This window comes from Aspergillus clavatus, genomic scaffold (assembly GCF_000002715.2).
Source record: "Aspergillus clavatus NRRL 1 1099423829798 genomic scaffold, whole genome shotgun sequence".
In the NCBI taxonomy this organism is placed as follows: domain Eukaryota; kingdom Fungi; phylum Ascomycota; class Eurotiomycetes; order Eurotiales; family Aspergillaceae; genus Aspergillus; species Aspergillus clavatus.
In genome coordinates this window covers 1335221-1467964 of record NW_001517101.1, presented here as the reverse complement: position 1 = coordinate 1467964, position 132744 = coordinate 1335221, and the positions used below count along the sequence as shown (strand labels likewise).

The window sequence follows — 132744 nt, the reverse complement described above, 5'->3', positions numbered from 1 at the left end:
GAGCGTGGGCCGGTGGTTTGAAGAGCGCGAGGCCGAGTATGCGGTTCGCGTGAAGACGGGGAGTGTGTTGGTTGTGGACGATATTGTGGAGGATGAGGAGGCGAAGCAGAAGGTGATCGAGGAGGCGGAGAGAGCGCGCGAGCAGCAGGAGCAAGCGCTGCCGGAGTCGAGAGACGGCGAGAAACCTGTCGCGTCTGCTGAGTATACCGCACAGCATGCTTCGACGCCTGCGTCTGCGGAGAAAGAGACACAGCAGCAGCAGCAGCAGAAGAAGAGGAAGCGCGCTGCGAATGCCCCGACTGAAGACGAGGAGCTGCCCGAGACCCGGACGCGATGGGTCAATATGGTTGAGGTCGCGATCTCGCTCAAGTGAAGAGATGCATGCTCAATCTTCCGGGAGCTTGCCCAAATCGGGCTCTAAGCTCGGATCTTGCGTTACCAATTCACGCACTGGGCGGATCATTTGCACCCATGCTTCCTACAACACATACTTCTGGCGGCCTTAAGACGAAAAGACGAAGCTCAGTACTGATGTGTCTTCGCCGTCACCGCGAGGTCATGCCATGGAAAATGCCATCATCTCCCTCTGGTCGAATTTCCGCTCCAGACTCTGCAGCAATACCTTTCCAGTGATGGCACTCGCCCCAAATGAGTGAGATCTAATATCACACTAATTCTGTTGGTTCTAAACATATTACGGGCCAAGCTACCACGCCGCCATTACCACCACAACTCGGAACATCACAAGGCCTTTGCTCTCCAGCTTGATGACAACCGCACATCTCTCAGCTGCATTGCGTTTCGACAGTCCAGCTGTGTGTGTAGACATCCCGGAACGCCATCTTGGCTGTGGAGACGTGTCAATGCTCTCTATTTGTACATGGAGTTTGCGCTGTTTAATTCACACTCAAAGGCGCTTGACGGAGATTGCAAAGCCCAGATGGCAGACAACAACTCCAAACGAATGCTTGAAGATGCCCTGTTGATGAATATTAACAAATGTCTCTCTCTCTATGCATACAAAAGCAAATTTTCCGACGACACAGTCGCAGAGAAAGTTGGACTAGAAAACTGAGTATGGAAGCGCTGGATTGCGAATCACACCATGATTGAGTTAGATAATAGAATAGCAGTCCAGCTATAAGGGAAAGAACTCAAATCAATCATCGCTTCGACTGCAATTCTCCAAGGAGGTAATGCTACTATGAAAGAACTAATACACAGAGGGTGAGCCCCACACGACTTGCTTCTGCCCATGAAGGAAAAGAGACATTAACATAGAATAATGAGAAATGGCGACTGCTGCCAGAAAGTCGTAACTGGGCCAGCAGGGTGCTTATGAGGTTGACTCCTATAACAAGCCAGGAGATGTAAGAACGACTGGGTATGCACATTATGCAGGGTCATATCCGCAGATCAAAATGGGAAAACAAGAGAAGGATGACAGTATGAAACACCAAAGACCCCAGAGTACCAGTGGAGAAGATCCAGTCAATGGCCGGTGACCGGTATACATGAGAAAAGAGAGGAACAAACCGTGGAGTGACTACTCACGGCCAAAAGGATGGATATGAAATGATGAGGAAAGAAAGAGTGAGAGGATGGGCGGACCACAATGAACAAGGTCATGTAATCTCGTGAAAGCAAAGAGGCATCACTTATCCAGCTTCTGCCACCCGTTGAGATAGGCCATGAGACCAACCCCCAAGAGAACGACCCCAAGCATAGACGCATAGGGGCTTGTCTGCTCCAGAACATCTGGTTTGGATGGCTGCGTCGCGAACGCTGTTCCAGAACCGCTGACCTCTTTTGTACACGTGGATGCCACTGCCTGGGGTGCCTGTTTTTCAATTTCATCGTCGTCATCACCAGGCGCGTCTTTAGCTGCCGCAACAAACTCATCGTTGACGGCCTTTCTGTCGATGGAAGAATCGATGACCGTCTCGCTCCGTTCCGCACGCTCACGCCGCAGGGTCTCAATCATCTCCGCCAATGACTTGCGCGTTTCTACCGTCTCGCTTTCAGCCTTCTCCGCTCGATCCCTGAATATCGAGACCTGTTTTTTCATCTCCTCCATTTCTTCCATTATCATCTCCAGGCGACGTTGTAGTTGATCAGCCTGAGCTTCGGTTGGGGTCTCGGAGGCGAGTGGTTCCTCAGCTGGAACTGGCGGAGGTAGGTGATCGTTTGAGGGTTGATCAAGTGTGACCTGGTCACTGGGAGTGGTCTCCTCGGAAAGAGGGATTGTCTCGGATATCGGTGCAGCGTCAATGCCCTTAGCCTGCGATTCGAGGCTCCTAGCCTTTTCCTCTGCAGACTCGCGAGCATTGCGCTCGTGTAGCAACAGGTTCTCGAGCTCCTTCACACGGGCACCCTGGCTATCTAGCTCGCGCTTGGCAGACGATAATGCCTCGATAAGCGATAGAATCTGACTAGACTCACGCGAAACAGGCGAGCTGCTCGGCGCTAATTTTGGTTTCTCCGTGTCGGAGCGTTTAAGAGGAGAAAATGCCTCCGCGCCAGGACGCGGAAGGGCGTCGGGTTTCTCAGGGAGTGGTTGCTGAGGTGGTGGGGCAGGGGGGTCCGAAAACCGTGAGAATGAATCAACCCGTGGCATCTTGGGTCTTCCGTTAACTGGACGGGAGGCACCACTGTCCGGTGGTGAGTGCCTGGGCTTTTCCTTTTCCTGGTGACCCGGTTTCATGAGAGTTGTGAGAAACTCGTCTGTTTGATGAAGGTCTTGTGCTTGCTGTTTAGCCTGCTTCATCTCGCTCTGGACATAAATGAATTAGTCGGCAGCCACTGGCGAAGTAAGTAATTATCAGAAGACATACCGTGAGCCGCCTGACGATCTGTTCAATGGAAATTGGAGAGTTCCAGTAGTTCATTTGCCGTTGTTGCTGTAATGCGCTGATCTGACTGCTAGCAGTACTTTGATTGCTCCTGTTACTCATTGTGCTTCCCGAGCGTCCACGAAGATGCGACAAGGGTTGACTAAGGGGTGAAGGGAGCAATCCATTGCCAGAAGCAGGGTCTAAATCCCCAAGAGTGAGGTCGAAGATATTGGGCATGCTCCCATAGATACCGGCATGTTCGACCTTAGCAGAGACCTTGTGATGTACAATGGTCTTTTGGTCTTCGCTGACGATATCAATGCCCAGCTCCAGGGTATCACTTTCCCGAAGCTCATGGGGCTCCGATTCGCGATTCTCCGGCGAGAGCCGCTGGCCGTTAACAAAGGTCCCGTTCGACGACTTGACATCACGAATCCAAATTTTGCCGGTTTTGTCAGCCCAGATTTCTGCGTGTTGTCGGGAAAGCACTTTGGAGTCAAAGTATCCGTTCACGGGAGTCGGGACCGTCTTCACATTAGTCTGACGGCCGATTCGAAGAACCTCTGGGTAGAATGGCACGTTGATCTGTTTTTTCTCAAAGGTACCGTTCATGGGCAGTAGCGTCAAAATCGCAGGCGGCTCCGCGGATGGCGCGCTCCCAGCGCGAACGCCATTCTGTTGTGAAGGCTGTAACATGTGCTGCGACGGGACAATTGACGAAGGCTGATGGAGAGCGGACATGGCAGAGGCAGCGCCAGCCCCGGAAGAGAATGCAGGCATCGCCTGAGTGCGCGCGGTGCTTACTCCGGTGGCTGGTTCCGCCTTGGAGCTGGGCCAGATGCTCCTGGATGGCTTCTTCTTGGTAGACCAGGTGCCGGATTCGATATTGTTGCTCTGCACGGCATGAGCGTTCTGGGGGACCGCGTTTACTGTCGATGTTGAAGAATTGGATCCCAAAGACGATGAGGAGTTGGACCTATGGATCGTCTTCCGGGGTATGAACATCCGTGACACTTCGTCGTTCATTGAAGACAGAGCTCCTTGTCCTCCTTTACCAGAGTCGTACCATCCCAAGCGAGGACCCTCTTGCACACTGGGTGGTGATGCAACAGCAGTCATGGAGAAGGAGAATTCCCAAGTGTCTATGTTTCGGGGCTCCAGTTGTCAATGTCGTCCTATCGCATGGGCGTTCCGTCCGACAAAGACTTGAATAAAGACCAAAGGTATTTATGAGAAATGAGATATGCAAATCGCTTGCGGATGTTGATGATGACGATTAGGTAGATGAAATAATGTTGAGCGTGGATGCGAGGGCCGGCGCGATCAAAAGCACTAATAGTCCTTGATTCCAGTCAACTGTGAGGAGAGAGGGTCACGTTAGCTTTGTCTAGAGGATCCCAGCACACTTCTGCCACCCTTTTTCAAGCCAAAATAAAAGGGAAAAGTCGATGCGATATATTTCTCCAAGGTCTGCTATTTAAAACGTACCTTTCGAAGTCGGTTCCAGCGAGCAAGGACAGGATCAAGTATGGATGTGAGACAGTGGGAGCGTCCGAGTCAAGGAGGATGGAGGAATCGTGGTCCGATCCGAGTGAGCGACCGGGTTGTTAGGGGACGCCGTCCAAGGGGAAGGAAGGAGGCACGAGACAGAACTCCCGCCCTGTACAGGCTTTTTAGGCCGCCCAGACAGCGTTGTTTCGACGCGGGAAAAGCTGAAAGCTCCGGGGACAAAATCTCCTAGAGTGGACACACAGTGTAGCGGGCGAGGAGGTCAGTTTACGGTCGTCTGGAAGCCTCAGGCCCTCAATCACGTGCACAGCACACGTGCCCATTATGTAATAAATACCCAACTTCGTAGCTAGCGCAGCTCAGGTCGGCTCGGGTCACGTGCATTTGACGGAATGGGGCCGCGGGTGGTAAATGGAGTGACCGTTGGAAGCTTCCAGCGCAACTGGTTCAGTTCAAGCTCACCATCCAAGACGCTTGAAGACCTGCTGTAAAATTCAGGACTTGCGTATTGCAAACATCACTTCTGGGGTACTCGAGATCTAGTCCTTCGCTTTAAACATGCCTGTTGTTGCAGCTCCTCCCCAGGGCCACGGCCCCTCTACCTTCGATAAAAGTGAGTATCAAGGACTGCCCACTCGGCATCAGCGAATCGATACGGTTGCTTTATGAGCAAACGATGAACTAACCTTTTTACAGTGAAAATGGGCGCTATGATGGGTTCAAGTGAGTCGCATCGAGGTCGTCCTTTCACACGAGACCTTTCCGCTGATTAGAATTCCGATATGTGCAGCCGTGGGTGGTATCATGGGTTTTATCATTGGTTTGTCTTCTATAAGTGTGTCGGCATAGGTGAACGAGAGTCTCATGCAATCCTAGGAACTGTTACCATCTTCCAGTACGGTGCTGGGCCTAATGGTGTGATGCGGACATTGGGGAAATACATGCTTGGTTCGGGCGCCACTTTTGGGTAAGCTCGCCGTTCCCAGGGTGTCTATTATATGCTGTTCTGCTCTACACTTATCTATGAGAGGAGGTGATAAGTTTCCCGAGTGTGGCATCACGTACTAATCGTTCTGCGTGTGGCAATTAGTCTTTTCATGTCCATCGGAAGCGTCATCCGTACTGAAGGACCTCACAATGACGCCTGGCTGCGTGCTCGCGGACCCCCTATGATGCTCCCTCGCCAGTCACCTCTACGACCTATGCGCCAGTAGAGAAAACAAGACTTGTTCATGCAGAGGCCAATGCTGGGGAGAGATACTTTACGACCTTCGGGGACGACTTGTACAATATTAACAACCGGGATGGGAAGTGCGTACGACAGGGACAGAGACCGGTGTGTAACTATCGCAACTCAATAGTTGTGGAGTGACAACGGGGACGATCTCCCTACATAATGTATATAACACGGGGACATTGGACGCCGAGTCAGGTCGAATAAGTCTCCAGTGATGCACTATTTTCTGGCGTTAAATCAAGGGGTAATCATTTAATGAGAGATTGACGAAATGCCAATTTACTGGCCAGATCAAGGTTCACTGTCGAATAGCAACTCCCGACGGCATATTCGAGGCGGTACGTGTATGGTCATCGTGTCTACGTTCAGAATCTCTTGGATCATAAGGGGGAAAGCTGCAGATCGTGCGCGATATGCACAACCCAGATCCGAGCGGGGTTGTCTGCGACAGGAGATCATTGACAGATACTGTTCGATGAGCACTCAGCAGCTCCAAGAATATGACCAGTAGGTACTCAACATAGCTCGAATGTCTTGGGATCTAAGGAGGAGAGATAGCAGTCAGCTCTCCCAGCGATGTCCACGAGCCCTTTGCCATGTATTTTCAACGTTTTCACAGATTCCATAGATGATCAGTTGCATAGACGAGTCCTCAAGTGCACGCTGAGTCATTGACAATCCTTCTTACTTCTGTCGATGATGAGAGTCACTATTGCTGCACCACCAACTCTCCCCATGACATGGGGATTTCGATTCTACCTGACAGTTGGCAGCTGGCAAACCAGTTGCATTGAGCGCTGACGAGAAGTGCAGGGAGATAAGGCACAGGTATATGCAGAGTCACTCTGACATGCATACAGGGAATGGGCCATCATGCTCTTGCTGTTGGATGAACAAGGGCATGAGACTGTGGGTGAATCACTGAGTAGGTGACTCAGTGATCGATATATCTTTGGTCAGGGCGATCACAGCATCTGGGTCTCAGGGGACCACAGTCAGATACATCATAAGACAAGCGATGGGCTCGATATCTGATTGAAGTATCTAACACATATATAAGAATGCTCATTGATTCACCTCGGATCTGAGATGGCTCATGTCAGACTGGATCCTACCTAGCGTATGTACAGAGTATGTCTTGCTGGTAAATGCGCCACTGACCGTCGCCTCAGGCCAGCAAGCCCCAAACTGCGCCATGTGATTCAGCCCTGGTGGGCTCGCCAACAACACTACTGTGACTTGTGAGTAATTAGTAGTAGTAGAAGTAGTTCTGTTGGTAGACGGTTTGGTAGTATGTATTAACGGGATTTGGGGCCACCGTTCCCGTGGGTCTTGTCTGGATTTTCAGGAACAGCCGCACAGGTGGATTACTGGATTTCCTTTCAGTTTTACTACTGGCAACTGGCAAGTGATGACTGAAGACCGACTACACAAGTGATCAGCGACGGGGATGAGCGACTGAGGGACACTTCGTCATTCGTGAACGGCTTGATTAGTCGAGACTTTTTTGCTCCGAAATTTGCCATTAGGCGAATATTGGAGTCTAGATAGCTTTTGTACTCCGTCCAGTGCGGCGATTCGCCGGTCCAACAGAGGCAAAGCTGCAAGAGGCGAGGAGACGAAAAAGGGAAAATACGAGGATTGCCGCGAGACTTACCTGAATGGATCATAATCAATCCAATCTACGGAGCAGACTGTGAAGGTGCGACATGCTGAGTGAAACAAGTTGGGAGAATGCGCCATGAGTCTTGAAGAAGAACATCATCATCATCATCATAATAAAGGCAAAGAATTCAGATGAGATTTGAAGACCATGATCATCAACATGAATTTGCAATGATTTCAAGTTTTTCTTTTTCTCTCTGATCACTGGAAATCGTCCTCCATCCTTTCATGAAGCTCATTAAAGCACCCAAGAGTCCAAGAACGCCCCGAGGGTCCATCTAATTTAACGATGCCTGAGGTTGCGAACCTGACTTGCCGTGCCTGACTAGGTCCCAAAGTCCCAAGCTTCCCACAGCGAATCAATGGGTCTGATTCCGGGCGTTCCTGGGGGCGATTCTTGGGTTAATTTTGTTTAGGCTTTTTAGTGCCATGCAGAAAAGAAAAACAAAACGAAATGAGATGGCTTGTGGTCCGTGGATCGCATCATTCCGGCCATCGTCAAGTCAACGACTGCAGAAATACCTCTACCAGCGCCAACTCACCAGCCGTGAGTGTGACGATGAGCTCGCCTCTCTGTTCGATCATGGTTGGTTCGCCTTCTTCTTGATCCATCGCAGTCTGCTTGATTCGGTAGTGATCCTAGGAAAAGAGAAAGTATTTTCCTTGTCAGTCTAGGGTCTGGACATCTGGAGTCCTGAACAGTCGACGGCAGTCGACCCTCAAGTCCAGTCATGATCATGGCGATCCCAGATCCAATAGGAAAACCATCACAATGAAAAACTTTGCACAGTAGTCTAGTGTACCTTGAGAAATAGCGCGAGTCGCCTTGGATGCCCCCCTTGCGACTGGAGTTCTGGAGTCCTGGACGGATTCCCAAGGCCGGCTGCACAACACACACGCTCTCGTGTTGGTAAATAATCAACTAAGATTAATATGGATGCCCCTGTTGGGCTATTAATCTATTGTTGTTCTCCTTCATAAATCCTCCCTTCCACACGTTCGTTGTTTGACATTCTTTTCTCTCCCGTCTCTCTCCCGTCTCTCTCTCTTTCCCTTTCGCTCCCCAGGCCATCCCATATTGAGCAGCGCTCTCCCCACGTTCCTTACTATTACAAACTTCCTTTGCTTCCTGACTTACGACGCTCACTCGTTCGCGTACCTAGTCTCGATCTGAGTATCCAGTCATTCTTCTCACACCCTGACATATCGAGCCTGCTCAATCCTTGCGCCTTCTCATTGTCTCGTCCCCTGTGCTGGTTCCAGTCTCACCGTGAACACACCTTGTTGTCAACTCTTATCACTGTCGCGTGCCCCCCATCAACACTCTCCTCAGTCAACATGAAGGTTAGCGCTCTTGTCTCGTCGGTCCTCTGCCTGGCCGCGACCCAGCTTGTCGCCGCAGAGACCGTTACTTCGACCTTCACCCACACCATCACCAGGACGCTGGTCCGCGTCAACTCGGAAACCCCTGGAAGCTCTGCTAGCGTGAGCTCCTACGTGGTTCCTTCGAGCTCTGCGACTCCCTCCAGCAGCTGGGCAGCCAGCAGCGGTGCTGCTGCGACCACTCCTGCCAGTTCGAGTACCCCGTCTCCTTCCACCGTCACCCACTCCGGTGCAGGAAGCATTGTCGATGTGCGCATGCCCGTTGCGCTTGTCGCCGGTTCTGTCGCCCTGTTCCTTGGCGCTGCGCTGTAATTGCTTCCATGGATTGGAGTGACGTTCGCAACCTGGACAAGTCTGGTACAACTGGGAACTTCTCCCACTCGTCGTTCTTCACCGTTTGCGAATGGCTGTCTATCGACTTCGGCCTCTTTTTTTCTTTTTTTTTCTCTCTCTCTTTTTTTCTCCTCGCGCGCAAGTGACAGCGCAGGACCAAGATCAGAAGATCTTCGTTTTATATATCTTTTTTCTTCTATACTTTTATTTCGCACACTCCCCTTCGGATTTGCCTACGATTGGAGGAATGAAGCAGGAGGTGGAGGTGCTTTGAATTCATATACCCCCTTTTTACGACTTCTTCATCATGAGTTGACGGTGTTTTGCCCTCCTTGATGTCTACCGGGGTGATCCGGTTACGATTCACGGAGTTTCAGTTACGTTTGGACGCGCGAAGGTGGTTTGTTGAGCTTGGAGGATATTCTTGCACATACCGTAGTAAATAGGCCATCGAAAATCAATCAGATTATCAAAGTTGCTGGTCAGATCCGTTGGAGAGCATTTCCGCCATAGGTTCATTCATGTAGTTTGAATCGGCGCCGTTCAGCAGAACGCATCAATATCTGGCGGACATGAGCATCAAGAATTCGACCCCAAACCCCAGGTTTGTCGATCTCAGTGGAGTAGGAGTTCGACATCTAATTATCTCGATACTCTCCAGATGATCAAGATTCCAGAATCCAGATAGACATGCAAGGTGGAGTGGATACAAATACAATAGTAGTAATAGTGGTACATACTACATAATCAATCTCATCCAAGCTCTGCTTAACTAATCAGCGCGTGGCAGGCGAACGCGTGCGCCATTTCGGGTAACCCGTCAACTGCCCAGCTCTGGGAATTGAAGAAAAGCTCTCCTATTCCTAATTTTTTCCCTCGGTCACTTTCTCATTGGCACCTCCACATTCCTCCAGTCATCATGGCTCTGGCGCGGATCGGGCGTCATTGAGCGCCATCATGCTGAGATCGCCTGAGAGTTCTACTTCTACATTGCATCCTGCGGGCTGATCTGCGTCTGTTGACGTCGCGAATTCCTTCCCCCACTAGTTTACAGAGTACGTCCACGCGCCGCAACCTCAACGTCAAATATTAAGATAAAAAAACTCAAAATCGATAATATCCACAAAACGCATACCGCATTCCGAGAAGACGACGACAAAAAAAAATCCCCGTCAAAATGGACAACGAAGTCCCCCTGCCCCCGCCGCGACGCATCCGCCATCGCTCGCCCGCGACGCGATCCCACGCCACCACCACCACCACCACCGGCTCATCGTTGAAAAAGACATATCGGCTCTCGCGGTTCGACGACCGATCGAGCCAGCCGTCCAGCGATCCGGCGCTCTTCTCCAGCGATGATATCCCCGCGTCCGGGCTGGAAAACTACAATGGTCCCGTCGCTTCGGCAGCGGGTCGGAAGAGGCGATACCGGGGCACCTGGTGGGGAGAGACCGTGGTTGATCCGAAGCGGAAGAGGGCGGATTTCAAGGATAAACGGCTTGTGGATAGTGGTGTGTGGATGGGGAGCGATGAGTCATTTGCGGAGTCGCTTCTGCCGTCTAAGGATGCGTTGGCGTGGGGGGAGGAATTGGCGAAGAATATGAAAGGTTCGACGGCGACGGCGACTATTCTTGGGAATGATGTGCAGAGTGCAGTGGGTGATTCGAACGCTGGTGCTTGGGGATCGCAGCACGCGACCGTGCAGCAGCGGGGAGGAGCATTTCGAAAGGTGGAGGAGCCGAGGGAGCACCAGCTCGCGCGGACGATCATCCATGATTGTTTGGAGAAGGGGCAGGATAGCGTGGACTTGAGGTGGGTGCGCTCCCTGTCAGTTGCTTTCTGTATGGGATGGTACTCTAACGTTTACAGTGGTGGGGTTCTGAGGATGATTCCCCCTGGCTTGCTGCTTCCTCTTCAGCATCTGACCAAGCTGCCCTCCATCATTGAGCCTCCGATCTCGGAAGAGGGATACAGCGCTCTACATCCCTTCCTGCGGTTGTTTCTCGCTGGCAATGCGCTCACCGCAGTCTCGGGCGAGCTGTTTGAACTGAAGTGCCTACGGGTTCTCAGCCTGCGTAACAACAAGCTGACTGAAATCCCACCCGCTATCCGACGACTGACAATGCTGCAAGAGGTCAACCTCTCGGTCAACCGCCTGCAATGCCTGCCCTGGGAGCTGTTATGGTTGATCAAAAAGGGTGATCTCAAGCATCTCATAGTCCAGCCCAACCCTCTCCTGCAGATCAACGAAGTAGAGGTTGCAAACTGGTATACCCTCGATGGTAGCGATACATCGTCCCCCGAGGAAGCCCTGAAGTCGTGTGATTACGAGGGCCCAGCACCAGAGGAAGCATGGGCCCCCATCCACGTAGCCACGGGCCCGGTCCGTCGCTTCAATATGGAAGGAATCCCTATTGCGGACGGACAACCCGGCAGCATACCGATGCTTTCCCCAGACCGTGCATCGTCCCGTGTGCCGTCTCTGCGCGAAGTCTCGCTCCTTGCATTCAGCCAGTCGGCCTACTTTGACCAGATCTCCGATTCCGAAATGGCCGACTATCCAGAACTCATGCTTCGCCTTCTGCGGCAGGCGCGAGGCGTCCGAAACGCCGGTGGTCGGAGCTGCTCGATCTGCCACCGCAGCTTCGTCATTTCACGCACCGAGTGGATCGAATGGTGGGACTGCAGTACGTACGAGAACGGGCTCAAGGGCCCGCGTGGTTCGGGCGAGCAATTGCGGCCCCTGCCGTTCCGCAGAGTCGGGTGCAGCTGGGCGTGCGTCCCGGAGGCTGCAAGAACGGCGGCACAAGCTCAAGGGGAGTTGTCATCGTCATAGTGATCCTGCATGGTTCATTGTCGAATTTAGCGTGGGGAAGATGCATTTTTTTTTTCGTGCTTTGAGGGCGTTTTGTTGTATAGACTATTACCCTGGGTGTGTGCTGTACATATTTCGGCGCATTGTTGCCCCTCTAACCGCCTGGGGATGCGGGTGGTGTATAAATTTGCCCAGAGGATCGGATACGTCTTAGGTATGAGTGATCGATCAAGCAGTCTCTAGCGGTCCTACTGAATTCTCAATGTTGTGAGCCGCTATTACGAACATTCCGGACTAGACGTATCTCACAATAATCTCCTATAGACGGTTTCTTGATTAAATACTTCTTTAATATATGGACAGATACAATTGAAAGAATCAATAATCCACAGCCTGACATGCACTGCTTCCCCTCTGCTGCAACACGTAGCCTCCATCCCTAATAACCTCAGATCTTCACCGACAACCCCTCCTGCATCACCTTCTCAAGATCCGCCGCCCACAGCGCCGCACCAACGGTATTCGTAAACGAGAACATCAACGAGGCAAACGGCACCATCTCAAAGAGAAACGCGGCCATGCCAAGCCTACAACAATCAAGCAGTTAGTTAGCCAGTCAACCAACCCCATACCACCTCGCCTCTGGGAGACTGGGGCAGGAGAGGGGGGGGGGAAAGAACCAGCAAGAATTACATACCCAGTATACCCGCCGCGATTCTTCTTGACCCACGCCTCCCTCGTGCGGGCATCCCAGCCCTTCAGCTGGAAATACCGCGCATGCGCCACCGGCCCCATCCGCTTCCCCTGCACATACACATACAGCAGGGTGCCCACGACCGGGATAAGATTCAGCGGCAGGAGGACGATCGCCCTCAGCAGCGCGGCGGGCTTCGCTCTCTCCAGCGGGCGGCTGAGCATCTTGCCGAGACGCGCGACGGCGCCCTTGCCGGGGCTCTTGAGCTGGCGGCCCTGCGCGACGAGCGGGGCCTGGCCGCGGGCGACGAGCGTGCCGTCGAAGGTATCGGTGAGGGTGTCGGCGAGGAGGTAGGAGCGGGCGAGGAAGTTGGTGATGGTGGAGCTTTCGCTGAGGACGAGGAGGGCGGCGGAGATGGGCGCGAGCGGGCCGCTGGTGAAGGTCATGAGGGCTGCTTGCGGGACGTAGGTGAGGAAGAACATGGTTGTTGTGACGGCGAGGCCGAGGCCGATTGTCTGTGCGGCGCGGGAGACGAACGGCCGCCAGAGGTCTTTGTGGGAGGTGAAGTAGAATATCCCCTAGGGAGTGGGTTGATGCGTTAGTATACGGCGTGGATTGTGGGCGTGCTTAGGGAGTACAAGGTAGGAGGCAGACCTTCACGGGGTAGAGGTATGCGCCGGACACGGCGACGTCGTGGGCGACGGCTCGGAAGGTCGATGCCTCTTCTTGGAGAGCATCTTTGATCTTGTCGGACATGGTTCAACTATAGTTCAGTCTAGCGGCAATTGAGGGGGGATGTTTCGTGTGTAGAAAGGGAAGACTGAGTGAATGAAGCTGGTTTAAATATCGCGAGAAAGCTTATCTATCGGTGGACGCAGCATTGACGTCACCGCTGGGGGTCCATTATCAGATGTTCACCCTTGGCAGCCTCAGGCATGATGGGAAAGCAACCTCTTGGAATTATTAGACTAGACTATAATTAACAAGCAGACCACCTATGTATACTATGCCCGCATGCACACAGGGCAATACAGCTGATTATTGTAGAATCATACCTTCTGGACAACTTCGAGTTGTCCTGCATCGCCAATCGCAATAAGTAAGTTTGTCAGTGGATGTGCCTGCACCCTCCACTAGACAGCGCCCCAACGCCTATCCAGGCTTAATACGCAGTCCCCCAAGCTCGCTCATGCAGTACAGTTTAGGTGATGAAGTAACAGACGAAACGCTAGGAGAGGATTCAAAAGAGCAGGGAAAAGTCGTAGTTTTCTATCGCGCGTTATCTGCCCGGCTTTGATGCCAGATGGTGTCACCACTCAAAGCAGAGAAACTGAGCGCTGCCATATTTCTCCAGCTAGATTGCGGAGCAGAGGAAACATGTCCTTCCCGATGTCGCGCCTCCGAGCTCCGGGGATGATGCTCAAAATCCGATGTCTCATCCTCGCTCACACTAGCGATCGGCACTGGGGCGGATGAAGCGCTTTGATGATCATCTGAAGGGCCATGTTCCACATCGATTGCACGTTGAAAGGACTCGCGTGGCTCGACATCTGCGCTCTGAACCATCGATCGAACCACGTCTCCTTTACAGATCGGACATGTACGCCGGCGAGTGGTGAGCCAGGGAGTACTGCGATTTGAGGTTAGCAACGGTAGTACGCAAGGGAGTATCTTCGAAATACTTACATGCATTCTGCATGAAACTCGTGCCCGCAAGGTAGGCTCATCACTTTACTTTGCCCATCAACATACTCTTCCAGGCACACGACACATTCTACCTGCCGACCGGTATATTTGCGGCGCCATAGCGATGAGGAAGGACCAGACTTCTCGCCTCTCGACGATTCTGCCTTTGACATTTTCTTAGACCCGGCCGTCGTCTCACGCATCAGAGGTGGACGTGACCGCGATCTTTCATAGCCAGAGTGCCTGCGAGAGCCGAGCAGCGGGGACGTGGGTGAGACAGGTCCTGGACTGGGCGATCGGGACATGCTCGCCGCAGATGACGAGGTGGAAATGGTGTGATAGGTTCTCACTGGAAGGCGATCCACAATAGACTTCGGAGCTCGCCAGCGTCTCCGTCGAATGCGCGACCGAATCAGTAGGAGAGCGTACACAACGGTCAACGTCAGCAGGGGGCTGACAACAAGGACGAGCAGTGTATCGAAAAACGGGCTGGTTGACATGCTGGTTGGTGTCAAAGTAACCCACAGACCCTGGTGTTCAGTTGTTTTGGCGAGCTGGCTGTCCACCTCGTGCATTTGTTTGCCCGCCAAACCACCCGAAGAAGGAGACGAGTGAGCAGAGTTTGTGCTGTCACTCCTAGAGCGGAGAAAGTGTTTCGAGAACCATCCCTTATCGGAAGAAGAATGTCCAGGAGAAGATTCCTGAAACGCACCCTTCGACGAGACGGAATCTTTCTTGACTTCGCCGGAGTGTGCGACACTCCGATATTCGCCACTCCCGGGAGTAATGCTACCACCTTTGAGCAAAGAGGATGCCTGTTCCGAGCCTTTTCCACTGTTGCGGGAGTTTGTGTGGGTCGAGCTTGCGGCGCGGCTCGCTGCCGGAGACGGACTGCTTTTTGGAGGTAAGAGATCCGGATCTCTCCAATCCTGTACACCAATCATGAACCCGTCACCATCAATAGCGCCCGAAGCAGGTTCAGACACTAGGCGATCATTAGAAACGCGGTTGGATGTCGCCCGGTCAGAGTCAGAGTCCGAGCCCTGCGGTTGTCGATGAACCCGATCGATATTTCCGCTACTGGGAGGACGTTGATTTGGACGTTTGTTACTAGACCCTAATCCCAGAAGTGACAGCAGGCCGTGAAACACGCCGGCTTTAGGCTTTGGAGAAGGCTGCAGCGGATGGTCAATCGTGCTGTGAGGCGTGGACGTAGGAGACGATGTCACTAATGTAGTGGTCGTAGGGCCCACGCGCTGCTTGCCAGAGCTGCTGGAGAGTATCGCGCGGGAAGAGCCGGAACCGTCTTCCAGGCCCAAATCTGCTCCGGCCTGCGGAGGTACAAGAGAGGACAGCAAGTGTGCTGTTGTGTAGGAAGTAAATACGGCAGGTATGGTCACGTTGGAGGTATCCCCCCGCGCATACATAGTCACCAGGCTTCCTCCTCGAGTATCATCCCCAACGACGACAGCAATCGCGCCACGCCGCTGGGCCCACTTGACCTTCTCAAGAAAGCCACAGCCGCCCCTGCTCAGCAACACAACCTTGCCGCTGATCTCCGCACTTTCCTGTAAGGATTGTATATCTGCATGGGCAGCTGGCTTGTTTTGGCGGTGCTCGCCAGGCTTTTCCGTCTGAGCTGGGGTTACCACGTCTGAATCGGGTAAAGGATGGTGCAGATGGTCGTCGGTACCGTCGTTCGTGGAAGGTGGAGGGACTCCGGCGGCTGCGGAATGTTGAGAATCGGACTCGACCGGCGAGTCCGCTCGACCCTGGCCGAGAGAGGCTTCAAGATCCTCCTTGATACCAGATGCAGGGGTCTTGGCCGTCGTGACGGTTGACTGATCCGGTCGACCAAGGCCGTCACCTTCCTCCCATCCTGGAATATCGGAGCAGCCGAGTTCTCCTTCCACTCCGCCGTACGTCTTCTCCCCGAAGCCGCTTCCCACCCAGAGAGGGCCACTGAGTCCCTTTTCGGAGAGTAACGGGCCAAACGCGGCAGGTCTGGCTAGAAAGAAGGTAGAGTTATCATCGGTAAGGCTGATGATGGCGGAAGGAGGGAAAAGCGAAGAAGGGATGTTGAAGGAAAAGAGAGCGCGGAACCCGGTCGTCTGTCCAGCGAGCGAACTGGGAGTGGCTACATGAGGCGATGACGAAAGAGCCGAAAACAACGTAAAGAAGATAGGGAAGAAGATGATGCAGAAAACGAGAGATAATAAGCGTGGCGGTCGCATAGTTGAGGTTCAGGTTCGTTATCGAGACGAAACAAATTTCACGGACGATTCAGCCAGAATAGACTGAGGTTGGTTTAGGTATCGAGAATTAAGCCCAAGGATGGGCGATTTCTATTCGTATCACGGCCGTTGCTCTTATGACCGATCACCAGGTCGTCCCAAGGGTGATGAGTCCGACACTCATCGAGAAGAAAGGATCCTAAAATGGATAGATATAGGGAAGCCGCGCGAGACGGGGGGGTGAAAAAAAAAAAAAGAGAAAAAGACGATAAAGACGATAAAGCACAAATGAGATTTAATAGAAGTGAACGAGAGCGGCAGAAGGGGAGTAAGTATACTGAAATTGAAAGAGAGAGCGAGGGGGGGGGTGAAAGAAGGAGGGACAGGAGAGTGATCTAAGTACGGATAGTGTGGTCTGTTAACTCCTACTGGTACGGATAAGAGGCTTCGAAGTTTGAAGCCACCACCACCTGGAGAGCCACCGTTGTTAGTTTTCTTGGTTTCCTCGGCAGTCAACAAGAGCAGTGTGAACTGTGAACTAATCATATGGAGTATCCAGTTGGCACTTGGCACTATCAACAGACAACAGCACAACAGTAGATATGTTTCGTCAGAGCATCATCATAATAAATCAGTAATCACCGCCATTGCTCACTAAGCGGCAAACAAAGCACAGCCTCAGGCGGATCCATCAGGCAACGAACATTCTGTTTCAGCTGTGGGATCGCTGTATTGATGCTGTATTCCAATGGATTGGGCTGCAATATTAATAATGTGGGTAGAGGCAGGTGATAGAATTTGATCTACCATTTGTGGAAAAGCAGTAGATCAAGTCCTTTGGTATATCTCCAGACTCCATCTTCCTCTTCTTCAACATCTTGATTCTTGATTCTTGATTTCAATCTAACTACCTATCCTGGTCAGCCTGGTTGTAATTGTCTTACCAAAATCTCCACAGATCATGCTATCATTGCCCCACCGCTTATTTTAGCTGCAGTTGACTCTCTAACAGTAACGCCTTCCAAGATAGAGTACTCCGTAATACTTCAGTCTTAAGTCTTAACTCTTTATTACTCTTCAAGTACTCTCGTACAGTCGTTCTCCGTACTCTATACTATGGTGATCTGCAAACGCTTGACAAGACTCGACAACTGTCATTTGTTTGGGTCAAGTGGATCAGGAAGCTCGTTGCCAGTGTCTTGAGCTTGTCCGAATTCCAAGATCACCCGTGGTAAGTCTTTGCCGCACACTGGGCCATTAGGCTTACCTCTTGGATAACAATCAGAAATACCCCATACAAACTCCGGCATGGATAGGTGAGCGGTTCTAGATCGAGATCGGAATCGCAATGGTTTAGCGTTCCATGGGTATTATTGTCAACGAGGCTTTTCTATCATCAAACCGATTTTCCTAGCATTGTTCTAAAGAGCCCGGCTGTTTCATCAGCGCTGTTGTCACCACTTCCTTCTTTCTGGAACGGATGACGTTGAATGACACTCGACTCATCCTACAGTTTTCCCAATCCACTGTCTCTCATGGAGCAAAATGTGCGACAGATTGCGGATTATGACACTTGGATGATGGGAGTTTCCGATCGTGTGTATAACTACTAAAACTCTCAACTGGATGTGATGGCGTCACGGCGGTCTGGTGGCGAAGGAGCCTCTCGACTCCTAACTCCTATATAAATCTCAGATATCCAGTACCCGATTGAGGTGCAATTGTACATTTATATCAAAGTGAATCGAATAACGAAGCAATTCATCTCATAAGCCGTGTGGGGAATACATTACAGATTGTCAATATGTCTCATATCTTTAACAAAGTCAAGGATGCCGTGTCCGAGATGGTTCATGACGACACTGGTCACTCTGGCAGCAACAGTATGTATGGCCTAGGTCCAGGATGTATCAAAAAAATAATCTGATTGACTAACTATTCTTTGACAGGCAACCAATCCTATAACAATAATGGGTCCACCAACAGCAACTACAACTCTGGTGTTAATGATAACATCTCCAGCTCTGGCAACAACAATTCCTTGCAGTCCGGCAACTACGGATCCAATGTGAACAGCCAGGGCAACTATCAGTCCGATAACTATGGTGCCTCGAATGCCTATGGGCCTGACAGCAACAATCATTACAAGTCCAGCTCCAACAACTATGGCTCTGACAACTATAGCGCTGGTAATAACTCCGGATCTAACAACTCCGGATCCAACACAAGGTTAGTAGATCCAAGCATGGTCTTGGCGACTTTCATCAAGATTGACATGGATCCTATAGCTCCTATGGCTCCAACCGTATCCATAATCAGGACTTTGGGGATGGTCCTACTGGCAATAGCAACTACAACAACATGGGGTCTGACTCTGGCCAGTATTATTCCAAAGGCAGTCGCAAGATCAACAGCGCTGGGCGCAATATCAGCTCCCAATACCAGAGTGGCAGCGACACGATTAACAGCATGCGAGGCAACCAATACTGATGGCATTGGACTTGAACAAGGCATGGGATCCACCGAAATTAGATCAAAGCAGATTGAAGATCGTGTATATGGCACATTATAATAATAATAATAATAACTCTTGGGTACCAATACTTACAACATGATGCTGTCTGTGTCCTTCATATGAATGATATGTTATACCATTGTGCCCTGGGCTACTCGCACTTACCCAAACAGGAATCTCCTCCAACTCGATTTCCGAGAAGGGACGGCTCAGATGTTCCTTCCACTTTCTGTCTCGTACATAGTACTCTTGTCCATCTGTGGGAAGGAGCCATCCTGTCGACAGGGAGACTTATTGGAGCAGCAGCTATGGAGGGCAGCACTGCTCTCCGTCCAGTTAGTAGCCTCCAGCATCTAAATGAATACCATTCATCCATCAATCCATCAAGGCCATCTGAACATTTGCTCTTATTTACTTGGGCTACTCCACTTGCTGGACAGCAGGGTTATCTATTGCAACGTGCAATGGCCCTGATTTGAGCCTCACCTCACCAGATCGAGCACCCTCTGAAAGACCTGCTGAGGATTCTCGGATTCTAGTCTTTAAGCTTAGTCCATCTCAGTCTCCTGTCATCGACGGTGAGTAAATGACGGGTCTACGCATTGCGTTTTCATTTCCCAAGTGTCTTCTCTTCTCGCTGGCTTCGACATCACCCTGAGGTTCCTCCAACCAAACACAGAGAACCTCCTTCCAGCCACCCATCTCCGACTCTCTTCTCTTTCTCCTCCAATTCTTCTAACAACCTCCATTCTTCCAGCGGGTTCCGACTATCTTCAATACTAGGACGTTCAGATTCCCAGTCAATCATTTCCTTCCTTCGCTCTTGAACGACCTTTCCAAATACCTCTAGCAATCGCCCCCAGCCACGTATCGAAGCCAAACACAACCGTCCATTGGACGTGATTCTCGCTTTTCCTGGACACAAACATAGGCCGAGTCGGTCATGCTCGGCCAAGTACCGTCTCGCACGCGCCAAAATAAGCGAAATTTGACTAAAGCGTCTACTATAGACGCCATAGACGTGGATATGCAGCATGAGCTGAATAGTCTCGAGGAGCTGGCCTCCTCTCGTCCTATCGCTTTGAGTGAGCTTTGGAGCAGGGCAAGCTTGCGCGGGAAGGCGACTAGGTCTCTCAAGTCTGTGCAGCATCTTAGCGTACGTAGCGAGGATGCAAAAGACATTTCAAATGACGCAACATCTGCTGTTGCATCCCCATCCAAGACGCGTCCTCGTTTCACTTCTCTGCCCCAGCCTTGCAACGACGAGGGTCACAACAAAAGCCATCAAGGCGCCTCTTTGAAGCGTCCTCAGATTCAGTCAGAATTGTACACTGCAACGCAAACCGTTGAGGCGGAAGGACTGGGTTGGTATGCTCATTCCGATAATCTCATCCACGAGAATCCGCTGAGCTATACCACTGGTGTTGACCCTTCCCGTGCCCAATACCCTGGCCACGGTCATCATGAAGGCTCAGAAATTCCGTTCTTCAAATCCCGGGTCTTCCTTCGCATGGAGCACGCCAGTTGGCCTGGAGATACTTGTTCTTCCTACAACCCTCATGCAGACTGTTACAGTCAGGGTCTCGGCTCTGATGATCTGCATATGGCAGGCGCATATATAGAACTCCCTCATAGCAGCATCGATACCGAAGCCAATCGACTGTCCTATGATACGTCGACGACTCAGGGCTATCACTACAACAATGAAGACATCCATTCGACTCTCTTCGCCTTAAATCATAATTACTCCGAGCAACTTCAGCAAGGATACCAAGTACAGGAGCCAGAGCAGACTGAGACCGAATACTCGGAAGTGGTCCATGAGAAATTGCCCAGCAAATTTTCCAAATCGGCTCAGGCACGGATTTCAAGCTCTAAGGAAATTCAATACTCGAACCCCATTCGGTTTTCCAATGCTTCTCACCTCCGAAAACTGAGTGCTGCTGAGAGCAATTCGTCCAAGGACAGTGCTAAGCGATCTATCAAGGAAGAAGCGTCGGCTTACCTGCAGAGCGTGGTTGAAGATGCCCAGCAGGCGTCTCAAAATTCCATGGTGCAGTCGAGTACTTCAGTTCTCGGTAGACGCTCCGAAATCGACCACAGCGCAAACTGTTTGGGGTCGTTTCCTGCCATTTTGACCACCAAGCAAAAGAAGGTGGGAGAGACGCGCTCAGGCAGTGAGCAATCCTTCCCGTTGAACGAGCCCTTCACCCTGTTTCACGGCTCGTCCAGTTTAGGACAAACACCTATCCAACACAACGATCCGAATGGCAACGAGAGCAATGAAACACGAGAGGTGATTCACGGTCCTTATGGAGGTATTGAATCGGTTGCTGGCAGGATTACTCGACCTCCACCAGGACTGTGTATGCCATCAATGCCAGGAACGACCACCGAATCGTCGTATCCCGACAATCCCTTTGTGCCGAAGAGTGCCAGACTGGAAGCAGTCAATACTTGGTTTCATACGGACAATCGGGGCCAGGAGCAACTACGTCAATATGTTGCCGCCATTGCTCAGGACCACGCTGAGAGGACTGCGCTCTTTCACGATGGATCTACTTCAGTGCCTGAGGCTACGACTGTAATGCAGACCACTTTGCTATTGGGGAATGCCATTGCTAATCTCCAGACATACGTCTCCCGGAATCATATGGAGCAAGCCGAATACTTCGCAACATACGGAGAAGCACAACCGCACTGCTACGAGTCTAGTCCTGATGGGCATCCCAGTTTTTTCGATCGGGACCCTCTGTTTAATCAGTGGCGCCTACCGACCACCCGAGGCTCCCATTGCGTGAGCAGAAAATATGAGAAGGAACTTATCTCAATCCGATTTCATGAAGCGCGGGCCATCAATCAAACTTCCAACGGCTGGTAGAAGTTACGTGTTTCCGATCAACCCTTCCCTCGGTAACAAAGCAGCCATAGTTGATGAAGCTTGACACTATGGTAAAGCGTCCAGCCAATTGATCAGGAAGAAGGGGATTTTGTTGGTTCTGTGGCAGACGTTTGAATTGCGGTGCGATTGAATAATGTAGCCACAATGAATATGACCCTCAAAGGACTCATGATATGAAGATGCTGAAGCCTCCAACAGAATAGTCACGGTGTAATAAGTTCGGATCAAACGTTGAACAGGTAAGAGAAAATGATGTGCAGTATCGGCGAACTCCCTGGTGTATATATTTGTTGGCTCCAAGTTCATGTCCACCTAAATGCTGTGGCTAGAACCCAAATTTCACATGAGATATCAACGTTTCAACATCTGAGACAATTGGCGGGGCTGTACGCTAAAAATTTCCAAATCTACATTATATTGGATACCGCGAATACCATAATATCGCTTAGCTTAGCATCATAGCATGGTTTCCATCATTCTATGTGAGTTTGGAGTTTAGCTTCAGGAAGATTTATCAGCAGTCGAAGGCCGTTGATACGAACTGACTCACAGTCACCCCACCTGTGTTGAAGATAAAGTGATAGTTTTCCCCTCGAAACTTGTTGACTTGACTGGGGTGAAAAGTCTCATAACATCTAGAAGAACTTAAATCAATTCGAGATACGCAATGCCTCCATCCAAAGAGCAGTCCGAGTACCATTTCATCGGGAGCTTCACCCGATACTCCAGTACGCCAGACCATATTCTCCCGACTGGCGCAGTCAATCAACTAACCACCTATCACAGGCTGGACAGCTCGTGTTGAGACCGTCCTGGAGTACTTCCAGCTCCCCTACACGGCGCAGATCGTCCCCCTCAGCCAGGTTCGCCAGCCTCTGTTCCCCCCCCCCCCCAAGATACACAGCCAAAGATCCTAACAACCAAGCCAGGTCCGCACGGTCTCCCACTCGGGCCTCGTCCCTCTGCTGGAAAGCCGCTCTCTAAGCCCAACTCTCCGCATCAACGACTCCCTCGCCATCTGCGAGTTCCTCGCCGAGTCCAACCCACAGCTGAATCTATGGCCGCAGGACCGAGTCCTCAGGGCCATGGCGCGCAGCGCAGCCGCCGAGATGCACTCAGGATTCTCGACTCTGCGGAACACCTACCACACAAACTTTGTGGCGCGGTACCAGGGGAATATCCCCGTGTCGGAGGCTGCGAGGAAGGAGATCCGGCGCTTGTTCACAATCTGGGACGAGGCGCGGCAGGCGGCGAGGACTCGGCTTGCGGAGGCTGGGGTGCAGGATGAGGGGTTTCTCTTCGGGGCGTTTAGTATTGCGGATGCGTTCTTCTGGCCGGTGTTGTGGGTATGTGTATCTCCCCGCCCCCTTCCCCCTTCCCCAATTTCTGCGTGTGCTTGAGGCGAGGTGGGTGGATGTGTGCTGACAATCGCTTCTCTAGCGCTTCCGCTCGTACGATCTTCCTCTGGACGGCGCCAGCGCTGATGTTCTGAAGTGGATGCAGACGATGTGGAGTGATCCTGCCCTGCAGAAACTGGTGCATAGCTACTACCGCCAGGCAGAGCTACCTGAGAGTCATATTGAGCACTACGAGAACATCTTCCGCGATCGAGATGATATCCAATATGGACGGTTTCCGGAGGATTGGACGTTTAGCATTCCTGACAAGTCATAGATCTTTGGAGGATCATTTATCTACACTGGGGGGTGAACAGTATCCGCAATAAAGAAAGGAGCTGCCCGTCATCACCTCCTGCTGTCCAACGACAGCAGGACGTTCTTGAATATGGTATAATTCGACTCCCCCTTCGTATCCAACACCGCAAAGACGATCTCCTCGAACCCTCCAGTCCACTCATCCTCCTCCAGAACTTCCTTATAGATCCTGGCAACCTCATACGGCGGATTCCGGAACGCGCCGCATCCCATGGCCCCAAGGACACAATGCGTGATGCCCTTGTTCGCAAGCACACGCAGCACCTGACGCATCTTATTCTTCAGGATGAAGACATCACTCACGTTTGCTAAGAAGCCAAACCATCAGCACCACCCACATTCGCTCCCACATAACCTCCAACACAAAAACAAAAACAAAACCAAAAACAGAACAAAAGGGCAACCTACCAAACCGCCTCCCATCCCCCGTAAGCACCGGCCTTCTCAACGCCGCCAAACTCACCACCCCAACAACAAACTTCTCCTCGTCCCGCAAAAACTCACAGCCCGTGCCCACCTCCCCCCGAAACACAACCACCCCCGGCGACCACACAGCCCCATACACCGGCAGCGGGTAGTACCGCGCCGCCAGCGTCGCCGCAAGCGTACTCCGCAAACACAGCGCCTCCTCCTGCGCCAGCGCGCCGCTGAGCCACCCACCCCCGGCCCGCTTCTCACTGGCCATGTTCAGCACCCCGACGCGCGCCTGGCCCTGCGTGCGCTGCTGGATGGCCCGCGCGGCGGTGAAGCTATCCTGGTTTGTAATGGTGATGCGGGGGCGCGGAGCGGCGGCGGTGTTGCTGGCGTTGCTGGCGTTGCTGGTGCTGAGGCGTGGGAGAAGGTGTAGGTGGGCATGAGAGAGCAGCGATGCGCCGGTCGTGGCGGCGATGACGTACGGCGTCAGGGCGTGGGTTTCGGCAGCGATGTGTTGGCGTTGGAGGTTGTTGGGGGGTTTGGGGGTGGTCATTTTGAGGGGGAACTGCCTGTGGTGGGTTGAGGTATATTTGAGATGCTTGGGGGGGGGGGGGGGGGGTTGGTATATCTGGGGTTGAGGGATGTTATTATAGAATCGAATCATGATGACTCAAGCTTCGTATTCCGGGGCGGCCTATTCAAGTTGGCTTCGCGAGATTCGATACGAGAATTGTGAGTCAGACAGATGCCTCGTCTTCGAAAAGGACTATGGATGCCTCAAGGATAGGTGAACTCGAGCGGAAATTGTAGCTGATAATGGGACTGATCAGATTCCTTTAGGCTGCCGCAGTACACTCCGAGTCCCTGCGGGTGTATAACGAGGCAGAAACATGTTTCTCCCTACCTTGCACAGTAAACGGTATAGGCAAAATATACCTATTCATTACAAACATAGAGCTGCCTATACGAATGGTTCCATTATGAGCTATACCAGCCATCACAGGGGAGATACCAAGATTCAACGACATGAAGTAGATTAGAGGAAGGGCGATGCGCCCTATTCAGACTGTTGCAATCAGACCACGCCCTACGCCGGGATATGTGCGGAATCGAACAACCTCCGCTGAAGGGAAAAAAAAAAAAAAAAAAAAAAAAAAACATATCCATAACCGATGCGCCGAACCAATTCAGCGTAGCGCAATATCCGAGTCAGAAAAAAAAAGAGATACAAGAAAGAATTAAAGTCGTATGAGTCGTAAACTCGCAGCTCTAGAAGATGAATCGCCATGTTAACAACTGATGAGGTTGATGTGGTTGTCATGAAGCGCAGCGCAGGCAAGTATGGTGCGGTGTGGGTGGAAGGCAGTGCCTGCAATAGGAGATGAGCGGTTGTGTTGGAGGAAGCTTGAATATGGCTCGAAGGTGGATAGGTGAGTGCCATCCATGTTGAATGTCTTGACTTCATGGCGGGTCGTGCCACTAGTGATTTGGTCAGTCAGTTCAGGAATTTCCGGATCGTTCAGAACCATGAGAAACACATACACCGTGAAGACAGGAGCGTGCTCGTGAACACTTAATGTTCGGACTATGTCTTTGCTTGCATGAACTGTCGAGATGGGGTCATCCATTCGCAGATCCCACAATCTGATTTCGCCGTTCCGACTACCAGACACCAACTCCCTCAGTCCACCGCGTTGCATGTGGACGTTGGTAATCCATTGTTTGTGCTCACGCCACACTTTGACCATCGACGTCGTGGGCTTCAGACGTTGGTCGAACACGCGAACGGCACCGTCACCGAATCCCGCCACAAAAATGTTACCGGCTACCTGATCAGACGTCAAGGACGTGATACACGAGCTCGACCGCGCGGGAATATCCTGTCAACACCTCAGTCAGTAGCTGCTCTGCCAACACTTGATAGGTGGTGATCGTACATGGGTGCAAACTTCGGTAGCTGCGTTCCATACACGGATGACCTTCACATCACCTGCAACCAGCGCTTTACCTTGACCTTGTTGCCAATCAAAAACCAACCCAGCATTCCGGGTGCTGGGTATCAGCTCCGGCAAAGCGCGAAAAGCAGTCACAACCTCTACCCCCTGTGAGGACTCATAGTTCCTGAAGACTTTGAGCACTCCATCAGAGGATCCTGTCATCAACAGAGCTTGATCGTCCTCGTTGATGTAACGGATCTCGTTGATTCGCGAGCCAGGTGGATTTCCATTGGAGAATCGGTTGAGACGCTTGTCCCTCTGCCAATCCCAGATGCTGCCACACAAATCATTAGCATCAATGGAACACTTCTCCCGCACCCCTCTTACTTACGCGATAGTATCCCGATCATCCGCAACGGCCAGGTGGTCCTCAAATTGATGGAAACTCATCTTCAGTGGCTGACTAGTATTCGTAAGCAGGGCCACAGAGTTATCCCACCGGCTGCTGCCGGCTTTTCCTTTGAGGGGTTGGGTTTCCGTGATGATTTTCTCGTTGCGGCTCCGTCTCCAAAGGCGCTCGTTGTAGTCCGCGCTACCAGGTTCGTCCGGCTCGTTGGGCTTCATTTGGGGTTCCCGGAAATACTGAAGATGGGTAAGAAAGGGTTCATAGACGTCGAGATACTTCTTGCATATCAAATGAAGATGTCCTGGGATTACCTCTGTAGACCAATCAAGAAATCGACTCGTAAGGGGTATAACTGGGGTTCCGGATGGGTTTCGAGGTTCGAAGCCGCGGGATGTAGGGATCGGAGCTTGGTGATAAGCTCCAGCGGGTGCAACCTGATCATTGACTTCCGGGGGCCGGGTCCATTCAGGGGGCGCTCGTCCTCGTGGGGTAACAGGCATCCGACTCTTCGTGGGTGATGTCAAGGATTGCGATTGCTGATCTGCGGAGGAGGGGCCGCCAAAAGCAAGGTTTTTGAGCGAAGCGGCCACACTGGCCGTCCGGCGAATACTCAATGACAAATAGCCTTCTTGCTTGGGAGGGGTGGCCTGGGAGGGAGGGGTGGGAGGAGGCGCAGCAGCCTTCTTGGACTCGGCTCTCTCGCGGATCTGCATTCTCTGTGATAATCGGCTCGTAAGTTCCATAATCTCCTTGCGGATTTTGTCAGTAAGAGAAGCCATGGGAGACTGTAAAAGAGTGAGGTGGATGAAGTCGACGACCATGCTTGTGTCCTGCGCAATGTCGGGATGCGGGTCCACTGAAAGTATAAGGATTTGCTTCCAAATCGTGCCAAAAGTGGTATTGCGAGATAATTTCTGAGCTTTGTTGCTTGCATTTGGAGATCCATTCTGCGCTTCTTCCAGCGTGAAACCACGGGGGTCATCGTGTTCTAACCGGAGAAGAAGGGTCTGCTTTTCATCCTGGAACTCTTCGTAGGCAGCCACCAAGAATTTGTTTTGATAACGCTTCACGAAGGTCGAGAAGAAGACAAGGAGCTCTTTTCTCACCAACACATTGCCGTCCGACGCCATTGGCAGGACTGCCAGAGCTAATGATTCCTCGATCTGCGCCACCTGATCCGTCAAGTCTGGGATACCGAGGAAGGTAGTGGCTGCGTGGAGCATTGCGGCTCGTACTTCCGGCACGGGATCGAAATTGAGCTCACAGAGTCGTGCCGGTGCAGCGCAACGGATTCCCATCCACTTGGCCTCGGGGAAGTCCGACCAGAGCATGCTGATGCATAGACATGACCATTGGCGGAGCAACGGATTCTCCACATCAGTCAAATGCTTCAAGCAAGAATCAAAGAGCTCTCCGGAGAGACAGACGTTCTGACCTTGGGGGTAATTTTTGCAGAATATCGACACGATGAACGCGCACATTGCTCGGTGCTCGCTAGCATTGCCTACCGGGATTGGCGAGGAAGGATTGAGAATGGAGATGAAGTAATGGATGCCGTTGTCCTTCAATAAATCATTCTGGACGGTGTGGTCAACGGCCATGATTCGTGCCCATATGAACACCATGACAGGTTTCAGCTCCTGCGCTGCTGATTGCAAAAGCTTGACGACATACGGGAAAATCCCGATGCTTAGAGCCAAATGAACCGCCCACGGCCCGAGATCAAGAAACTTGCTGAGCAGAATGAGCGCTCTTAGCCTGTGTGCCTGACTCAAAAGTACCTGTAGAACGATGGGAAGCTGGTCCGGTGGATTCTTCTCGGTGGGTCCAGACGAGAGATAAACCTCAAACGCAGTGAGCTGCTCCGCGAAGAAAGACGAATGCTGATATTCGTACTGTCTGCGGCCTTCTTCATGGTCGATCAGGGCCGGCAGCTGAGATAGCACCATCTCCACGGCCAGATCCCAGCTTTTCCACAGTGGATGATGATGTGTCTCAGGAAGTTCCGGCGAAGAGATCGGATGGCACTTGTACGTGCGCATAATACGTTCACTGAGCAGGAAATTCCTGAACAAGGCAGCGACCATGAGGTCCTGCCGGAATAGCTTTTTGAATAGGGCGCGCGGCAGAGTGTTCCATGCGATGGTGTCAGTGATTGCGGTGAAGATCCAGTTCAATTCCCCGAGAGGACTCCTGCGATCTTGCAGACGACCAGGAACTCGGAATTCGTCGATCGAGAGATTCGTCTGGAGCGGATTTTGGAGGATGAAGTAGCGCAGCGCTATCTCTATTGGCGTTGTCAAGCAGCATGTAAACAGATCTGCCGGAAGGTCCGGGTTAGTGGGCAGCGACTCGTTCTTCTGGCATGCCGCCAAGAGTATGCAGTCCCCGTAGTTCTGTACAATGGCATTGGGGTCTCGCTTCCTTGCTTCGACATTCTCTTTTTCGTGTTTCTCAACGAAGGTGTGGAAGTTCTGCACAATGTTCCCAGCATGGGAGACATCGAAAACGAAAAGACTGGGTCCTGCAAGCCAGGATTGCAAGTCGTATAGTGAGACCGGGATGTACTGGGTATAATTCTTGTTGAAAACCCAGATTTCGCCCGACTGGGTCGGCAAAGGCACGCCATGGCCGTTGTAGTGGAACAGCACTCTCTCATCTTTGGCGTTGCGTCGCAGTGAGATGCAAAACTTTTTCGTCTCATCGACTGAAGGGTCTAGATACTGCTTATACCTAGTTCGCAAGCTGAGCGTCTCATATTGCTCTTGCAACTTCTTGCCAATCTGCTCCATGATCTTGTTTTGGCCCCCACCCGTAGTCGACGTAGGGTCAACCCAGCATTCCAACTTGGCCGCCGGGTTCGTCTTGACCACATCGGGAGGGTCGACACCGATATTCAAGCAGATCGCCAGGGCAGCGGAGACTGTCTTTAGTCGGTCTTTCATCCGCCAATCCTGGCTTGGCCAGCTTCCAACAGGGTCTCTCGGGACACCGTTTGTTTCGTGGCGCTTTTCGGTGAAGTACATGTAGAAATTCTGGACCGATCAGTCTAACCTCGAGAAAAAAAGAGGCGTCGTGGGCGGGTGTGCGCGTTGCTTACTGAATGGAGAATCTTGAGATACTCGCTTGAGGTATACTCCTCCTGCCAACCATGTCGCATGGCAAAGTCCTCCTCATCATCTCCAGTAGCAGCCCTATCGAATCCTAGTCTCGGGCCGTAGTCACTTTTGGCTCTTTTTAACGCTGCTGTTGGTCGGACATAATCCGACACCCGGTCCAACTGGGGTCGAGTATTCGAGTCTAGGATGGCCGAATGGTCCCCAGCTGACGAACTGGTCGGACGAGCAATGTGAGTAGATGGCGGAAGAGGTTGTATGTGGTCGACAGTCGTGAAAGATCTATGGTGGCCTAGCGAGGGCACGGGCGACTTGTCGCGCGGGGGAATGTATGTTTCCAAGTCTGGACCGAACGCGACACGAACGGATTTGTGGTTCTTGCGCGGTTCCGCCTGAAGGCTGGACGCCTGGGGCTTTGCTGCGGTATCTTGCTCCATATTGAGATTGGGGTCCCTCATGGTGTCTGGATGGTCATCATGCTCTAGATGGCGTCACTGAGTAAAGGAAGAAGATCGTGGAGAAGAGGATAGCACGTCGATCAGACAATTTTGGGATCACTGAAGAGATGATGCTTAGATGACTGAGATGGTGTCTGTGGGAAAAAGCCCAATCTCTGTCTGTGGGGCAACGAAGATTAGATATCTACCTTGCAGATGGTTCTCATACCTCATCTGGAGGCTTTCCCGTTCGTTATCTAAGCACCGAGGCACTGTTTGGGATAGGACAAAGTCCCAGTCTCTGTGAAGCCGATTGGAATCGATAGGGTATGAAAAGCCAGTACCGACTTGCTCACGACACTTCCACAAGCAAGCTCGTTCCCCTCGCTCACAGCTTCAAAAAGAACAGCTATCCGTCGACTTCGTTGGGAGAGCAGAGGTTCATGAGCTTCGGCGGTCATGTCTTGGCGTGGGACAGACTGGAAGATTATTTATTCCGGTCTCCATACGTTGTTGGAATCGACCAGCAGATATTATTACATCACAGTTCTTCATCCACAGCAGTTGGTTTGTACGCTGTCGATAATAATAATATCTAATCTCCAGTCTGTTTAGATATTCAAGATGGAGTCAAGTGAAGCTATTAAAGCTTGTGATATCTGCATTGAGCTTGGATTGAGACCTCGTGACTGACCTTGCCTGGCACTGTGAATATAGCTCAACTATCAAGCTGGAATGGAGTCTCTAAGGGATGCCATCCTCGAAAGTCTTTCACTTTGACTAGGATAAGAACCTCATCGAATATGGGCTACTGATGCGGGTTTTTACTGATAGTTCTTACAGGATACTGTGATAGATACTCAAAGAAAAGATCATACTCTATAACATCTATGGAGCAGTGAAGGCCACCACTGAGGGTAAACAGAACCACCATGATCATTCAATGAGGCTGCAGGCAAGGATTCTGAACATTATATAAAGATAGATGCTTGTATAAAGTACATCTGTAGGTCCTGCACAGTGGATAGGTATCAAACAGGAGGCAATTCAACCAGCTACCTATCTTCAACGCCATCCCTTTCCTTACTCTTAGTCCGGTAGTACTGACTCTGGACTAACACCTAGAAATGTAGGTGTCGAGACTCGAGTCCAAGAGTCCAAGAGTCCAAGATATCTAATGGGCAAAGCAAAATTGCAGCCAGGGCGATCACAGTGAACTACCGGCTATGATAGGCCCAGCAACATGCAATTCCCTCCCAGCCCCCTAGTGGTACCTGAATTATTTCGACCATTATTGTGTATGGAGAATCTCCCAATGATATCAATCCTGGCCGTTTCTTCCCCTCCCTTTCTATGTTGCTTGGAATTGTTCGTCTTTTTTGCTTTGGGTTATTTTCGTTGCTTTCAAGAAGAAAGAAAAAAAAATATATAAAATAAAATAAAATAATAAAATAGAACTCCCGAGTCCCACCCCTCCCCGAGTTCAATTCACTTTCGAATAAGATCGTCCGCTCGCAGGTTCTTATTTCGACTGGTCACTCGCACTCTAACTAGCCCTTTGTTCCAATGGTGGATTGCTATAGTGTACCGAGTACCTAGTATGTAGAAAATTGAACTAAAAAGCCTGAACAGACCAGTTCCCTGGACTATGTAAATCAACATAGCCTCATAACGTCTCTCCTTCTTGGATAGAAAGAAAGGATTGAATAGATATGGAGAGAAGTACTACACGTGAACGATTTGGGTAATGTTGAATATCCCTCCTCACATGTTGCAGAGTAATCTCAAGAAAGATGCAGACCGTCCAGGATCAAACCATATATATGTATGTATGCGCCTATGCGATGTTCCTGCTTCTGATCTGGACGGCAAAAGCTGTAAGGTACATCCGGTGATGGACATGGAAGAGGTTGGGTGCAGTTGAAGTATGGACAGGCGAGATTGAGATTGACTGTTGGATAGATAATGTTATTCCCACTTCCTTCCAGGTGTTTCCTACCACTACTGCCTTGACCATGTTAAGTAGTCAACTACTAGACTACTAACTAACTATACGAACTACGAAGGTTGGAGGAAAAATGATCCTCATGGGCCATGGGCTCAAATTTCCCTTGCTTCCAACTCAATTCAACCACTGGGGGTGTCTTGTCAGTTAAGAGAAAAGAAAAGAAAAAGGAAAGGAAAGGAAAAATTGACCATGCTGACTTTTTTTTTTTTTTTTTTTTTTATATTCAAAAATAAGGATTTGTCTACATGTCTATCAACTTAATCATCTCTCCAGATCATCATACATTGTAGTTTGTACATTATTACAGAGTATGCTGTTTAGGGAACTGTGAAACACCGGAGCCGCGCAGAGGTATTCATTTCATTCCCTGTTCCTGATCTCGTCTTCTTCCCCCCCCCCATAGCCCATAATAGTCCAGCAGTAAGTCCACAGGTCAATCAGAATCCATACTAAACAGCCTACCTCTGGAATCGTCCCTGCTACTAAGTAGGCTTCTATCTAACCTTACCATAATCATGGCCATCATTATCATCCTAATAAATAAATAAATAATAATAATTATTATAATTGACATCGTTGGTTCTCCGCTTCCCTTTTCTCTCTCTCTCTCTCTCTCTCTCTCTCTCTTTTCCTCGCTTCCCTCACTGTCCCCTTCTCTCCCATCTCCTTCAGTCTCTTAACATTCTCTTCTTCTTTAATTAGTCTCCTTTTATCACTTCTGTTTTTTTGTTTGTATGTGTGTTTTGTTTACGTTTATCTATTTCTTTTCCCTCCCATCCCCCCTGTTTCTCTCCGTCTTTGCTCTACTCTCTTATGCTCCGGAGTCGCGGTTCTGGTACTGCCACGGTGCTCAGAAATTCCATAGCAGGGGTTCTGAAATTACTCTGACGCGGAAGCATTGAAGTGTACTGGATGGATTACAATTCTGGTCGCGATTCCTATTAATTGAATCGAGAAGACTCTGACTTTATCCTGAAGATATCATCGCTGGCTTTGATTCTCTGCAATTCCGACGTGTTATCCCTCTGCGCCGTTGTTTGGCCTCTTGTGTTTCGTCAGGCCTTTCCCCCCAGCCTGGTGCTCATTCCGTTCTCCTGACTTTCGCGACCAGCCCATCACTCTATGCAGTTCCATATCCGAGCTTCTGGCAAGGCGTGATCCAAATACCTGAACGCGAGTTTCGAGTCGAACGTGTCCTGCACCTTCATCCTCATCTTATTGCGCCTTGAAACGACTGTCACGACTCGAGAATCTCACGATGGCTTTCTTGTTCAAATCGAAGAAAAACCACCAGATGACGGGGCACCCTCCAGCGACGAGAAACATTCATACCTCAGAAGGAGCCCCTGCGGCCACCTCACCAGGTCTCCCGAATGGGACGAAGGAACAGAGCGGGGGCGTCTCCCAGACACCGACACCGAGCAGTAGCTACAACAATTCGTTGAACTCGGTCAATAGCACAAACAGCCCTGAACGCCAAAGGCCCAGGCAAAGAGCTGAATCCGAAACGCAGGTTGGTCATTGGCCTGAGAAGAAGGGAAGAGAGAGTGTCATGCCATGGTTTCTGACTGTTCATTCTTAGGCGCAACGACCGTCTCAAGGCGCGACGAGCAATCCTCCCAACTCCAGCCCCGGTGCTTCGCTCTATCCTTGGTCACAACGACGGCTCAATTTCTCCACGCCCCAAGGGAACCCATTTCCACGATATGGCGCAGCAATTAACTCCGTTGCTTCCAAAGAAGGGGATATCTACATGATGGGAGGATTGATTGATGGGTCAACTGTCAAAGGTGATCTTTGGATGATCGAAAGCAGCGGGGGAAATTTGTCCTGTTTCCCAATTGCGACTGTATCCGAGGGACCTGGTCCTAGGGTCGGTCATGCAAGCTTACTCGTCGGAAACGCTTTTATCGTATTTGGTGGTGATACGAAGGTTGATGAATCCGACACTTTGGATGACACCCTTTACCTTCTCAACACCTGTACGCGCCCCGATACTTGACCCTACTTACTCCCAGGTGATCTTACTAATAGTGTGATCGTCCTAGCTTCTCGACAGTGGTCTCGAGCCATCCCCCCGAATCCCCGTCCAGCAGGACGTTATGGCCATACTCTCAATATCCTCGGCTCTAAGCTCTACGTGTTTGGAGGTCAGGTTGAAGGTTACTTTTTCAACGATCTGATTGCCTTCGATTTGAACCAACTCCAAAATCCCGTGAACAAGTGGGAGTTCCTGATTCGGAACAGTCATGAAGGGGGACCATCGCCAGGACAGATTCCACCAGCCAGGACCAATCACACGATGATCAGTTATAATGATAAATTGTACCTGTAAGGATTCCCTCGCTTTCTTGCGTCGTCTTGGCCATTGTCGATCGGTTTCTTATTTTTCTCTTACGCAGATTCGGTGGCACCAATGGCTTGCAATGGTTCAATGATGTTTGGTCGTACGATCCGCGAACAAACCTCTGGACTCAGTTGGATTGCGTCGGGTTCATCCCCACGCCCCGAGAAGGCCATGCCGCAGCCCTCGTCCACGATGTCATGTATGTATTCGGTGGCCGTACCGACGAAGGCATGGACTTGGGTGATCTTGCCGCGTTCCGCATAACCACCCGACGATGGTATTCTTTCCAGAACATGGGACCAGCGCCATCCCCCAGATCAGGCCATAGTATGACCGCCTTTGGAAAACAAATTATTATCCTGGCCGGCGAGCCAAGCTCCGCGCCCAGAGATCCAGCCGAGCTTAGTACGGCGTACATTCTCGACACCTCCAAGATTCGTTATCCGACTGAGAACCATAACGGGGACAAGGCCGCTGCACCTCATATTGCCATGAGGAAAATGAGTGGTGATAGACAAGGAACCCCAACAGGTCGCACATCTCGTGAAGCTCAAAACCCACCGTCTGCAGATTCACACCAGCGACGCGGACCAGGTCAGTCTCGGGAGAGTTTCTCAATGAACTCAAGTGGGAGGCCGGGCGACTATATACCAGGCCCGGGATCCCGTCTTCCAAGAGCATCTATCGCGCAGGCCCCAGCTGGGCCACCTCCTCCGGGTCAGGCTCCCACACCTGGTGCCAGAGGTAACGCACCACAACACGCTCCGAACGCTCGGAGCAAAACACCGACGACAGGGGACCGTCCATATGGCGGCCCCGTGACTGATACAGTTCGGGTCATAGCATCGGAGCGAGACAGGGATTCTACGGGTGCGAGAGAATCCTCGAAAGAATCCAGACCGGTCAATGATACAGGAGCTATGTCAGGTGAACGTCGAACTCCCACCCAAACACCATCCAGAATGTCAGCCAGAGCCATGGAAGCCGGTGAGGCTGCCCCTCTCGCTAGACAACGCTCCTTGCGTCAGCAACGACAGCGTGGTTCAATGGACAGCGCAGATGAATCTATCCTTGGTCGACATGCGAGCATTGATGGTTCGATCGAGTCTCGCGGACAAAGGAATTCCAAAACGATTGGCGATGAGCCGCGATCCCCTAGGTTGACTGCCCACCAAGAAGCCTTGATCAAGGAGCTTGAGGCAGCAAAGAGCCGCAACGCATGGTATGCGTCGGAGCTTGCTCTAGCCAAGAAAGCTGGCTACACAATCAACTTCTCCCACAGCCCTCTTTCGGACGAACGTCCGGCGGAAACATTCGCGGATGAAGATCGTCCCCTGATAGAAGCATTTCTCGCAATGCGAGCAGAGCTTGCGAAGATGCAAGCGACCGTGGATCGACAAGCGGCCATAGCTTCCAAGCGCGTCGCAGAAGTAGAACATCAGAGGGATGTGGCTGTTAACGAAGCGGCGTATGCGCGTGCCAAACTTGCTGCCCACGGTGGGAGCCAGCGAGGAACGCCCCAACCTGACGGCGGCTCTCAGGACACGGAAGACGCGGTTGCTGATCGTTCGACGGACATGGGTCGACGGCTAGCTCTTGCTCTTGCGGCTCAGAACGAACTCCGGTCTAAGCTTGAAGCGATCACCACGGATCTAGACCAAGAGAAACGCGGTCGGGAGCTAGCAGAAGAGACATGCGAAGCAACACGGCGACGGCTAGCAGAGCTTGAGTTACAGAACAACACGCTGGAAGTGGAGAGTTTGCGCGCCGAGCTTCACCGAGTGGACGCAGCTGCTCGAGAGGAGTCATTGCTGCGTTCCGAGGCTGAATCATCCCTGAAACGATTGGCCCTGGATAAGGAAGAACTCCTCAAGAAACTTGAGGATTCGTCATCTCGCTTGCGGGACTTTGGCAGCAACCTTGGCAACCTTCGCGAGGCCGTCACGGCCTCGTCGGAGAAGACAGCACTACTCGAACGGCAGCTGGAGGAGGAACGCGAATTGCGGGAAGGCCTGGAACGGAGATTACTGCAATTAAGATCGGAGCATGAGGAGAGGACGGCGGAGCTCGATAACGCCACTCGACGTCTACGGGACGCTGAGGAGTTGGCCGAAAGCAACGCCAGAGAAGCGGAGACCCACAAGAACGCTTTTCTGGCCGGGCTGGATCGCGCATCCTCCTTTGACTCTGATACTTCGATTCATTCTCTCGCAGACCAGCGAGTGGCTGCCTTGGAAGCGCACGTTGAAAGGGCCAACACACTGGCCAAAGCCAACCAAGTTGCTGCCGATGAGGCAGCGGACAAACTCAGACGTGCGGAGGAAAGGATCGCTGGGCTCGAGGCATATCAGGAACAAGCCAGCCGAGAGGGCCTGCAACTTCGCAGGCAGCTTCAGGCCGCTATGAAGGAAAGCCAGGCCCATGCTACTGAGAATAGAGAGCTCAAATCCAAATTGGAGAACCAGCTGCGTGAGGCTGGAGCCCTGGCCATCCAACATGCCGCTCTGAAGGATCTTCTCGGCGAGCGGGGAGTCAGCTACACAGATAGCAGACGGTCCCCACGACTCGAATCTCCAGGTTCTCGATTCGGTACGCCTGAACAAACTCGACTCCGTGATCTGGAACAGCAACTGTCGACAAGCTTGAAAGCGCACGAGGAACTGAAAGCCTCTTTTGAGAACCGCGAGCAGGAAGCCGACCGTGCGTACAGGGAGAAACTCGAGCAGCTGGAGAATGATTATCAATCAGCTGTTCATTACGTCAAAGGAACCGAGAAGATGCTGAAGCGCATGAAGGATGAACTGACCCGCTACAAAGCCCAGAACACTAAGATCCAGGCCGACCTCGAAGCGGCACAAAGGAGTATCAGTCAAGCATCTGGCCAAGCTTCCGAAGCACCGGCGGAGTGGGAAGCCGAGCGCCAGAAGCTGCAGCAATCCCTCTCCGAATTACAGAAAGATACCACATCGTCCATTGCTGCTCTGGAGAGTCAAATCACGAAGCTGAAGCAGGACTTGTCCGCGGCTGAGGCTGAGAAAGACGAGTCTCGATCAGAATACGAGAGCATTAAAGAGGAACTCGCTGCGGCGGCGGAAAAGAATCGTGCTGAACTCGAACAACTCAAGCACGAAAATGCCTTGCTTGAGGCCCGCGCATCAGATGCCGACCAGAAAGTTGCTATGCTCCTTGATCAAGTTGAAGCATCCGTTGGACACTATCGGCGACAGTCTCAACCTATCCAAGGTATGAACGGCATCTCGCGAACGCACAGCAATGCATCAAGCAATACCATCAGCGGTGTCAGCGGTGTCAGTGCCCGCCCAAGAGCAGACAGTGCCGTGTCGCAAGACGATCCGTTCCCCGACAATCGTGGCTCCATGGCACTGGATTCCCTTGCCAATGAGCTGGAAGCCTTGCGCAGTCACTGGGAGAGCACGAACCGCAACTATCGGCTGAGTACCCAATCTGAATATGAGCGAACTCCGACCAAGGAAACTCATGGCCTGAGTGACAGTTTGGCTGAGTGGCGCCGCAGATTGGACGAGGAAGAGGCGAGGGCTAGCTCTCCGGAGAAGAATAAGCCGCGGAACGCAGGTGGAGAATCCACGACAGCGAATATGATTTGAACCGACCTGACAGCATGATTTTTGATGGTATTCCGTTCGGAACGTGCCACGAAAATCAACGTCCGCGGATCCTGACTCATGTCCGATGATTCTTTCGCAATTGTTGTTGTCTTACCTTGGGGGATTGTCTGTATCTCTGTCTTGCCTCTTGGCTCGTTGATCTCTTAAGCATGTCCGTGATGTCCGAATATCTAATTTTTTTTTGTTTTTTTCTCAAAAATGGCCTTCCCCGTGCTCGGTTTGATTTTGTGTGTTTTTAACTATTTCTTCCCTATTGTTCTGACCTTATATCATTCCCTCCATGCCCCTTTTCTTTCAGCCTTGCCCTTCTTATCCTTTTTTTTTTTCTCTCTCTCTATACCCCTTCAATATTCCGCTGCCTGATGCTGAAATGTACTACTACTTGTTTGCGTGCTTCAGTGGGTTTCTGTCTGATTATAGTCAGAAGTATCTTTCTCAATGAAAGCTGGTTGCTCCCTAGACATCGCAGCTATATCTCAACGGTCTCTGACAATTCGAAGTCCACCCAGTGCCAACACAGTAGTCTGTGTGCTGGCGCGATGGCGGTGCAGACGTAAATCCTGCATGATGAGACGACATATGGGTGGTCAATCCGTCAGATCTACGGGGATGGAGTAACGATATGAACGCAGCCTCGCAGCTCAGCAGTCGACTTGAACCCCTGTCCGGGACTCCAGATGATATCACCTGGCACATGCAGATATGTCTCGATCATCACAGTACACCAGTTGGTGGTGTACAGGTCTTGGAACTCTTGTCCATCGCTGATTGCTTTAGGAGGGATGCAGGAGCATCAGTGTGAAAGGGTGGGTGAGGATCATGCCAATAGTCTGCAAAGCCAAGCGATAGGAAAAGCATCCCAGTCGGAACTTGTATATCGGGTAACTGTTATTGAAGACTCGGTGTTTCTCATCTAGTTGGGGATAAAACATCGATGGTACCTTAGGTTAGTAGGTATGATGGGGTGAGGTGAGGGCCATCAATCATCCATGACTGTGAGGCTGTTTTGTTTCGGCCCAATCTTACCTTACTTGATGTAGATGGCTCCCTAGGTTACCTTACCTGGGCGGGTAAGTCAGTAGGTATTCAGATTTCTGTAACCTGGGTACCTAGGTAGGTAGGTAGGTACCTACCTAGGGAATAAGATTGAACGATACATGAAAATGTAATTACGATACTGACACGAGGCTTGGGGAGGTACATATCAACGAGGTCATCTGAGCAGGGTTCAAATGTAAGAAGAAGAAGAAGAGAGGAGAGGAGAGGAGAAACTAATATTTACCTTGACAGTTAGTATTAATGATGGTAATTTGCGGTCGATCATGTTGTCAGTCATCCTTGGACACTGGCCTACAGGATTGTAAGGTACATTGCCACCGGGATATCTCTTCACATTTCCTGGAAAGGGTAGGGTTGTTGTGAAGGGATTATGTCTACGGAGTATAAGGATGTTCTGGAAGTGGAGGGAAATGAGGAGTGCAATTAGTCTAGACAGTTGTGAGGTATGGGGAAAAAGCAAGATGATCAAGCAAAGTGACAATTCCTATTCTTAGCAACGAGCCAACGACAAAGTGCCTGGGTTAGATACCTATGGATAATGGCTCAGTGCTCACCGACATTGTGAGGGATTGGATTGGGATACCATACCTGCGCCCTGTGGTTCAATCAATGCAAGTTCTGAATCCAACAGAGTGAAACCCATGGCGACGCTGCTACTCTATACTTAGTCTAGTTTGGCCATATCGCTTAAAAGTCATACAGTACCTAAAGACATATACAGATTTGCCGCTGTAAGCCTGTAACAGCGAGGATTGAGGCCTTTTGCGGTATTTTTTTGTCCGCTAAAACTCAGGCAGATACTGTAATGTATAACCCGTCGATACAATCTTACCCGCCCCCCTCTTACTGACTGACTTTCCTCTACTCAAACATCAACCATTCTTCTTCTCCTTCTCTCTCTCTCTCTTCCTCTCTTTCTCCTCCCCTCCCCCCCCCCCCAAATTACACCTTCCGATATCAAGGCTTTGCCCTTGGTTTTCGTTTCCTCTCCTCCTCCCTCTTTTTCCCCTTCTCGCTTGCAGCAGGGTATTTGGTTTCCTGTCTGTTCCTTCCCTCGTATTTCGTCTCTACAACATCAAGTTCTTCTCGAAGGTGAGTAGAAAACTCCTTTTCCCGTTTTGCCCCCCTCCGCCTTTCCTTCGGTCGGGCCTACAACTGTCGGGAATCCATCCGTCCACATCACCCTCATCTCGCCGTGTGTGTGTTCGACTTCAATAAATACATCAAGACTTTCATTTACTCTGTTGGTGTGGACATTCACTCTGTCCTTTTCTGCTTCCAACTTTGTGTGTCCTGGCCTGGCGTGATCTGTCTTACGGTTGAATTGCGGTTGAGGCGTGCATTGGGGTGTCAGCCAGCTCTCCACCCACAGCCTCATCACCTTACATACAACTTTGCCAAGTATCTACGCGCCGAAGGCTGGAGCTTGCAACTTTTTTTCTCTTCCTTGCAACTCCCTCTCGATCTCTCTCCCTCTTGGTCTCTTGTCGGCGTCATCCTTCTCTTCTCGTCGCTGGGTCATCCTTTTGTGACCATTTCTTGTCAGCATCTACTCTTTATTCCATATTTGTCATCTGCTTTTTTTTCTCTCTTATTTTCTATTGTTCCATGGGCAGTGAAGTTCTGACAATTGCACTGAACAGTCTTTGACATCATTTCCGGCCACAGCATCCCGCTGTGACAATACAAATTCAAGATGACGACCATGGTAAGTAGCCCAGGATGCGTGGGTGGCTGGGTTCTCACAACTAACCCATCTTCAGGATTTGCGAGTCGGTAATAAATACCGCATTGGCCGTAAGATTGGAAGCGGTAGTTTCGGTGACATCTACCTTGGTATGCACCTGCTCTCGTGCGGAGGAAGATCGTCGACAGCAATGACTTACAGAAGACCATAGGTACCAACATCATCTCCGGTGAGGAAATTGCTATCAAGCTCGAGAGTGTCAAGGCCAAGCACCCCCAGCTCGAGTATGAAGCTCGTGTTTACAAATCGCTCGCGGGAGGTGTTGGAATTCCGTTTGTCCGCTGGTTCGGCACCGAATGTGATTACAACGCCATGGTTATCGATCTCCTTGGTCCCAGTCTGGAGGATCTTTTCAACTTCTGCAACCGCAAATTCTCCCTCAAGACCGTTCTCCTCCTGGCAGACCAGCTGATCTCCCGCATTGAATACATTCACGCCAAATCCTTTATCCACCGTGACATCAAGCCCGACAATTTTCTGATGGGTATTGGCAAGCGTGGAAACCAGGTCAATGTGATCGATTTCGGTCTGGCCAAGAAGTACCGTGACCCCAAGACGCACTTCCACATCCCGTACCGCGAGAACAAGAACCTTACCGGAACGGCCCGTTACGCCAGTATTAACACCCACCTGGGTGTTGAGCAGTCTCGCCGTGATGACATGGAATCTCTGGGATACGTCATGCTCTACTTCTGCCGTGGCACTCTCCCCTGGCAGGGTCTGAAGGCGGCCACGAAGAAGCAGAAGTACGACCGCATCATGGAGAAGAAAATGACCACCCCCACCGAAGTCCTCTGCCGTGGATTCCCTAACGAATTCTCCATCTACCTGAACTATACTCGCTCCCTTCGGTTTGACGACAAGCCCGACTACTCCTACCTTCGCAAGATCTTCCGCGACCTGTTCGTCCGCGAATCCTACCAGTACGATTACGTTTTCGACTGGACCGTCTACAAGTACCAGAAGAACGCTGCCATGATTGCAGACGCCACCAACAAGAAGGATAAGGACGCCGAGGGCCGCCAGGCTGCCGGTGCAGCCCAGCTTCCTATGCCCGCACCGGCTGCTGCGGCCAAGCCTGGCGCTATCTCCAGCCAGCGTCGCAAGGTCATTGAACGCGGCACCCTCGACAACACCCCCGACACTAACCGTGCTATGGGAGGAAGTGACAGGATGTGAGTATCTGAAACCTAGGTTTCCGTGTAGGGAACCCCTTTCCTCTGCGTTTGGTGTTCAAGACCCGTCCTGCGCATGGAGGTCATCTTCGGTTCTAGAATCTGACTAATCTCATAGTCTTCGGCGTTAGGCTGCGTTCTGCTTCTAAGGTTGCTGCTTCAGGTGCTTATGGGCCTACTGGTAGCCGCCCGAAGCGGGATGATGGATATGGTGCTCAGTGGTACTGATTGGGCAATCTGGCAGTGTAGCCTGGCTTTACTCGTCATTTGGATTACGGTTCAGCTTTTCTGCACGCTCATGGCTCACAAACTTCGAAGCCCGGGACCTATTGTCATCACGGTACTCATCTGCGTCGTGCAGCAACTGTCTCAGACGTCTTTCGCCTTGGATCTCCATTCTTTAATTTTCTTTTCGTTATTCCCCATGCACTCTATTAGCCCTTTATCCAGTCTCGATCGTCTTTTCGATCCTTACCGTTTCAATGGGCCGCATCTCTTCCTGAAAACTCGTCAAATCGCCTATCGGTCTTCTCATCTCTCGCTCGGTTGGGTGTCTTCTTTCAAACTCTTGTGATACCTCCGGCTTGCGATGTCTATGACTCGGTTTATGGTCGCCTCTGGGAAGATACTGATGACCGCCTCGAAAACGTTTTTTTTATTGTGGCTATTTCTACCCTTCACCCACCTCGGTCCCGCCCGTGGAATTACCATTCGGATTCGGATTTCCTTCAGTCGCAGCGATTTACCGGGTGGGTGGGGTGAAAAGAGATGCATCAACGAGATTGTAAGTATTGTGAGAGAACCAGCTTTATCTGACCGTCGGCAAATGCCGTTGGGGATCCTCAGATCGATCATCTGCTGTTCTCTTGCAATGCTTTATTGGTCCGTACCCCTTTGTGAAATTGGGCATCTACCTTTCTTTTTTTTACCTCTCTTCCTATTTTCATGTCCTGCATGCTTCTCATTGCTCTGTTTTAGTTTGTGCTTTTCCTGAAGATTTATCGACGTGTCAAAGGGGGTGATGTCCTAGGAGGACAATGTGCAGTGAGGTGGTGGGGACGACGATTTCCCGTTGTCTTTCCTGTGTCTTTGTGTTGTCTTTGGAACGGATACAAGCTTTTCAAGATCCGCTCGTGCGTATCATGAGACCGCACGGGGGGTGGTTCAGACATGAGGGGATGCGTCTCTGCGTTTTCGGTATATGGCGACGGAAAATGGCTAGGGTCGCTTCCGGGGTGGTATCACGTCGATTTGCTGCGTTCTTGATGTTTTTTATCTGCCTATGCTTTCCTCTCGCTATCTGTAGAAGCGTCAGTTCTTAGACTGGCTGCCGCCCGAGGCTCCTCGAGAGCCGTGGGGCTCAGTCCCGTCGAATTGTCCCTTCAGACAATTAATCACCAAACCATGTTATTATTTCTGCCTAGTCTGCTCCTCGTCTCCAGATGCGCCTAGTTTGCGCAGGACTCGGTGTCTTCTCTCGCATGATGTCTACTTATCTACTTAAGACTAGGGGACACGGGATCAGGAATCAGGGACAAAAGACACATCCAGTCTATAGTGTTGATATCAACAACCTGAGGGGCCGGAAACAATTTGTGTCGCTGTAAGAACATTGAGTCGATAGGATATACTACGATTCGCCCACAATTGTAGAAATTTCATGATGATGACGAAGAATTATCATATTATTATTTGTGATTTAGTCGAATATCGTAGTAGTACTGCAGGATACTCCGGAAGTCAACAATTAAAAGATTACATATACACATCATTTTCAAATTTCCGAGCGGCGCAGGGCATCCCCGTTCTTCGTGTTGGAAGTTGGAACTTTCAAACTGCGTCCAGCACGTTCAAGCGGTCCTCATTTCGCCCGCCTTTCGAGACTTTCATTGAGCTCAGACTCAGACTCAGACCCAGACCCAGACCCATCGATCACTCTCCATATCACCCGTCACTCCATCTCGATAAGAGTATCTCAGCCATCTGTCTATCCGTTCTTAACTGAATCTCCTACTTCCTGAAGCACAGGAAGAGACGTGCTCTGGCTGGAGATATGGATTACTCATATTATTCTGATCCTCAGTCCCAGCAGTCGTTCCCACTCTACAATCTCCCTGGCATCCCCACACCAGATCAAAATCATCCACCCTCTCAGGGTGATAACCTCCATGATCCGTTTGCTTCTTTGGTCAATTTCCCTCGCCGCCTCTCCGTTTCCTTTTTTTATTTTTTTTTTCTTTTAGGAATGGCAGGGCAAATCTAGAGATACAGGAATACTAACCGTTGGCACCGAGACAATAGAACTACCAGTCCTTTGATCCTTCGTTTCGTTTCCAGAATCCCGCCGCATTCGCCCCGCCACCCCATTCTCCGCCAGAGTCGTTCTCGAAGCATTCAGTCTCAAGTGGCGATTATGCCAGTGTGCATCACGAGCCGGGATCTGTTGAGGGCGGCGATGAGCGGCTCGCTGAGGGGGCCCGGAGCAGCAGCGAAGAAAAGGACAATCTGACCCCGGCGCAAAGTAAGCGGAAGGCGCAGAACCGAGCTGCGTATGTACATGTCCATCACTACCATTTTCATTTCCGGGATCAAAGGCTGGGGTGCTTCATCGGGAAATTCGGAAAATGAGCTAACGGATAGCAATGGCGGGGGCCGATTGTACAGTCAACGAGCGTTCCGCGAGCGCAAGGAGCGCCACGTCCGCGAGCTGGAAGACAAAGTCAACTCCCTGGAACAGGAATCGACCACCCTCGCCGCAGACAACGAGCGGCTGAAGCGCGAGCTGGCCAAGTACGCCACCGAGAACGAGGTTCTGCGGGCGACATCGAGCTCGTTTGCGAATGTGCAGGGTCACCGTCTCGAGTCCGAGCCGACCGTGACGGGGCCGATGAAGTACACGCCTACGGATTTTTACTCCAATCTCGTGCCACAGGGCGAGCCGGCGCCTAGTCATCGGGTGACGATCTGCGAGAAGACGGGGGAGAGGCTGCTCGATGCCGGGGCGACTTGGGATCTGATCCAGGCGCATGAGCAGTATAAGAGGGGCATGGTCGACATTGGGGATGTCTCGAATCGTTTGAAGGGGGTGGCTCAGTGTAATGGGCAGGGCCCTGCGTTTCGCGAGGGCCAGATTCTTCAGGCCATCGAGGCGAGTGTGGCTGCTGGGCGTGATGAATTGATATGACCTCCCTTTCTTTTGACTATCCTTTTCTTGTGTTCTGAAAGCTGCTTCTGGAAAGCTATGGCGCTTCGTTGATGGGTGTTACTTGGCACTCATATGATGAAATATGGGATTGATATACATATGACTGGACGATGATTTTTCTTTTTCTTTTTATTCTCGCATATACTTGTTTCATGATTGTACATGGGTTTTAAAAACACGGAAGCACATGATATAATCAATGGACCACTGGACAGTACGGCCATCATGGTGGCCGTTTACCTGCTCTTTTTGTTCAGTACTTTCTGCTCCATCCTGGCCACCCAGCAATCTGTACATATGTGCTTTTGAACCTTGAAGACCTATATACCCACTTGGAGCTGATGGTGCTGCGTGAGGGTTTCTAACTGTGCTTGTTGACAGTAGATCCAGCTGCTGCTTTCTTCCTCGGTAGTCTGCTTCATGTCCAGAATCGACGCACGATTATGGCGAGCATGGTGATAACATTCTGCATGAGATATTATTCGGTATTATTACCCCCCTCATTTAATCCCAGTCGTCATCGTAATCTTCCACCCTGGCTTTGATCTTGGACGGGCGCTCCTCGTCCGACGAGTCGGAGCGCTTCTTCAGACGCACATCGCTTTCTTTCAGAGCACCCAAGTCCACCAGCATTCTCTCGAGATCTGTCGATACCGAAAGGACAAGATTAGCAAATCCCATTTCGACAATAGTGCACGGAGAAACATACCCTCAAGCTTGGTCCTGGGACCATTCAGCTCCCGCAATGTGACAAGCTGGCGCCGAATCTCCCCATCCTTGTACACCAGGATCGTCGGCGTATTCCGCTCCGGATATCCCTCAATGCACATGTCGCCACGGATCTCGCAGAACTTGATGTCCCCGTATTTGGCGGCGAGCTGGCGCCACAACTCCGACAGGACCCGCGACTCGACGTTCCCGCTCGAGGAGGTTAGATGGACGAGCACGAAGGCCTTGTTGGAGGCGTCGGTCACCTCGCGGCCGTAGTCGACTTTCTGTAGGGGGTAGACCTGGTTGTAGAGGCTGGTCTTTTGGATGGTGGAGATCTCCGCGAGGCGCTTTTGGCTGGGAGGGTTGGGTTATGAGTTAGTGCTTTTTACAGAGGGCCTTGTGGTTTGTTGTTGCGGTAGAGCTCGGGCATACCGGTATTGTTCGAGGAACTCCTCGTCTTCCTCATCTTCGAGATCGTGGAGCTCGTCGAGGTCTTTGTCTTCGAGTCTGTTCTCATAGGCCTTGCGCTCTGCCTCCACGAGAGCTTCTTGGATCAATGGCTCGGGGTCCTGGGGCTTCTCGGGGATAACGCCATGTTTGCGGAGAATATCATTCCTATGGCGGGGTGAGTGATGGGCTCTGGAACTGGAGTGCTGGAGGAATTGCTTTCTGCCTTACCACTCGGTATCCTCGTTAGGGTTTACTTGTACCTCCATGTTGAAGATGTGTCAGATCACTGCGAATAGAAAGGATATTCTTTCCAGTAGATCAGTAGACTGAAACAATGTCGTCTTATTATTAGGCAGAGCATTGGATATGATGATATACTGCATGCCGCGTGTTTGCTCTGTTTGCCAGTTCCAGCCACAGGTGGCTTGAGTGCCCACAGAACGCGGAAGGCCACCTGGAGATTGCTCAATGGCATCCGGAGCTACTTTGGCAAACAACAACCCCCTCAAAATCCAGGCACGATTCTCCCCTGGGACAGGTTCGATAGCGTCACCTCGAACAGCGGACTCTGCTCCTTTCCTCTCATCATTCATTTATCTACCTCTGTCCGTTCTTAACGTCCGCGGATAATGAGGGCGCGGTAATCGTTTACACCGCCTACATACCCAACTGCTACCTACTTGACTTGACCCATAATACCTGACCTATCCAACCCGTCCCTATTCTACCGTTCGACCCCCCGGTGTCGACTCTCACCAGACGGGAGCGTCAGATTGATACTCATCCGCCGTTGTCGAGTCAGCCGCTTTCACAATGAGTTACATGAAAAAAGATGAGGACGCTGATCAGGTCATGGTCAAGCTTGATCGGACCTCCGTCTTCCAAGATGGTAAGGGGATCCGTCACCAATTCCCCTGGATGCGCATCCAATTCCGGAGCACTATGCTAACGGAGACTTTTCTTTCTTTCTTGTTACAACAGCACGACTATTCAATTCCTCGCCAATCTCCCCCCGAAGATGTCGCACTCTGTTGACCAAGATCGCGGTCCTCCTGTTTACCGGAGAGCAATTCCCAACGAACGAGGCGACGACTCTCTTCTTCGGCATCTCGAAGCTGTTTCAGAATAAGGACCCTTCCCTGCGGCAAATGGTTTACCTGATCTTGAAGGAGCTTGCGAACACGGCGGAAGATGTGATCATGTCCACAAGTATTATCATGAAGGATACCGCTGTCGGCAGTGATGTACTCTACAGGGCAAATGCCATCCGAGCTCTGTGCCGCATTATTGATGTGAGCGTCCCTTTAGACCATACCTCCCTTGCATAAAAAACTGACGAAGGAATCACAAAGGCCACCACCGTCCAAGGTATCGAGCGACTGATCAAGACCGCCATCGTCGACAAGACACCCTCCGTTTCCTCCGCCGCGCTGGTCTCCTCATACCACCTTCTCCCTATTGCGCGCGATGTTGTCCGTCGGTGGCAGAGCGAGACGCAGGAAGCCGCGTCTGCGTCCAAGCAATCCACTGGGTTCCTTGGCTTTGGCGGTAGCTCTCAGAGCCACGCTATCTCGCAATCCAACTTCATGACCCAATATCATGCCATCGGCCTGTTGTATCAAATGCGCTCGCACGATAGAATGGCACTAGTCAAGATGGTTCAGCAGTATGGAGCTGCTGGTGTTGTGAAGAGTCCTGCTGCGTTGGTTCTGCTGGTGCGGTTAGCGGCGAAGTTGGCAGAGGAGGATCTTGGACTGAGGAAGCCGATGATGCAGATGCTCGATGGGTGGCTCCGACACAAACATGAGATGGTTAACTTCGAGGCGGCAAAGGCTATTTGCGACATGCGGGACGTCACCGATGCGGAAGCATCCCAAGCCGTCCATGTTCTGCAGCTGTTCCTCTCGTCCCCGCGGGCCATCACCAAATTCGCGGCCATCCGTATCCTCCACAACTTCGCCTCGTTTAAGCCCCATGTTGTCAATGTTTGCAACCCCGACATCGAATCCCTCATCTCAAACTCCAACCGCTCTATCGCCACTTTCGCAATCACCACATTGCTCAAGACCGGCAACGAGGCTAGTGTCGACCGCTTGATGAAGCAAATCTCTGGCTTCATGGCTGACATCACCGATGAGTTCAAGATCACCATTGTTGAGGCCATTCGCACTCTGTGCCTGAAGTTCCCCAGCAAGCAGGCTGGTATGCTGTCGTTCCTCAGCGGTATCCTCAGGGATGAGGGCGGTTATGAGTTCAAGCGCAGCGTTGTTGAGAGCATGTTTGATCTGATCAAGTTTGTCCCTGAGAGCCGAGAAGATGGTAAGTTTCCTGCCGTTCAAACGGTCGAATTTTTTTTTGTGTTCATGCAGACTAACCTCTACCAGCTCTTGCCCATCTTTGCGAGTTTATTGAGGATTGTGAATTCACCAAGCTGTCTGTCAGAATCCTACATCTCCTCGGTGTGGAAGGACCCAGGACCTCTCATCCTACCAAGTATATTCGCTATATTTACAACAGAGTTGTCCTCGAGAATGCTATCGTACGAGCTGCCGCTGTCACAGCTCTGGCCAAGTTTGGCGTAGGGCAGAAGGATCCCGAAGTCAAATCCAGTGTATCCGTCTTGCTCACACGCTGTCTTGACGATACGGATGATGAGGTTCGCGATCGTGCTGCTCTCAATCTTCGTCTGATGGCTGAAGAGGATGAGATGGCTGAACGATTCATCAAGAATGGTATGCACATCCCAAATCCCCTTATCATTCGATTCACCTGCTCACTGCCCTAGACTCCATGTACTCCCTCTCAACATTCGAACACCAGCTGGTCATGTATGTGACATCGACAGAAAAGGAGACGTTTGCTGCCGCGTTCGACGTCGCCACCGTCCCCGTCGTCACACAAGAACAGGCTTTGGCGGAAGAGAGAACGAAAAAGCTCACGACCGCCACACCCACTCTCAAGGCCCCATCTGCCGGTCCTCCCAAGGGCAAGGCAAACGGCGTTGCCGAAGCAGCTACCGCTGCAGCAACTCAGAAATATGCCGAGCAACTTATGCAGATTCCAGAGCTCAGAGCATATGGAACCTTGCTCAAGTCTTCGGTTCCTGTCGAGCTCACCGAGAGCGAGACCGAATATGTTGTCACAGCCGTCAAGCACGTTTTTAAGGAGCACATTGTCCTGCAGTACGATGTTAAGAACACTCTACCCGATACTGTGCTCGAGGACGTAACGGTAGCTGCGACGCCTTCCGAGGAGGATGTTCTCGAAGAAGAGTTCACTGTTCCTGCTCCCAAGCTTGCTACCAACGAGCCTGGTATCATTTATGTCACGTTCAAGAAGCTTGCTGGCGAGGATAGCTTCCCGGTCACATCGTTCACAAATAACTTGAAATTCACCAGCAAAGAAGTTGATCCCTCAACCGGTGAACCTGAGGACAGTGGCTATGAGGATGAGTACCAGGTTGAGGACCTGGAACTTACCGGCAGTGATTATGTGATCCCCACATTTGCCGGCAGCTTTGACCACGTTTGGGAGCAGACTGGTGCGAACGGCGAGGAAGTCAGTGAGACGCTACAACTTAGCAATATGAAGAGCATTTCAGGTATGCCTTCCATCCTACAATCAGTGTTGACTAAGCATGAGAAACTAACAGGACTACAGATGCTACCGAACAACTCATATCTGCGCTCTCTCTCCAGCCTCTCGAGGGAACAGACGTGGCTCTCAGCAACAGCACGCATACGCTCAAGCTCTTTGGCAAGACCGTGTCAGGAGGCCGAGTTGCCGCTCTGATCAAGATGGCATTCTCCAGCAAGTCGGGCGTTACCACTAAGATCACTATCCGAGCGGAGGAAGAAGGTGTCGCTACCGCTGTGATGGCAGCTCTCGCTTAAGTTTGTATATTGTAATGGAGGCAGGTTCCAGCAGGCGCGCACACTAACGACGGATTCTGCATTTTCATGAGACCAGAACCATTTTTTTGTGTTTTTGTTTCTTCCACTATTCCTCATTTGCCAGATTCTATAATTCAGGTGTCTAGCTAGATGCGATGAATCTTTTTTTTTCTTGTGTAGGCGCCAAAACTTTTTTTTTTCTTTTGGTTCTTTCTTCCCCCTCGTTCTCAATTTTCCGCCTCTCCTCGTTTTGTCTTCTTTCCCCAGACTCGTCTGTTCTCATTTTATCTTCCCTGTCAAAGCCGTCCCCGGAGGGCAGTGCTAAGACTCCGTAGGTCTTGATTCTGAGACCTTGAGTGTAGTTAGTCATCAAAGCAAGCGTATAACAAAAAGTCATCGATGTCTAGTTGACTCGTCCACAATTTAGCACGATATATTGGAGTATCTTGTGAAGCTGTAATGGTTATCCGATTATTCGCTTTCTATCCCCAGCACGACAGTGTTTTAATAGCATTTAGGTCTCTCACTACAAATCAAGATTTCATCTTTAGCCGATATTTGCTAATGCGCGGTAGTCGTCCCTGTCGTAACTGCGTGTGTCCCGAGACGGCCGTCGGTGACGGTTGAAGTGGTTCTGAGCGTCGTCAATGTTGGGGTTGCGACCACGGCGTCAGTTGTGTCCATCCCCGTCCATTGGTTTCGCAATTTTGTCTGCTGTCTCCGAACCCCGTGCGACAGGAATTGTCAAGTCCCTATGCATGTCTCGAAGGCGCCGTACGAGGTCGTCCACGCACCCCCTGTCCGCGGCGGTGCTTGCCTCTGCAGTCTGTGTACCAGTTTGCGTGCTCAGGGTCCGAGGGTGGCTGTCGGCATTCGCGTGTAGTTTGCCCTTCCCACTGCTCAGCCGTCCAGTCTTCTCGTACCATTTAAGCTCCTTCTGCCTTTCGGCATATATGCTCCCAGGTTGCATACTGTCCTCTATATCAACGGCACGGTTCGGGACCTCCGCCAGTCGTTGCTTGCAATTACATCGAGGATTCCTTCAGTCTTCTTCGCGAAGCTGGCAGTCATCGCTCGAACAGCAATACTGTTTCAGCATAGTCGTCGTTGCAGGATGGGGTTTGCCGCTGCAGGTATATAGCGACATGACTGTAGATGAGACATATACTTCGGAAGAGCATTATTTCCCGGTTCTCTTGCGTTACCGGCAGGTGCGGAGATATTGTTGTCTTTTTTTCATCGTGGCTATCATCCTGTTTTCTGTTTTCTTGGTCTCTTCAACATTGTGAGTTGATAGATGGACTGTGGTTTGAGGGGTGTATAGGTTCATTGGCGTTGATCATGGCGTTCAGCTTCGTCTGCGTTGCACCTTGGGTTTCTTGGACGGCCGCGAATATTGCAGTGATAGCATCATTCCATTTAATGACTCGTATGGGCTGTGTGTGTCATGCCGGGATGTTTGTGTATGGGGTAGAGGAGGGAGCGGCAGTAGATAAGGATACTCTGCTCCCTACCATAGCTTTGACTCCAGAAAATGCTTGCATTGCAAACAAACATGCCAAACTCAATGCGAGAGAATGTGTAGGAAGTAAATATCATGTTGGATCTAGTAGTAGGTCAAGGGTGACAGGGCCTCAGGGTGATTTTGTACTAGACATGGCAGCCTAGTAATGAATATATTATTGACAACAATAGTATGCTTGCACTCAGAAGAATGATATAACTTCAGTCAATAGAGAATATATATATGACATTGAGCATCAGCAATATGGTTGGTCATAGTGAATGGCTTGGAATTCTCATACTCTGCAATCAGGGAAGTGGAGATATATATATGGTCTGAGTGTCTCAATCTATATCATAACAGCAAATCAGTGAACAGTCATCTGTTGATTCTTTATGAAGCACCCTTATACAGGTCTATCATGCTAAATAGGGTCATAAATTATAGTAGCTTAACATACGCAAAATATAATCCCTGCCTCACATATAGTACACACCTACTTCAATTTCATCAACTTCTGCCTTAGTGTCAGAGCCGGCTCTCTGGTCTGCATTTCGGTGAAGAGCCTCATCAACCACCTCGTCTTCAACTACACGTTGATCGGTGCAGTAGACCTCCGAGAATCCGATAGAGCGGAGGTTGGACAAGCCTTTGTCTAGCGTTTGGATGAGCGACTCCGTAGTGAAGTTTAAAACCGGCTCTGAGCAGGGCAGATCCAATTCAATCACTTCGAGAGCCAACGGAGGCTTCAGAATATATAGAACATCAAACAATGTTTCATCCACTATGTCCCCGGGGACGTTGAGAAAGGTCAAGTCAGGGAGAAATGCCGTCACGGCATTGACTGATCCAGGTTCAAGACCGCGGTTGGCATGGGATATCGTGAGACGGCGAAGGGAATTGAGCTGCGCGCTGCTAAACAGACAGGCGATGCTCGTTACCGAAAGATCAGCACAATTCTTTAAAGTCAGGCTGGTCAAAGCGTTTGGCCAGGAAAATGCAGGGATGGTGGCAAGAGAAAAGTGGCCACTGATCTGTAATTTATGAAGCAGAGGAGGCCATGCTGTTAACGAGGTTTCTGGAGGATCGAGATCGGTTGAGCGAGGAAGTTTTAGGAGAGTGAGTCGTGAGAGACGGTTCAAGGCTTTCTTGAGATTGGGAAAGGGTATTGGATCAGCGACCAAAGACAGATCAAGGATGCGAAGATTGGTGCATTTTGACAATGCTGGAAGGCTGTTGACACTGTTGTAGGAATTGTCAGAGACGGTTTGCAGATTTGGTGCCTGCAAGTATGGAGCAGGTAGACTCACGCAAACGACACCCTTGGAGCAATAAAGACCTCCAAGTTCTCTTTGACTCGACCCAGCAGTCTAGACGTCAAGCTATTGGAGCTGTGATGCACAAGGCGACTGAGATCCAAGCGGCGAACGAAGCTTCCAAGATTCAGCTTGTTTCTTCGAGCACCTACACCTGGACAAATAGTCGCAGTGAACTGCTGAAAGGCATTTCCACGATGTACTCGAGGTTTCTGATACAGATATTCGACAGCCGCAGAGTACCATTGACGTGATACTAAGCAACATGCGTAGAGAGCCTCTTGCCGACCAGCTTCATCTGCAGCCACAAAGCGGACAATCTGTACGAGGATCTCAGTAGGGAGATAGATTGGATGAGAGGAGTGCATCTGGGGCATGTAAACTGCAGAATGCCATGATAGTGAGCTCAAGAAGATTTGTTGATGGACAGAGGAATAGGAATACCCCTCCAGAGCGTGTGTGGATGTGTGATGTTTGGTCCGATAAGAGGATAAGCGGATAAGATAGAGGATGATCTCATTGTTGCTGTGTCTGTACTTTGTCGATCTCCGCCCGCTGTCTTCTCTAACTCTAACTCTAACTCCCCCAAGCTCGCTCTCCGTTTCTCCAACTGACTCACTCCCTTCTTGTCATACACACGTTTTGTTTTTGTTTTTTGTTTATTTTTTGCATAGTTGTTATCTTGAGGAGCTCAAGACCTTCTTTATATAAGATATTGCAACTTCGTCAGACTACATATTCCCAATTGACGTTCGTTCAACATGAGACCCCAACCACTCTGGCAAACGTTCCGATCATTACAGAGCGCATACTCTCGCTCCTCTCTACAAGCTGGCCTGGGTCGCCGAGCCTTTCGGACAGCCACATCCTCATCACAAATTCCAGACTTCGCATTTGCATTTGAGTAGGTTGATAGTGTTGCCCTTTCTGAGAAAACAATTCCTAATTTCCCTTCTAGTATCGATGGTGTCCTCCTCCGTTCATCCAAACCCATCCCCGGCGCTGCGGAATCGTTAAGACTTCTGAAGGATCAAGGAATTCCATTCATTCTTTTGACAAATGGCGGTGGAAAACATGAAACAGAAAGAGTCGCCGAGATCAGTGAGAAGCTTAAGGTGCCATTGGACCCCACTGTGATCATCCAGAGCCATTCTCCGTTCGCCGAACTTGTAAAGGGACCCAACGAACAAAGCTCGCTAGAGAACAAGTGTGTGCTGGTCGTTGGTGGCGAGGGTAATCGCTGTCGTGAAGTAGCGGAGATGTACGGCTTTAAGAATGTGGTAACACCGGGTGATATCTTCATGGCCAACCCATCGATATGGCCGTTCTCGAACGTATTCAGAGATTACTACGAGAAGTTTGCGAAACCATTGCCGAACCCTCTGGATCCTCGAGATCCTACAAAGGGATTCAAAATCGATGCCATCTTCGTGTTCAATGACCCCCGCGACTGGGCCCTGGACGCTCAAGTGATCATCGACCTCCTTCTCTCATCTCAGGGCGTATTGGGAACCCTGTCGGACAAGAATGGACGGACCGATCTTCCCAATAAGGGATTCTTGCAAGATGGCCAGCCCCCTCTATACTTTTCAAACCCGGATCTGTGGTGGGCTGCCGCGTACCATCTCCCTCGTCTCGGCCAAGGCGGATTCCGCGAAGCACTGGAAGGCACCTGGGCAGCGATCACAGGTGGACCGAGCAAAGGCGTGGAGCTCAAAAAGACCGTCATTGGAAAACCGTATCAAGGCACCTACGAGTTTGCGGAGCACCAACTGCTCCGTAACCGCGCCAGAATCTTTGGGTCCGATGCCGCCGTACCGCTGCGGAACGTTTACATGGTTGGCGATAACCCCGAATCCGACATTCGCGGAGCAAATTCCTATCGTAGCGGCCATGGCAGCAAGTGGCATTCGATCCTTGTGCGCACAGGTGTCTACGCCGGGGGAGAGCCTGAGTGGGTTCCAGAGGTCATTGTCGACAATGTGCAGACGGCTGTTGAATATGGAATCAAGTCCTCCGCATGGCAATGAATCTACGGCGTTTTCAACGAAAGATCAAGCTTGCTCTCAGCACATAAGCCTGGTGCTCCCAAGTGGTTGTATAGAAAGATGTACATGATGGACCTACTATGACTGTAGCCAGACCGCTGTACCAATAGAATCGAGAGACTGGTATGTCCTCTTAAGTTGTCTACCTAGTCCATACCTAGATACTACCTGCTTACCTATTAGGTACTAGCGGTCGAAACATAACCCCATTGGAGAGAATCCAGATGCTGGCCGAGGAGCTTAACTACCTAAGAAACCACAACAAACTAATCTCCATCTTCCTCTTTCCTATTCAGCATCAGGGCTGCGAATCCGCGGTGGGATTGACCAGAGAGAAGCTCACTACTTACTGGTTTGACCCATGGAGAGTCGCGACTTGCCCGTTTTCCAACCTGTCTGCACAGCAGAACTTTGCTACATATCGGCAACTATGGTGGATTCTGAACGGCTCATTCGTCCAAAGTATGAGGAGTTGATTCTTGGTAGTAACGATTCTAGGTACTCCCAGCCTTTGTTGCTTTGCATGAAAGCGTAAGAGTGCAGTGGTGATGATGATAACAAACCGAGGCTTAGAAGCCTCGCGTGCTGAAGAAGCAATAGTCGAGTGGTCAGATCACGGGCATCACCTTGGTAGGATTACCACCCATTGGGTCATAGCACCAAGGGACCACTCAAGCACCAATTTTTGCAGTGTGCGAAGTTCGAATATCCTATTTGTGGCATGCCATCTGACTTTTTTTTTGTATTACACTTTGCACCTCCAGTCACTCATTTGAACCACATCGTTCCCTTGGGAGCTGGCTGGTCCTGACCTACTTTGGGTACTCCTGCTACTTTCAACCCAGCAACTTATCATGAATCTATCTTTAACTTTCACCTTAAATCTCTTGCATTTTCGCCTTACGTTGAGCCGTTCTGTATGCTGAACTGCGTTTAGTTGCTTAAGAGTCACAATCTTCCTCTCCAGTTGGCCGGATGGACAAGTACAGCTGACGCTGGGAGACTTGGTGGGAAGAGTGTATCTCATTCATACTTAAACAAATCAAATCGCAATGTTGACGCATCTCAACTCAGCAGGTAGTGAGACTGAAGACAACAACGAGCTGCTACCCGTGGGGAAAGCTGCAACTGGATCACCAATGCCAACACACTTGCTGCTTGCTCCTTTCTTCATTGCTTCAGTCCCTGTCAGACTAGTTTGTGGGCGAAAGGTCACCCTTGACTAAGCAAGTTGGGCATAAGCAAGAAAAAACCCCCTTCTCCTCACACACCATAAAGAAGCAAAAAGGAGTGGTCCTCAGCATATGAAACAAAGGTGGTTCCGGAATGGAAAGCACTAGAGACGGATGATATGATGCAAAATTGGGGGGTTGTATGACCCGGGGATGCAGGGAAGGACAATCGAAGATGAACGCCAGCGAGAAACTATTCCAGACAACTGTACTGGAGAGAATGAAAAGTACAAGATGAATGAGATCGAGGAGAGGGGAGAAGCTCCCACCTTTTGCTTTCTGTGCCGCTTGCCATTCCTGTGCTGTTTGGGAAAGAGCAAAAGCGAGATAGCCAGAATAGGAAGAAGTGAGGCAGTCGGTTGATTGCAGTCAGCGGATCACGAGAAAGAACAGTCTCTAAAAATTGAGATGGTCAATTGAAGATTCAGGGCTCGTATCTTTTATCCACAGTATCAATCTATAATTGCTCCCCTGGCATCTCTCTCACTGCTGACGACGAAGGTCGCCCTTCAGAGCTGAGTTCATGTTGAAAGAAAGATGCTGAACTTCATTCAATACCACCCTGGCCTTTCATAAGCTGACTGCATTCTGCATTGCTCTCTCAACATCAACCCCGAAGCTCGGTATTGTCGGACTCTTGTTGTAACAGCAACGGTAGTATCAATACTATCAAGCTCATCGTGGTCCTTCTCAGCTTAACATGGTATAGAGCATAGTCCGGAGTCAATGGTTTGCTTACTAGCTTGTCGTGAAAGGCTATTGATGACAAAAGGAGCCCAAGTTGGCAATAGAATAGAGCCTATAGCCCTACAAAGCAAGTAACGTCTGGTCAGTGGTTCACGCATCTCAGATCTAATGAATTCGAATCGTCGTCTAGATCTAGCGCTTATCATGATGAAGCCTCCTAACCAAGAGAGCAGCCCATGCCAGAGACAAAGTGCAACGAGGCGTGGTGGCGATTGAGAGCACGGTTGAGGAGAAGACGGTCTAAATTGACCAAGTCAATGGCATGCTGTCTCTGCTAGAATCTTGGGTGGAATTGATGAACTAGTTGAGGACATTCATCTTTATCAACATCGGAAGATAAGGATACTTTTTTTTTTTTTTTTTTTTTAAAAAAAAAAATATAGTTCCAGGTTTGATCAAGGCCTTCTCTTCATAAGATCATGCGCCGGGAACTTTGCCCAAAATTTCACAAGCTGCCTGCATTCACATTAATATTGCAATATTGTTTCAGCAACTGACAAAGGGGAAGCAGATTGAAGGCAGGTTGCGTGCCTGAGGCCGTGAGGCGTGCCTGAGGCTTCACGGCCTACATAAATTCAATGCCAAAATAAGAACCCCGCTTAGGGCTTAGGGCTCGGATCATGCGCGCGGGGCTGACTTCGAAGCTCAATTAAGTTGACTCATAAGAAGAGAGCTGCGAACGAAATCCCCAATCTCCCAAGTTCCTGTTTGCAAAGAATTCTTGACATATTTACGGCCATGGCGGATTCCGAATTGCCGATTCGTTCCAAGCCCGAGGAAACTCCCGCGACTGCCCCTGCCGAAGAAGCAGAACAGAAAGGTCCCAGCAAGAGTGCCCTGAAGAAGGCCGCAAAGGAAAAGGCCAAGGCCGAGAAAGCTGCTGCGCGCGCTGCCCAGGAGAAAGCTCAAGCTGCCGCTGCTGAAGCTAACGATACCGCGAAGGGCTTGTACGGCAAGCTCCCCGAATCCGAAGATGTTGTCCCGTCCACGAAATTCTCCGAGCTCGGCGAAGAATTCTATGAGCAGGAGGTGACCGTGGTGGCTCGTGTCGATAATGCCCGCGTGCAGAGCGCCAAGCTTGCTTTCCTGATGCTGAGGCAGCAGGGTCAGAAGGTGCAGGCTGTTATTGCGGCTGCCGAGCCCATCTCGAGACAGATGATCAAGTACACGGGTGGATTGAACGTCAATTCCATCGTCCAGGTTACTGGTATTGTGAAGAAGCCCGAAATCCCTATCTCTTCGGCCACTATCAGCAACCTCGAAATCCACATCAAGAAGGTCTACATGATCTCGGAGGCTGCCCAACAGCTTCCCATGCAGGTCAAGGATGCGGAGAGACCGCCTCCGGAGACAACCGAGGAGGGCAATCTGGTCGACGCAGAGGGCACACCCATTGTCACGCTCAAGACCCGTCTGGACAACCGTGTCCTCGATTTGCAAACGGAGACAAGCCAGGCTATCACCTGGATCTCGAGCGGCGTTGCTGAGCTGTTCGCCGAATACATGATCAAGAGTGGATCGAGATGGATCTTCACCCCTAAGCTGGTTGGTGCCGCCACAGAAGGTGGTAGCAACGTCTTTGAGGTCAAATACTTCAAGAAGAGCGGCTACTTGGCGCAGAGTCCTCAGCTGTACAAGCAGATGTGCATTGCGGGTGATATGGAGAACGTTTTCGAGATTGCCCCTGTCTTCCGTGCCGAGGACAGCAACACCCACAGACACTTGACTGAGGTAAGCCGTTGCTGCTGCTCACTCCATCATTAGAATTGACTTCGTTTTAACGCAAGTATAGTTCTCCGGTCTCGATTTCGAGAAGACATTCCGCGGCCATTACCACGAGGTTCTGGAGTTTGCTGAGGACCTCCTTGTGTTCATTCTGACTCAGTTGAAGGAGCGTTATCAGGATAAGATCGCCATCATCCAGAAGTCCTACCCCAAGGCTGGCGACTTCAAGCTCCCAAAGGATGGAAAGGCGCTAAGACTCAACTACATGGACGGTGTGGCTCTGCTCAAGGAGGCCGGCGTCGATGTCTCCGAGCAGGAGCGATTCGAGAACGATCTGACCACGGCTATGGAGAAGCAGCTTGGTCAGATCATCCGTGATAAGTACGACACTGACTTCTATGTGCTGGACAAGTTCCCCATGGCCGTCCGGCCGTTTTACACCAAGGCCTGCCCGCAGGACCCCAACTTCTCCAACTCGTATGACTTCTTCATGCGCGGTGAGGAGATCATGTCTGGTGCCCAGCGTATCAACGACATCAAGGAACTTGAGGAGTCGATGATCGCCAAGGGCCTCGATCCCAAGCACGAGGGCTTCGAGGACTACCTGGCTGCTTTCCGCCAGGGCTGTCCTCCTCACGCTGGTGGTGGTCTGGGACTGAATCGTATTGTCATGTTCTTCCTGGGCTTGCCTAACGTCCGCCTGGCCAGTCTGTTCCCCCGTGACCCCCAGCGCTTGCGCCCTTAAACGTGTAGTTTAGCTTTGCAACGACTCTACATACCCGCACAAGTAAATTTATAATGGAATTATGAGCTTAAATGAACAGTATAAATCATGTTTATCTCAACGGGTTGAACGAATATGGTGCCTGTACGGATACGCCCAGGGCCTCAGCTATTCTTGGTGTCTCCACTCCAAGCTATTTTGAAGGTGGCCCAAGCTTCCCGGGCTGGACTTTTTTGGCTCACAAGATCCCATACTCTGGTTGACCATTATTATTGTCAGCATCATCATAACCACACACATCAACATCATGCCAGAGAAGCGGAAGCCACCTACCTCTGCCTCTGGGACATCTCCGTATTCCAAACGATTTCGCCCATCGTACAGGGAAGAAGAGGATGCCGACGAGATGGCGCCCACCGTGACCCCATACGAACGCCCTCGCAACCATCCTGTATATGGACAGAAGAGTGCTTTCCCAGGCTTAGACGTCGGAGGGGATGATGAACTATTCTACGGGCCCGCAGAAGATGGGATGGAGTATCTTCGCATGGTTCGGTAAGCCTTTCCTTTCTGTCTTCACTCTTGATCCCTTGTATCCTGTTTCCCGCTTGCTAAATGTCTACATGTTCTTTATCCTGTTTTGTAGCTTGCAACTGCGCCGATGTCTCTGATCGTTTGAAATGCAAGCTAATGGTCGACATGTCATGGCTTGTGACTATCTGTTGAGAGTATAGATCCGAAGCGAATTCCCTACCTATCTTGTTCACTGCGCCCAAAGCTGCGGATGCTCCTGTGGAGCAAACAAGCGATGAGAGCGGAGCCGTGCAACAACCTCAACCGACTCCGACAGCAGTGCGCGAAGGTTTCTTTGCAGATGGCGTTTATGTCGCACCTTCTGTGAAAGCTGGAGACGCACAGTCAAACACCGAAGCTGCGGAAGACGTATACTCGGATGCACAGTCAAGCTACTACAACCTCCTCCACCACAGATTCCTCTTACTCCGTTCCATCCTGAAATGCACACCGCCCTCAACAGCGATCGCTGTATTGGATGACTCACATCCGATCAGCTTCCCCCGACACTCGAAGACAGCGCGCAAGGAATGGCGACGGCTTCTGTTAGTGGTAGACCCGCAGACGGTCCAGCTGGCATGCATGGATATGGACAGTGTGCTGGGTGTGCTGGGGATAATGGCGAGGCTCATGTCAGAGAATGTCAGGAGCGGAGACGCGGAACGGGTCCGTCGGATCGGCGCTTGGGCCTGGGGTCTCTTGGCCAAGTGTCGCGATGTTGGGCAGCTGGGGACTGAAGAGGTCGGTGACATACGTGATTTGGGGAAGCGAGCCGTGAAGATCCTGCACAAGATGAGGGAGGAGGATGAGAGGACCAAGGTCGCCCACCGAGACGGGGAGCTGTCGAATGAGGAATCAGACGACGAGGAGAATTTGGAGGACACTCACGAACCTGCCGAAGACGATCAAGCGTACAGTCCGCCCATGGAGCAGATCGACCATGTCATGCAGGATGTGGAAGAAGAGCCGCCGACCGAGGATCTGGAGACAGCCAAAGCGCGTCTGCAAGCGATGTTGAGCGGGAACGAAGAGCAGACAATACAAACAACCGAGCCAGGAAACGTTGGTATTGTCGACGACGTTGTACAGAGCACCGAAGGCAGTGTTGTCGAAGTGGCTATACAGACCCGCGCCATGCTCGACATGATCATCACTGTGGTTGGTGAGTACTTTGGGCAAAAGGATCTGCTCAAGGAACGAGAGTTCTGGAATGATTCCTCGCTACCTGCCACCACAGTATGATCTGAAGGGTTCCTCTGAAATGGCCCCAGACACTCGTTCGTTGTAAATCAAACCTACGATACCCAATTTGACATTTGTAGAGAGCTCCAAGCTTGTCCACCCAGACCAGCCATTTCGTCTTCATTATGTGCAGGACTTGAATGAAGCTATTGAGATGGAATCATTAAGTTTATACGAATCGTACACAGCTAAATCCTGCGACGGCACATATAATGTAGAATTACTCAATTGAACACTACCGATGTATGTGTTTTACATGTGGTCTATCCAAGGACAGCCAAGTGATTCTTTTGCGTCATTCTTTAGGCGGTGCTGCCTCAAGTGACTTTCTTATCTCCGTCCATCGTCCATCCTTCCGCAATACATCACCTCGACTTCTTCGCAAAGCCATAGAGATAGATGATTTACATGACGAATTCATGAGATCCAAGGAGTATTACACGATCCAACACCACAATCTTTAGCCAAACTGCCATCATGGCCCCGAACGTCGAGATCTCCATCCCCACCGCCAGCACCTCACACACCTCTCCCCCCTACACAATCTACAACATCACCCTCCGCCTACCTCTCCGCTCCTTCACCATCTCAAAGCGCTACTCCGATTTCGTCGCGTTCAACAGCACTCTCATTGCGCAGACGAACAGCCCACCGCCCGCCCCTTTACCAGGGAAGCACTGGTTCTCCAACACCGTCTCCAACACAAACCTGTGCGAAGAACGCCGACAGGGCCTCGAAACCTACCTCTGCGCAATCAACGAAGCCGAGGATGCACGGTGGCGCAGCACCAGCGCATGGCGCGCATTTCTCAACCTCCCCAGCTCCGCCAGCACCCAGACCACATCCGCGAAGCTCCACGCCGCCATCACCGAGCCCGGCGCGCCGGGCTCGCAGAGCGCCATCACGGACCCGACTCTGTGGCTCGACTGCTACCGGGACATGAAGTCTCATCTGCACGATGCACGGCTGCATCTCACGCGGCGGGACCAGGAGACGACGCCGCAGAAGCAGCATGAGAGCTCGGCGCGGGCGAAGAGCAGTCTGGTGCGAGCGGGACATCTGATCGGGGCGCTGGAGGATGGGTTGAAGAACCTGGGCGAGGCGAGTGATGGTGGGAAGCGCGGTGGATGGGGAGCGGGGAATACGCTGGGCGAAGGGGAGATTCGGCGGCGCAAAGACCTGTTGGTCAACGCGAGGAAGGAGAAGGATGGATTGGAGGATTTGTTGAATGCCATAGCTACGAAAAGCAGGATTGATAATGCAGTTGCCTCGATCCAGGATAAGGAGGCGCTGGTTGGCTCCGCGAGTAGGAAGCCTGCTCGGTCCGGGAGGGTGTTGGGTAAAGAGACGGAGCGGACCCGGGAGCTGGACAATCAGGGCGTTGTGCAGCTTCAGAAGCAAACGATGGAGAGTCAGGACATGAGTATTGAGGAATTGAGGAAGATTGTGCACCGGCAAAAAGAGCTCGGGATTGCCATCAACGCCGAGCTGGAAATCCAGAATGAGCTCCTGAAGCTCACAGACGAAGATGCGGACAGGTATGTCTTGGTTCTGTTTTTACTGGCTTGCTCACAGTTCTCATGCTAACACTCAACAGATTACAAAAGAAAGTCGATATCGGCAAGAAGAGGATTGGGAAAATCTCCTGATTCCGCGTTAGACTGGGGTTCTGCTCGTGCATACATGTTGATTTGTTTTATATCTAGATGAAGCGATGTGCATGTTGTCTCCCGCATTTCAGCGAGCTCTGCTTTCTCTTACACTTTGTTCAATTGTTTCGAACTAGCTATACCATGCAGAGATGGAGTTGCCATTTAATAATTTCTCAATTGGTATCTATTGTCATTCCTTGCTGTTAACGCCCTGGCTGATAGACCTTGTAACATCTCTTCCATGTCACTGGGCCGACATGAACTAATTGCGGATAATTATTAGTAGATCTTGTCAGGCTCAGAGGAAAGAAATACTTACCTCTTTGGCCTGTTCCTCAGTCACATCCGATTGATCTGATTCACGATGATGAATCAACCCGAGTTTACTCCGCCGAAGCAGCCACCAGAGTTCTCGTCGGTCTCCTCCCAGTTCCTCTTTCAATAGCTTGTCTTTGAGCTGCCGCAGGAAGTCGTTGTAGAGTGCAGGTTCCTCGAAAGCTATAAGCTCACCCCGCATGACCCCCAGTGCCTCATTCACTCGGTCATAGTTCGCATCGCCGAGACTGTTTTGTACTTGATCCTCAATAATAGTATTCATCTGTTTCACTGCCTCGGTAATCGTCTCAATGTTTTCTGCCTGAGCTAAGGTTTGTTTGAATTCTGGGATTGCGTTATTCGAAGAGATTTTCGCGCGTTTTTCCTGATGAAGGAGCGCATCGACGTCGAGGCCGGAAAGTGGCTTCTCGCTCTCACGAGCACGCTTGCGTCCTTTGGCCTTCGGTGGTACTGCAGATATATTGGATTAGCAAATAGAACTTTTCTCAAACGAGGATAGACCGACCCTTCTTGACATCAGCAGCAGCCATGAGCTTTTCTAGATAGCGCTCTGCTTTTTCCACCAACTCTTGCGGTGGTTGCGATAGCTTAGTCAAGTTTTTCGAAGGGGGAGGCACTGGATCGTTGGGATGTATGGCACGGTAGCGAATTGCGGAATCGATGCGGTGCAAGACCGGCGAGAAGGAGTTGTCGATAGGAAGACCTTCAACTGGTTCTCTGTAGGTATGTCAGCGAGAGCATTCAGCCCATTTTCATCGGGTATCTTACCCGTCCTCATCGGTATTCGCAAGTTCCATGCTATCCACATACTTACTCATAGCATCAAGCAGGTCCTTGTTGGGAAGATTTCGATGTTCGGTCACGACCTTGCCGGAGACAGTGATCACTCTATCCAGAGGAGGGAAACGATATGTCCGAACATCTTCAGCAAATGGTAGCTGGACTTCGAGGAGACACTCGTAGTCCGGTTCGATTGACGGGGCAAGCAACACCATAACCGGAGCTTTATTCTCTTTTGTTACCAAACGAGCAACAGCAAAACATTCTAGTTCAAAAAGAGCGTGGATGAAGGACGATACAGCCAATGAGGCTTTATCGTTTCCACGCTGCCCAACAATGATGTTGGTTGTTGTGAGATGCATGTACCGGTCGTACTGATAGAGGCTGTTAATCCCGCTACATGAATGGATGGAGCAAGGACTTACTTTATCGGTTTGTATGAAGCCCACCAGTTCCAGTGCTGCGAATGTTTCGAGTGTCGTAATGTTCTCATCCGTTGCACTGATATGTACCGCTGTCCGGCCGTACTCATAGCCTTTTGCCAATTCCTCCCGTTCCACATCCACCTTACCACCAGGGGCATTCTCATCAGTGACTTGGTAGGTTCGTAAGTTCCTCACGCTCGTAAGAGGGCCACCTTCAGGGTGGGTATCCGGTGTGCCTGTGACAGTTCCGGATTCTTCGAGGTCTTGCTCAGGTATCTCTGAGCGGAGTACAAAAGAGCTCGCGCTTGGGGGCTTCGCCACATACGTGCGGTAATACCGTTCGACGGGGATACGGAGAGCAGTCTCATATTCTTCCGGGTTCCCGAGCTGAAGATATCCTTTGAACGTTGCTACTGTCCTGACCTTTTTGACGCGCGGGATGTCCATCTCAGACACGGCTTGTTCAAGCGTACCATATGCTCCGTCGCAATCTTCAACCAGACCTCGAAGAAGAGCTTCGTTTTCAGCCTAGTGTATCCAATTAGAAAATGTTCTTCCGGTGATATGGTCATGCACTACCTTCTGTGCATCCTTTTCCTCTTCTTTGAATCCATATTCGGGATCGTCGAAGTCGGTGCCCCTGAACATGATTAGCACGTCTCCATTTGATATCTCGTGGCTGAGCTCACAGCACTACAAGCTCAATATTGTCTTCTTTGATCTTCTGCGTGATCTGCTCGAGATCCTCACTGCTCATCCATCCTCGACCATTTGTAACAAGGACAATCTTCCGCTTGTACTTGAGCTTCTTACAATATGTGACGATCATCTGAATGGCGAGGATGATGGCAGAAATAGCTGCGAAAGGCTTAGGACTGATTCAAACTCGAAAAAGAATGAAGCACTAGGGTAAGTGAAAATACCGTCTCCCTTGTCGGTCTTGCTGGGCTTAATTGTTCCCGCCAATTTTCTGATATCTGGCATGAGGAACCTGTTAGACGAATTAGCGGCTGAAGCTCAATTGAATTGACTCGTAAATGACGGCGAAGCGCACTGTTGGATCCCAGAGAGTACCGAAATGTGCCGAAAGTGAGGGTCTTCTTCAAGTTCATTGGACGTTTCTGCACCTTGCTATTAGTACAATGCTAAGGAGGCTATACAAGTCCAGATATCTCACCATCTGTTTTGAGGCCAATGACGCCGATTGTAGCTGTTTTGCGCCCTGTAGCTACCTATCTCTCAACATTAGCAACGGCTCAGAGGTTGACAGTCCCCACAATATCCTTACTATTGCTGTGATACGATCCCAGACATATTCCATGACCCATTCAAGATCCGTCACTGGTCGGCCATGGCGCTTCTCCCCCATGGACTTCCCCAGATCCACAATGTAAACCGTTGCTTCCTTGTCCGCCATGGTGTGTTCAATACGCTTCAATCAGAATCAATTGAAACGACAGACGAGGGGAAAGCGGCCAGATAAAGACTGGCCAGGGGCGGACAGCCAAACATGACACTCCAGGCAGACGCGCGATATTTCCCGATTGGGGTTTAGGCAGAACGCGAAGGCACATGACATCATTGATGGACAGGTGCGTGATAATAAACCAGCTTAATGGGTGGCCATATGATAATAATTAGATAGTACGTGGAATTAAATATAGCGCTATTGGTGCAAGTGCGTACAAATAGCTTCGATCATTATTGAGCTCTCCAGCTTCAGCAATCACCTGATCAATCCTATCATCACTCTAATAATTGCTGGCTTTCTATCTCTATCGATCTTCACAGTTCCCTTATATATCGAACTATCAATATGGCTGATCCTCGTCCGTATCATATTCTCAGGTAGATGCTCCTTTCCTTATTCTTTCGGTGTTCGACCCGCTGACATCCGTCTGCAAGTTATGGTACCCTTCTGGGCGTGCAAGTGTTCCAGGTAGAACTCCCCCAGGCAATTGTATCCCTTCAGTATTGTTGACGTTGGACATGCTAGACTTTTGTCTCCGGCATAGTTGCTTTCCGGGTTCTCCCTCGGCCCCAGTTCTCCGCGTTGCAAACTGCGACATTCCCAGTCTACTTTTCTCTGCAGTCTGCTCTGCCCGTAGTTGTCGCTTTGACTTCTAGTACAGGTGGACAGCTCAATGGTATCTCCGGACTCCTTGCCCCGGAGAACCGGTTTGGAACGTTTCTACCATTGGCGACGGCTGCGGCAGCTGGCCTGATTAATCAGTTTATTCTGCGCCCGCTGACTGTTAACGTGATGAAGGAACGGAAGCATCAAGGTATTTTCCTCTGCCTGCGATTTGTTTTCAACTCAGCATTACTAAATCCTGGTAGAAACTCGCGATGGAAAGAAGAGCTATGATCCAGCCCCTCACTCCAAAGAGATGTTGGCTCTGAACAAGAAGTTTGGTCGACTTCATGGTCTGTCGAGTCTGGTCAATATGGTCACCCTTGCTGCTACAGTTTGCTATGGCATAGTCCTCAGCAAGCGCTTATCCTAAGCACAAGCCTCTAGTACTTTGAGCCCACTGCTGGGATTTTGACCCCGGTGTGTCAGACCCTGCCATTGATCTAGGATCCTTTGTATATGGCCCCAGGTTAGCTGGCCTCGAATGACGTTTTATTGCATGAGAGATGCTGAAATATATCGGAATTTGCCCTCCATAAATCTCTCGCTTTGCTCAATGATCGCAGATCCTGTGCCACTTCTCGCCTTGTGATTTCGCCTACCCTGAGACGCAAGGAATGGTAAGTGGATTGATTACATTAAGGACAAGGATCGTCACGCTTTACCTCTGAGACCTTGTCATCAAGAGACAAAAGCCATCACAGCTAGCCAAGTTTTGAATCATTTGCTCTTGGTCTGCCAATGCACTGTATCAATTTGGTGCTTTCCACAATGGTAGATAGGAGGCTCAGAAAATAGGTTTCCAAATTCTTTGTTGCAGAACTGACCATGGTTGAATTACAGCTACAAAAACCCAGATGGGATTTATTACATCTTCTTTTCCTCAGTTTCTCCTTTTGAATTCCAGGAAACAGTACCATTGCTCTTTGCCTTTTCGCCCTCTGCGGTATTGCCTCCATTCCTCATCAAAATCTCAGTCCCGGATCACCACAGCTCACCCTCTACTGCTATTGAAATTGCCGTTCACAATGTCAATTCTACCATTTGCGATTGTCCTAATGAGCCTTATTTGCATGAGACTCCAGTCGACCAATGAACCATTCTCAGGAGTGCCCCATTTGAAGAAGATTGTCCATGAAATGGGTGGTTCCAGCGTCAACAATACAACCACTCAATTCGAAATACGGCCGTCACTTCACACATCACATTCAATAGCGTCCTTTCCTGCCATGGTCACGCCGTCAGAGCCGGACGTTGTGTATCCAGGATCAGATAATATCGACCACATCAACTGTTCAGCTTCTATTCCAGTTTCAGGTCGGCTGAACACACTGTGGCATATTCAAATCAATCAAACCTCGGCCTCCAGCTTAGAGCACGATCATATTGGCGCGAGTTTCTGGAACTCAAATCATGGCGCCCGAGTTATGAGCAGGCAGAATTTGTCACTGATCTTGATCTTTCTGTTAATGATTCCGGCAATAGCATCAGTCTCCACATGGTACTCTCAAAGGAAATGTGTTCAAGTTGCCAACATTGAAATTCTTGATTTTATCAATGACATTCGGGCTCGGAAAACATTTCTTATGGAGAGGCTGAGTTCCGCGGTTTGGACATTGAATCGCCATACCGACGGAATTCTTAGGCAAATCGCAATTGAGCATGAGCGAGCATCCGCCGAGCTATCCAATATTCTGGATGATGAGGTCAAAAAGCTACGGGAGGCTCTTGAGTCACAGCTCCAGAGTGAGTTCAATCGCCTTGCATCAGAAATGAAGGATTTTGCGGAGAAATTGGGCCGTGCGCGTCGCAGTCTTCCAGAGCCTGAAGAGATTGACGCACAGTGCGAGGAGTTCGACTCCGAGCTCCAAAAATGGAGGCAGCGCATGAGTGACTCTCTAGTTCAAGCTGGCACCAAGGCTTTCCTTGATGGTAACTTTCAGAGCTCAGGCGAATGTTGCGCGGGAAATCCAGCAGCAGGGATGATGACAGTTCAGACACCCGTTGCGCGATCTTTATATCACTCCTGGGAAGAGGGAGTTACTGGGGAAGTATTCGAGATGCCTATCACGAAGAATGCCCCAGTTACCGGGTACGAGGAGCAAATCACGAGAATGTCCTGGTGGGCTACAGCGAGTGGGCATTCCGTACCGACAACGGCTGAGTTCGAAGAAGGCTGTAGGATTCGGCATGGAAGGGTCATGAAGCGCAAGGGGAGTGATAAGAGTAGTCCAAGGTCTACAAGGAGTGAGTCTGGTGCACCGAAACAAAGGCGTCCGTTGAGAAACTGGCGGAGCATACTGCACAAGCAGACTCAAGAAGGGACCAACGATTCCAGTCCCCATATTTCGCCATGATGCTTCTGATTCGAAGCAACACGATCTTGCTCAGAACAAGGTCTACTCTTTCTGCATTTGTCCGAAGGGTTCTTAAATCACATTGCATTGTATTTCTTATTCCTTCCATCTGGTTAGCAGCTCTGGATACCTCTGTGGAGGTCTGTATCAAACAAAGTAGTAGCAGCTCTGATTGAAGAAAAGGACAAGATGGTATGTTTTCAGCCGGTAAGAATGAATTCCTAAATTCTGTTGCGATTGAGCATGAAGATAACAATAGCCGTTCAACGGAAGCTGATGCCTCTGCCAGGGAGGACAAAGAAGACTTCTATGTATTCAACACCCAACCACACCCGCACGGTTTCATTGACAATGAATTTCACTCTCTCCTCCATACTTGACATTTATTTCTTTGTGCTTTTATCTGAGTCCCGCTATCTCAGTCAAAAATAGACATTGCTCTACTGCTTCGTCGTTGTTCTGGCTCCTCAACCCCCCTGGCGGACGACAACCCTTCGTTCGAAGTGTAGGTTTCATCTTCTTTCAGATGAAATTATTTGCAAACTAAGATTCTTTGGCATATCTTCTTCTAGTTTGAATGCGTTCACTTTATTCTCTGGTTTGTTTCCAAAAATGGGGTCTTCGAACACCGTTGTCAAAGGGCGTTCATCGCATTCGCACTATGGCCTCATCTCTCTGAATACCTTGCTCAATGATATTTATTACTTACATATCCCAATCTTGAGGTGGTTTTGGATGGAAACTTTCCTATTTTCCCTTCCTTTTCCCTCTCTGCCAACAAGTCGTTCACACATATTCTTCGAATCTGAATCACCCTCGCACTCCCCTTCGCATTGACTACGCAACTCGGGTCTCTGCATCGAGCCCACCATGGACCACTTCATTTGGGGGGCGTTTCTCGCGCTCTCCAATCTCGGAGGCATGTACGTGAAGGTCCCGTACACTGTCGTTACGCCATCCCATACACCATTGGATCGGTTTATGGGCTCTTTTCAGCTCACCACCGCCGTGAGAAGTACTTTCTACGCTGCCAGGTCTATGCACTATCGCGTCTTCCCGGAGGCTGAAGATCTCGCAACATCGCAGCAGAATGCGACACTTGGACTCGATGAAATGCTGAAACAGGTTATGGAGCAGTATGCTCATGAGCGTAACCTGACAGGCAGGTGTCTCTCAGGTGTTGGGAATTCCGGCAGCATTCAACTTCCCCCGTCTGTTAGGATCCATCACCGGCTTTTTGGAAGAGACTTTGACCTTGAACTCGGCCATGATTCTGCTGAGATGATGTGGGCAGTCTGGACCACGGTACTTCTTGTGTGGATTTCCTTTCTGTTAATCGTCTCATGGTGCATTGATTACCACCGTAGGCGTGGTGCCAGGCCTAGTGCTCCAGATCGGACCGTCGGCCATTCCAGCAATCATCTTACCAAGAACGATGTTGTGGACTTGCTTCGCTTTTCTCGTCTTAGCATCGCCCAGGAGATCAAGGACGACATGTCTCACGATATCGAATTCATCATCGAAAGAATAGGCGACATCCTAGAGAGCTTGCGACATTTTGAAGGCACTCTCACACCCGAGGGCCCAGAAGAGGATAGCAAGGAGGCGGATGATGAGATTGTTTGCGAAAAGAACCTTGCAAAAACCTTCAATGAGCATCTTCAGTTTTGTTCTGGTGCAACGAACAGCATTCTGGAAATGCTCGATCAAATGAAGAAACGGATAGATCGCAAAATCAAGCTACAAAGCATCCTGCCAGGGAGTAATGGTGCGGAAAATGGGACCATCGATAATCCCGGTGCTCAGCTCGCACACTATCTGTCTGGCTCTATGATCAAGGATGATGCAAGCACGTCAGCTTCGGCTCTGGAGAAGCGCATTATTGAGGAGCTCGAAAGATGGTTACGTGAAAATCTTGCAGGAGATGTGTTGAAGCCTACCCAAGCCATTGACGAGGGAATTCAGCGAAGAATATCTGATGCCGAAACTGCATTGGCCCAGATACAACAGAAGATTGATACAAGCTTTGCCGGAAAGGACCAGCTAGATGAGACACTTAATAGCTTCCAGGAAGATATCGACAGCTTACGCACGTCATTGTCATCATTCTACCAACAGGGCACTGGAGTGCAAATTGAGGATATCGAAAATATCGTCAATGCGCAGGTCCAAACCTTGAACGAACGTCTACAATCAATTGACAAACCGGCTCCGATGACTCTGGAGGAAAAAGAGACGATCACGAACGACATCAACAATCTGAGGGAAACACTGTACGATTTGAAGAAGTTGTGCGGACTATTGAAGTCTAAACTTGATTCTGCGGTCACTGAAGATCAATTGAACGAGATTCTGAAAGAGAAGAATGAGTTCCTAGCTAAGCACATTGAGCAGCTGGGCGACGAAGTTACCCGACTCAGGAAAAAATACAACACGATCCAGAACATTGTGGATGCATCGGGTATAGATGATATGCCTCTCGCCGAGAACCTGGAACACATTCGAATTGCACTTGAGAATTCCACAAAGAATCACCAAGCAATGCAGCAAGAACTCAATTCGCACGCTATAAAGCACGCAGCTCTGCGGGAGAACGTTCAGTCACAGAAGGTCGAGCTCCAGGGAACCATTGACAAGAGAATCACCAATGTTACTAGGAATATCATGGAATTGCAAAATGTATTCCCTCGGGTCAAACAGCTCGAGGGCCAGATGATCATGCAGCAGAGAACGAACAGAGAGACCTGGTCATATCTTGACCAGTGCATGGATACCCTCGGAATTAAGTACGGCCTGGGTCGCGCTCATCTTCCCAGTTCGCCTACTACGGACCAAGCTCAGAAACACACATCCATGCGGATCAAAGAAGGCGGGAACGCCACACCCAAAGCTGAGTCTTTGGAAGGCGGGGGCGCGCAAGCTGAAGGCCCAGAGACCGCAGTTGCAGAAGCAAAGAATCAAGAGGCCGAAGCTCCGGATGCCGAAGGGGCAGAGGATGGAGCTATAAAGGCTGAGATTCAAGAGGCCAAAGTTCAAGGGGCTGAAGCTGCAACAGCAGAGGGTCTCGGAGCCGAAACTCGAGATACCAAAGATCCTGGAGATGAGGTCCCAACGGACAACGTTGCAAAAAAAGAGGCTGCAGGAGCCGCGATCCGAGAAAACGAGGTTCTAAATGATGAAGCTGCAAAACAGGACATTAGAAAGGATGAGACTCTGGAGGATGTTGCTAACCCTACAGGAACTGCACCGCAGCCAGAATCACCTTCCTCTGCTGCTTTTGATGGTACCGAGGGTGCTGCTCCCCAACCGCCAACAGAGCCTCTGTCTCCCAGATCGAAAGAGGTGCCTGTCATAGATGAATCATCTGAGAAAGACCCTTTGGCGGAAGGTCCGTCCCAGCCCAAATCACCCATTTCCGGGGGGCTTAGAGGAAGCCGGTGGGCTGCGTCTGAATCATCAAGGAAAGATAGCCTGACAGGAATTCCGTCACAACCTCAAACACCCAAAACACCCACTTCCGCAGGGCTTGAAGGAAGCCGATGGGCGGTGCCCGAAGCACGAAAGAAGAGCTTGACGGAAGCCTCGTCGCAGCCTCAGACACCCGTTTCCGGAGGGCTTGAAGGAAGCCGATGGGCTACGTCCGAGCCTAAGAGAAAAAGTTTGACGGAAACCCCATCGCTGCCCAAAACACTAGTTTCTGGAGGGATCGCAAGCCAATGGCCTGCGCCTGAACCAAGGAAAGACAGTCTGACGGGGCAGCCCAGAAAACCCAGTTCTGGAGGACTCGAAGGAAGTCGATGGGCCGCACCTGAATCATCAAGGAAAGATAGCCTGACAGGAATTCCGTCACAACCTCAAACACCCAAAACACCCACTTCCGGAGGGCTTGAAGGAAGCCGATGGGCTACAGCCGAGCCCGAACCTCAGTCTTCGCGGCGTCAGAATAACAACCGAGGACGAAGAGGCCGCAAAGGCTCCAGGAATAACAACCTCGGTGAAACTTTCTGAGCCCGAATGACTGGTTTGAATCCCTATTTTGACGACTTTCTCATTTTCTATTTTGCTGGTATGATTTGCTTGTTTTTCTTGTTCTCGGGTATCTGTTTTTCACTTTCGTCAATTGGCCGTGTGAAACACGGAGCTCTGTTGTTGGATCCTGATCGTTGCATTCCTATTTAAGCTCGGCCTTTTACATTTTGGAGACCGCTGTCCCTCACTTGTCAGCCTCGAAGTCTCACTTTCATCACGGTAGCACCAATAATAGATTTCTTTTGTTGCTAGTTATCTGATATGATCAAGTTCAAGCCATCCTAAGGGTATCATTGTAAATCACAAACCTTCCTGTAGCAAGACGAACATCAAGCCAACAAGGTCATAACGCAGCAATCTTACGGGCATTACACACTCGCCGTCTCAACCAGATATTTCCGACATGCGTCCTTCAACATATGGATTCGTCGCTGGGTCTGGATGAAGACCTCACGGTACATATCCAGACTCTCCTGGACCACCTCCTGTCGTGTCTTTGAGCCTGCGCAGATTTCCCGCATACGGAGCTCCATCTCCTTCCGCAGAAAAGGCTTGCTCAGGGACGGCTTATCTGGCAAATGAGCAACGACGTTGTCGTAGCCCTCGACTAGGGCAATGCCCAGGCGAGTAGGGATGAATTCCTTTACGGCGTTCCGCCCACTGCCTCGTGAATGAACGGCCACATATTCGCGGTCCTTGATTTTGGCAATGTGCTCTGCCATAGTGGCGTCCGTGCCGATTCCGTTGGCGTCCATGAGGCCAATGAGCTCTGGCTCGGTCAAATAATTCGGAGGTGTTGTCTTGCCTTCGAAGATTTTTGCTTCTGTTGGCTCAAAGAGTTCCCCATCGCGGAAGTTGGGGAGCTCCTGGCTGCTCTCCCACTTATCGTATACGTAGACCTCCAGGTAGTTCTTCTCAAGAACAATCAGGCCGTTTGCATGGAACATCTCTTCGCCGTATTGGATTTCGACTTCGGTCGCCTGGCCTTTTGCATCGTCGGAGCAACAAGCAAGGAATCGCCGCACCACAAACTCGTATACCTTCTTTTCGTCGGCGCTCAGGGCAGACGGTGAAACCCAGCAAACCGGGTGGATAGGTGGATGCGCCTGATCATTGTTCTTGCCGGATCGAGGTGTTTTAAAAGCACCATTGATGAGGCTGAGCGGAGTGGTTAGCCAGGGTAGGTAAGGGTATCAAGGCAAGTTCCTACCCTCGGGCATAATCACCCCAGTTACCATCCGGGAATTGCTTTTCGATCAATTTCTTCAAATCGATGCCTTTATCAAACTGATCAGTCTCTGTGCGAGGGTAGCTGATGAATCCTTTGGTGTAGAGGGCTTCTGCAATCTGGAATACCGATAAGCCGCTGAAGATACGTCGAAGAGGGTTATTCGAATGGAAATTCTTACCCTCATGACCTTCTGACTGTCCATGCGGAGGTATCTACTACCCATCATCTGCAAGTCCACAGTCGTCAAAGGCAGGGGTCTCCATTTGCTAGTAGGCTTTTGATTGACTTTGGTGACTTTGGCTTTTTTCGCCAGCAGACATCTCTCCATCATTACTGTCACAACAGCTCGATCAAAGAGATGAACTCTTCTCCATAGAAAGTTGACTTTCATGCCTTCCTGGACGTGCATCACTTTGATACCCCAGAAGGTCTCTGGCTTGAAATTCTTCACCCGTAAGTACCGGTCAACCACAAATCCCAATGTAGGAAATTGGCATGATCCTATTTGAAAAGTCAGAGATCAATCAAGCGCAAGACACAGCTCCTCAAATGCAGATCTCTGGCCTACCATAGCTAATAATTTTATCAGTTAGAGCAGCCGAGAGTGGTTTCAGCTGAAGACATTGCAGACGGGTAAATGCAGCGCCAATCCGAAGGTCGAGTTCAATTCTAGCCGCAACCGCATTGGCTTGGTTCTCATCTACATCGATGAGGGCTCGAGCAGCGCGCAGGACATGCCTGGACGTGTAAGCAATGTGAGACCAGTGAAGTATGGACGGTTTAGGTATACTTACGCCCTTTCCGTGTTGCTGAACCGAGCTCTTTTGACGAGAATACGCCCATTGCCTTTTTTGGCCTGCAGGCGGACTTCGGTACCGATATGCTCTCCCTCTCGATCACAATCAGTCCAGATAAATAGAGCCTTGGAGGCTCTGGCTTGATCCCGTATATTCTCTGCGATTGGTTGCTTGTCCTATATGTAATGTTAGTCTTGCCATGCACTTGACGTTTGTCCGACTACAGTTTCAAGGCCAAGCATTTGTTCATACGTACAGTTTCCACATATTCATGGACAGGGGCTTCAAAAAGTGACCCCGGGGGACAGGATTGCCATCCTTTGTATTGGCTCTCAAAGTCAAGGGCCATCAGATGTCCCAAGACACTGGTCATGGTGACCGAGCAGGTGCCCCAAGGGTCACCAAAATTGAACTCGAATAGATAATTCTTGACATATTGATTCCCGCGTATAGATATCTAGCACTATCTTAGTGTATTTGCCCACCAGCAAGAGGGCCGAAGCCCCATCAACCGCGACTTACTGTTCGCATGGATCCTCCTGATAAATGTTGAGCAACCGCTTTGGCGATGGCAGGCTTCTCTGCCACACAGAGGATTCTGGGAACAGTCATGGCTAAGGGCTCTTCAGATCAAAATGTCTCAGGAACTCCATGCTCGGTACCCGACACCCGCTGTCACTTTGGTCATTGATCCTGCGTTTTGTATCTGTGCTAGAAAATCGAAGAACAGTCGAGACGCGAAAACACGCGAATGTTGAATGCCTGAGGCATAGAGAAGCTGGAGCTATCTTACCTAAAGTGGTAAGCGTTATTTCTGTGTCATGTGACACAAGCACATGACCTCACCACTATTGCCAAGCTTTATCTGCCCAAAGCGGTCGATACTGTGGCCAATGACAGCTCCTGTCGTCATGATCGATCCATCTCTTTTGTTTTGCTGCGATCATTCTGATGTTTTGATTCTTGTCCAGAAGTTACTGTCGAGTATTCAGAATCAACCGGCTCTGCAAGTGGCTTCAAACAGCAGCTTCTGGCTCTAAACTAGCAAAAATGGCTATTCCTCTTCCTCAAGTCCACTCGATCGCGGATTGTGCCTCTTTCAACCGTACCGTCCTCCCGTTCCTTACCCAGCTCACAACGCTTCCAGCACAATTACAGGTTGCAGCTGCAGCAAAGGATGTCGACAGTTTAAAGAATATCTATCTCTCGACGAACCCTTTTATCTCAGCGCTTGGCTTTACACTTGTTTTATCATTCCTTTTCTTGGTTTTCTCGGAGATCAACCGCAACTATTCGCAAGTTGATCGGCTCTGGAGCATTTTGCCAGCTGTTTACAATGTGCACTTTATCGCCTGGGCGCGTATGTGGGGCATCAGAAATCAAAGCTTGGATACTATCGCAGTTATCACCTTGCTCTGGAGTGTAAGATTCCTTATGCACTGGCCTGATCCTGCTGCCATCTCTAACTCTTCATAGGTGCGATTGACATTCAACTACTGGCGCAAGGGAGGTTATCAAATCGGCTCTGAGGATTACCGCTGGCAAATTGTGCAATCTAAAGTGAACAACCGCTTTGTCTTCTTCCTCTTAAATGTCACCTTCATTAGCTTGGTCCAGCCATTGTTGCTTCTCCTCGTCACTGCGCCGACCTACAACTTTATTCTTCTTTCACGTCTCCCGGGTTTTGAACCGTTTGGGGTTCCAGACCTCGTTTTCTCTCGCCTCGCGTTCTTCTTCGTCATTCTTGAGTTCTTCGCCGACCAGCAGCAGTGGAATTTCCAGAACGCTAAGAAAGAATACCAGAAGACTGCGCGTATCCCTGACCAGTACAAGAGCCAGTTCACACCTGAAGACCTGGAGCGCGGATTTGTCGTCAGCGGTCTCTGGTCCCTGTCTCGCCACCCAAATTTTGTCTCTGAGCAAGCCATCTGGCTCACCCTGTATCTGTGGAACTGCTATCGTACCGACAGCTATCTGCAGTGGACCGGACTTGGTGTCTTGGGTTATTTGCTCATCTTCCAGGGAAGCACCCGGCTGACTGAGTCGATCAGTGCTGGAAAATATCCTGAGTACAGCGAGTACCAGGCGCGTGTTGGACGTTTCATTCCTCGCTTCTCGGTCAAACCCAAGTACAACGGCAGCAACAAGAAGACTCGCCGGTCTGCGAAGAAGCAGACGGATGTTGTCGAGGAGGTACAGGAGGGAAAGAAGAGTCAGTGAGAGAGTGCGAAGTTCTTGCACAAGCTATTTATTTTCTTGATATGTGCTCGATCTTTATTTCTTGGTTTTAGATCCCAAGTTGATCGGATACTTCTTGTTATATATAAATATTTAAACATCAAGTCGATTTTTCATAAGGTAAAAGGAGCAACGTAGAGACTCAAAGGTCACCAGTAATAAGCACGGAGGCTGAATATCGACAAATTTAACAATTTTCGGCGAAACAGAGGATTTTCCCCACTCTCTTCGAGAGTAAGTCTATCTGACTATGCTTTTTCAAAAGTGCGGATCTCAGAAGGTCTTACGACGCCGTCGACCGAGGAATGCTCTGTTCTCCTGGTCAATAATAACACATCCATTCGGACCAGGGGCATGCTTCAAAGGAGGCGGATCATCTGACCTTGTGGTTCCCTGGCATCTGTGTCTTTGCATCTGCATCATTTTCTTCAAGATGGGACTTTTCCTTTGAGTTTTATGTCAGTCACCTCTTGTGCCTCGTAGTTGATGTTGGCTTCCCTTCTACGCGTAGCCTTTGTTTCCCTTCAGGCGGACATGGAAGCCTCTCAACTTTTCCAATATGAGCTTCATCCGGGTACCAGTAAGCCAGAGGATTGAAGAAGAAACAATCCCGAGCTATATTGCTTCCCAGTGTTACCCTGTCCGGATAGGGGAAGTCCTCAAGGACCGGTATCAAATCGTAGGTAAGCTCGGATTTGGAGCCAGCTCAACTGTATGGCTTGCGCGGGACATGGAGTAAGATTGATGCCCGTAGCAGTCATGAAACAACACAATAGTCTAGATTTGTCTACGATTGGTACGGAAGATGTTGCAGTGGGAGCTAGACAAGCGGAGTTCCGCAAATGAACTACAGAACGATGAGTGGATTCTCAAACATTTACTCTGTATAGGCGTAAACTCGCAAGCCCGGTCCTGCTGGGAACATTGTAAGATAGGTCGTTAATTGTATGTTGTAAGACCATCAACGAGCAGAGTACAGGAGTGAGCAAATGAGTGAATGAGTTGACAGCTAAGAGACTTCCGCACTGTCTGGAAGAGCAGATAGAAGGACAGGAAGGCTCCCACTGCGTTCAGGATCTGATAAGCTCATGATTCAAAAAGGGAAGATAATTCTACCTAATACAAGACCACTGAACCTATAAGCTATTTCCAAACATAAAATTACAAGAGGAGATGCTTCCGTTAATCAGTAAATACAACACCCGACATAGGCAAAACATATAACACCCTCCTCGCCAAACCCACTGAATCTATAGTTCTTCTAAGAGGGAGGCAGGGGTGTCTGATCTCTTCCATCCTTGCCCTCGGACTCTTCAAGTGGTGGCGTAGGCTCGGGGGGAGCAATGGTCTGTCCGCGGCCGCCGTCGAAGTACTTCGTAAACTCGCTAGATTCGGGCCATGGCCGGGGCCCAAGGAGGCGGATCATGTCATCACGGCTGAGGACCTCCTTAGAGAGAAGCTCTTCCGCAACAATGCCGACCTCCTTCTTCTTCTCGGTGAGCAGGGCGCGGCATTGCTTGTACGCCTCGTCGACAATGCGGCGGACCTCACTGTCGATCTCACGGGCAGTGTCCTCGGAGAAAGGCTTGTGGAGCTGCTGTTGATCTTCTTCGTAGTAAATGTACTTGAGCTTGGGCGACATGCCGAATTTCGTCACCATGGCGGTGGCCATGCGCGTGACCTTGTTGAAATCATCGCTGGCGCCGCTGGTCACGGTGTCAAAATGCAACTCTTCGCTGACTCGGCCTCCCAGGGTCATGGCCATGCGATCCATCATCTGATTAACGTTCATCAGGTAGGTGTCACCGCCGGCTGGCAAGTACTGGGCGTAACCCAGAGCTCCTTGGCCTCGAGGAATGATCGAAACCTTTAGCAGGGGGTCAGCCCAGCGGAAGTACCAGCCACAGATGGCGTGTCCGGCCTCATGATAAGCGACGGTCTTCTTCTCCTCGGGCGAAAGCACAAGTGACTTCTTCTCCAAGCCTCCGACGACACGCTCGATGGCCTGTTCGAAATGCTTCATGGTGACCGAATCCGCGTTCTCGCGGGCCGCTGATACGGAAATTAGCATAAAGACTTTTGATCAACGCGAAGGAAAGTAAAGGACAACTTACCAACTAGAGCTGCCTCATTGACACAGTTGGCAATGTCAGCACCTGCAAAGCCGGGAGTCAGAGCAGCGAGTCTGCCTGTCAGGTAATCCATATCTTCCTTAGTGACGATCTTCTTCAGGTGTACGCGGAAGATCTGCTTGCGACCATCCATCGTCGGTCTGTCGATAGCGATGTGCCGGTCGAATCGTCCAGGTCGCATCAGAGCCTTGTCAAGGACGTCGGGTCTGTTGGTACCAGCAAGGACGACAACTTGTTCCGAGGTGTTGAATCCATCCATCTCAGTAAGAATCTGGTTCAGTGTGCTCTCCCGCTCATCGTTACCGCCGCCGAAGCTCTGCTTGGCTCTGGATTTACCAATGGCATCGATTTCATCAATAAAAATGATACAAGGCGCGTTCTTCCGAGCATTGGCGAACAAATCACGGACACGGGAGGGACCGACACCGACGAACATCTCTACGAATTCGGAACCACTGACGCTGAAGAAAGGCACGCCAGATTCACCAGCGGTGGCCTTTGCGAGCAACGTCTTACCCGTACCGGGAGGTCCCGAAAGAATAGCACCGCGAGGAATTTTGGCACCGAGCTTCTGGAACTTCTCAGGATGCTTGAGGAAACTGACAAACTCCATAATTTCGACCTTTGCCTCGTCCATACCCGCTACATCGGAGAATTTGATCTTGATGTCCGTCTCATGGTTGAAGCGCTTAGCCCGACTTTTGCCGATTCCGAAAATTCCACTCTGGCCACCTGCACCGCCGGCGGCACGTTTCGACAGCCAGAAGAAGGAACCGATCAGGAGAAGGGTAGGACCGAAGGACAAGATCGTGTTAGCCCAATGTACTTCATTAACGTAAGCAACGGGGATCCGCTCGGCACTGGGGATTCCCAGCTCATGCTGGGCTTCATCCAGCTTGCGCTCAAAGCTATCCACAGACCCAATGCTGAAGTAGTAGTGGAAAGTGGGCTGGTTGGCTGGTGAGTCGGGGTATACCCGTGCCAAAGCGTCACGATGCAATTCCACGCGGACCTGGTTGTTGTTGATGACAGTCAGCTTCTCCACCAAGCCCTTGTCGAAGAAGTTCGCTCTGAACTCCTGCCATGTGATCTCCTTGCTATCTTCGCCGGGGAAGAAGCTGCGGTAGACGTAGTAGGTGATGAGGGAGGTGATGAGGAATGTGGCAGGATCGAACTTGAACTCGAGGACCTTAGCATTCGGCGGAATCTTGTCCCGGCCCTTTTGTTGTCCCTCTTGCTGCTTCTGCTGCTCACTCTGTGCGCCACCCTCCGACTTAGCCTTCTCCTTATTCCGGTCCTCCTCGATCTCGTTTAACTTCTGGGCGTATTCGGTCATGTGCTGCGACATATGCCGTGTTAATTTGACATAGTCCATCAAAGAAGCTGGCCGACCGGACTGGAGGTGCTTCTTGATGAAACTCCGCATTTCCGGCGGTAATCCTTCCCTCAGCAGCAGTGTCCGCATGTCATCCAGCATCTGATGTTGCGACGGTGGCACCTTATTCTTCAGGTGGTTGATAAAGACGTTGACCTGCTCCCGCTGCTCCTTACTCAACGGGGATTCGGCTTCCTTCGGCGTCTTTCCCTCCTCAGGCTTGCCACCATTGTTCTCAGGGCCCGGTGTTGCGTGGTTCTGGCCGTCCTTGTCGTTCGGTGGCTTCGGACCCCCGGGGCTCTGGGTAGCATAGGTTCTAGCGCGGTGTGCGGTGATCAACGATGATAGTCTCGACTGTGAGGCTCGCGCAGAGAGCGGACCTGCGCGATTGATGCATTCTGCAGCTCTCCTCGAATATCGAGCAAGATTGCCTGGCCGTCTGAGTAAGGTGGCCATGGTTCGAGGAAGATGAGCCCGGAGGCAGGATAAAAAGGTTTAACGAGAATCAGATCAGGAGCAAAAAATTACTCCCAAAGGCCATAGAGGCTCTAATTTGCGATAGGATACGAGAAGGAGGGGATATAGAATGTTAGGTTGGAGGTCCTTGGGGGTAGCTGTTCGCCGCCAGCTATTGACGCCTTTCCGTCGGCCTGGGATTTTTCGTCGTTCCGCTGGTTGCGCTGACTCATCATACTCGGCGAGAGGACATCATCATCGAGAATCGCAACGAATGTAATGGACAGACTGTCTGCTTTGGGGTTTGCAGTGCAATTCTACGAAGAGGGACATAAGAGCATTAGCCCTTGGAATCAGAAAAATATGTTCGTCCAGATCATATTGTATAAGGAAAACTACATCGTGTATGGACATCAAACAGTAGAACCCATGCCTCCATATGCTTTTCGCAAATCTTTTGTACACAAGTCATCACGCAAAACAAGATGAAAAATATTCAGGAAATAGAAAAGTAAGCAAGTGGAGAAGCCCGTGAGTTTCCCTCAGTCCCATAAACACCATTTATCCCAGGCCAAAAAGAACAAATAATGTGCACTGTTTCATCAGAGCCCGCACAGAGCAAGCTCGGCTTGACTCCGTTAACTCCGGTGGACGGTCTACCAAGCCCTAGCAGATTGGCTTACGGCAACCGCCTCCAATTTGTACATCTGTAAATTTCCATTTGTTTGTACCATCACGTTCCACCTTGCGGTGGGCCGTTGGGATCGAATACCGGAAAGTTCGTCGACATGTCTGCCCAGTCCCATTCAATTGTCATCGGCATCTGCCACAAATCTTGCGGAACGAAGGGCTGCTGAAAAGAAGATAATGGAGTATTTTCAGTAGTCGTGAACGGTTGTTGGTCAACGAAATTGACACTTTCCAGAGGGTTGGGACTCAGCATGTCCGGGAAATCCTGTCCAAGCCCAGGCATGGCCTGTATTCCACCTTGCATACTGGTCGGGATGCCAGTGGTCGCAGAAACCCCTGTGTTGGGGGCAAACGCTCTTGTGGCACTAGCCATACCATGTGAGCCAGATTCAGCCAGGTTTTCAGCAAACAGAGGTGACGAGATTGGAACTATCCTTGGAGCTGCCCCAGTCGGCTGCGATCTCGTTGAGGGTGAATGAGCAGGATTCTCTTCAGGGGTATTCTGCTGTAAATCAACAGAGTCGTCGGGAGATTTGCGTTTCTTTTTGGAATGCGACTCCTTCTCGGCTTTGTCAAGAACCACTTTGGCGATTCTCTCAAATTCGCCACATAGTCCAAGCATACGCTTAATACTACCGTTGGACTCGTCGGAAACCAGAGTTGACAGAAAATTGACAACAACATTCATCAATTTGACATCCGATCGAGCGCGGGCATCACTGGGGTTTTGAAGGATGTTGGCAAATAGCGTGACAAGAGCTGAAACAGGGTAATATAGAATCAACCTAACCTTTTGTTAGCATGAAGGTTCGTGGATTGTACCTTGGGTAGAAGAGCACCTACCAGACGCAAGCAAAATCACCTTGTGGGATATACTTGATCAAATTTATGGATGCCCTGGCAGCAGTCACGCAGAGCACCGCAGATAAGAACACCCGGGGATTCAGGGGCCTGGCATTCAGACCTTGTATAGCATAGTTGGACAGACGACTTGTCCAGTATCCGTGATGCACAGACATGCGGTGGATGGTCGTTAGGCAGTTATAGTAGGCGAAATGAAGTACGACAACGTGAAGGATAAGAGGAGTATGTGTAGCCTTGATTTCATGCTCTGGCCGAAAATCTAAAGGTATGCTGTCTTTCCACTCTTCGAGCTCTTTATCGAGGTCACCAATAGTATTGAGGAGCTCGCCATCGGATTGCTTTGATGCTTTCGCAGAGTAGAGTCGTTTATATACTTTGCTCTCGATGGTAGCAAATCGGCACATTGATCGGAACAGGTTGAACTTGCTTCTGCCATCGGATAATGGCACATTGCCGATGTTATCAGGTGGATCGTCGCTGGGCAATTCAACATTCATATCATCATCGTCTTGAACGGGCGGGCGACCGGAGCGCAAACAAATACTATCAGGCTGATTAGCGCAAGATAATAAAGCCAGCAATTGACCAATTTGACTCACTCTTTGTCCAGCAGATAGGCGATCCAGAAGACTCGCTTCCGTTGCTCCACCTCTACTGGGTTCAGACCAAAGCCGGATCCCCTCTTATGAAGACCGATGCTGTGAGAGAGCCTGATAGCCGCTGCAACCAGGAAAAAAGAGGGCTGAGGGTTGGGTGTTCCCTGCAGAAAAAGGGACTAAATGATCGTTCAGCCACCAGGTCTTCTACAAGTGTTTCATTCTGTTCCTGGACTCACCATTCCTAACAAGGCTTGGACACTAAGAAGATCAGTGTTCCGCATCGTGAGTTCAGTCAAAACTCCCATAGCATTTTTCAAATATAACCAAGCCTTTCTGTCTTCTTCCTGCGGTACCAGGTTGCTCATGACTCGTAAGCGGTGGGCAATAGCCAGCACCACATTGATACTGGCCCACCAGCCAGATCCTTCGTATGGATCTCGGGAATATTGCCGCTCAACAAGATGCATGAAGGTCGGCTCATGGTAAAGCGGAAACATACAGTTGAAATTGTCAAAGAAGTCTTTGAATAGCGACATGGCTTCCTCCTTAGGCGGCAGGGGTTTGAAAACGCGGCGAGCGAAGATGTCGCTGAAAATCTCTGGTTTCCAGTACATCCATTTGTTATCATCTACGTAGGCCGATGAGATCATATCCTGAAACGAAGTGTCCCCGGTTTTCTCGTTGACCCATTGAATGCCTTTCGGCGAGAAAATCGAAAACCCGGAGGACGAACCTGCCAATAATCGTCAGATATCTTCCCTGCACCCAAATTCGGAATCCATACCAATATATCGAGTCTCCCCGCAGTTGTTCGTCACAAGGGAGCACATCATGTCTGAAAGACCCTCAACCTCCGTCTCGGATCCCTTTTGCGAGTCGGGAGACGTTGGAGCCGTCCGAGGACTTGAGTGAGATTCCACCCGAGGAGTCGAATAACGGGACGAACTATTTTGCTGTGAGGGAGCGGGCTGATTTGGGATGCCGATCTTTGGCGGATTATTTAACCCGTTGGTATGATATCGATCAGCAAGACGCTTCTCCAGCGTTCCAAGATCTGTTTTCCCTCCATCATCCTCGGACAGCAGTCCAGATAGGCGCAGTAACGATTCCATCCTCCCTAGCCGATTCTCCAGACCTTCAATATACTTCGCCCTATTTTCCACGATCAGATCAACGTTGTGGACTGTGAAAGTGAAGGGAAGCATACCCTTTGGGAGGATTCCGCTTTTTCTCGACCTGGGTAAACACACAGTCCGTCTTGTAATTTGTACAGTGCGAGCATTTGGGCATCTTGCCGTCGCATTTGATTTTCTTCTTCCGGCACATGTCGCATGCCTATCCACAGACGAACGCATCAGCCCAGAGATCCTTGAGGTGTCAACGCATGGAGCTTCCGCCACTCACCCTCGCAATTCTCCTTCTTTTGGCATCATTGCTGTCATCAGCTCCTCCCATCGATGACTCGTCGGGGAAGGCGGTATTGGAGAAGACGGGGGCGACCGGCGAGCCATCATGCCCATAACTTCCGAATATATGAGGTTGTTGGTTCATCAGCATGGGCATGTCGAAGCCCATTCCGTCGGACCCGTCCCCGATACCATCCATTGTGGTGACCAATCAGTCCGAAGCGGTCTGTAGTCGGACGTGTAACTCCAATGGCCGAGTGGAGTATCACCGGTTTTTGTCTTGACTTTGAGCGTTTTTGACAATGCGGGGTTGGAACACAGCGAGGAAGATCACGTTCCTATGCGTTCGAGTTCGGATCGTAGGCGAAAGGAGCGATGATGGAAGGCCGATAAAGATTGCATCTAGCGACGGAATAGCTAGAAGATGAGGCCAAATCCGAAAGCACTGAACCCCGATGGTCCAAGGAGTTTGGGCTTACTCAAATCTTTGTCCCCGAGGCAGGCACGTGGCGAACCCAATGGTTTTCTCCAGATCAAAAAGTGACGCTTGGGAGAGGAGAGAATGATCGCTTCTTGGGTAGACAGCAGCTGATTGCTTCTTCGGTATTGAATAAGGAGTGTGAGGAGTGAGCGTTGTAGAGCTCAGCAGTCTAGATTGGAAAAGATGCCCCAAGAAGTAGAGTGAGGAATCATAGTTCGGGATCAGTTCGATACAGTTTACGTAGGAAACGGTGCTGCCTTTGGGTGGACCAAGACACTAGGGGGAGCACCTTAACCACAGCTAAATCTTACAGGCTGATAGGGGTCTCTTTGTGAATTAAGAGATTCCTTTTGTTTCTGCCATCAAATGTGTGCCTCTTAATCTTCACTAACAGCATCCAAGAGTCATACTTTGTTAGAATCTAGCTAGTGAACCACTCTAAAACAATTCTCCCAGTCATCTGTGACTAACCACAACAGCCAACGGAACTCGTTAACTCCGAAAGCCGAAAGCCGACGGAACATGGGACCATGTCCGTACCACCTGAGGCAGTCAGGCAGTGACAGTCTCATTCCCTTTTTTTTGCTGACATAATGATGGACTGAGTAGGGAGCGCTTTGGGATCCGGAGGGCTTTTTTTACCTATTGGTAATGTTATGGGAGCCCGGACTTGCATTCATTCATTTACCACAGGAGTACCTATAGATACATATTATGACTACGGTCAACAGCTCAACGAACAACAGTCTACCCAAGTACTCCGTACATACTCTTATCGGAACAAGTTTATCCATATTCCGTGCTGACTCTCCAGCGTATTCGTAAATCGTATAGATAGTCCTATCCCTTGGTTTCTGGATCCTTCTTGGCGCCGTATGCCATTTGCTATGTTGGATGCAACCCAAGTCATCTTCACTGTCAATGATCGACACTACGAAGAATTCGACTGTCTCTTGATTCCTCTCCATTCCATCTACAGGGTATGACGCTGCCCACAGCAAACAGAGATATTGATATCAATTCAAGTCTATGAGATACAAGTACATTGCGATACAAAAGCACTCTTGTGATGAAAGTCGCAGTTAGAAACACAAGAATAAACAAACATCAAGAGCGGCGATCTTGTCAGGATATATATATGATGAATGTACACGTCTCCAAAGAGGAGCATGACGGGCTATGTGATAATACCCCATCCTCAAAATCGAACCTAACGCCACGCTATGCACCCAAAGAAAACGGTCTTTTATACAGAGGACGAAACCATTCCAAAAAGAATGAAATGACCCGTATCAATCTTCCCTAGCTCATCAACATTCGTCCGTTTGTATGGGTATGGTCGAGGATAAGTGCTAGACATGCAGTGACATCTCGTCAGGTATGTTTGTCCAGAAATTCCTTGGCTTCGTTGATCTTGGTTGCGAGATACGGGCTTCCACCACGATCCGGGTGGTTCAGCAGCATGAGCTGACGGTGCTTCTTGCGGACCTTGTCCTTGTTCAGGGTCCGTTCACTGAGTCTGTTAGCCGAGTCGGACGATGGAAGATGCAGGTCGATGCACATACGGAAGTTCCAGGATCAATGCTGCTTCGCGGCGGGTCATGCGAGGTTCAAATCCTCTAGGCAATGGTTAGCGAACTGGGTACATGAATTATGACATGAGGATGATTCAAGCGTGAGACAAACCCTTTGTAAAACGCCTTTCCCATAGCGTTCATGCCACCCTGATAGCGACGAAGGGCAACATAGCCAGCGCGACCCTAGTGACCGGAAGGCGAACGGTTAGCCGGCTAACTATCGCAAAATAATGTCCGGAATTTCTTTCTTACCAAAAAGGCCGCCGTGGCGACACCAAGGCCAACAGCGAGAGTCGAAGCCATGATAAAGTAGAAAGCAAGATTGGGAGTACAGGAGACAACGCAAGTGGGATCATAGTCCTGACGTTGGAGGAATTCGGTCCAGCGTCGAGATAAAAATCGGAGCGGCGCCGCGATGCCCCTTTAGGTTTAGCGCCACCTCCTCCACGCATCGGAGCTTTGCAAAAGTTTCAACGGATTTTCGAGCCGCCTTCGATAACAACTTTTTTTTCGCAAGAACCTCCATCCCCAGAACGTCAAAATGAGAGTCGAGACCTGCCATTTTTGCTCTCGGTAGGAACTACTCATGCGAACCTATTCTGTATTCACTACTGACTCGCTCAACAGGCCCGTATACCCGAGCAAGGGTATTACATTCGTCCGCAACGATGCCAAATCTTTCCGATTCTGTCAGTCCTAAAATAAACGCTGCTGCTACGATACGATAAGAGATTCTAACATGAGACCAGGTCGGAGCAAGTGCCATGCGAACTTCAAGATGAAGCGTCAACCCCGAAAGCTGAAGTGGACCAAGACTCACCGTGCCGCCCACGGAAAGGAGATGATTGTTGACTCGTCCCTCGTCCTGTCCCAGTTCGCCAAGAAGAGAAACAACCCCGTCAAGTACGACAGGAACCTGGTTGCCGCTACCATCAAGGCCATGGAGAGAGTCGAGGAAATCAGAGCGCGCCGAGAACAGGCCTTCACAAAGCGCAGACTGGGCGGCAAACTGGCTCGCGAGCGCAAGCGCGAGGAGGACCGCAAGGTCGTTGCGGAGGGCGAGCATCTTATTCGCAAGGAACTGCGGGAGAGAGAGGAAGGTGTGCCTCTGGATGTGTCCAAGATCTCCAGCAGAGTGGTTGGCGAGGAGAAGATCAGACAGAAGCAGAAGGCAAAGATGTTGGTGGATGGAGGTATCGAGGAGGAGATGGACATCGATTAGAGGGTGTTCCTTCGCTGCTTTGTTTCCTTGCTTTTCTCTTTCTTTCAGACATGATATCTTGGGTTTACATGATGGAGTTAGGTTGCTTTCTACGTCTCGACTGTTTCCTATCACAAAAGCATCTTCTGGGGATCCTATGACGAGCATTTGGCCTATGTCTGCCCATTTTCAATATTATTGGTGTCCATATATGGCTTCACTTTCGCCTCAATCCAGTAATTTGACGCTATTTTCTTGTTGGTTTCTGTTTTTAGCCTGGCCTGTGAGGCATTTACACCAGTCGCACCAGCTCACTAATGCCAGCCCCCTCGACACCATTCACAGTCGAGTCCACTGTCACCAGTGAATGAGAACTACCTCTCGGCAGCATTCACTGCAGAAGCCACTGTTGTCAGTGAATGACAGCTTCGACTCGACGCACTGTCAGGTACTTCTGAATTATTTCTACCATTGCTCCCCTTTCTCCCCATCTCTTTCTCTCTCTCTCTTCTTTTTCCCCCCTCATAAACACATCCAACTGCGCTCACCTCGTTATCAACAAGCTCCAATATCTACAATAAATAAAACTGCTGTATCAAAGTATCCATTCAGCTCGTTTCTTCCCCTCCTCTCATCTCCCCTGAGATAACCTTGAATGCGTTGGTAGCTAACCCGTTGTTGGACACTAGAAGATGCTTTTCCCATTCGTCGGAGGGTTTATCTTCCTTGCTCTCTGGGGATCATTCTTCCATGTGCCTGGAAACAATGATCCTCACGGGAGGTTCGTGAGGTCCATATCCGACGCCGTGCATGCAACAGCTATGGCGAAGGGAATCCACGGCCTGGCAGAGGTTATATCCTTTGTATGCACTGCCCCTCGGCACAAGGATAGCGTGCACGTCCGCTCGACTGGTTTCTCAAGTCCTGCAGACCGCGTAGATTTCCCGAACGTCACCGATACATGGAAGCCGACAATCAGCGTGGTTATCCCTCTGTGGGAGGAGGCCGGCGTGTTGCGCATCTACGTGGACTCCCGTCCCGTGGATCGCGACGCAGAGGCATCAGAATCGCCCGAGTCGTCTCTTCTTGTTCGCTTGGCTTTTGAATGGGGTCTTTTGGCTTTCATTGTGCTCCTTGGAAAGGGGTTCGTCTCTTTGGTTGCTTTCGCACTGGGAGAACTTGGTAAGCTTGGCCGATTCCTCGAGGGTACACCCAAGGTAGGCCTCTACCTTGCGGCCGACAGTGCCCCATCTCTATACGAGGAGGTGGACGCTCTGGTCGAAGGAAATGTGCTCTCGCAGGCTGTCGCGTCCGGTGCTGCTGATCGTTCTCTCACCTTGTTCGGCACTTTGACTCCACTGGAGGTGCAACAGGTGTTGAATATCGTGTATATCCTCCCTCAGGTGGAGCAAGCGATCTCTCGTCTGGAGCGCCAGCGGCTTGTTACTGTGTTCTCGAATTTGGGATTCCGCACCGTCCAAGAGCCGATAGTCAATCCCAACGGCATCGTCGATGGCCTCATGGACACCGCCCAAGGCACGCCCGATGTACTCGATTCGTCTGCTCCCCACTTGCCGCGGAAGTGGGCCCTCGTGGTCCGCCGCCCGGAGAACCTGTCGCCACTTATGGTGTTCCAACTTGTGTGTGCCTTGCTCGCCGGTTGGGAGCGTCATACCGCGTCCGCGGTCCCTGACGCTGCAGGTTTGCAGGTGGCCGAAGAGCCAGAGAACGACGCAGACGGTGCACCTACCTCTGGCAGTCGGAGACGCAAGCGACCCAGCCAGGCCAAGAGAAAGCGCTACGCAAGGAGACTCAAGGAACGGGAAGAAGGTCTGAACGGGGCGGCGGAAGCTTTAGCAGAAGCTGCGCCCTCCCCGTCAGCTCGTCCGACCACCCGTGAACCTCCAGCGCCAACTCGAAGCCAGGGGCCCCGATCTGGAGGCAACAGGGTTTCGTCTCAGGACGCGAGGCATGGGCAATATGGCGGCCCTCATCCGGCTCCCGCGCCTGTTATGGGTGCATATCCGTCGCCGTATGGCTGGCAGCCCATGTACAGACATCCGACTCCTCACTACTATCCCGGCCAGTACTAGCCTGCCTAGTACTCGTGTCGGCTTGGCGCTGTGGATTGTTGACTGGGACCAAGATGTGTGCCTGTCGCCGCCCTCCCCTCTTTCTTTTGTGGACCAGTTATTCTTTCGAAAGCTCTGTGTGGAAGCTGAAGAAGACGCGGTCGGTTGATTGGGCTAGGTCTTCGGACTGGTCCTCCCTGCTGTTGTTCCTTTGGTCTGAAACGTAGTTGTTTCCGAGGCATGCTGGTCCGGCTACTCTTGTGTCGTCACGACATCTCGCACGCTGGGTTACGATAGTACAAGGAGGGACATGGTGTTGGGGTTAATGCGTCTGACGGTGGTGTCTGGGATGAGTGGCGGTATGGCACATAAAACGTGGTTACCAAGTGAGTTCTTCACCGTTTCTGAGTCTCTGATTTGGCTTTCAGCTGATATACATGAAGTACTGTTCTTTCGGGCAGTAAATACTTGTCTTTTCTGACTTCCCCTCTCTCATCTGGGGATGAATGTCTATTTATTTTTCCCTTCTTAAGAAAAGCATGCTCGTTTTGTCGATTCTCAAGACGATGCCAGGCGATACCACGTTTACCTCTCGATCGAACACTGTTGGCAGCAGTCCATGCAAGCATTACCAGCGGTCATCTCCTCTCAATTTTCATAACATGCTTCTGCCCTTGTGACCGCACCCTACGATACTGGAATTGTACGACTTCATCTCAAGTGTGTGAGCGGCGTAAAAAACTCAGTTCTACACCAGCAGACATGACATTCTCAAGGGCTATGTCATAGCCCTCCTCCATCCAAGCCTGCACCGTGTGTGGTTCTCCTGCCTGTCTCTCTCAGAACAACCAACCTCCTCTCTAATGCGACTACCAACGCATCTGCAATCTGCATATACCTTGATGTCAACGAAGAACCGTGGACCACACAATCAATACCTTCAACCAATCTCATCTTCATCAGTCGACGTGCCTGTCTGTCGGGGCGCGCCTCATCGCTGCCCATGAAAACGATTCACTTCCATGCAAGATACAGGACACATTCCGAACAAACCTTTTTTTCTTCATTTCTTCTTCTTTTTTTTCTGTCGAAACAAACAAAAGCACAGGGTACATCTCCAACATTCCGCCGGCAACATCCGAAGAAGCAATCTAACCTCGTATAGATCATGTCATGTCTATGCTCAAATCTCGCTTCCAGCGAACACATCTCCACAATCAAAGAAACAAAAATACACAAAATCTCATCTTCACCTTGAAGAAGAAATCGTGCGTGCCACTCGCATCTCCCCAAAATCCAAGCTGACGACCTCTCACTCAGATCACATTGCTTGTCGAGACGACTCTTGACGTTTCCACCACACCGCGAAAATCCGATGGCTCGATGACACATCAGCATTGCACACCTACGAGACGAAGAGATGGCGCAGGCTAGTTCTGCTGGATTGGGACACCTCATACATCATTGTTTCTTTTAGCGGTTTCCATATGACCATGGTCGATTTACGGGTCTACGATTCGCGATAACGGGGACGGTCTGTATTGGTGTATGTATGCGTGGGTTATTGGTTTTTGGGGAAGAGGGATCTTTTTTTTGTCGTTTGTACATATATTAATGACGTGGTTTACTACGGTCTTTGGGTGTCAGAGTCGGCGGATCGGGTGGCCGTGCTGCTTCATGTCAGTAAGTATTCAGGAAATAAAAAGCGCGTTGCTACAACGTTGGCTGCTGGTCCAATCCGGAAAGCAGGGAGTCGAATGTCAAGAAGTACACGTGTGTACGTTACTTCACGGCGCATGCCTTAAATTTGTATGAGAAATCGTCATATTGACAATCCACTGGAGGGATTTGTATACATGTGAGGGAAAAGGAAATAGTGAGCAGTCATACACATATGCGGATGAGGTAAGTCCTGCTGTATATGTGGAAGAGGAAAGCTGACGCAGAAGGTCCGCATCGCAATGAGGCCAATGATACATGAGATGAACTGTACCAACACAAGAACAAAGAAAAGGTATAATGAGGGAGGGATATAAAAATGATAGAAAAAGAAAAGTGAAAGTAGACCAAGACAGACGTCTCCATGCGATGTAGCTGAACAGATCACTGAAATTCATCATGCATCTCAAGAAGCTCAGGTTGTACAGGAGGTACAGTTCCTGACGGGTGTCCTACACACGCAAAAGGGGATGCTAAATTCCAAAACAAACAAAAAAAAGCTTAGCAACAATAGCTGGTGAAGCCCACACAATGCTCGTACATGATCGTAAAAATGATTACAGCCGAATACAGCTGTTGAATCAACCCAAATTTGGGATAAGAGTGGTTGAGTATGAGGACAGAAGAGAGGCAAGAGCCACTCTACTCTTCCATACGACCAAAGACGCCATCGTCATCATCATCTGCGTGAGCGGGGCGGTTGCTAAAGTCGACATCCGCGTTGCGGGTTTGTCGTTGTACGCGATCCGCATCCCCCATCCGCACCTCGCGCTCGTCCGAAACCTTGTACGAGAGAGAGGGATTGAAGGACACGGAGAGGAAAAGGTTAGGCGTAGAATTGGCGAGAGACGAGGCCATCTTGCCATCACCGGATTGGTTTAGACTTTGGCTGGTGCTGCCGGCACCGTTGCTCTGGTCGAGGTAACGAGTCGGGAGTGGAGGTACTGGTGGGATGCTTGGGGACATCGGTACAGGTCCTGTACGTGGCGTGCCAAAATTGCACAGGCCGATAGCAGCGGCCAAATCCGCCTCGTCATCTTCGTGCAACTTGGCTTCGGCGGTCGATGGTCGGGTGTCGATGCTGGAGTGACGGAAGTGAGAGAAGGCAGGCGAGTGCAAGGGAGCGCTGTCGTTGTAGGAGCTCGAGGGAATGGACTGGTAAGAGTGTGAAAAGGGACCCGATGCGTTGCCGACACTGAACCTCTTGCTCGGGAATGCAGGCATGCCGGACATTTCCATGTCATCGTCTTCGTCGTCGTCGTCCTCATCCATCGGGGGAGGGGTCGTCTCCGCCGAACTGAGGCCGTCACGGAGTTCAGATGACGCATCGGGAGATGCAGAGGACGCCTCCGAGTCGGCCTCGGGAATGTCTGAAGGGCCGATAAGATTCATGTTCACCAGAACGGTAGCTGCCTCCAACAGCTGAACTTGCTGGTGTTTGGAGATCAGGAGTTTCGAGGTAATGGCCCACGCCGGATCATGTTCCCACCTAGTGTCCCACAAACGTCAACCAATTGAGGCCACCAGGGAAAAAAAAGATGAAGGGAGGGGGGAAAGGTGGGGAAAGAGTAGATGGCAAAGAGCTACATGAACCACGAGGGCGACCCCAACAGAGCCAACATGGCGCATCGCTCCGGTTTCGACGAGTCGGCAAGTAGTGGCATTTTTGGAGGGGAGTATACACACATATGCTTGGACAAGCAGCTGCCATGCTTATACCCTTTCCCACAGCGCTCGCAGCGAAGCTCGGCCAGAGTACGCTTCCCTTCACCCTTAACCAGGTGTGACCCTTCGCTGGCCCGACGATTTCGACTCTTGGTGCCAAGGGGTTTGCTATCCGAGCTACTTTCGTCCTCGCCGGTGGTGGTGGTGGTGGTGGCGGCCGCCGTCGCAGCGGCAGGGTTGGAGTTGGAGTGAGTAGGGGAGGCCTTGCGAGCGACCGGTGGTTCTTGGCTCGGGCTGTTCATGCTCCGCGAGAGATAGTGGCCGAAGCCGGAGAGGGCGCCGACCGAGCTGGACTCTAAGCCCCTCCTAGCGCTGCCCCGACGGTGAGAAGTCACCGGCATCCCAATCGGTTCCCCGTTAGTATCCTTTAAGGAGGCGGCCACGGCGACGGCGGCAGCGTTCGCGGCGGCGGCGGTGGTGACACTCTTTCGACGAGTCACCCGGTGATTCGAATTGACCGCTCCGAGAGAAATGGAATGAGAGTGCGAGTGGTGACGAGGGTTGGTTTGAGGGAGAGGTCGCGAGAGAGATAATTCCTGAGAGGGAGGAAAAGAGCTCATCCGTTAGCATGGCTACTCGGGCACGATTTACAAGCAATACTAAAATAAGGAGAGAGGGATAAATGGAGATACCTTGAACGAAGCCATGGTGTCTGCCTACGTGGACTCTCTCAAACTTTCGATCGCTGGAGAGCCCCGTAAAGATAACCCGGTAGACAAGGCAGCCCTTTTCTTGTATTTTCAGAACTTCTTGTTTCTGTTGAATGGATGATGGCCTCCCAAAGAGAGAAGAAAAAAAAAAAAAAAGGTGGTGAGATGGTGGTGTGGTTGGTTTGGTTGGTCAGAGCGGTAATCAGAGGAGCAAGTCACCTAAAGGGTTCACAGGGGAAACTTGATTGGGGAAAGTCAACTGACGGGATAAGAAGAGGTAATTGAGGTGGAAGAAAGAGAGAGTGGGCGAGAGAGGGAGGGAGAGAAGGATTGCGGGTATATCCAATGCAATCAGGGAGGAAGAGGAATCCAGAAGGGGAGAATGAAGAGGAGAGCTAGAAGGAAGATTGATAGAGAAGAGGAAGAGGAAGAGGAAGAGGAAGAGGAGAGAGAGGAAGAAAGGAAGAAAGAAAGAAAGAAAGAAAAGAAGCTGAAAGAGAGCAGCAGCAGTAGGAAGAGGAGGAGGAAGTTCAGGTACCTTGGATAGTAGTAGTTAGTTAGCTAGTAGGACTGTAGGAGGAGTAAGTAATCCACCAAACTGCAACTAATTAAGAAGTTCCCTGACTAGGTCTTATTATTATGAGCGATATACTCGTTACAACTGACTTCTTACAAGGAGACTTTCGGGCCCAATTACTCGGAATTAAAACCTATAATAATCCCCTTCTACGGTCTACCTCCTACTAGATAGATATTATTATGAACTGATGACTGACTACTCAATGCTCATCATTGATAATTCATAAGATCTTTGCGGGGGGGGGCTTTCTTTTTTTTCTTTTTTTTTTTTTTTTTTTGGCTCCAGCGGGCATTTCACTAGTAGTCAAGAGGCGATGCGGGGGTTCTGGTCTGGACACTGAACATTGTACAGACTAGGTAGTAGGCTATTATTATTATTATTAAGTGTATTTTATTAGTAAAGTCGCCATTGTTTAAGACTGCTATTTAGAGAATCACTTATATTATATCGGACAATAGATCTTCAGTCTTTGACCTTTCAGGGTGAAAGGATAAAAGTTCCCTGGCTGAAGAAAGAAAAATAAAATGAAAAGAAAATAAAAAAGTTTCTATCAACTTGATTTGATGTATTCTGGTGAAATGTTCCTGACTAACAGACAGCTAAAGATGGTCAACAAGAAAAAAAAAAAAAAAAAAAAACAGGGGGAGAAACAGCAGACAGCAAGAAATCACAAAGAATGGTGATGTTATTCTGGCTCCACTCCGCATCTGGAATCCAATTTAGATGGAGTTATCTATAGGGAAGCATAAACTGCAACAAGTTATAGCGCTGGAGTGATTATAGTATCAGGATTCTTGTCCCATGGCCTTTGCATCATCAAATCAGAAGAACAGTTTTATATAAGCATACCTAAGGTAGCTCTTTGAAGCATTTCTAATAGATCTACCAAAAGAAAAAAAGTCACTGGACTCCCTGATCCCAACTGAATAATAATAATAATCATCATGGCAAGATCAGCTGCCCTGTCATCCGCACGGGCTCTTAGACTACGAGGCCCACCCAGGAGAGGGCTGATCACATCATTAGGCGTAACTTTGGCAAGTATTACCGCGGAGTACCGACAACTAAGGCCAGGGAAACTCAGGTCGAAGGTACTTATGCTGAAGTACCTTTACCTGAATAAATTACTTGCGTTCATCATCTACAGCCTAGGTACAGGCTACAGAGTACAGTAAGATACTCAACAGCTCCACCCAGTTGGGCAATCTCACCAGTGCCCCGTAATAGAAATCCCCCAGCCTATCATTTGTATCGGATACTGTCCCACTGACCAAGTCCTGCAAATAATACCAGCGTAATGACCAGGTAATCCCTCCTCCATCGACCGATCTAAGTAGGGCCTATCCGAGAGGACACGGATGATGTCATTCATGCCTTCCCAAGTTACCATACGAGTTACGACACCTGGTACTCCATCGGTATCCACCTTACCCCGTGTCGGCGTGCTCCTACCGACTGTAAGGTAGGACTTTAGGTAACTGAGGTAGGTAGGGTCGGACTGGAAAGCCATCGGCCACGTACTCAAGGAATGGAATACCTACGGAGTAGTACCTACCAGGCTGACTTTACCCCTAAGAAAGTACCTAGTACCTACTACAGTACGGTATCTCTGTGTCAGGGAGGTAATCAGGACACGTATCAATGAATCATTACACACGAAATTACCTACCCTTGCTTATCAAAGTCATTATGACTGTCCTTACTTCTCAAATCCACTTCAAACTCCTACACAGTACAACGGAGGAACTTGATTCAACCCTTTCAGCTATCGCCGGATATGATATGATATGGTATGAGTTTATCGGACCACAAATTGCAGACAAATAATAATGAGCAAATCGCGAGTTGCATCTCAGCGGAGTATCCTGTTCTACTCCCCTGACACAGTGCCTTTCATCTGTCTTATCTCATGAGAGTATGATCCCAAGGACTATACATATTCATCGCTGAGACACCCTTTGAAACAATATCCTCCTATTTTTAAGTCGCATCAATTGCTCAGACTTTGCCATCTGCTCTTGTCTAATTCTATGTCCTGATGCTCATGCTCGTGGTGTTGACAGTTTGACAGTTTGACAGTTGGTAGTTGACATTTTGACAGTTGATGCGCTATCTCCCTAAAACAAACAATGCAAATATCATTATCCACTTTTTGTTTCGCAAAGAAGAACAAAATGTTTCAACAGCATCAGTCTGGACAATCACTAACCCCCACCTACTAATATTACCAGTGACGAGCTCTGTATAGATAGATGTACTCTTTGCATTTCTCTCTGAGAGCTTTTTTGTGACATTCCCGCCACAATGCTGCATTCGCGGCTTCGACCCCTCCCCCGCCGCCACGCACCCCTCCATCAGTCATCCTCTCCATCTTCTACCGCACCTGCGCCCGACTTCCAAGATCAGGATGATCTCGAAGTAGAAGAATCGCCCGAGGATATCTTCACGGCCTTTCTTCCGCATCTTTTTCCCGATGATGCGCCGTCGTTCCACGGCGACCCCGGTCAACACCTGCTCTACTCGTCACCCCGCTATGGCAACCTCGATATCATGGTTCCCTCATACCCTAGCCAGAGTGAAAAGCGAACAGAGGAGATAGCGGCGGGACTACCGCAAGATGGCAAAGTCAATCAGGTTGAAGAGGGAAGGAAGCTCTTTGCCCACTTTCTCTGGAGTGCTGCTATGGTGGTTGCGGAGGGGGTGGAGAACGCAGATACCTCTTCAGTAGATTCTGACACAGCAATGTGGCAGGTCAAGGGGGAGAGTGTCCTAGAGCTTGGTGCAGGTGAGTTCTCCAAGAACAGCGGAGCAATTCTTTCCTCTTGTTTGGTTGACCCAACTCACTCATGTCTTTCACAGGCGCCGGACTCCCCTCTCTCATTTCTGCGCTTGCCCAAGCCTCGCGAGTCACAGTGACTGATCACCCTGCGTCTCCGGCCTTTGCTGGTGCACTCCGATTCAACATGAGCCACAATATCCCCAAGACTATCTCGACTGACGTTTCCATCGAACCGCATGAATGGGGTGTCCTCGACGACCCCTTTGCTCTTCAGAACAAGGGAGCTTTCACCCGCATTATTGCTGCGGACTGCTACTGGATGCCATCGCAGCATGAGAATCTCGTACGGACCATGTTGTGGTTTCTGGCCCCCGGGGGTCGGGTCTGGGTTGTGGCCGGATTTCACACGGGTCGTACCATCGTGGCTGGGTTCTTCGAGACGGCGGTGAAGAATGGCTTGGAGATTGAACGAATCCACGAGCGTGACCTAAACTCGACGACAGAAGACGGGAAAGAAGTGCGGAGAGAATGGATGCCTGTGAGAGAGGGAGAGGCGCCGGAAAACCGAAAGAGGTGGTGTGTGGTTGCGTTACTGAAACGGGCTCAAGAAAACGAAACGTGAAACTACCAGGCCTTTTCTATCTTGCAATTGATGTGTCATGAATGATGTATATGATCATATAAAATCAAAGCGATCTAGCTAGGTATCCAAGCGCCCAAACCACACCACTACTCCTTAAGAGTCCACTCTCTGGAAACACACCGTGCAAACACCCTGGCCCTCTTGCCCCCCAAATCGGAACTTGGGGTATTCCACACGGCCCCAGACAACCAACCGATCTGCCGCAGCAGCAGCAGCAGCAGCAGCAGCGGAACCTTCCTCTCCCTCAGAACTCGTAAACCACCGAACCAGCTCCTCCTCCGTCCAATTGCAACTCGTCACCACCAGAAACCCACCCTTGCGCACCAGCTTGCGCGCAATCCCCGGATACCGCTCGCACACCCGCCGCTGCACCACCTTCCCCGCCGCCGTCGCCGTCACCGTCTCCCCCTCACCCTCACCCCCAGCCGCAGCCACAGTCTCCTCCGACAGCGACACCGCATCGAACGTCCCCTTGTCAAGCACGATATCGAACCCGCCAGCACCATACGGGAACCAGTCCACGCGGCGCTCCGCCAACCCCGCCTCCGCATTGAGGATATCCCACTCCTCGAACCGAATCGGGTTTTCCTCCGCCTTCTCACCTCCCCCAACGCCTTCCTCACATACTCCCTCAGCATCATGCTCATCCTCATCTTCCGACTCCGACCCACTCAAATAAGCAGAATGAATCCTCAACCGCTGCAACTCCCTCGCCAGCTCCACGCTGCGCGCCGAGTAATCCACGCCCACCATGACGCCCTTGAACCCGCCGCGCTTGCGCAGCAGCGCGAGCATGCTCCCGTTACCCGTGCCCAGGTCCAGGATACTCGGCTGGGCATCGGCCGCGGGGCGCGTGTTGCACGGCGCCAGCGGGAAGGCGTCGGAGGTGAGGAAGTCAAGGACTTTTGTGGGCGCGTTGTGCTCGGAGAACCAGGATGTGCCGGGGTCGTCATCGTCGTCGATGGAGTCTTCGGAGTCGGAATCGGGGTCGGAGGAGTCTGCGGTCCCTGTGGCTGTGGTTGTGGTGGGTTGGCGTTTGCCAGAGATGTGTGACAGGGTGCGCGCGTAGTATGTTTCCCAACTATTTTGATATGTTAGTAAGTATACTATACTCATTGGTCCCCTCCTGGCGGATAAGAATTCTGCTATGCGCGTGGGGGGTTTGGGGCTTGGGGTTGTAATGTTTTGTTGTTTGAATGCGAATGCATGGCGATTCTGAGTACGGTTGGCGGGGTACAGCGGGGTAGCACTGGAAAAATTTCCAGTGATGAAGGGATACGGGACGTACTAATCCTTGGTGCCTAGCTCGCTAGGGGAGAGGTATGTTGGGTGGTTCTCGTCTGCCATTGTTTGCGCAGACTGTGGTATGAAGGAATTTTTGATGCTGGTATCGGTGGTTATCAGTGGTAGAGAGGATCCGATAGCAATGGAGTCAGTATATGGAGTGGTGGATCGGGGGCTGCGTCGGCCCGACCACTAAGATACAGCTGGACGTTGGAGCTACAATATCATCAACGATGTCAACAGCATTATTCAATTATTTCAAAAGACTGCCCAGTGGGTATTTCCGCATTCGCCTGTCTCGCAATGCAATCACATCAATGTGTAAGGAATGTGTTATCGGACAAGCCGAACAGCAACCGCTTCTCAGGATCGAAGCAAACAGCCAGCTCAAAAAGATCCGTCAACTAATATTACAAGTTATCAGGCAGGGACATGGTATGCCTTTTGATCTTCTTTTGGAAAACATCCAGGACGCCGTGAGATCGAAAGAATGCAACAAGAGGGCCTCCCGTCAACCGGTGAAAAATGCTAATCAAGAAGAAAAGAGGAATCACGATATCAAAGCCTGCTTTGGTCATCGAGTCATCAGAAAAGAATCTAGAAACCAGAATGGAAAAGGATGGCAAAAGGAGACAGACACGATAGTGGGAGAAAAAAGGAAAGTGAGGATGGAAAGAAGGAGCGAGAACCAGATTATGACTGGTTAGAAAAGATCCAGAAAGAGTGTGAAGCGGAGGTAGTCCGGAAAATAGAGGGTAAACAACATGCAAAAATTGGTCATGTACTCGTTTCTTAGTCCTGGGATGACCGACTCAGAATGAGGCCTCTCAGTCTCGAAAGCAGTCCCAGGACAGAATTATAGAAATTCGTCAATATTTCTCATGATCAATCGCTCGGTTCCTGGAGGAGGAGACCGAGGGTCCGCTATCCGGGTTCGGAGACAGAGACCATCAGAGATACGCTCTTCCAACCCATGGGGAAATGGAGGTGCGAGAGAGGGTGCCAGGAATTGATTTGTCCGGGGAGAGAAAATGGCGGCTGGATCGCGAAGTGAGTCCCGTTCGAAGACATCTGCCGACTCATTTGCCCCTCCCGATGGAGCGGCATCCACTGGCTGACGAAGAGGCAATGGCCGGGGCGAAAGGCTGCGCTTATGAGTCAAGGATTTGGGTAACCTCCAACTGGTGGTGGATGACGGGGTAGTCGGGTGTGTGGAAGGTACAGCGAGGGCATTCGACAATGTCTGCGATGGACAATTCGAGAGAGCGGTCACGGAATCACCAGGGCTGCAACTACCGCAATCCGAAGGGTTTGAGTCCGCCTTCGTGGAGAGAGAAGCTTGGGGCTCGGAGCTTCTTCGTGGTCCCCGTACGAACCACTCCCGAGGTGCAGGTTTGGACGGGGCTCCTCCGTGCTGCAGCCGAGAGCGGAAATCGGTCAATTGGTAGATGAGACTCATGTTCGGTCCAACCCAGGGACTGCGTCCCTTGACAATATCATACATGGAATTGAAGTCCAAATGCCGGTTCTTGTACAGACCGTAGGCGATCACCAAGGAGGCCGATCGACTGGCGCCCAGCTGGCAGTGAATGAGTACTTTCTTGCCTTCGGAAATTCGCGAATCGATCAACTCGCAAAGTGGCTGCAAATCCTCCAGAATTTCAGAATTGTGGTCCCAGCCAACATGAATGTACTCGGGCCCGGATGAGTCTCCACCGCGGGGGGTTGCCGGCGACTCTGCCTCCGCCGTGGGATATTCCAAAGCGGATTTGAAGGAGATTTCTGAGATAGCGGTTGCTGGCTCCACGCATGACAATCGTTTTGAGCCCACCGAGGCACTTCGCCAAGTGCTCATGACGGTTTCATTCTTAGAATTTGCAGTTGCAAAGGGATTTGCGACCTCTTTGGCGACATTCACGACGACATCGAATTGAGAGGCTTCTCGCGCTGTCGGCTCCAGGTAGAGATAAACCCCAGAGTCATATATCCGCACGGGGCCGTTTGGATAACCCCTCTCGTTTCGCCGAGTGGATTCCCTCGAATCGAGATGGTCATCTTCCTCTTCGAGTTCGTGCAGAACTCCGCCCGCGGGAGAATCCTCTTCCACGGCCGACTGTAGGGGCGACAGATTGCCTTCTGAGACGCCGGAGGGACGACGGCTGCCGTGATGGGTTATTGGTCGCGGCAACTGCATGCCGCCCTTAGGGCCAAATGATGGAGAGAATATCGAGGTCAGAGAGGGCGAAGACTCGGTGTGTCTCAAAGAATGAAGGGTATGAGGTGTCGGAGGAACGGTCTCGGTGATGTTGCTGGAGAATGACTTGTCGAATCCCGGAGTTCGAATGGTGAGATTGGCAGGTCTCCGTCGGGTGCTCTTGGGAGGAAGATGCACCGGGGACGGGGGTGCGGAAAGATGATGCTGCGAGGTAGTTTCAACAATCGAGGCCGTCGCGATAGGTGGCCGGGATAAATGCGACGGCGGTGCCATTCTCAGAGAAAGATTCTTGAGGTTCCGTGCCCGTCTTCCGGGGGAGTCCGGACGCGCTGGGGTCGGCGCATCGGACAATGGTTTATTCATCGTGCCCTGCGCTGCAGACTGCGATTGGATTTCAAAATTGCTCGTGGGTGGCATGAATTTGGGGAACGAAAGCGGCATGGCCAAGGGGGATTCGGGCGAAGAACTAGGGGATGTATCCGTAGCCGACGAGGAGTCGAACGTCGAGATGGTGGTGGTAGGAGAGGAATCGGCTGATCCCGAGTTGGCAGATGATGAGACGCTCGCGCGGTGCCGGAAGGGATGCGGGCGCCGAGACGTGTTGACGGTGACATGTGGAGTGACTTCAAGATGTTTGAGTGATGCGCTATGTTCCTCCTTCTCGGGAAACCTGGGCGCGATGCCACCGAATACGGACATCAATGACGGAAACGAGTCCGGGAGCGATGGTGGGCTCGTTTGTACGGGCATGGCGGACCACGACCGTGCAATATACCGGCGTTTGAAAGGAGATACCCTTTCAGAGTCGCAGCTGTCGCGAAGTACTGGAACAATGGCAGAGCTGCACTGATTGCATCCAGGGAACTGAAGTGAAAGAAGTGTCGTCGAATTTGCTACCTGCGCAAACGACCTTTTCGACGGAGAACGATCAGCATCCATGATTCCGACTAGCATATCGCGTTTTCCAAACACATGAATACTCCAAATCGGGAGAATGGAAGGCAAACAGAGCTGCAAGGAGAGGTGAGACCAGGCCGACGGTCAGACCGAACTATAAAAACGAACGACAACAACAAAGCTATTGAAGGATAAGAAAGAATCAGAAAGTCATTGACTTCTCGAAAACGAGGTAAGCGGAATATCAAAGAAAAGAGACAAGGAAAAGACGCTTGGGGCTAGGCAGAGAAGGTATGAAGCTTTCTGAGACAATGTCGAACATACCAAGGAATGCCACAAGAGAACTGTTTTCCTCTTTGAAATATGTCCGGCCCCCCCCGAAGTAAGCGGGCAAAGGATTGGATGGGTCAAACAAATGACTGAACAATGATCACAACAAACAGAGCCGGTGAAAGAAAAGAAGAAGAAGAAGAAGAGATAATAGCAAAGCAGAGTCGTTTTTTTTCTCTGTTTGTTCCTTCTTAGCTTTAAAAATGGCGACTGCGAAAGAAGAGAAGAGACGGGTATTGTTTGAAGTTGAGGAGAATTGCCGCCCGATGTTGTGTATGTATGGGTATGGGCACTGGGGCAGTCGTTTTCCACCGGGGAATGACGAAGTGAAACAGGAAGAGTACTGTCGGTATTATTCTCGGGACTTTCGGTAGGTAGTAATACTGTAGTCTACCATAGGCCAAGAAAAGAGAAAAGGAAGAGAGGGAGCGACTACAGCACAATAGTGATGAGGGCGATTCACAGGAGACCTAGGAAGAAGAGCCCTATAGAGAAGGGGGAAGAGAACAATGAGGAGAGGGAGACGGAGGGGAGAGACGGCAGAGGGAGAAGAGCAAGAAGAGGGAGGGAAGAGGAAGAGAGAGGAGGGAGAGAATAATCATGAGAAGAGAAGAGAAGAGGAAGAAATGAAGAAAGCAAAGGTCCAACATGAATAATAATCTAGTGTGGAAACGAAGGTCGCCATCGAAGGTGGTACTTAGTAGATACTTACTCCGTAGTGGACAGTCAGTGTGGGAGGAGTAACTAACTGACTACTATCTTACTGATACTGATACTACTACTACTACGACAACCTATCTATCTACTGGATCGTAGAGACCTAAGGTACTGCTACAGGTGATAGAGGCTAGAGTACTAGAGTACTCCTCTCAACTCCATCACTACTTTGTCCTCCATCAACATTAGCAGCAGCAGAGAAACATCATCAAGTAGTTGTAGGAGTATCTCGTACTGCAGTATAACTGTAGTAGGAAGGGAGAGAGAGGGAGGGGGAAAAAAAAAAAAAAAAAAAAAAAAAAAAAAAAAGAAATTCAAATATTTCAAAAATAATAATAAAAAAAAAAAAGAGAGAGAATAATAATAATACCACATTAAAATGAAATGAACCGTGATGAAATGGATGGAACTAAGAATAAACCAGTTCCCTTGAACCAACAGGAATTCAAGAACAGTGATTGGGGGGGAAGAGCCCCGGCAGGATGGTGGGCTGCGTTCTCATGGAGAGCCAATCAAAATATCTCCCGCAATGGAGCTCCGCAAACTGCCTCAAGTCAACCAAAAGTAGGAGAACCAATGGAAATTCAGCACCACCGAACATTCAGCGCCTGGAGCTCTAAATTTAGCCGCCCAGGTTGATGGGAGGCTGGTATGTGCATCATGGGCGCCAAACCCTGACGAGGGACTCGCAACTACAGATCCTCAAGATCCTGCCAACACGAGCATTTCAGCTAGTCTGGCTATCGAAAGTCTGGTGTAAATGATTATGGGGAAGAAGGAAAATGAGCTCTTCCATCCTGAATCTTGGATAAAAACCATAGTATGAAGAATACGGCTGCTGTGCAACGACGACGACGACAAAGAAAGAAAAACCGAGGTTGGATCGAAATCTGATACAATCATCCAACATGGGGAGAAAATGTCCGTTGAGAATGTACTGTGACTGTTGAGTGAAGCCAGGAAGCACAGATCACGAAGTCCGGTGGGCCAACGGTATCCCATCAACTCCAGACGCGCCCGACCAGGAATCAGGTCTGTTTCAGATATTCCTTCATAACTTAGTGGTCTTTGGGCTTCCCCTTTGGATTTTTCAAATGAAAAAAAAAATAAAATAAAATAAAAAAGGGTCAGGTGCAAGTCAACAAGGAAGATGGCTCCACAGTCAGCGCCACTGGGCACTTAAGCCTAGGAGCTAGGACAGAACAGACATACAGTACTAGTCATAGAGTAAATTATCTAGTACTACTAGCCAGGTACATAACAAAGAAAGTGAGAGACAGGAGCGGGAGGCTTTTTAGGCAATGGCAGTGGCAGTGGAAGTGGAAGTGGCACAAGTCAAATCAAGAATTTTAAGGAGTATGGGGAAGCTGAAAGCATAGTAGAGTCAACAGTCGGAGCAAGACGATGAGGTATCCTAGACTCGGTAATATCCTCTGTACAAGTTTCCTAGAGTCGGCCAGCTTGAAGCCTCATGACTTCAGAAGTCTCAGTACACGGTAGTAGTACTGGATCCGGGTAAGATTATCATCGTACAGTAGTAATTAGTAAGTAGTATCTGCACCAGATGCACCAACTGCGAACTGTGTCTACTGTAGTATGGTCGACTGCAACCTGCCAGGTGAGCCACTCACCGTTTTCAGCCCACTGCTCAATGCTACTACTGCTGAGCAACATCCTTCATGGGGAGATCTTTCTAGAAAACATGCAGAACAATTGACTGTTGAAGATTATTATCTACTACTGAAGAAGCCTCTGAAGCAAAATATAGATCAACCATATCGAACCTAAGTTACTAGCCCCAAAAGATTACCACCGACTTGTTTGACGAGTCAACAGCAGCCTCAGACAAGATCACAGTACTATCAAAAGCCACAAAAATACAAGAATTCCAAATTCACTATTTTCGATTTTGACCCGCTGAAGTGCACGGTTCTCTGGTTTCTGTGGCAAACTGGCAATTGTTTGCTTGCTCAGCTGAGGCTTAAATTTGGCTTTTTTTTGGAGGGCTCCATTCTGATGAGATATCTTATGATTATTGACTCAATCGGTAGGTTGAAGAGTGTCAGAATTCTCACATGCAGACTTCAACTCAAGCACTATGGACTCTCCCCTGAAACCCATGTAAGAAGCCCTACATAACTGTCTCCTACGGATAGCCGCTGCCCATCTTGTTTCTTGACCATTGAGAAGTGAAACATCGGGTCAAAGAGTTGTCACATCGAAGAATCGAGATCGGCTCGAACTCGCCCCTGGACAGCGGGGACGACATCAAGGCGATGATAGGGCGGATGGAAAACATTAGTTACGTGACTAAGGATTGAGGCGCTGCCGTGGCTTGTCTATGGGATTTGGGACGTGCCGCCAACCTGCCAAGTGCATTCAGCTAAGGAGCTAAGCAGTGCCACTTTGGGATACCTACGCGATTCACCATGACCCTGAAATCATTGATAAGGAGGATGCCCTATTTCCTCCTGAGAGGCTGCAGACTGCAGTCTGTCCAGGAAAGAGGACAACGCGTTCAGTGGATCCGCATTGTCAGATCATTCATGAAAGACTCAACATTAGTCTGATTGCGAGTCACGACCTTGCGCTGAGATGAGGGTTAGCGTCTGGCGATCTAGATGATCCAATATTCCGAGCCCACAAGACAGTCAACTCGCTTATGGTTGGTTAGCTGCAGCATCTGAAACGACCAACAGCAAGACTATCACAGCGTGCGCGCTAACTCAGCGGAGTTGGGATAAGTTCTGAAACAGCATGGCAGAGATGCTAAGCCACTAGGGAACTTGAGGGGGTCCGAGTCACGTGTTAGCGCTCTTACTCATTCTCCACCAGAGCGCTTGGATTCAATCGGTGGGTTGATCATGTTTGATCGGCTTATATCTGGCACTCTATAGCTAACACTTGCTCATTATGAGCACTTGGGCCTGCAGTTCGATATCAAGCAAGACCCTATGCGGATATCAATCTCCAGTCATTCTGTTTTTGAAGAGAACCTACACTTGCTTTACTGGAGACTATAAGTTCATGGAGTACCATGCGTTCTGCTTCTGGCTTCCCTGTCCAACAAGTCATCCATCCAAGTCGTTGTTGTATCCAGCTTCAAGTGGCATGCTGATCTAAGACTCAAGTTTACCACAGCAACCGATTCTGAGAACATCGTCTCCGAATGGAGTAGCAATTTGAAACAGCATCCAAGCGCCCATGGCGATGAAAACGTGGGCAGTGGGCTCTCAGCTTGAGAGCTATGGCCAAGTTCCAGCTACTGCGATTCCCAGCGAGTCGGCGACACTTGAGAATTCCGAGTATGTTTCAGAATCCCGAGTCCCCAAATTCTCTCATTAAACCCTGTACAATAAGACGACCCCTATGGCCTATACTACTCCAGGGTGCAAGGATGTCGTCACCATCCACGTACCCGTCATGGCGTATTCGTGTTAGGTTCCGGAACTCGGATACGCCATTTCAATCTGCATCGCATTGTTGACCAAATCAAGTCGAAGGCTGCCGACTACATGGCGCAGAGGATGGATCTGTTTCCCGAAAGCAGCTCGGTAAATAGGCATCCACAGGTTCCATGAAGTATTAGACTCATGTGTTACCCTTGTCGCGCCGCTATTGTGACTGATGGGTACTGGGAATGAATCGTGGCTCAATATCACAAGTGTGTGATTCATTTTTGAGATATAACAGCCTCCTAGGAAATATATATGACGGGAATAACTATAGTTCTGCTGCAGTCCATAATTTCCAACTCATATGATCCGATCAATCTGCACAGCAGAGAACCTGATATTCCTGCATTTCTCTTGACTTTCTACAAGCCTGAGGATGATGCCCTTAGGCCCGAGATCTCACTCTCTGAAGCTAGGTTTACTTCGGAGCTGAAACACATGAATCCGTCCCAGGTCTTAGGCAAGTGTATTCCCAGAGCATGGAAGACCGAACCCTCAAGAGTTTGATATAGATTGAGGATTCGGGAAGAACCTTCTTAGTCTCAGGGAGTCGGGTTACTGGATGATCCTCAGGTGAGACTGGGAGCTCTCAGGCTTCTCAGCTCGGAAACTTTATACCTGAACCTACGTTTCGTGAAAGAATCCTACCATCGTAGTGTTAGATCGGGTAACCGAAGAAGAGCCGCCCAGCAGGCCAGCTACAAACCACGCGAAACCCAACTATGGGCCTTTCGGGCCTGAAAATCAAGGTACGCATGCCAATATGCTCTGTTGGTTTCCGGCTCAAGACGACAGGTCCGCTGTCATCCGTCAGATCGCTCAATTATGGACATGATCAAGTTTGACCTCCATATTCCGTAGTCTATCCGCTCCGATTCCTCCCCAGCGGAAATTCGTTACAGACCCAAAGAACTTCGAAGACATTCTGCCTTTCACCTTCGCAGAATGTAGCTGATTGTACCAAAAATTGACAACATGCTGGCTCGTATAACACGCAACAGACGTGTGCAGTGAAGTAAGGGGGAGGGTTCTTCATCGAACAGTTGGACGATGAAGAAATCGTGCGGTTTGCACAGCAGCGGTGTATATCAACAACCGATTCCCTGTGCTCCCTACTTTATATTCTTTCTCAAGAAACTCTTTCTCAAGAAGCGAGTAAGGCAGGGATGCTGCAGGATATACGTGGCACCAGATGAATATTCTGGCCCATAGTGGCGTCGCAGAAACACAATAGCAACAGAAATCTTCAACCCGGAAGCCCTGGGAAAACAAAACTGTCAAAATGGAGATGAGAAAAATCTTCACCCTACTGTGTACTTCTGTGATGCATGGACCAAGGATTGAGCTGTAATAACCCATGGTTCGGTAGCTTCGTTTGTTTGTTGTTGCTCCAGAAACTGTAGAGCGCGCAAGAAGACCTAGGTAGTACTGGGAGAAGATAGTAGTAGGTAGTTAGTATCAGAAGAGAAGAGTTTTATTCCCTGAATCCACCAAGGGTTTTGTGTGGTCTTCCGATGGCTTCTTTAGCTGGAAAGATCCACTTCTTCTCAAACACTGATTGTGTTAACTTGCACAGTTGCACTTGATATGGCCGCATCGGAGTTGTTCTGCTTCTAATGAAGCTATCGCTGTAACATCTTGGAGAATAGGATAATCTCTAATAATAATATGGAGGACTGGAGACTTGCTCGGTCGTCCTACAGAGCTCTCGTCTCACATCCTGAATCCTCTCTCAGACCCAAATCAGACACATCGATCATATTGATCACCAAGTTTATTCTCCGTCGTCTAGACTGATGATGCTCCACACGGCTCCAGATTGTCCCAGCCACCACCAGCTGCTGTTCCTGTTCCTGACCAATTTCAATGCTAAGTATGGACTAGTTGGGAGAGTATCTAGTTTTTCTCTCCCTCTCCCTCTCTCTCTCCCCGAGATGAGATCGGTCATCATCATTATAATTACTATTGTTATTATTAGCGAACGATTCTCTAGTATGTAGCAGCAGCAGCAAACAACAGCAACAACAGCAGTCTCTCTCTCTCTCTTTCTCTCCCTCTCTCTCTCACACACACACACACTCTCTCTCTCTCTCTCTCTCTCTCCCGCTTCCAGAAATTCCACCACTTATTGAAATCTCCTCATTCCCCATCTCCAGTCTGCATCCAACCAATTAATTCCAACCGGGACATGCAGCAGTGCATCGTATCGATGCCTGACCCTCGTTGCAAATGTCCAAGGACGTAGCTTTCTCTCCCGTGTCGACCATAATCCCACGATCTCCTCCAGATGACACTCTCCATCGTCGTCATCCTCGACGTCGACGACAGACGGATTCTGCTGTGCTTCTAAACCAGACCATTGACGCACCCCAGAGAGACCCGCATCGCATCCAGGCTCGCCGTTCAGTCGTGAATGCCTCCTCATGGGTGGCCACAGCAGAAGATAACCTAGCTCCTGCATCATACACTCTTACCACCTCTCCGCTCTCATCGCCCCGGTTGAACCAGGTCGAGTCGTCGTCGTTGTCGTCGTCGTCGCTAGTGTATCCCTGGAGGCGACAGAGATCGCAACGCCACTCGGATGACCCTCACAGCGACCCAGATCCCGCTCATGATAATAATTACTTTCACAACACCAACAGTAAACCCGAAACTAAAACTCACAGCCGTCAGACCGTCATGTTTGCGGCGGATCCCCGTGACGCGGGCAGAGCAACCACGCTAAAGTCCGCCAGTACCAGCGACTCCCCATCAGCGCCAGCAGCCACAACAATCACAACAACAACAACAACAACAACTTCTCCGTCATCATCATCGTCTTATCCTCATGCATCTTCATCTTCCGTACCTCGCTTGCCGCAAAGTCGATTTAGTTTCGAGTATCAGATTCCTCTGCACAAGCGAGCCTTAACGTCGTCTCACGGGACCTTTCCCATCGAACCAACGTCAAGCGCCGACCCGTCCCCGACCCCCCAGCAGCAGCGCACTTTCTTGTACGACAGACCCTGGCGCGCTGTCCCAGGTTTTAGTCTCTCCCGTCCCCGAGATCCGACCGCTTCTGCGACCTCGTCGCATCTTCCGTCTCCTTTATCCTTTTCAGAGGAATCGAGCGATCTGGCTTGGCCCTTCGATGCCGATTCGACCAACAACGCGTTGAACTCCAATGCCTCGAAGCGTCGTCGTAAAAAATCGTTATCACAGTATCAGCAACCGAATATCCAAGCAGATGTGAAGGGGAGGATGCCATCAGCCACAACGCCTTACGTTCAGGGGAACCCACTTGCAGAGGAGCGCGATCGCGCTATCAACCGTGTCGATCTATCCGACCTGGAAGATGGCGCTAGGACACCACTCGCAGAGGACCCTAGATCCAAGAATGAAGATATTTTCCTGAACATCGCCCGATCCGATTCGAAGAGGCGCGACTCCCTGGGACGGTCGGAGCTTAGGCGGGTGAGTCGAGGACAATCATGGCCAAGGAGACCATTGGCTCCCCATACCCTTCCCGTGGCTCCTCCCACTCGGGGTTCAGATCACATTGGCTGACAGTATAATGGCATTCTGATGAGATACAGTCGCGACTCGGATTATCTGGCAGCCATCTTCGCTCACCAACCTCCCGATTCAACGAGCAGACCCCTTCGCCCGATCATCAACAGCTCAACACTTATGAAACCCCCTTGCATTCCCATCATACCTCTCCATCCAACCCTTACAGCGCTTTGCCCTACTCCTACTCGGCCTCCGCCCATCCTCTTGATGACCATAGCCGCTCACGACATTCAGTGATCGGCTCGAGTTCGAGGTCGACCATTGGCCTGCCACGAAGCAGATTCAATCGGACAAGCCCAGATGATTCACCTCAATCGCCCGAAATCCCCATAGAAAGGAGAGGCTCGCTACAGGATCCTCGAGCATACCGCCATTCGGCGCTTGCTAGCATTAGAAGCAGTCGGCAGCCCTCAGGATCCGATGTCACGGAGCGTGCCCGGGTTGAACCGGACCGGTCTCGGCAGGATGGCACGGAGTCGACCCTGTCGACCACCGCTCCATCCACGGTCTGGGATGAGCTGGAAGATCTCAAGTCGCGCATTAAGAAGTTGGAGTTGACCGGAAAGCTACCCCCATCGTCTCAGGCGGCGATCTCCTCGGTTTCTGGGGAGCGACCGCGGACTGCAACTACCACTGTGACGACCGTATCCTCGTCGCCAAAGCATAACCACAAGACCAGCAATCTGTCTGGCGACTCCGAGAATGTTGCCAACCCGGTTCATCCACTTCTGCATTCTGCGCTACTCAAGGCAAAGACCGTGCTGAGTAATGAAGTGTTTAAGGCCCTTGACGCTGCAGTTACGGATGCGCTGGCCCTTTCAAACACATTGGGTACCAATCAAGCGCCCTCAGGCGGAGTCTCATGTGTGAATGGCTATAGTCCGTCTGATCGACAGAACAGGCGGAAGGCCGATAGCGTCTGCCGCAGCTTAACTGAGCTCTGCATCGCCCTGTCGGATGTGCAGCCTCCTCAACAGCAGCAGGCCTCTAGCGGTGATGATGACACTATAACTCAATTACACGTCAGCACAAACGGTGAAGCCCCCACGCCTGCTCTTCCCTTCCGGCGGAGTACCATTCAGGCTCCTGAGGACATAGGTTTAGGTCGGCGGAAGAGTATCACCAACCGCCTGGAGGCACGACGGGCAAGTTTGGCTGCTGCCACCCATACCAGCAGCAAAGATCAATCTCCCGTTGCAGATGGCAGCAATACGCAATTACCAGGTGGATCAGCTCCTAGAAGCCGTCTAAACCGTCTCTCAACCACATTGCGGACCAAGAGACTCCAGCCGGATGAGGACAATGGCGATGAGCCAAATCCGCATAGTCGTTCCTTCTCAAGAGCAATGACCGACATGGACAATCCGCGTCCGATTAAACGGTTCCCAACGCGGGAGCGGACTGGTGTGTATACTGCCTCTCAAACGGCGCCGGATACTCCGCGCGATCAGAGTTCAAGACTGTCGTATCAATCCCCACGTACGCAGCTTCGAACCCCGACTGTACAGTCAAGTATTCCGCTCCGTAGAAGCCTCGTCCCTCCAGGCAGTTTTACACCAGCAACATCCCGTTCGAACATCCTGGCAGGATCCCGCAGATACGGTGCTCCCGATCATGCCGCGACCCCCAGCGGGATTCCAATGCCGCCGAGTCCAGGCGAAAATGTGCACTCGCAGACGAGGATTTCCGTCTCGTCAAGCAAACAGGCGGCTAGCTATACCCCGATCCAGCAGAACCGGATACGAGCGAACAGCATGGGCGTCCGAGCTTTCGGCCTTAGGCATCGACCGATGGCCACTTACGATGACGCCGCGAGCTCTGTAAATGTCAGCATCGATTGATTTGAATCGAACCTCATCCTTCTCGTTTGTCCCGTTGTACGATTGTTTTCATCGGAGTCTATCGATGTCAGTTACGGCTTTCTACCATCTTAACGCAGCGATACACAAACTGGGACTATTGAATCTTCTTCTCAGCCGGCGTTCTTCCCCTATTTTTTTTGTCTTCGTCCCTACCTCCTTCGAAACACTCTGCATCATGCACGATTCTGCCTCCGAGCAAGCTTCCCTTCTTATGCACATTCTTAACGACCCCATGTTCGATTCTTCTTACCATGCTTTGAAATATGCATGCAATCGTGGAACTTTGGAAGCATACACATGGCAGCCCCACGAACTATCTGTACATTCCATTGTATTTATGGGCACTTCTTCAACGAAAGGTCCATGGTCACCATCCACGATCCCTTTTTTTTTTCCTTTCTCCTCCCTATTGGTTCCCTTCTTATACATATTCTTCTCGTTGCGAGGAAGACAAGACCGGACATTTGGCAGTTGGGTATAATCTGCTGTCCGTCCTTCTTCCCCCGACACATACAGCATCAGACTTACCTCTTACTTCCCTTTCGCCTACACTCTTTTGCAGCTCTTACCTGTCCACATCCATGTACAACAACACAGCTTTCCTTCGTGTACCGATTTCTTATCTGTCAAGTGCATGATGAATGATTTTAAATGCCCGTCAAGAGAATCCAATTCATAATTACCAACCGTTGATGACATGACGTAGAGATTCATCGAGGTCTACGCTACGCCACTAGACCATTTTAAGCATCAAACATCAAGAGCCGAAGCGTAGTTCGCATTTTTATTGTCCACTGCTAATCCATTTGTCTTTTCAATTTCGGACGAAATTCGCCTCATTAAATTCTTCATGTCTTTATTTGATCCACAACGGGAACACGGAGGCTCTTGCAGATACACATGTTGGATGGTTTTGCCAGATATGAGGAATCAAGGAAATACAGAAAACAGGAGAACTAGCCCGTATAATAGATGCTTGAGATATGAGGCATAAGAGGACAGTTGCTCCGCACTGAATTCATGCGAACGCACACTGGGTCATTGGGAGCGGAGTTGAAGATTTAGGAAAGAACATTCAGGTGAGGCGTGAGAATATTCGGGATATTTTGATGGCTGAGCCTGCAACGAAGCGACTTTTCAGAGAAGAAATGAGGGGGTAAAGCAGGAGCTAGAAAGGGAAAGGCAGAGAGTTGGAGAGAGGTTTGTTCATATCCGAAGAGCGAAGCTTAGGGAGGGAACGGAGATAACTGAGGATCGATAGTTGAACAAACATGGCGTCAGTCATTTTCTGAGCTCATTTAGCACGGGGGCGACCGATGGAAAGATCGCAAGGATCATGGTATTCGATGGAGATGTGCCGCCCACTGCAGCAACCCTGAGATTTGTTGGAAATTAAGGAGGCCGGGTAGATTGGAAAGAACAGGGTCGGAAGGAAAGAGATAAAAAAAAAAGAAAACAACTTCAAAGGCAGGAAATGGTTCAAGAAAAGAAGTTCGCTCCTCTGTAAAAGGTGTGTGACCGTTGCTGGAACGACATGTTGCGGGTGAAAACACATCGAGCTCAAGACCAAAAGACGAGTCCGAGGCCTTTATTCTTGGGGCAGCTGGCTGCGGCGGGTCTTCTCAGCCTCGAGGTTCTCGTACAGAAGGTACAAAGCCTTCTCGTTGGCCTGAGCGCTACCCATGATCGTGAACATACGCTCTCCCGTTTCATCATGAGGAGCTTTGGCGATGGAAATGCGAGCTCCAGAGCTCCTGCGGATCTCCGTGATCTTGCTACCACCTCTGCCGATGATACATCCAACCATGTCAGCTGGGATGCTGATGTTCTGGGTCTGGATCTCTTCGCCGTCCTCTGTGACAAGGGGATAGCCACGGTTGGATGTATCGGGGTTGGAGCGTCTGCTGTAGCCAGCAGATTGACCATCGCTGAAGTCGGCACCGTTGCCAGTCCGGTTGTAGGGGCGACTGTTGTAGCCGTTGCTCGCGGTGGTGTTGGTGTTGATCGAGGACCCCGTACCGACGGAGGCACGGACGGCCGGGTTGTAAAGAATGGTACCAGTTCCCCGCTGCCAGTCGTCAATGAGGCACTTTCCAATCTCCCAAACGGCCTTTTCGATTCCTTCCGGGGTTCCCTGTACTTCCACAATCCGCTCGGTAGACTGGGGGAGCATTTCCTTCTGAGCGACCATACGCACACCAGACGCATCTTGGATGTGTTTGATCTTCAAACCCTGTCGTCCGATGATGGTACCCATCTGATTGTGGGAGATGAGAAGGCGGACAGCTAAACACGGTCAGTCAGTTTCATTTTCAACAGAATTCCGACGGGAGATCCGTTCAACCGGTCTGCTGCGACAGAGCGGACACAATCGCATGGACAGAAGGGGCAGAAAAAAAAAGATAACATACGATGAGTTCCGTTGTTGTTGACAATGCCACCCATGCCCATCTGCGGGGCTCCCTCGAGCAAGCCCTTGGCCACTAGAGCATAAGCGCGGGCGGTACCTTGCAGAGGTCCAGTGACAGTCAAGACGCGATCATGGACACCGGGAACGACCTTGCTGACGCCCGCCTTGACACCGGTCTCGTCGCGCAGATCAGCAACATTCTTACCAGCCTTGCCGATAATCACACCAGCTTCCTTGGAAGAAACGATCGCACGGAGAGTAAGCATAGATTGCGCGTATTCTTCTTCGGTCTTGGGAGTGATGTCCATGTCACCCTCATCAACCACGTTCATGGCGTCGGTCATCGCGTCGTCCACGACGGGAGGAGCATCGCGCATCTCAGTGGAGTCCATTGTCGTAAAGGTGATGACGAGGAATTAGTGATCGGAAAAAGCGGATTGATGAAACTTCAGCGAGGAAGAGCTCCTAGAATGGGTCGTTCTACTAGTGGTCAGGAAGGGTGTGCAAATCGAGGAGAATAATTCAAGCTGAAGAGACGCTTCGATGACTAGGTTTCAGATTTTTTTTTTGGTGGACATGGTGTGTGGTACAGAGCAAGACACCAGAAGAGATAACACACGACTCAACTCTGAATGGATGAAAACAACATGACGGAATGCATCAACACTCACCTAGGAAGAGTGACAAGAAGTTGAGGAATGAAGAGACGATCCAAGGGGATCGTAAAGAGATGAGGCAGCGCACAACAACAAGATTGTATTGGCGGACAAAGGGAGCTGTAGGAGGGGGGATACGTCGTTGAGCGATTCAGAGGGGTTTCGGTAGGCGGGGGAGATGGAGGATCAAGAAGCGCAGACGATGGAAAGCGGGATGGAAGAAACGAGGAGGAAAGAGGAGAGGAGGAAAAAGGGGACTGGAAGGGAGAAAGGAGATGGAGGAAACGAAGAAGAAGAGGAGGGGGAAGAGGATGGAGGCAAAAGACGATGGGAAGATAAGAGTGAAGCAGGAGAAGGAGAGAAGAGAGAAAGGAAAAGAGAAATAATAAATGACGGGAGGAGGAGAAGATTATTGAAAGAGATGAGTTGAGTTAGTGTAGGAAATAATTCATTTGGTGCTTAGCTTGGCCAGTTGTTTGGCTGGTCCTGGGCGGTGTTTGACAGCAGAGATGCACTCAACGGGCCATCAGTCAATTCTGCTCTCTTTTTGTTGGACAGGCAGATAGATACTATTTACAAGATGCCTATTCTTATTGCTAGTTTGTTCGATTAACAATAAAGAATTGATCAATCTAATCTTGGACCACAGAGCAGGAGTAAATGTGGTCAAATATCCATGAGGTCCAAGTCCCGTCACCTGAGATCATCCAGCATCAATCTACGAGCAGAGGTCTTGGAGGCAGAGGAAATGAATGATTTGTGAATTTAGTGGATATCCGATCAAAGAGAAGGAGTTTCCACTTTAAAAGGGTATTTATTGGTAGGTTTGATCCGAGTATATACACTACTATTTATCAGCTTCAAACACAATCTTCTGCACTTTCATCGCATTGAAGATCTCATAGCCCTCCACAGCTCGCGAGAGAGGCATGATATTCTCTGTCATGAATCTAAGTCTCTCATCAGCGAATGCAGATTAATCGAAGGCGAGCAGAAGACATACCCTAGCAAGTGCTGATTTTTCTTGAGGACCTCCAACGCAGGTTCTGAAACAGATCTAACGGGGCATCGACCCATCTGAATCGTAAGGTTCTTTCCGTATGCGTCATTACCATCCCAGGGAATCTGATGAGTGTCAGAATTGTCTCTCGAAACGGATGATACGAAAGACGCGGTCTTACCTCTCCGTTGTGTACTCCCACACTGCTAATGACACCCCATGGGCGCAGCAGATCGAACCCAGTCTTCAGTGCTGGGCTTAGTCCAACCACTTCAATCACAGCATCGGCTCCTCGTCCATCCGTCAGCTCCTTGATACGTTTATCCAGCCCTTCCCGATCGGTCTGGAAGTTCCAGGGCTCAGCACCAAGCACTCTGGCCAGTTCCAGCCGCGCAGGAATTGAGTCAACTGCGAGCAGATGCTTTGGCTTGTACTCGAGAGCGTTAATCAATGCGCACAGCCCGACGGGTCCGCAGCCGATCAGCACCACCGTCTGCTCAGAGATTTGCTCCGGAGTGCGTCCCTTGAACGCATTACTCGCTGCAAAATACCCAGTCGGGAAGATGTCCCCCATGAGGACCAGGAGCTTATCCTCGACACCCTCAGGGGCTTTCATGACGCTCCCCTCTGCATTTGGGATCCGAACCTGCGAGCATATGATCAGATGTCAAAATAGAAACGTAGTAGTGGAACGCTGTCCACTTACAAACTCGGCCTGTCCTCCATCCAGAGCATCGCATCCAAACAGGACGTTCTTCTCACACCGAGAAGAAAAACCTTGTTTACAGTAAAAACACTTTCCACTATATTGGTTCGCAAATCAGCAAAAAAAAGAGCCCCCGTAGCGAGAACGTCCCCATCAAACCTACCAAGACGTCGTAAAAGCACTGACAACTTTGTCCCCTTTCTGGATCGTCGTCACAGCATCACCAGTCTCCACAACGACTCCGGTAAACTCATGTCCCATGATAAACCCCGAGCCAGCAGGCTCAATGCCACGGTACATATGAAGCTCACTATCGCCGTCAGGCCTTTGCCACCACACCAGATCTGTCACGGGTATCGGGTGCCTTACCTGCCGCACAGAGCAGTATAGGTTACCTGCACGATGATATCTTCCGGATCCTGGATTTTGGGCACTGGCCGCTCCTCCACGGCCACCTTGAAGGGGCCATGGAATACCACCGCGCGCATCGTATCTTTGGTAGCCATTGTTTTTTTTTAACCTTGGCTGCGCATTTAAAGCATCCAAGATGGTTCAAGCAGGATTTCACACGAACACTGATGATTCGAGAAGACGATGCCTCAGTGACCACTCCCAGTCACTCCACATCCGATAACGGCTGTCCCTCATGACGCTCCGCGGTTGTGGGGCTACGATGCAGGCTCTTCAGAGGACTAAACAATGTTATCCGAGGTATTGGAAAAGAATACACTGAGGGAATAATGAGGGATTTAGCGGGAGTATAGAATATTGCTCTCTTCGGCGTGGGATGCTGGTAAGATGGAGTCAATCGTATTTTGAGAATTGCAAGGATTAAAGTAATCAATAGTAATGTTGATCTGAACAGGGAGAGTGAGATCTTGGCAGTCATTGATATATATATAGCCCGACTTGGGGCATTGAGTGTTTACTGCTTCTCTACTACTCGGCATCTTTATTACAAGGAAATACTAGAGGGCATTCAGTTAGCTGTCTCTGTTTTGATCTTGTTTCAAATGCTGAGTCAGGTCAATAGCATTGCATTGCACGATGTCATACCACTAGGTGACTGCACATATGCTCTACGAGCCGGTGGGAAACGAATAGTGATTATACGCTGGCTGCCATGTGTTGGCAGGGATTCCTGCAATCATGACAGACGTTGGAGCACCCTCTACAGTCTGTGCTATGAGCGAAGACAAGTACTGTCGCCGATAGCATGCTCGAATACTTGAGCCCAAAAGAGAATAATTGAATTCGAGTGCTTTGATATACTGCTTATAATGACGGACTTAAGGCTCAATTACGCCTTGGTCTGCTTCAACCGCCCAAAAAGAACCCAAGAATAAAGAGCTGAAATAACCTATTTAACGCCGCCCACACCAACACCAAGAATCAAAGACGCTTCGCTGCTTGAATCAGTCTTTCCGATTGTATCACGATTCCCACTGCCTGCTGAGAATCGTCTCCATGGTTCGTTTGGAAGCATCCTCTGTTCCGGACCGAGGATCCTTCATGACAAGAGGCGCCCCGATCTTCAGCACACCACGCACAGCAGTTCTTCCTCCAGAATGAACTTCCCTTCCTTGTATTTCTCGCTTGTCTCGTGCGCCTTGTCGTACTTCCATCCTACTAGTTCGGTGCATTGCCTGCAGAAGATGTCCCGAACAATATGTCTGCCCGTAGTCATGTTACGGTCGACAGGCTCGGAGTGGGTTACGTTAACGACAGTGTTGAACAGGTACGCTTTTCCATGTTGGCCACGGAAGTTCTGCAGCAGCGTAGAACGAGAAATCAGCGAACGGCTTCTTGATTAAGGGAGCAAGAGGGACAAAGAAACTCACGCGGCTAATGATATCGTTGTAATCAGCAAGATGTGTTTTGCATTTCTTGCATCCAAAGATCTTATTGGAAGTAAGATAGACGTTGTACGCAAGACCCATGATGACCTGTATTGCTTTGCCTTTCCACTACCACCAACCTCGTGAGGTAAGTTCCGGAGTGCGAGCTCGACAATGACGAGGTGGGTAGCCCGTATCAGTCTAGTATAGGCCTCTGGTAGTCTTTCCGGAAGGAAATAAATGAATAATAGAGGAGAGCTGTTGTTCCGGGTTGCCCGCTTTGTTTAATACCTCACAAGGGGGAAACCCGACTTAGTCTGATTTCCAAGGGGGCGGCCAAGTTGTACCTTGATTCAGGGCTGGAGGACTGACAATTGTTTTCACCCAGGTATTTTCAGCCCTATGAGTTATATCTTCAATCGGACACCTTTGTTGGGAGCAAGGAAGTAGGTACGGGGTATAACGGGAACAACGGGGTGATTCCAGGAACAGGAGGTCAAAATAAATGACGAGATCAATACAAGATAGGGGTAGAAATGGAGGTCCGGAGCAGTGGGAAGGATAAGCACTTGATGCGAGACAGCCCAGAGACCCAGAAGGCAGAAAGAGAGGCGCAGCAGGTGTAATAATCGGGCAGCTGCTCTGTCTGTGCTGAGTGTGACTGGTGACTTTCTTGGGATCCCCGCACCTCAAGGGAGACGTGACACAGTACGAATAGATAACTGCTATGTACCTAGATAGCAGTTTTCCAGCCACCCCAAGTGGCGCAGAAGCATCCAGTGACTTGCGGGTCGGAATTATGGGGCGATACTATTCTCTGTCTCCAAGAGATATCTTAGTAATCGAGGATGGTTCATGCAATGGACAAATATTTCTGGAATAAATTGGTATACAGAGTAGGTCCGAGAGATCTTTGGTGTCTGCAAGGGTCATCTGAATCGCCTTATCTTTGTTATCGGACCCGTCCAAATAAATACTACCGAGGACCTACATGCGTCAATGTGGTGAAGAACTGCCAAATAAGGGCGTCTTGTATGCAAATATGCAATGAACAGGCGAAGCAGAGGATAATTTCTTCCTGTTGGTTTAGGATTCATAGTCTACATGTTTGGATCATGTTCCGAGAAGATTTGTGGCTTATTGGGACCCTACCGCTGGGCTAATAGCTTCATGTTCCTCTCCCAGAATTCTTTGCACTCTGTATGACCCCAATGCTCAACCCACCATTCTCCAAAGCTATCCTCAACATTCTCGTCAACCTTATGTAGTCGTTCCTCGCGCTTGAGCCCACACAGCGCACAAGCATGAGCAGCTTTGATGGCTCCCTGGGCCGAAGTAGCCGTTGTCACTCGAGCATTCTCTGAGATGACTTGGATCGGACGTCTTCCCGAGGCTTGAATTACAGAACTGAAGAGCGCAGTATGATCGCGCCACGTATTGAGCACATCAATCGTCTCCTGTTGTTCTTTGATACTCTCGTTCCTATTGACAGTGCTGAGTTTCATTCCGCCTGTCTTGCCGGCGCGGGCGGGACCTATACGCATACTTTGACTGAGTATACTGTCTCGCTTCCATCGCAGAGTGCGACCCGCGACTACACGTGCAGCCGCTTTTAGAGTGCAAAACACAAGGGAGGCAACATTCTCAACTGTGTCTTTCTGTTGCGGATTCCTTCTTGCTGTAGTAGCTTCCTGTCGCAGTTGCTCAAAAAGCCTGGGGAACAACTCCAATAGGACTGACGGTGGAGGTATGTTGGTTGGCCGAATTTGCGCCTCAGAGGCCCGCTCTTTTTGCGCTGTAGGGCTGGGTAAAGGAACGCGAACAGACTCGGTTGGGTTAGTAGTCCTGTCGGGTGCTGCCTTGTTCGCTGAAGCATTAGAGACTCCTGCTGAGATAGGCTCTTCGACTGGCCCATCAATAAATTCACCCCATTCCTCAAAGGACTCTTCATGTGCCGGGGTGCTTGACAATGGAGTGGGAGAGGAAATTCTGGTCTTTGAGACAGGCTCATTCGTGCGCCGTGTAACAGTAGATCTTCCAGGGATCGGAGGTTTTGCATCCTCAATGGACAATGTGTCCATCAAATTGATTGGCGTAGCTAAGCCTGGTGACCTTTGAGCACCCTGAGGTTTGGTTGACCGTTCAGCGTATGCTTGTGACTGGCGTTGGCCAGTCATTGTCTCTGCAGTCTCAAAATCACCCCAGTCTTCGCTCTCATTGTCCGAGACAGACTCCAAAGTAGCGTCGAATAATACATTGCTGTCTTCCTCGTAACCTTGAAACTGCGAAGAGGTGTTGCTCAGAGCGAATGCAGAATGGCCAGGCGATGTCCAAGATTGTGAATTATGTGAGAGAAATTGTTGATTATTTAAGTCGTTTTGAGGACTAGAGGCCGAAGTAGCTTCTTCGAATCCGTCCAAATCGGGGATCAAAGAGTTCGTTTGAAATCTGGGATGTTGCTGATGGGAACCAGCTGGGGGGTTGGAAGGTGAGCCCTGGTGCCCAAACTCGGCAAATAAGTCTGCAGACATTGGTGATGACACCCAGGATGTAGTAGTAAAATCGGCTAGGGATTGCGAAATGGAGCAGATCTGGGCTGTCTTTTGTGCAGAAGAGCTCCGATGATGCCGAAGATTGTACAGATATATAATAAAGATTGTGCGCCCCAAGTCACCAAATCCTTAAGAGACAAAACCTGGCCTCTTCTATATTTACATATCATCAAAAACAGCACACAATCCAGAGGACCAAAGATCAAAACAGGAAGCTCGAGGATGATGATTCGATATCAACAAGCTTGTCTTGGTGGTGGGGGAAATACCGCCCGCTACTATTACTAGCATGAATAATGATCAGCCCGAAACATTCCCCCCCCCCCATATGATTCAATCCCGCTTTGTTACTCCAACTTCCGTCATCACAACCTACCCAGCTTGAACAGTGCGCCGTCCGTGATCCCTATGGAGATATGAGAACCCTTTCAGATACGAGGTACTTGATCTATTTTATTTTAAAGGGGAATTTACTCATGAAATTCATCTAGACAGAGATGGGAGATCCTGTTTCGCGACAATGACACGCCATTTGATCTCCGAAATGCTATTCGATCAGAACAAGGCGAGAGATTCTGCAACGAAGGACTGAGATCTATTTGCTGGAAGGCATGCGGCATACGGCCCTGCGATTACGGATACTGTTGCTTACCTGAGCGCAGGCGTTCCTGCTCTTCGACGATCTCGACCGGTCACAATGGTCGCGAAGAACGTCCGACTCTCGAGACGCATATACCGCCCTGAAAGCTCACTACCTGAAATACATCGAGCATCCGGATGATTTGCAGTCGGTGATTGACCCACTAGCAGACGATGAAGAGGTATGACTACTTCGAGTCTGCTGCTGTGGATTGATATGACTTGCAATTCTAACCTCCTGTTTTGCTCGAAAAGTCCCCCTGGCAGACTCTACGGCAAGATGAGCAGATGAGAGCGGATATATCCCAAGATGTTGATAGGTGTCTCCAAGAGAATTTCTTCTTTCGGGAGCCTGCGACCAAAGCCAAGATGCTTGACATCCTATTTATCTATGCGAAATTGAACCCTGATCTCGGTTATCGTCAAGGCATGCATGAGCTACTGGCGCCTATCCTATGGGTGATTGATCGAGATGCGATTGATCCAAGATTGCTTGAAGAATCTACTTCAATCGAACCGAGTGATGAATTGATGTTGCAGCTGCTCCAGGCTGACTGGGTAGAACACGATTCGTTCGCACTGTTCTGTTCAGTCATGCAAACTACTCGAGTTTACTATGAACATAAAAAACAGCGATCTGCCAATGGCCAGATAGACGTGATTCCTATCGTCAACCAATGTCAACATATACACCAGAATCTGCTTACAGCAGCAGATTTGGAATTGGCAGATCACTTGCAGGCGCTGGAGATTCTGCCACAGATTTTCCTCACGTAAGTGGATGATCAATAGACAGATGCCCCCAATATGCCGAGGACCACGACTTATTCCAATGACAGTCGCTGGATGCGCCTATTATTTGGCCGGGAATTTCCTTTTCAAGACATTCTTGAGTTGTGGGACCTTCTTTTCGCAGAGGGGCTACGATCTGAGCTCATTGAGTTTATATGTGTTGCAATGCTTCTAAGGATCCGTTGGCAATGTCAGTCAGATCTCTTGTGTCTATTTTGGCGTTTATCTTCCTGACCCGTAAATCGCTGACATCTCTTAGTGTTGAGTGCCGATTATTCAGGCGCCTTGACAATATTGCTTCGCTATCCGTCGCCAGAACCGCATTCCCCACAGTCTTTTGTGCAAGACGGTTTATATTTGGAACAAAACCCTACTTCAGAAAGAGGCATGTTTCTTATCTCGAAATATTCGGGAAAACCTGCGGATTCCTCGAGAACGTTGGACCGGTCAAAGGAAAGATCTATCTCGGCCCGACGTTTCAATTTTCGTAATACTCTGAGAGAAAGCAGCCAAGCAAGTTCCCCATCAAGATCACCTGCGAGGAGTAGCCCCATTAGCTTCGAGGCTCTTCTCCAGGATTTCTCTGATGGACTCCAGCGGCGCACCGAATCGTGGGGTGTGGCAAAGGCTGTTCGAGGCGCAGTAACTGAAGCCAGGAAGAATATGCAGGCAATACAGTCGGACAGACTCGTACGAACGCCCTTATATGACGCCGCTGTCTCTGCGGTGGACACAAAAGACTCATCCAGACGGGAAAAGTCGGAGATGCTGGGCAACCTGAAGGCCGAGTTACAGAGCTTGCACGAGCGCAACCGGACGTTGGCGAAAACATTGAGCCAATCACTGGATGATATCATCAATCAATTGGCAAAGCTAGAAGGTTCGGACAAACCCGCTGCAGCCGCTTTGAGGCAAGCTCTCACTGGAGTCCAATCCGTCCAAGCATCTCTTGAAGACCCTTCAAGTTCTCAAGCCACTGTAGCCGGGCACGATGCTGCGCGCGATGATACTCCCTTGAAGCAAGTCTCGGAACCCATGGCACCCTTAGAGAAGCAGGATACCCTCGAACAGGTTGGACCGAGCCAGCCTTTAACGGTCACTGGCAGAGCGCGGGTGTCCACAAGGTCATCCGGTTCGTCTATTGAAGGTGAAATCAAAGCCCAGAAGTTGGCTTCCAGTAATAAAATGCCCTCCGCAAGACCCCTGAGACACACCACACGTCCGTCTCTGGCAGACTCCGAGTTCTCCTGGATGCTTGGTGGTAATCGACACCTCTCGAGTTTCGTCAGTCCCATCTCCGCACCACCAGAACAGACCCGGCATGGTGAAATGAAGAATAAATCTCAGACACTGTTTGGCAATGAAGATGGGGAGCCGAGATTTTCCCGGAGCGAACCCGATGGACTAGCATTGCGAAGTTTTGGGGTCGCTAGGGATCGAGATCCCGGGGGTGATGATACAATTTGAGCGATCTGATGCATGAATTAGATCGTCAGAGGATAAATCTTAATTATGGGATACGAACTAGTACTGATTTTTCTCTCTCTGTCTCTCTCTCTCTCTCTCTTCCAAAGGTCCAAGAGTAACGCTATCAAATCCATGCAACTGTGGCTCCAAGATCGGCACTATTAATCCTAGTAAATTCCTATGGCTGATCTCTGACAACCTATCCTCAAGACTCGTGGAGGCCACTTGAGTAATAGAGTTTAGTCTGGCCGCTGTTAGACAACAAGATAAATAAACCCGGTGTATAAGAGTTGGTGGTATGTTTCTTCTTCACCAACAACGGAGGAGGGGAACGGAGATAGGAAATCCCAAGTTGAAAGCTACTGTGGGACTCAAGATTGGGTAGATTATAGATAGATATACTACCGTACCTAGGTACGGAGTGGTAGATAGATCCATAGATCAACTAACTGCCACGATTACATCACCATTGACTGCTTGCCATCGCTGAAGATGCCTAACTGATCGATTCCAACTCAGAGCTGCAGCCTGCCTCTGAGATAGACGTGGTTTTGGTATGACTGCCTGATGTTCCAACTTTTCATTCATCTCATCCTCCTCATTCCTCTCTCTGCATGCCCTAAGCACGGGCTAAAGAAGCAGCAGAAGCAAAGAGCCAACAACAGGACGTCACTCCTGTCGCTTCTGCATTATTAGTTTTCACATAAGTATAACTACAGGATGAGCTCAGTCTCCACAACAACCAGACTGATTTGACTATTGCTGCTAGTTGTATCGAACTGCCTTGACTATCTCTTAGACTCCTTCTGTCGATTACTACTGACTACTCCCCTCATTGCTCCCCTTTTCCTTCGACTATCTACTGTCTGCTCCCATCTTTTACGATTCTCCCGCAGAGCGTGTCTCTTGTTGCTACTTTCTCTCCTTTTTGTTTTTTTTTTTTTTTTTTTTTCTTCTCTTTGAATGCAGTTTCCCCCTTGAGAGCAAGTTCCATATCCCAAAATTCGTCGGCCGTTGATTGACCCAACAAAGGCAAAACAATCAAAGCATTAAGCCCATTCTTCCCTTTTGTCCCGCGTGCTACGCCTTGTGCTGGTGCGGTGCCTGTGACCTCTCCAAGGCAGCTGCCCTCCAAGTCTCCCTCTTTCCGCCCAGTCCGCTGACACCTCGTTCTCTCAATCAGACGGTGGATGACTCTTTGTTGAAATAAAGAAAAAAGAACATCTCATCGTTATTTTGTGCTCTCGTCCTCCCACCTAGGTTGCCTTCGACGTGGAAAAGGGGTTGGTTGGTTGATCGATTACAGTAACTCGTTGGTCCCTGCGCGCCCGCTGCCGGCCCAAGAGGGAAAAAAAAAAAAAAGAAAGGATAACGAACACGCCTTAGGGAGAAAAAAAAAAAAAAAGATCTTGATCGACTCCGACTTGCATGTGGGGAACCCCATTCATTCATCTCATGTAGCATTAATTACGGCGCTCCTGTTTTCTCTCTCTCTCTCTCATTTTCCCTCTTCCTCTCATCCTCCTTCTGTGGCAGCATCCGGAACTTTTGCGATTCGAGCCTCATTTGGAGCCGATCGGATCGTTATCGCGCGGGTCGTTACATCGTTGCTTCGCTAGGGACATGATGGGCACTACATCATACAACCCCGATGGTTAGTCATGCGATCCCCTGTCTTCAACCCCTTGATGCCTTTGTAATTTGTCTTGTGCCCCTCCATTCGTGTCAGAGGGGGGTTATGATGGGTGCTGCTGCTTGTGAGATTGAACGCATACGTCAGTTGAAAGATTGGGTCTGTTGGCAGAGATTTGCAGAGCTTTATCAATAATCTGGAGCTATCCGTCTCCCAATTCAGAGCGACCTCGGATCTGGACAGTTAGGATTGCCGGGACACGAAAAGGAAAAGGAAAAGCGAAAGAGACAAGGCAAAGCAGAAGACGGAAAGAAGCTGGAGACGGGAGACGAGCGCGCTTATCGGATTTGCCGGGTGACAGAAACAACAGCTGATGAGGTCTTGCGATTACAGGCGAACCAAGTCCTCTGTCATCCCCTTTGGGACCACTTTCAGAATCCCCCGAACCTGATTCCTTCATCGGAGAGTTTCCATCCCACCGCGATGAATTGATGAGAAGTTCGGTGGACACTCTTTCCTCTGGATACGATCTTTCAAGGTAAGAACATTAAGGGCAATAAGAACAGAAGGATCTCCTTGCATTTTTGGCGGGGGGAAAGCATGTTGCATGTGATTTCACAGAATCGGAGTGAACTAATAACAAAACAACTTCTCATTCTGCAGGTCCTCTATACTTGAACATGAACACGGACGTGGCCCATCAGGGCTGGATCGTATACGCCAACCACCCTCGCGAATATTGAATCTTCCAAATCAGTCCACCTCGTCCCTCGTTTCTATATCACCCAACAGCAACGCTCCTTCTCGACGGTCTAGCACAACGTCCAAACCCAATCTTATGCGCATGTCATCGAACGAAAGCATCGGTACTTTGGAGGATCTCCATCGATTCCCCTTGGAGTCGTTACACTCCTTTTCATTCGCCCAGCAATCCGACGAGCTACTGAACAGTCGCCATAATATTTTAAAAAGATCGATCGACTTCATGCGCGACCGTTTCGGCTGGGCTGCCAGCAATCCCGCCATTGCCAATGCGCAGGCTCGCATGGGTGGCGATGCGGAAACACAGAGTATGGTTGATTTCATGTCGAGAACAAGTATTCTGGGAAAGGAAGACAGGCACAACTATGCTGGCTTGTCGCGCGGCCCGTTAACGAGTCCTCCGGATGTGGACAGCGGCAATATTTTCGACCACGCGTTCAATGGCCCCGGAAGCTCTGGGATGGAGTCCAGGGAATCGCGGCAAGGGCAGGATGTAAGTGGAGGAGGATTCTTAACCACCGGGAACATACCTCAACAGAGAAGGGAGATGAAGTCGGCTCCTTCGTCCAGGCGCGTAAGCTTAAAACGTACATACACGGATGTCAGCTTTGTCTGCCCCTGGAACAAGCTGATGGAGACTCTAGCACAAACGTACTCCGCCCTGGACTCATTGCCGTCAACCAGCTCCTCGACCTATGGATTGGGCTTTCCCGTTCCCGCCTTGCACACCCATAGCAGCAAATGGAACCCCGTCTCGCAAGCCGTCTTCAGGACCGAATCCCAAGCACCGTGGACCATTTTGGCTGCCAATGACCTATCCTGTCTCGTATTTGGTGTCACACAAGCGGAGCTCCGCAGGCTAAGTATTTTAGAAGTCGTACAAAGGGATCACCAGCAGTGGCTTGAATCCAAATTGCGAGACCCCACCACTGATGCCGCAGCAAAACTCCCATCGTTACCCGAAAAGTCTCAAATCAGAGCAGTCACCCCAAGATCTGGGGTGATGGGCAAGGGTGTCACAGCGCAACTGCTCAGTAAACCGCCCTCCCGAATGATAAAGTCAGGAAGGGCCCAGACCGACGACGGGTTTGGCTCGAGCCAACGCAAGTCGAGGCATCTAAACCATCCTGCCACCAAGTCACGAGGCGTCCTGCTGTGCGGGGATGTCATACCCATCCAAAAACGTAATGGGACGAAAGGATCTGCAAGCATTTGGGTAATGGAGAAGCGCGGGGGCCTAATCTGGGTACTTGAGGAGATTCAGGAGAACGTCGCCTACATCTCATGCGATGACTCCTGGACGGTCACCGAGGCCCGGGGCGAGACCGACAAAATTTGGGGTCACGATGCGGCGAAACCGGGTGTACATATCACCGAGCTTCTGCCTCACTTGCCCAAGACATGTCTCAAGAAATCAGTCAGCCAAGGGATCGCGGAACTTGCGGAGACCAAATACTACGCCGCCCGGGCTTCCGCTGAGATTTGCATCCCCGCTATCGTCGGGAAGGAAGGCGATCGCTGCCTTCGGGTTTCGAGTTTTCCTCACGTGGCTGGGATGATGGTGTTGTCATCATCCACATTGAAGGTGATCAGCTCGAACCCGGTGTTCTCATCGGCCCTCTTTGGTCATGAGCGACCGGAAGGAATGCATGTCAACAAGCTTATTCCTGGCTTTGACAATCTTCTGGACGTGCTCACAGAAGAGGAGCGATTGCCCTTGGTGGATGGGGTCGTCATCCCGGAACCCAGCTTTCGAAGGGCGCGGACACTTTCGATCCTTCGCGATGGCAAGGCAAATGTAGCTTCAGTGTTCTTAGAGCCAATGGGAATCACGGCTGCTCATCGGGATGGATCCACTATTGCCGTGGATGTTCAGCTGCGCGTCGTAGAAAGTGAGACTTTCTTCCGCACTAGCCAGTACGGGGACGCTGGAAAAGGAGAGGATCACAGCAACCACGAGGACGATGAAATTGCTGTGAAAGAGCTCGTATATGCCTTATGGGTCACATACTCGAGAAAGATCCATTCGATAGGGCCGTCAGCAAGCTTCTCTCCGCCTCGTCAACGGTCGGAGACGGCCAGACCTTCCGCAACGCACTCTTTCGGGGCAGACAGAATATCGGTAGAGCCGCAGATACCGTCTTCAACACTGAGCCAGCAGCTCAGCGAAGCAGCATCAGAGCCATTGACAGATCGGCCTGTGCAGCCAGTTCCGGAACTCCCGCAAGCCAATTCCAAGGAGACGCCCAAGAAACGAACGATTACCGACTACGTGATTCTTGAGGAAATGGGGCAAGGCGCATACGGCGAAGTCAAACTGGCTCGGTTGAAAAAGAACCCAGCCAAGAAGGTTGTGTTGAAGTACGTCACCAAGAAGCGGATTCTCGTGGACACCTGGACTCGCGATCGCCGCCTGGGGACAGTTCCCCTGGAGATTCATGTACTTGATTACCTTCGACGAGACGGCCTCAAGCACCCGAACATCGTCGAGATGGAAGGGTTCTTCGAAGACGATATCAACTACTACATTGAGATGAAGCCCCATGGTCTTCCCGGGATGGATCTCTTCGACTATATTGAATTGAAGGTGAACATGGATGAGGCGGAATGCCGGAATATTTTCCGGCAGGTGGTGGATGCCATTCATCATCTTCATACCAAAGCGCTGGTGGTCCACCGCGATATCAAAGACGAGAATGTGATTCTGGACGGCGAAGGAAGGATCAAGATTATCGACTTTGGAAGCGCAGCCTATATCAAGAATGGACCTTTCGATGTCTTTGTGGGAACCATTGGTAAGTCGGGCCCCTTCTGAGATGGGCTTTTAAACGTGCAACAATTGACATGTGTTTTTTTGCATAGACTATGCTGCCCCTGAGGTATTGCAGGGCAAGTCATACAGAGGCAAAGAGCAGGATATCTGGGCTTTGGGTATTCTTCTCTATACCATTGTCTACAAAGAAAACCCATTCTACAACATTGATGAAATCCTGGATCACCCGCTTCGAATCCCGTTCGTGCCGTTTTCGGAGGAGTGCATCGATCTGATCAGGAAGATGCTTGATCGCGATGTCGACAATCGCTTGACGATCACTGAGGTGATGGAACACCCATGGATGCTGGACGACTGAGCGACGGCGCTCTTTGCATTCGGCGCCTCGCGGAGGCGTTTCTCTTTTTATTTTGGATAACGTATCAAACCTGTATGGTTTGAGGTTTCTATATACCGACAATTTCTCGCTGGAAGAAAAATGATTGACGTGCTCTTTTCTATGTTATTTTTGCTATCACACCAATTTGCATGGCGTGGAGAATGTGTCCAAGGAATCAGACGGCGATGGCGTTTTATGACAGACAGGACGACCATAGAAGGTGAACCACGAAGCTGTATGATACTCAATTTTCAGCGAAGAGAGGTGGAAGGGGACAGGAGAGTCGCAGGGACGGATGGAATATGGATGGAATGAACGACCCATGATGCATAGAGGTACGGAAGTTGAGATACCCATCATCATATTCTATTTACTTGGCTAGACGCGAAACATTTGCTTAAAAAGAAACTTGCTTCATCAGACCGAACGTCCCAGCGAGAGCTAAGTATCTACCTTAGTGTTTGCGCGTCTCCGGCTAGGCGTAGGCAGTGAGGCACTAGACACAGATAAACTTTGCTATCCCACAGTAGATTTGCCTGTGTTGACTGGTTAGCTGCGGGGGGGACTGCACTAGTTTAGTTAGTTAATCCTACACAGTACAACTCCAAGACTCACCAAGAGTCGATGTATTGAGATTCATTTGGATAGAGATCAGACATTCATCCGACAATAGCCTTGGAGGATAACTAGATGACAAAGTACAGTTGTCTTCCACTCGCAAAGTACAGAGACCTAAATATTCTTACATGAGCAATTGGGTAGACATCAGCATGCACTTCACTATGTAAGGTATTGACTATGTGTACACTACATGGATATATATGATCAGGTCCACCAACACAGAACTACTACATAAGTTGGTGAAAATACCCCACATTATCACTATCAACTATCTGGATGTCAAAGCGCATCTACTCCGTACTAATAATGATCCAAGTCCTTCTTCCAATGTGTGGTTAGTCACCGAAACCCTTAAGGAATCTTTCTAGTTTCTACAATCAACCTTGGCGCGTGAGGCGTCCCTACTACTATAGTAGCGGCGTATTTTTCACGGGGTAACTCCGCACCTACTTAGGGAGTCTGACTCTGTATTCTATCAGCCACCACTCACCAGTAGCCTCCCCCCTCAGTCTGTCCTTTTGGTCCAAGGGGTTTGGCCATGAATCCATGGAAGATTTAGGAGTTGGGGGTTGGGAGAGCTGGTAAGCCGGGCATGGGCTATCTACAGGGTTGTTTGGTGGTGGGGACTGGATCGGTAAATAGGATCGAGTTGATGGGTACATCTACCTACTACGTACACAATCATCCCATGGAGGAGCCTCCCTTGTAAGTGGCGTGATCACTATGGTAATCGTATGGAATCCTCTTTCGAAATACCTACCTAGATGACAATGGTATCTGTAGTCTGTACGGAGTACCTTACCTTTCCGAGACTACCTACCTTAAGGTAGGACTCAAGGGATGGCAAATGCTACAAAGTATATATATACATACAGTACGGAGTAAATATAGAGTCAAAAACAACAGTGTTCGGAATCCCCCACTTGACTACTTAGTAGAGAGGGATTGTGCAGAGACGGCTGCTCTTCCAACTCCGAGTACAATCCGAAGCCAGAAGATGGGATATGGATATGGGAAAATGTACCTGAGAGACAGGGAACTTGCCCGGTCCGTACTAGCCGTTCCCATTTTTGATGGCCAGGAACAAAGCGAGAGTGGGAGATCTGTGATTGGGGGTTCTGTTTTTACATTTTTTTGTGGATGGGGTTGCTACTAGGTACTAGTTTGCGTGTTGCCACTCGGTTGAATTGCCTTGTCTTTGCCTCTTTCTTTTTTGTACTTGGTCATCCTATATGGCGGGTTGAGGGATAGACTTGGTTTGCTTGACCAAGACTACCTAGGTATTCGATTGTTTGTGAAATACTAGATCATGTACGATCCTGTATGACAATGATAGGACTGCACTGGAACCTTTCATCCTGGAGTCTGTCAATAATAGGTAGGTGCGGTACTGACTACTGAGAGGGATGCTGCTGGGTAATAATAATAATAATAATACTAATAGCTGTGCACCTTGCAGTTGTAGTGTTTGTATTATTATTATTACTTGTAGTGGGGTGTTTCAGTCACCAGGCAAGATATTCTGGTAAAATACCCCATAGTCCGTACAGACTAGCCAAGAAGAGCCAAGTGACGGCCACCAAGTAGGAACGAAAGGTCTATCGATAACTGATAAGTGCCGTCAATATTATTAGTCTATGATAAGCTGGTGGGGGAGACAATCCAGCGGCCATATAGTTAACATAGGATATCTAGGTAAATTCAATGTGGTGGCGGAGAAAAAGAGGATTTGGTAAATATATTATATGACTATACAAAGTAGATAGGGTTCTGCTAGGGAGGACATACCACTCTACACTCGTTCTAGATAACTGTTAAGGGAGGCTCAGCCGACCTCAACATATCATTCCCACGATCTGCTGACATCCAAAATCCAATCGACCTGTCCATGACAAAGTACGGAGAGATTATACCCACACCTTCTGTTCTGACCGGGTGTATTGTACTTACACACTGACACCGACACTGACACTTTCACTTTACACTTCCTAACTCCCTCTCCCCCTCCTCTGCCTCTTCCCTCCCTCCCTTCCCTTCGTTTGTCTTCTTCGACCAGCCGAGAATCTATCAATGTCACCTTGATTCTTCCTC

At 50.2% G+C, this 132744-nt stretch overlaps 45 protein-coding genes across 45 annotated transcripts in view, besides 40 other annotated features; 25 read left to right on the top strand and 20 right to left on the bottom strand.

Moving 5' to 3' along the window:
* The window catches only part of ACLA_092400 (ribonuclease P subunit p20 family protein), a gene marked incomplete at both ends in the record, with an annotated part of 838 nt that extends 465 nt beyond the window's left edge, over window positions 1-373 (top strand). The window contains one exon of the mRNA XM_001272967.1: window positions 1-373. This exon is cut by the window's left edge and continues 292 nt beyond it. Within this exon, the coding sequence (XP_001272968.1) occupies window positions 1-373 (373 nt within the window).
* A 1281-nt stretch (window positions 374-1654) lies between these two features.
* ACLA_092390 (putative cytoplasm to vacuole targeting Vps64) lies at window positions 1655-3953 on the bottom strand (the record flags this gene model as incomplete). The annotated part of the gene is made up of 2 exons (XM_001272966.1): window positions 1655-2773; window positions 2835-3953. 2 exons carry the CDS (start codon window positions 3951-3953, stop codon window positions 1655-1657), a joined length of 2238 nt encoding a protein of 745 aa, XP_001272967.1.
* A 948-nt stretch (window positions 3954-4901) lies between these two features.
* On the top strand, window positions 4902-5557 carry ACLA_092380 (MGR2/ROMO1 family protein; the record flags this gene model as incomplete). The annotated part of the gene is made up of 5 exons (XM_001272965.1): window positions 4902-4956; window positions 5040-5066; window positions 5134-5163; window positions 5220-5310; window positions 5434-5557. The coding sequence occupies 5 exons, from the start codon at window positions 4902-4904 to the stop codon at window positions 5555-5557; spliced, it is 327 nt and encodes a 108-aa protein (XP_001272966.1).
* Window positions 5558-8264: 2707 nt separating this feature from the next.
* Window positions 8265-8291: a microsatellite.
* Window positions 8292-8583: 292 nt separating this feature from the next.
* On the top strand, window positions 8584-8940 carry ACLA_092370 (uncharacterized protein; the record flags this gene model as incomplete). Its single annotated transcript, XM_001272964.1, has 1 exon — window positions 8584-8940. One exon carries the CDS (start codon window positions 8584-8586, stop codon window positions 8938-8940), a length of 357 nt encoding a protein of 118 aa, XP_001272965.1.
* A 1198-nt stretch (window positions 8941-10138) lies between these two features.
* Window positions 10139-11797, top strand: ACLA_092360 (leucine-rich repeat domain-containing protein; the record flags this gene model as incomplete). Its single annotated transcript, XM_001272963.1, has 2 exons — window positions 10139-10773; window positions 10831-11797. The coding sequence occupies 2 exons, from the start codon at window positions 10139-10141 to the stop codon at window positions 11795-11797; spliced, it is 1602 nt and encodes a 533-aa protein (XP_001272964.1).
* Window positions 10209-10228: a microsatellite.
* A 427-nt stretch (window positions 11798-12224) lies between the features above and the next one.
* ACLA_092350 (EI24 domain-containing protein) lies at window positions 12225-13226 on the bottom strand (the record flags this gene model as incomplete). The annotated part of the gene is made up of 3 exons (XM_001272962.1): window positions 12225-12363; window positions 12474-13048; window positions 13125-13226. The coding sequence occupies 3 exons, from the start codon at window positions 13224-13226 to the stop codon at window positions 12225-12227; spliced, it is 816 nt and encodes a 271-aa protein (XP_001272963.1).
* Window positions 13227-13739: 513 nt separating this feature from the next.
* On the bottom strand, window positions 13740-16390 carry ACLA_092340 (PA and RING finger domain protein; the record flags this gene model as incomplete). The annotated part of the gene is made up of 2 exons (XM_001272961.1): window positions 13740-14100; window positions 14157-16390. The coding sequence occupies 2 exons, from the start codon at window positions 16388-16390 to the stop codon at window positions 13740-13742; spliced, it is 2595 nt and encodes an 864-aa protein (XP_001272962.1).
* Window positions 16391-18194: 1804 nt separating this feature from the next.
* Window positions 18195-18880, top strand: ACLA_092330 (uncharacterized protein; the record flags this gene model as incomplete). The annotated part of the gene is made up of 3 exons (XM_001272960.1): window positions 18195-18273; window positions 18340-18619; window positions 18679-18880. 3 exons carry the CDS (start codon window positions 18195-18197, stop codon window positions 18878-18880), a joined length of 561 nt encoding a protein of 186 aa, XP_001272961.1.
* Window positions 18586-18615: a microsatellite.
* Window positions 18881-19848: 968 nt separating the features above from the next.
* Window positions 19849-21786, top strand: ACLA_092320 (uncharacterized protein; the record flags this gene model as incomplete). Its single annotated transcript, XM_001272959.1, has 1 exon — window positions 19849-21786. One exon carries the CDS (start codon window positions 19849-19851, stop codon window positions 21784-21786), a length of 1938 nt encoding a protein of 645 aa, XP_001272960.1.
* Window positions 21787-22474: 688 nt separating this feature from the next.
* Window positions 22475-23481, top strand: ACLA_092310 (glutathione S-transferase; the record flags this gene model as incomplete). Its single annotated transcript, XM_001272958.1, has 4 exons — window positions 22475-22535; window positions 22594-22670; window positions 22737-23153; window positions 23248-23481. 4 exons carry the CDS (start codon window positions 22475-22477, stop codon window positions 23479-23481), a joined length of 789 nt encoding a protein of 262 aa, XP_001272959.1.
* A 71-nt stretch (window positions 23482-23552) lies between these two features.
* Window positions 23553-24489, bottom strand: ACLA_092300 (uncharacterized protein; the record flags this gene model as incomplete). Its single annotated transcript, XM_001272957.1, has 2 exons — window positions 23553-23830; window positions 23931-24489. The coding sequence occupies 2 exons, from the start codon at window positions 24487-24489 to the stop codon at window positions 23553-23555; spliced, it is 837 nt and encodes a 278-aa protein (XP_001272958.1).
* Window positions 23885-23919: a microsatellite.
* Window positions 24320-24344: a microsatellite.
* Window positions 24490-25067: 578 nt separating the features above from the next.
* Window positions 25068-25094: a microsatellite.
* Window positions 25069-25094: a microsatellite.
* A 131-nt stretch (window positions 25095-25225) lies between these two features.
* On the bottom strand, window positions 25226-29853 carry ACLA_092290 (ubiquitin-binding TORC1 subunit KOG1; the record flags this gene model as incomplete). Its single annotated transcript, XM_001272956.1, has 5 exons — window positions 25226-25415; window positions 25479-25816; window positions 25874-26207; window positions 26265-29314; window positions 29380-29853. 5 exons carry the CDS (start codon window positions 29851-29853, stop codon window positions 25226-25228), a joined length of 4386 nt encoding a protein of 1461 aa, XP_001272957.1.
* Window positions 29854-30978: 1125 nt separating this feature from the next.
* Window positions 30979-31003: a microsatellite.
* A 983-nt stretch (window positions 31004-31986) lies between these two features.
* Window positions 31987-32022: a microsatellite.
* A 15-nt stretch (window positions 32023-32037) lies between these two features.
* Window positions 32038-32059: a microsatellite.
* A 378-nt stretch (window positions 32060-32437) lies between these two features.
* Window positions 32438-32467: a microsatellite.
* A 631-nt stretch (window positions 32468-33098) lies between these two features.
* ACLA_092280 (putative cell polarity protein (Tea1)) lies at window positions 33099-37813 on the top strand (the record flags this gene model as incomplete). The annotated part of the gene is made up of 4 exons (XM_001272955.1): window positions 33099-33353; window positions 33423-33822; window positions 33889-34171; window positions 34243-37813. 4 exons carry the CDS (start codon window positions 33099-33101, stop codon window positions 37811-37813), a joined length of 4509 nt encoding a protein of 1502 aa, XP_001272956.1.
* A 1264-nt stretch (window positions 37814-39077) lies between these two features.
* Window positions 39078-39103: a microsatellite.
* Window positions 39104-40589: 1486 nt separating this feature from the next.
* Window positions 40590-42043, top strand: ACLA_092270 (casein kinase 1 family protein; the record flags this gene model as incomplete). The annotated part of the gene is made up of 4 exons (XM_001272954.1): window positions 40590-40601; window positions 40657-40729; window positions 40792-41815; window positions 41947-42043. The coding sequence occupies 4 exons, from the start codon at window positions 40590-40592 to the stop codon at window positions 42041-42043; spliced, it is 1206 nt and encodes a 401-aa protein (XP_001272955.1).
* Window positions 42044-43710: 1667 nt separating this feature from the next.
* Window positions 43711-43743: a microsatellite.
* Window positions 43744-44372: 629 nt separating this feature from the next.
* On the top strand, window positions 44373-44999 carry rsmA (putative bZIP transcription factor (Fcr3); the record flags this gene model as incomplete). Its single annotated transcript, XM_001272953.1, has 1 exon — window positions 44373-44999. The coding sequence occupies one exon, from the start codon at window positions 44373-44375 to the stop codon at window positions 44997-44999; it is 627 nt and encodes a 208-aa protein (XP_001272954.1).
* A 525-nt stretch (window positions 45000-45524) lies between these two features.
* Window positions 45525-46447, bottom strand: ACLA_092250 (phosducin family protein; the record flags this gene model as incomplete). The annotated part of the gene is made up of 4 exons (XM_001272952.1): window positions 45525-45664; window positions 45730-46085; window positions 46164-46346; window positions 46410-46447. 4 exons carry the CDS (start codon window positions 46445-46447, stop codon window positions 45525-45527), a joined length of 717 nt encoding a protein of 238 aa, XP_001272953.1.
* Window positions 46448-46994: 547 nt separating this feature from the next.
* ACLA_092240 (coatomer subunit gamma) lies at window positions 46995-50074 on the top strand (the record flags this gene model as incomplete). Its single annotated transcript, XM_001272951.1, has 6 exons — window positions 46995-47070; window positions 47163-47473; window positions 47534-48500; window positions 48566-48913; window positions 48967-49782; window positions 49842-50074. The coding sequence occupies 6 exons, from the start codon at window positions 46995-46997 to the stop codon at window positions 50072-50074; spliced, it is 2751 nt and encodes a 916-aa protein (XP_001272952.1).
* A 670-nt stretch (window positions 50075-50744) lies between these two features.
* ACLA_092230 (uncharacterized protein) lies at window positions 50745-51044 on the bottom strand (the record flags this gene model as incomplete). The annotated part of the gene is made up of 1 exon (XM_001272950.1): window positions 50745-51044. One exon carries the CDS (start codon window positions 51042-51044, stop codon window positions 50745-50747), a length of 300 nt encoding a protein of 99 aa, XP_001272951.1.
* A 1013-nt stretch (window positions 51045-52057) lies between these two features.
* On the bottom strand, window positions 52058-53271 carry ACLA_092220 (F-box domain protein; the record flags this gene model as incomplete). The annotated part of the gene is made up of 2 exons (XM_001272949.1): window positions 52058-52820; window positions 52889-53271. The coding sequence occupies 2 exons, from the start codon at window positions 53269-53271 to the stop codon at window positions 52058-52060; spliced, it is 1146 nt and encodes a 381-aa protein (XP_001272950.1).
* Window positions 53272-53655: 384 nt separating this feature from the next.
* ACLA_092210 (putative HAD superfamily hydrolase) lies at window positions 53656-54924 on the top strand (the record flags this gene model as incomplete). Its single annotated transcript, XM_001272948.1, has 2 exons — window positions 53656-53798; window positions 53853-54924. The coding sequence occupies 2 exons, from the start codon at window positions 53656-53658 to the stop codon at window positions 54922-54924; spliced, it is 1215 nt and encodes a 404-aa protein (XP_001272949.1).
* A 2343-nt stretch (window positions 54925-57267) lies between these two features.
* Window positions 57268-57288: a microsatellite.
* A 371-nt stretch (window positions 57289-57659) lies between these two features.
* On the top strand, window positions 57660-59391 carry dps1 (putative aspartyl-tRNA synthetase Dps1; the record flags this gene model as incomplete). The annotated part of the gene is made up of 2 exons (XM_001272947.1): window positions 57660-58652; window positions 58714-59391. The coding sequence occupies 2 exons, from the start codon at window positions 57660-57662 to the stop codon at window positions 59389-59391; spliced, it is 1671 nt and encodes a 556-aa protein (XP_001272948.1).
* Window positions 59392-59677: 286 nt separating this feature from the next.
* Window positions 59678-61185, top strand: ACLA_092190 (SIP1 domain-containing protein; the record flags this gene model as incomplete). The annotated part of the gene is made up of 2 exons (XM_001272946.1): window positions 59678-59925; window positions 60105-61185. The coding sequence occupies 2 exons, from the start codon at window positions 59678-59680 to the stop codon at window positions 61183-61185; spliced, it is 1329 nt and encodes a 442-aa protein (XP_001272947.1).
* A 477-nt stretch (window positions 61186-61662) lies between these two features.
* Window positions 61663-62834, top strand: ACLA_092180 (Qc-SNARE protein; the record flags this gene model as incomplete). The annotated part of the gene is made up of 2 exons (XM_001272945.1): window positions 61663-62723; window positions 62783-62834. The coding sequence occupies 2 exons, from the start codon at window positions 61663-61665 to the stop codon at window positions 62832-62834; spliced, it is 1113 nt and encodes a 370-aa protein (XP_001272946.1).
* Window positions 62835-63027: 193 nt separating this feature from the next.
* On the bottom strand, window positions 63028-65795 carry ACLA_092170 (ATP-dependent DNA helicase 2 subunit KU80; the record flags this gene model as incomplete). Its single annotated transcript, XM_001272944.1, has 11 exons — window positions 63028-63048; window positions 63157-63623; window positions 63679-63890; window positions 63942-64327; window positions 64379-64906; window positions 64958-65018; window positions 65068-65236; window positions 65302-65369; window positions 65433-65499; window positions 65556-65610; window positions 65667-65795. 11 exons carry the CDS (start codon window positions 65793-65795, stop codon window positions 63028-63030), a joined length of 2163 nt encoding a protein of 720 aa, XP_001272945.1.
* Window positions 65796-66194: 399 nt separating this feature from the next.
* Window positions 66195-66885, top strand: ACLA_092160 (DUF4149 domain-containing protein; the record flags this gene model as incomplete). Its single annotated transcript, XM_001272943.1, has 4 exons — window positions 66195-66226; window positions 66284-66317; window positions 66375-66663; window positions 66719-66885. 4 exons carry the CDS (start codon window positions 66195-66197, stop codon window positions 66883-66885), a joined length of 522 nt encoding a protein of 173 aa, XP_001272944.1.
* A 655-nt stretch (window positions 66886-67540) lies between these two features.
* Window positions 67541-68676, top strand: ACLA_092150 (uncharacterized protein; the record flags this gene model as incomplete). The annotated part of the gene is given in 2 exon segments (XM_001272942.1): window positions 67541-68634; window positions 68646-68676. 2 exon segments carry the CDS (start codon window positions 67541-67543, stop codon window positions 68674-68676), a joined length of 1125 nt encoding a protein of 374 aa, XP_001272943.1.
* Window positions 68677-69739: 1063 nt separating this feature from the next.
* Window positions 69740-72877, top strand: ACLA_092140 (uncharacterized protein; the record flags this gene model as incomplete). The annotated part of the gene is made up of 1 exon (XM_001272941.1): window positions 69740-72877. The coding sequence occupies one exon, from the start codon at window positions 69740-69742 to the stop codon at window positions 72875-72877; it is 3138 nt and encodes a 1045-aa protein (XP_001272942.1).
* A 389-nt stretch (window positions 72878-73266) lies between these two features.
* ACLA_092130 (DNA topoisomerase 3) lies at window positions 73267-75538 on the bottom strand (the record flags this gene model as incomplete). Its single annotated transcript, XM_001272940.1, has 7 exons — window positions 73267-74056; window positions 74109-74245; window positions 74308-74630; window positions 74698-74867; window positions 74924-75102; window positions 75183-75383; window positions 75449-75538. The coding sequence occupies 7 exons, from the start codon at window positions 75536-75538 to the stop codon at window positions 73267-73269; spliced, it is 1890 nt and encodes a 629-aa protein (XP_001272941.1).
* Window positions 75539-75976: 438 nt separating this feature from the next.
* ACLA_092120 (DUF1295 domain protein) lies at window positions 75977-77146 on the top strand (the record flags this gene model as incomplete). Its single annotated transcript, XM_001272939.1, has 2 exons — window positions 75977-76348; window positions 76403-77146. The coding sequence occupies 2 exons, from the start codon at window positions 75977-75979 to the stop codon at window positions 77144-77146; spliced, it is 1116 nt and encodes a 371-aa protein (XP_001272940.1).
* Window positions 77147-78425: 1279 nt separating this feature from the next.
* On the bottom strand, window positions 78426-81127 carry ACLA_092110 (ATP-dependent metallopeptidase FtsH/Yme1/Tma family protein; the record flags this gene model as incomplete). The annotated part of the gene is made up of 2 exons (XM_001272938.1): window positions 78426-79216; window positions 79279-81127. The coding sequence occupies 2 exons, from the start codon at window positions 81125-81127 to the stop codon at window positions 78426-78428; spliced, it is 2640 nt and encodes an 879-aa protein (XP_001272939.1).
* Window positions 81128-81860: 733 nt separating this feature from the next.
* On the bottom strand, window positions 81861-84885 carry atrR (transcription factor atrR; the record flags this gene model as incomplete). Its single annotated transcript, XM_001272937.1, has 7 exons — window positions 81861-82602; window positions 82661-83224; window positions 83281-83456; window positions 83517-84013; window positions 84065-84432; window positions 84488-84615; window positions 84685-84885. 7 exons carry the CDS (start codon window positions 84883-84885, stop codon window positions 81861-81863), a joined length of 2676 nt encoding a protein of 891 aa, XP_001272938.1.
* Window positions 84886-86541: 1656 nt separating this feature from the next.
* Window positions 86542-87047, bottom strand: pam18 (putative mitochondrial DnaJ chaperone (Tim14); the record flags this gene model as incomplete). The annotated part of the gene is made up of 4 exons (XM_001272936.1): window positions 86542-86680; window positions 86733-86786; window positions 86854-86927; window positions 86997-87047. 4 exons carry the CDS (start codon window positions 87045-87047, stop codon window positions 86542-86544), a joined length of 318 nt encoding a protein of 105 aa, XP_001272937.1.
* A 238-nt stretch (window positions 87048-87285) lies between these two features.
* ACLA_092080 (ribosome biogenesis protein RLP24) lies at window positions 87286-87966 on the top strand (the record flags this gene model as incomplete). The annotated part of the gene is made up of 3 exons (XM_001272935.1): window positions 87286-87317; window positions 87372-87433; window positions 87494-87966. 3 exons carry the CDS (start codon window positions 87286-87288, stop codon window positions 87964-87966), a joined length of 567 nt encoding a protein of 188 aa, XP_001272936.1.
* A 456-nt stretch (window positions 87967-88422) lies between these two features.
* Window positions 88423-88469: a repeat region.
* A 297-nt stretch (window positions 88470-88766) lies between these two features.
* Window positions 88767-90038, top strand: ACLA_092070 (uncharacterized protein; the record flags this gene model as incomplete). Its single annotated transcript, XM_001272934.1, has 1 exon — window positions 88767-90038. One exon carries the CDS (start codon window positions 88767-88769, stop codon window positions 90036-90038), a length of 1272 nt encoding a protein of 423 aa, XP_001272935.1.
* Window positions 90039-92378: 2340 nt separating this feature from the next.
* Window positions 92379-94108, bottom strand: ACLA_092060 (putative C2H2 finger domain protein; the record flags this gene model as incomplete). Its single annotated transcript, XM_001272933.1, has 3 exons — window positions 92379-93225; window positions 93423-93997; window positions 94094-94108. 3 exons carry the CDS (start codon window positions 94106-94108, stop codon window positions 92379-92381), a joined length of 1437 nt encoding a protein of 478 aa, XP_001272934.1.
* Window positions 93596-93618: a microsatellite.
* Window positions 93836-93879: a microsatellite.
* Window positions 94109-94527: 419 nt separating the features above from the next.
* Window positions 94528-94570: a microsatellite.
* Window positions 94557-94601: a microsatellite.
* Window positions 94568-94596: a microsatellite.
* Window positions 94568-94601: a microsatellite.
* A 335-nt stretch (window positions 94602-94936) lies between these two features.
* Window positions 94937-94968: a microsatellite.
* Window positions 94969-95305: 337 nt separating this feature from the next.
* Window positions 95306-95329: a microsatellite.
* A 1418-nt stretch (window positions 95330-96747) lies between these two features.
* Window positions 96748-96796: a microsatellite.
* Window positions 96749-96794: a microsatellite.
* Window positions 96797-96995: 199 nt separating the features above from the next.
* Window positions 96996-98092, top strand: ACLA_092050 (putative nicotinamide N-methyltransferase; the record flags this gene model as incomplete). Its single annotated transcript, XM_001272932.1, has 2 exons — window positions 96996-97476; window positions 97551-98092. The coding sequence occupies 2 exons, from the start codon at window positions 96996-96998 to the stop codon at window positions 98090-98092; spliced, it is 1023 nt and encodes a 340-aa protein (XP_001272933.1).
* Window positions 98093-98206: 114 nt separating this feature from the next.
* On the bottom strand, window positions 98207-99460 carry ACLA_092040 (putative S-adenosylmethionine-dependent methyltransferase; the record flags this gene model as incomplete). The annotated part of the gene is made up of 2 exons (XM_001272931.1): window positions 98207-99194; window positions 99402-99460. The coding sequence occupies 2 exons, from the start codon at window positions 99458-99460 to the stop codon at window positions 98207-98209; spliced, it is 1047 nt and encodes a 348-aa protein (XP_001272932.1).
* Window positions 98316-98341: a microsatellite.
* Window positions 98317-98341: a microsatellite.
* Window positions 98474-98572: a microsatellite.
* A 793-nt stretch (window positions 99461-100253) lies between the features above and the next one.
* dspD (putative protein-tyrosine phosphatase) lies at window positions 100254-102362 on the bottom strand (the record flags this gene model as incomplete). Its single annotated transcript, XM_001272930.1, has 1 exon — window positions 100254-102362. One exon carries the CDS (start codon window positions 102360-102362, stop codon window positions 100254-100256), a length of 2109 nt encoding a protein of 702 aa, XP_001272931.1.
* A 1470-nt stretch (window positions 102363-103832) lies between these two features.
* Window positions 103833-103869: a microsatellite.
* Window positions 103834-103865: a microsatellite.
* Window positions 103870-104654: 785 nt separating the features above from the next.
* Window positions 104655-104678: a microsatellite.
* Window positions 104679-108916: 4238 nt separating this feature from the next.
* Window positions 108917-108941: a microsatellite.
* A 66-nt stretch (window positions 108942-109007) lies between these two features.
* Window positions 109008-109042: a microsatellite.
* Window positions 109043-109114: a microsatellite.
* Window positions 109044-109114: a microsatellite.
* Window positions 109115-109240: 126 nt separating this feature from the next.
* Window positions 109241-112404, top strand: ACLA_092020 (putative LPXTG-motif cell wall anchor domain protein; the record flags this gene model as incomplete). The annotated part of the gene is made up of 2 exons (XM_001272929.1): window positions 109241-110464; window positions 110587-112404. 2 exons carry the CDS (start codon window positions 109241-109243, stop codon window positions 112402-112404), a joined length of 3042 nt encoding a protein of 1013 aa, XP_001272930.1.
* Window positions 109525-109549: a microsatellite.
* Window positions 109778-109809: a microsatellite.
* A 1609-nt stretch (window positions 112405-114013) lies between the features above and the next one.
* On the bottom strand, window positions 114014-115227 carry ACLA_092010 (KH domain-containing protein; the record flags this gene model as incomplete). Its single annotated transcript, XM_001272928.1, has 2 exons — window positions 114014-114711; window positions 114837-115227. The coding sequence occupies 2 exons, from the start codon at window positions 115225-115227 to the stop codon at window positions 114014-114016; spliced, it is 1089 nt and encodes a 362-aa protein (XP_001272929.1).
* A 1111-nt stretch (window positions 115228-116338) lies between these two features.
* On the bottom strand, window positions 116339-117703 carry ACLA_092000 (alcohol dehydrogenase family protein; the record flags this gene model as incomplete). The annotated part of the gene is made up of 6 exons (XM_001272927.1): window positions 116339-116441; window positions 116495-116616; window positions 116673-117137; window positions 117198-117294; window positions 117361-117507; window positions 117567-117703. 6 exons carry the CDS (start codon window positions 117701-117703, stop codon window positions 116339-116341), a joined length of 1071 nt encoding a protein of 356 aa, XP_001272928.1.
* Window positions 117704-118630: 927 nt separating this feature from the next.
* ACLA_091990 (putative Yippee zinc-binding protein Moh1) lies at window positions 118631-119137 on the bottom strand (the record flags this gene model as incomplete). The annotated part of the gene is given in 3 exon segments (XM_001272926.1): window positions 118631-118729; window positions 118741-118965; window positions 119039-119137. 3 exon segments carry the CDS (start codon window positions 119135-119137, stop codon window positions 118631-118633), a joined length of 423 nt encoding a protein of 140 aa, XP_001272927.1.
* A 1046-nt stretch (window positions 119138-120183) lies between these two features.
* On the bottom strand, window positions 120184-121566 carry ACLA_091980 (uncharacterized protein; the record flags this gene model as incomplete). Its single annotated transcript, XM_001272925.1, has 1 exon — window positions 120184-121566. The coding sequence occupies one exon, from the start codon at window positions 121564-121566 to the stop codon at window positions 120184-120186; it is 1383 nt and encodes a 460-aa protein (XP_001272926.1).
* Window positions 121567-121915: 349 nt separating this feature from the next.
* Window positions 121916-124485, top strand: ACLA_091970 (GTPase-activating protein GYP6; the record flags this gene model as incomplete). The annotated part of the gene is made up of 5 exons (XM_001272924.1): window positions 121916-121948; window positions 122250-122408; window positions 122482-122999; window positions 123066-123208; window positions 123278-124485. The coding sequence occupies 5 exons, from the start codon at window positions 121916-121918 to the stop codon at window positions 124483-124485; spliced, it is 2061 nt and encodes a 686-aa protein (XP_001272925.1).
* A 71-nt stretch (window positions 124486-124556) lies between these two features.
* Window positions 124557-124585: a microsatellite.
* An 825-nt stretch (window positions 124586-125410) lies between these two features.
* Window positions 125411-125446: a microsatellite.
* Window positions 125447-126962: 1516 nt separating this feature from the next.
* ACLA_091960 (serine/threonine-protein kinase) lies at window positions 126963-130011 on the top strand (the record flags this gene model as incomplete). Its single annotated transcript, XM_001272923.1, has 2 exons — window positions 126963-129675; window positions 129743-130011. 2 exons carry the CDS (start codon window positions 126963-126965, stop codon window positions 130009-130011), a joined length of 2982 nt encoding a protein of 993 aa, XP_001272924.1.
* Window positions 130012-132070: 2059 nt separating this feature from the next.
* Window positions 132071-132096: a microsatellite.
* Window positions 132097-132744: the final 648 nt, after the last annotated feature.